Source organism: Artemia franciscana, chromosome 1 (genome assembly GCF_032884065.1).
Source record: "Artemia franciscana chromosome 1, ASM3288406v1, whole genome shotgun sequence".
NCBI lineage: Eukaryota > Metazoa > Arthropoda > Branchiopoda > Anostraca > Artemiidae > Artemia > Artemia franciscana.
In genome coordinates, this window is record NC_088863.1 from 30,941,204 (window position 1) to 31,085,382 (window position 144,179).

The 144,179-nt window shown below is 35.6% G+C and overlaps 3 protein-coding genes across 9 annotated transcripts in view; 2 read left to right on the forward strand and 1 right to left on the reverse strand.

The window, feature by feature from the left end:
* The first annotated feature begins 5,254 nt into the window (after positions 1-5,254).
* On the forward strand, positions 5,255-73,974 carry LOC136028475 (phosphatidylinositol N-acetylglucosaminyltransferase subunit A-like). Of its 3 annotated transcripts, XM_065706318.1 has the most exons (10): positions 9,651-9,691; positions 32,073-32,229; positions 39,247-39,426; positions 44,940-45,058; positions 51,542-51,657; positions 54,030-54,121; positions 60,873-61,164; positions 62,342-62,525; positions 71,951-72,050; positions 73,761-73,974. In XM_065706318.1, the coding sequence occupies exons 1-10, from the start codon at positions 9,675-9,677 to the stop codon at positions 73,800-73,802; spliced, it is 1,299 nt and encodes a 432-aa protein (XP_065562390.1). In that variant the 5' UTR covers positions 9,651-9,674; the 3' UTR covers positions 73,803-73,974. The 3 variants fall into 3 exon arrangements, with proteins under 3 accessions (XP_065562400.1, XP_065562394.1, XP_065562390.1); XM_065706328.1 differs by lacking the exons at positions 9,651-9,691; positions 32,073-32,229; positions 39,247-39,426; ... (5 more) ...; positions 71,951-72,050; positions 73,761-73,974 and adding exons at positions 5,255-5,328; positions 23,256-24,400; XM_065706322.1 differs by lacking the exons at positions 32,073-32,229; positions 39,247-39,426; positions 44,940-45,058; ... (4 more) ...; positions 71,951-72,050; positions 73,761-73,974 and adding an exon at positions 23,256-24,400 and having other exon boundaries at positions 9,646-9,691.
* A 1,021-nt stretch (positions 73,975-74,995) lies between these two features.
* On the reverse strand, positions 74,996-105,604 carry LOC136028488 (peptidyl-prolyl cis-trans isomerase-like 1). Of its 3 annotated transcripts, none has more exons than XM_065706340.1 (5): positions 105,471-105,604; positions 100,847-100,980; positions 97,655-97,744; positions 85,699-85,806; positions 74,996-75,157 (listed from the first exon to the last, which is right to left on the reverse strand). In XM_065706340.1, the coding sequence occupies exons 1-5, from the start codon at positions 105,521-105,523 to the stop codon at positions 75,042-75,044; spliced, it is 501 nt and encodes a 166-aa protein (XP_065562412.1). In that variant the 5' UTR covers positions 105,524-105,604; the 3' UTR covers positions 74,996-75,041. The 3 variants fall into 3 exon arrangements, with proteins under 3 accessions (XP_065562412.1, XP_065562406.1, XP_065562416.1); XM_065706334.1 differs by having other exon boundaries at positions 105,448-105,518; XM_065706344.1 differs by lacking the exon at positions 105,471-105,604 and adding an exon at positions 105,200-105,231.
* A 28,075-nt stretch (positions 105,605-133,679) lies between these two features.
* Positions 133,680-144,179, forward strand: part of LOC136028506 (E3 ubiquitin-protein ligase PDZRN3-B-like) — a 47,617-nt gene continuing 37,117 nt past the window's right edge. The window contains exons 1-2 of one of the 3 annotated variants that reach the window (XM_065706352.1): positions 133,680-133,818; positions 143,503-143,601. The gene's annotated coding sequence lies outside the window, so the exon portion shown is untranslated. The remainder of the gene's footprint in view (positions 133,819-143,502; positions 143,602-144,179) is intronic. The other 2 variants (XM_065706358.1, XM_065706364.1) reach the window with 2 other exon arrangements.

The window sequence follows — 144,179 nt, forward strand, 5'->3', positions numbered from 1 at the left end:
TAATTTATGTGCGGAGAGCCAAAATCAAACATGCATTAATTCAAAAACGTTCAGAAATTAAATGAAAAAAAAACTAGTTTTTTTAACTGAAAGTAAGGAGCGACATTAAAACTTAAAACGAACAGAAATTACTCCGTATATGAAATGGGTTGTCCCCTCCGCAATCCCTCGCTCTTTACGCTAAAGTTTGACTCTTTGCCACAATTCTACTTTTTAAAACAATTAAAAACTTTAGCGTAAAGAGCGAGGCATTGCGGAGGGGACAACCCATTTCATATACGGAGTAATTTCTGTTCGTTTTAAGTTTTAATGTCGCTCCTTACTTTCAGTTAAAAAAACTAGTTTTTTTTATTTAATACTTTAAGAAACAGAGTTTTGGTAACAATAGATAAATCATAGAAACCCAATTTTTATGCTTATTCAAAATATATAAAATTCATAAAGTTTAATGTTATCCATTAAAAGTTATGAGCCTCTAAAAATTCGTCCAATTTTTTTAAAGGGGGGGGGGGGGGGTTACGCTAACTTTTAACCCTTTCTCACAACTTTACTTTTCAAAACAATAAAAAAAAACTTCAGTGCAAAGAGCAGTGCGTTTAGGAGGGAAAAGCCCCTCTCACATATGGAGTAATTTCTGTTCCTTTTAAGCTTTAATGTCGCTCTTACTTTCAATTGAAAAATCTTTTTTTTATTTAATTTCTGAACTTTTTTGTATTAATACACGTTTTGATTTTGGCTCTCCGCACATGAATAATTAAAAAAAAAATTATCATATTAATTTTTTTGTGGCTAAATGGCTTTCTCATAGTTTCAACCAGACGATTTTGAGAAAAAGGGGGTGGGGTATGAGGCCTATTTGCCCTCTAATTTTTCGGTTACTTAAAAAGGCAACTAGAACTTTTTACGAACGTTTTTATTAGTAATAATTATGCGTAGCTTACGAATTAAATTACGTAACGAGCTTCTATATTCGTATATTTCTTATTACGTATATGAGAGGGTTCGCCCCCTCGTCAATACCTCGCTCTTTACACTAAATCTTAAATCGTATCCCAATTCTTTAAGAATGACCCCTGAATCACAAAGGTCGAAGAATAAATAGTTGAAATTACAAAAATATTTTAGAGTAAAGAGTGAGATATTTAGGAGGAGACGAACCTCCTCATATGCTTAATAATTTCTGTTCGTTTTCAGTTTTAATGCTGCTTCTTACATCCAGTTGAAAAATATTTCCATATCTATTTTTTCATTGTTTTTTTTAAGGAATTCTAGAAAATCCTGCACCCCTTTTTATGGAATTTCCCTTCCCCCATGATAAATTATCTATGGAAAGATCATCATACGTAACCTCCTACCCTTGACTCCCCTACCCCAACCAGAAAAAAAATCCCCCTGAAAATGTCTGTACATTTCTCAATAACCATTTCTATATGTAAACAATGGTCAAAGTTTGTTACTTGCAGCCCCTCCCCTGGGCACTGTGGGGAAGTAAGTCATTGCCAAAGACATAGTTATTAAGTTTTTCGACTAAGCTGAACAAAATGGCTATTTCAAAATTTTGATCCGGTGACTTTGGGAAAACAATTAGCATGGGAGGGGGCCTGTGTGCCCTCCAATTTTTTGGTCACTTAAAAAAGGCACTACAACTTTTAATTGCCGTTATAATGAGCCCTTTCGTGATATTCTAGGACCACTGGGTCAATACGATCACCCTTGGAAAAAAAAAACGAACAAATAAACACGCACCCATGATCGCTCTTCTGGCAAACATATAAAATTCCACATTTTTATAGATAGGTGCTTGAAACTTCTACAGTAGGATTCTTTGATACGCTGAATGTGATGGTGTGATTTTTTTTATGATACTATGACGTTTAAGGGGTATTTCCCCCTATTTTTCAAGATAAGGCAAATTTTCTCAGGCTTCTAACTTTTGATGGGTAAGACTAAATCTGATGAAAATAATATATTTAAAATCAGCATAAAAGTTCGATCTTTTTGGATGTATCTCATAGTATCAAAATCCTGTTTTTGGAGTTTTGGTTACTATTGAGCCGGTTCGCTCCCTTTTACAGTTTGTTACCACGATCTCTTTGATTCCGAATATATAAGCCTCATTAAGTTTAGTGTTACCCTTCAAAAGCTATGAGCCAGAAAAAAAATGCGTGATATACGGAAAAGGTGGAGAAATGCCCTGAAATAGTCAAGGAATCTTATTGAAGATTGCAGCATCAGATTCAGCGGATAAGAGAATCTTGGTTTAGAAGCTTCCATCAGCAAAAATGTGGATTTTTTTTGCCAGAAGAAAGATCACTTATGCGGGTTTATTTTCGCAGGGTTGATTGTGTCGAACCTATCGCCCTAGATAGCTATTGTGGTCAGTATGGTTAAACCGTCCAATACCTATGTCTTTAGGGCCCCCCCCCCAACAGGGTATATATGTCTTATATGACCCCCAACAGTCCCTGGGGAAAGGGTTGTAAGTTATGAAATGTGTTCGTTATCTATGCATACTATTTGTTATAGGTAAGTATACAGACATTTTTTTTTTGGGGGGGGGGGGGGTAATCTCTACTTAGGGTGGGTTTCTGTGGCAAAGGAAGTTTTTGGGAGTGAACTGTCCAAGGGAAATTTTACACTGGGGGTATTTGATACAATTTTTGTGCGGAATGCTTTTTATTTTTCTTGCTTTCTCTTAGATGACCTGTTAGAAATTAAATCTTTTAGGTGAAAGTATGCTAAGTAGAATTTTTCAGGCGGAGTCGTTTGTAAGCAAATGTATGCGGGAAATTTTCAGCGAGGGTGGAATTATACGGGGAGAATTTTCTGGCGGGGGGGGGTTATTTTACGTGGAAACAACATTTCCACGGGGGAGTTTCCTGTGAGGGGATGGAGATTTCCCGGCATTATTTGACCAACTGTCAGAACTAAAAAAAAAAACAGATTGTCCAACTGAAAGTAAGGAGCAACATTAAATTTAAAACGAAGATAAATTATTTCAGAAATTGAGGGGAGGGTCGCCCTTCTTCTTAGTATATATATATATATATATATATATATATATATATATATATATATATATATATATATATATATATATATATATATATATATATATATATATATATATATATATATATATTTATTTATTTTATTTATTTTCTTTATTTCCCTCAAAAAAATGAGGAGTACGCTACAATATAATATAAAGAAAAAACAACTGATAACACTTACAATCAAAACGTATCAAATATTGATCGAACACTTAACAAAAAAAAAAAAAAAAAAAAAAAAAAAAAAAAAAAAAAAAAAAAAATTGCTAAATAGATTAGCCTATAAATCATGAAGAGCCAGAACTGTTACTAAAAAACGGAAATAAATTGTGGCCTAAAAGGCTAATTTTCGCCCTATCTTCAAATGTTTTATATTTTTTCTTTATACAGACTACAGGATCCTTCACATTAAGCTTTAAAACAATCTCAGTGTTACTAAAAGAAAGGGGGAAACCAAATAAAAATTTACAAAATTTAAAATAAGAAACTTTAATGGGCGAAAGATCAGAAGGTCTGAAATTTCGGAAGAGGAGGGACGAGAACAATACGTGAGGCATAGCAACAGCGCTATACATACGACCAAGGACGTCCCGACGGTAAAGACCCCGAAAACGAATTAAAAGACCAAATGCCTTGCGTAGTTTCATCTGAACATGCTGAACCAGGACTGGTTTAAAACCTCTTTTCGAAGCAGCATAAGGTAATCCCAAATAAGTGACTATTGGCGACGACTGAAAAATAACACCATTGTCGCAATCGAGAGTCGCCCTGACATTATCCTCTAAACAATTTACAACAAAAAATTGACATTTTTCAAAACTGATAGAAAGGCCCAAACCTTTTAAACAATTAATTAAAATATTAAAATTAGAAACAAGACTAGACTTGGACCGGCTTAGAAGGATAATGTCATCAGCATATGCAATGTAAGACAGATTTCGAGATAATGAAACAAACGAGCAGGAAAGAGAATTAAGGGCAGTAGCTAAACAAGAATTGAATATATAAGGAGAAATAATTCCTCCTTGTCTAATTCCTCTACCCACTTGAATTAATTTGGACTGAGATGAAGACGAACTCGGACAGATACGGATCTTTAAACCAGAATACCAAGAGCGAAGGACTCGTATGACAGCTCGGGGCAATCCAGCATGGATTAAAGTGAGCAGAGCGGATGCATGAGAAATGTTATCAAAGGCCCCTTTGATATCAATCAAGAGGGCGTATAGCGGTTGACCAGAGATTCTCGCTTCTTCAATAACTTTGCTGAAAGATGCATGGGCATGGTCACATCCCAAACCTCTCTTGAAACCAACTTGATTAGAACCAGTGTCAAGAATTTCAAGAAGATCCTTCAAACACAACTCAAACACTTTCCCAATCATAGAACCCCTAGTAATTGGCCTCCAGGAGCTACAAGATGACAAGTCTTTTTTCCCGCTCTTAGGAATAGGCGTAACTATGCCAATATAGAATGACGATGGTACTAAACCAGTAGTAAGTAAAAGGTTGAAAAATGCCAGGAGAGTAATAAGAAAAGAAGAAGGAGCAAGTTTGAGGTGTCTAGCAAATAAGCCATCATGATATATGACATATATATAATGAAAAAGAGAAATCACCAATGCAACAGCACAAACACATTTAAAAAAAAGGGAAGACAGAAGGAGAAAAGGAATATATATATATATATATATATATATATATATATATATATATATATATATATATATATATATATATATATATATATATATATATATATATATATATATATATATATATATATATATATATATCCTGCCGGCATCCTTGTTAGGACTTATTATGAACCTAAGCCTAAAGTGCCACTAGTGAGCCCACGCCTTCCGAAGGTCAAACCTACCTAGATCAGTGAAAAACTACGTATAGGGTCATATAACTGTCACTCAGTGAAGCATAATGCAAGTGCAGTGAAAGCTCTTTGTGCAGAGTCCGACTTAATTTTTCTATAGGAAATCATGTTAATTGATTTTGATAATGCTTCTTTGGAGGGTTTAAGTGAATACTTTTTTGAATGCTACGAAAGCAGGTGATGGCCTTTTGAGAGAGAGGCCGAGAGGTGGGTTAGCTATTCTTTGTAAAAAAGCTTACTCCCACTTAATATCTTTTCCATTCTCCTCAGATGAGAGGCCGCAGCCAGTCTGCCTCCGTTGTGATGATCAGGAATACCTTTTTGTTAATGTTTATATGTCAGTTTGCTCAAGTGAGAATTTGCATGGATTTTCCCTGTACTTAGGTAAGCTTGTATTGTTTTATCTGATAAATATATTTATGTTTGTTGCTTGGATGATTTTAATGCTAATTACAGTACAGAAACTATTTTTAGCCGTGAGCTGAAGGTAGTAATAGCTGAAAATGATTTGGTTTGTTGTGATGAAGTGGCTCTAGAGCCATCGACTTTTACATATTTGAATCCGTCAGGCCATACGTCATGGATTGATCACGTGGTGTGCTCAAGTTCTTGTAGTAATTTTATGCCTATTTCTGTAAGATATGATATATTTGGTTCAGACCAGAATTATCTTGTGCTATTCGTGCTGCCGATTCGTTGTTTGCAGATCCGCCACCCCCTGGTCCGCCTGCTGTTGACTGGGAGCATGTGAGTGCGTCTCAGCTTGTGGCCTATGGTGTGGAAGTCGAGAGCTGTATCCTTGCTCTGGATATAACTACTAATTACCATTGTACTCTCCCTTACTGAACCAATCCTTCTCATACTAATGGGTTAGGGGCTCTTTATTATATACTGATTTCGATTCTTATTGTCAGTGCATGTCATACTCTACCTCTTCGTCCGGGTAGTAATAACAAGAAAAGGGTGGGGCTGAATGTTATTCCTGGTTGGAATACTCATGTTTGTCTTCATTATGTAGCTGCAACAAATGCCTTGCTTTTGTGGGTTGATAATGGTAGATCTCTTGGAGGTGGGCTCGATTCTGCGAGGAGAATCCTTCACAATAGGTTCCGGAGTGCTCTTCGGTAGTGCAAAAAGGATATGGAGAATTTGAGAACTTCGGCGCTAGCCAGTAGTTTGGGTTCACTTAATCTTCATGATTTTTGGAAAAAAGCTACTAGTTCTAAGAGTGCTGGTCCCCAAAAAAATGTCGAGCAGAGTCGGTTCAGTAACCATAGACATTGCTGAGTTATGGAGGGGTCATTATAGTGCTGTTTTCTCGTCAGTGGCTTTGGATCCCAAAGCAGCAAGGCTAAGGTCCTTCTCCAAACCTTGGACTGATCCTGTTAAGCAGCTGATAACGGCAGAGTGTGTGGTGCGGTTGTTGTCCGGGCTTTCGGGCAGCAAGTCTGGCGGACGAGTGACGGCAAATCACATTAAGCTTGGTGGCCCATCCCTGATTTGTTTGTTGACACTTCTCTTCAATGGTTTCCTTAACCACTGCTATGTCCCAGATTCCCTTAATTGAGGTTTGCCTGATTCCTATTCCGAAGTTGAATGCCAGTGATATGGCATCTTTAAGCAATTACAGGCCGATTGCTTTAGCGGCTGCCATCTCAAAACCTTTTAAAAAATGTCTGTACTCTTTGATATCACCCCAGATTAATTCATCGCATTATCAATTTGGGTTTAAAGAAGGATCTTCGACGGAGCTCTGTGTGTTTATCCTTAAATCTGTAGTGTAGTACTTTTGGACTTTTTTCTAGTCCTGTGTTTGCATGTTTCGTTGATAAAATGCGGCTTCTGGCCGAGTGACCCTTGAAAAGCTCCTTAACAAAATAGACACTAAATGAGTTGACCGTCATACCATAGGAACTCTTCAATACCGGTTTGAAGTGCAGCGTTTCAAAATCAAATGGAGTAGTTATTTCAGTGAGTCTTTCCCTGTTTTGAATGGTGTGCGGCAAGGTGGGGTGCTCTCACCGTTGCTGTATAACCTTTATGTGGATGATCTTAAGCTGCATTTGGCATAGACTGGGGTTGGTTGTGTCATTCGTGGTGTTTGCTTCAATAAACTAAATTATGCTGATGCCCTGGTTATTTTAGCTCCTACAGTGGCTGCACTTAACCATTTACTTTCAATACGTGATGACTTTGCTTCAGCCAATTATGTCGTGTTCAACACGGCTAAGACCCAGCGTATGGCGTTTATTCCCCGGGGAACTCCTTTGAAACATATTTCTATGGCTTTGCTTTCTGGAGTGTCACTATCTTTTATTGGATCCTAGAAATATCTTGCATTCACGCTGGCTCCAACTCTGAGTAATGAGCTTCATGTTAAGGCACTTTCACGTTCGCTGTGCTGCAGCGCCTGGAAAGTTTGTTGGTGGTGGCCTCCCATCTTTTCCTGTGCTGCGTAGAAAATCTTCTCTTTCTATACAGACAAGGATACTTGCTTTGGATAGTCCTCTCATTTTTGTGCTTTCTGAGCCGCTTTTTTGCCCCTCTCTGCCACTTTGGCTGACTTGATCAAGTGTCATTTGCATAAAATAATTTTGACGTGTTCAAATGTACCATTGTTTTTTTTTTGTTTTTTTTGCTGATTGTTGACGCGGCTTTCTGACAGTATCTTCATTTTTGTTCATCATTACTTTAGACTTTTTTTCAATATCCTTTACGTTAGCCTCATGGATTGTTCAGGTCCGATCAGATCGAATTGGTGTTATTACGTTGGACGGTCTAGATTCTTCATTTGTCCTTTAGGCATTATAATTATTCTCTTTAATTGCTCTAATCCCTCTAGGCATAATGAAACTACTTAAAACACACTTTGTAAATAAACTAACTACATTTTGTATTTTATACTTATCGATTTCCTTTTGCAAAGTCGTATGTGTCATAAATATCGTTCACTCTTGAGGCGGGGAGGGGGAGAATTATATAATTTATTCTCTTGAAATGTATGCTGCTCATAAATATGACATAAATATAAGTCAATCCTAAATTTTTTCTTGTCAATCATTTGTTTCTTGTGCAATTTTGGCTGCATTATATTTTGCTGTTAAAGTTACCTGAAAACAATAGAACCAATACTGAAGCAATTATTACGTATGTGTGCTTTTCGAATTTATTCATAAATATGACGTAACTTACATCAATATTTTTTCCGAAATTGAAGCTTTTAGTGAAGTTTCTCAGTTCTGATCTATACAGATCGTTTGATTAGGCCAGAAAATCCCAGGATACAAATCTTCCCGAAAAAATGTGGAGCCGTTTCTAAAAAAAGGAATAAATAAATACATGACTATTGCTTGTATATAAAGATAGCATATAATAGCTGCCCGTTTAAAGAGAGTATATATATGTGACCGTAGGGGAAGGTGTATAACATCGGTTCCGAGGGGCTGTATCTCCCCTCCTATTACAGAGACAATATTTTTTATGGAATATTATATTTTATTTCGACATACAAATAGAAAACATTTTCGTGCATTAAATTAAATTTTCTCAAAACATTGTTCTGTGAAAATTTGGTTTAAGTGGCGGTATCTCTTTTAATATTAAGGGTAGCCCTGTTCATGGTTTTAAAATAGAAAACTAATTATTCTAAATTAACAAGTGTTTTACTAATGTATCTTCATCAGCCTTTGAAGATATTTGATTAATAAATTCTTCTAGAAACACAACCAGGCACGCAGGGGGTCTAATTAGTGGGCAGATTTAATTTTTTCTTCCGAAATTCTGAAAAATACCCTGGGTTGCATCTTCTTAAAAAAAAAAAAAATCCTTGACCACCTTCATTTTCCTGTATTTTGTGTCTTTGCGGAAACGGAAGCATATTTTGATCTTAGAGGGCGATATACATCACTTAACGAGACGCAGCATCAAAAATTGATAATCATGTGGAACATATTAAATATTAAAACGGAAGTTACAGAAACATCGGCAATTGGAGGGGGGAGAGGTACTTGTTTTAACACGACATTTTCCTTCGCTCTCGCCTGATTAAAGATTAATGTGTTAATTTTTCCTTTTATAGATAAAAAAAAGCTGTAAGAGATATTAAACAATTATTATGAAAATTTGGGGTAAAAGCCAAGAATTGGGGATGATAAGAAGGAAACAAGTGTTACTTCATAATCCACAGAACAACTCTAGTTGGCGTATTTTGACTGTTATTCTACTATTATTTATTCCCTCTCCCCCCCCCCCTAGCGAGAAAATATATTGCCAAAATTAAATGATTCCTGTGTCTTTTACGTTTCTTGATTTTGTCAGCATCAGTTCGATTTTTGGGTGTGCGGACTGAAAAAAAAGTGACACATGGCAAAATACTTGGGAAATATATAATTTGGGTTGTATATTTCCATATTAGTGGGACTAGGGGTACAATATAGTGGAATCGCATTGAAAATGTGTTAGCTACAGTTATTATGCCTGTTAATTCATATTAAGAAGTAAGAAATGTTTTCCTAACATGTTTCAGTCTCAAAAGCCTCAGTTTTAGGCGCATATCAAATCCAGGTTTTTTAAACAAAGAAGCGTTGTTATGACGCAGAAAAAATCGGCTGAGCAAAAGCACCTATTTAGATCTGGGGGAGCGGAAAGCAATTTTTGAGCCAACATTTTGCGCTGTTATGAGACAAATTTTCATCGATTACTTAGCGCAAGAATTTTAAAAGACCTTCCATATGAGCTACAAAATTTGGTAGGTAATTTCCTCGTAGCAGTAGTGTAACGGCTAGTAACACTAGAGAGAAGGAGCTTTTTGCTAGTATAAAAGATTGATGTTTATGCTGATCAAACCTTTCAGGAATGGATTTAACAGTATTTAGGTTACACTAGGGTTCCTAGGCTGAGGCCTACATTTCTCCCTCCAGGACACCAGCTCCTATGAATTTGGAATGTATTGTTCTAGATAGAATGAAACTTTGATAAAATTATAATGTATTAGCCTAAATTTCAGGCTCTTTAGAAGGAAATATGCTAAGAAAACAATCCTCACTTCATAGTCTACCCTAGTCTACTTATAAGTATCTGCCTGCCCACAGAGGCCTTACTCGTTTGCTTTAGTTTCTTGTTTTTTCTGTTTTGTGTAGTGTTTGTTTTGTTTCTTGTATTGATACTCTGCTTTGATTTTTTGTAGCAGGTCAAAAATAAATTATTGTTATAGTAGCCTATGCAGAAAAATTGGTAAACTTTCAGCAGACTAATTTAATAGAGAGTTAGCTAAGAAACTGACATGCTGTTAGGATTGGAATTTCATCCTTAATCCAAATATAACATTGATTTTGTTAAAAATGCACTTAATCCCCTATCCCTAATGGGTACTTATATACTCTGAGTTGGATGTATAAATTGAATTCTCCTTAAGTTGTTCTTTTCTTCAAATTGATTTTGCTGTTCATCAAAGTAATGGAAAATTCATTGCATAGGCTATATACAATTCAGGGCTTATATTTGCACATTAGGAAGGAGAGGTAGAGTTCATTTCTAACTACAAAAGCCAGTAAGATAAAATTCTAGTTAATTGACTTCTTGCTATCTCAGAAATGGCTTAGGTTAGGAAAATGAAACTTTCAGGGATGAATCTACAGACTAAAGTATGTCCTAGGAAGGTATTTTGAAGCAACTACCTCCACTCCTTCTCCCTCTAGAGGGCCCTGATGTTTGATGGCCTTTAAAAAATATGTGTGTTATAAAGATGAAACCTTCCAAAATAGATCTTCTGCTTAATCGAAGTACAACAAAATTGTTTTCAGCTTCATAACTTTGCTCAGTTCCATTTTATAAGGTTTTAAATACATGCAAATTCATTTCTTAAATTCTAAAAAAAAACATTGATACAGCTCAAAATTCTACTCAAATAACAGGAATTGCATTTTCAGTACTAAAGGCAGAGAAAACACAATTAGTAACTAAAAATTAATGTAAAATGTTGTTTGTCAAAATTTCAATAGATAGAGACCTGTCATATAAGCAAATTTCAGGGCCCTCTAGAGGAAGAAGGAATAGAGATGGGTACTTGGAAATACCTTCCCAGGACATACTTTAGCTTTTAAACCCATCCCTGAAAGTTTCATTTTCCTAACCTAAACCCTTTCCAAGAAAGCAAGAAGTCAATTAACTAGAATTTTACCACCAGTAATACTGTTTGCTATAAATTTACCCAAATATATAGCCCAAATTATGTATAAATTAAATCAATGCTGACAAAATTAAGAAGCAGAAAAATGCACAGGAAATGTATGATTTTGGCTTTAATTTTAAACATTCAGGGAGGAGAGGAGGGTAAAGTATTGCAGAAGTTCCATTTGAAGATTTTTATAATATTTCTGTCTTTCCAGCCCTAATTGTAAACTGATACCAATTCTAGTTTATGGGCATCTTGTTATTTTAAAAAGTAGTTGGGTTGGGTAGATAAAATTTTCAGTAATGATACCAAGGCCAAAAATATACCATGGGAGTGTATATTGAAGCTATGTTGTCTACTGTTTTCTTATTCTAGCACCAAATTATGACCTGGGAAGATATAACTAAGCTATTTTGTCTACCCTTTTTTGTTTCTAGGGCATAGAAGATTGTGTAAACAACAGGTTTGTGACAATCTAAATTCTGAAATTTTTTCTTAATTTTCCTAAGAATTTCTTAATTTTTGAATTAATTCCTAAATTTACAGAATAGAATATGATTTATCATAAGTAGTACAGGATGTCCCCAGTATAATTTTTATTGCTCTTTTTTGAATGCTTTCAATTTTAGAACATTGGGTGTTGGTCAACTTAGTGTGCCAGACAGGGCAAGCATATTCAAGATAGGGTCTTATATAAGAACAATAAGTTATTTTAAGGTTCTGGATCAATATGGAGAACCATTTGAGAATGGAAAAAGATTTAAAGAGAAAACTACCAGATCTAAATAAGTGAAAAGTATGGGACTCCCATTTAAGGTCATTGTCCAACTGCACACCAAGCAGTTTAACTGTATTTAAATTTGGTGTGCAAGGTGATTATTGATTGGGGGTATATTTTTTTAGAAAGGAGAATAGCATTAAACTGCTTTTAGGTATGCTTAGATTGAGTTTAACTTTGTCAAGATCATTCTTTAAGTTGTTAATGATTGACTCAAGTTTAACAACCAAAGTATTTGAGGTTTGACAAAGGTTAAGTAATGTCATCATTGGCAAATTAGCATTATCAAAATTTGGAAAAACATTATTTAAAACAATTAAAAATAATACCTAATTTAGTCCCTTAGGGTGCTCTATTACAGGAAATCAAGGTAGAAACTGATGAATCTCCATTAGGGGGGGGGGGCTACACATTGCTCACAACCTGACTAAAAACTAGGTACCATATGTAAAACAAAATCTCTGGCACCTAAAGCCCTTGCATTATCAATAACTGTCTGATGATCCAAGTTGTCAAAGGCTTTGCTAATATCAGCAAAAACAGCCTCAACATAAGAACTATTAACTCAAGACATTTGAAAACAGTGTCAAGCATAAAAATTAAGCAATGCATGGTGCTATGATTCAGCCTAAAGCCAAACTGGTTTTTGGGTATGGTCCAGAGCAATAGAAATCCAGTTTTAGAGTTGTTTTCTATTTCAGAAGATGAAAGAATCTGATTTGGGAGGGTATACCAACAAAAAAAGCCACTCATCCACCATGAGATAGAGGAATACCATCTTTGTCCAATCTGGTCTCAAAATTAGAGTAATACTTAGGAATTGAGCAAAAATATTCAGTAGCAGACCACGTTTCAGTAAGACAAGCAATATCAATCTGGTTTCTGTCAAGAATAATTTTTAGTTCATCCATTTTATTTACCAGTGACCTTAGCCTACATTTGCAAGAAGGATTCTAGGAAATGAGCTATTGAGCTTCAACACGTCTAAATGCCATGTCCTTCATATTGGAGAAAACACTTACATTTTGGGTACACACTCAAAAACCTACAACTTGAGGCTGTTCCTGAGGATAGAGATGTGGGTGTTGTTGTTGATGAGAAACTTAAATTTGATTCTTATGCTTCTATTGCTGCTTTATCAGTTAACCAGACCCTAGGGACAATAAAGAGAACCATCAGCAGGTGCTCTCCAGGAGTCATGACAACCCTATATGAAACTCTTGTTTGTCCAAAACATGAAGTTGGTATGACACTTCTATTCTCTTTTTACAAAAAGACATATTCATCCTAGAAGTAGTCCAAAGCCAAGCAACAAAATTAATTAGCAAATTCCAAACAGTCCCCTATTGTGAACATCCTCTTTGCCTCAAACTACCCAGCCTAATTTATAAGTGCAAATACAGTGATGTCATAACTGCCTTCAAACTTATCTTGACAAACATTGTTCCCAATTTATTTTTGTTTGCCACCACCTCTTCTACCAGATGTCACTCAAAGAAACTGTCTAAGACATCATGCAGACTCCATCAGAGAAATCAGCTCTTTTCAAACAGATTCACCAGCCTTTGGAATAGACTCAGAATATGTTGTCTCTGCAACTTGTCTTGTAACTTTCAAATCAAGAGTGGATGCTGAATGGAGTGATGCAGAGTGGAAGTATGATTGGGCAGCCTGTGAGTTTTCAACTTGTCTTTAATTGTTCATGGAGACTACAAGGAGGAAATCCTTAGATTGCTCCAAGCTGCAATTTAAGGAAAAATGCAAGGTTTTACGTTTTTTTTACACAACAACCCTCAGCACACTTATCAGCTAGAAGAAGTAAGTTTAGAGAAGGACAAACAGGCTATAATTGATAATTAGCTGAAATATCAGAGCCACACATGAGGACAGGTAGCTAACCAATCCCATTGGGCTTATTAAGTGCACATTTATTAGATCGCCAGATATAGCTCTAATATTGTTACTCATCCTTGGGCAACTATTTTGAGGCAATAGGTTTTGTTTTTTGTAGTTAGATATCCATTTGTTCTTTATTTTTCTTGTGTTTGTGTATTCTTTAGTAGTTTGTTTTTTGCTTTTTTTATATTGTACTCCATCTGTTTCTTTTGATGGGAAATGAATATATACATACATACATCCATTTATCACAAGGAAACTGTGTTTTGTAGAGAAACTGTATAAAGCCCTTGTCTTGACAGAGCATACAGAGATGGGCAACCAAACTTGTCCTCACTTACATTATAGTCTATATAATGTACATCATACACCTGTCATATCAATGAAAGAGGAGGGATATAATAACCACTGTACACCTTCTGAACTCCAGGATAGTCAAAAAATTATTTACTGATCCTCCCATGAGCTATACTAGAGGTCATTGCTGTTTGCCCTGGTATCAAAGGAGATAGCAGAAAAATATATTTAGTGTTAGACTTTTTCCACTGTGGAGTGGGTCGACAGAAAAGACAATACAGGTAGCCACTCGACTTTTTCAAAGAGGGGGTCAACAAAGATTTGGCCAGTGTTTGACTGGAAGCTGAATCAAACAGTTCGTGGTAACAAACTGTAGTAAGGAGCGACCTGGCTCAATAGTAACCAAAACTCTAAAAATTGGAATTTTTATACCAATAGCTACATCAAAAGAATCGCATTTTAATGCTGATTTTAAATATATAAGTTTCATCAAGTTTAATATTATCCATCAAAAGTTACAAGCCTGAGAAAATTGGCCTTCATTTAGAAAACAGGGGAAAATACCCCCTAAAAGTCATAGAATCTTAACGAAAATCACACCATCAGATTCAGCGTATCAGAGAACTCTACCCTAGAAGTTTCAAGCTCCTATCTACAAAAATGTGGAATTTTGTATTTTTTGCCAGAAGGCAGATCATGGATGTGTGTTTATTTGTTTGTTTGTTCGTTTGTTTGTTTTTCCCAGGGGTGATCGTATTGACCCAATGGTCCTAGAATGTTGCAAGAGGGCTCATTCTAATGGAAATGAAAAGTTCTAGTGCCCTTTTTAAGTGACCAAAAAAATTGGAAGGCACCTAGGCCCCCTTCCACGCTAATTATTTCTCCAAAGTCAACAGATCAAAATTCTGAGATAGCCATTTTATTCAGCGTAGTCGAAAAACCTTATAACTATGCCTTTGGGGACGACTTACTCCCCCACAGTCCCCATGGAAGGGGCTACAAGTTACAAACTTTGACCAGTGCTTATATATAGTTATGGTTATTGGGAAGCGTACAGACGTTTCCAGGGGGATTTTTTGGTTGGGAGGAGGGTTTGAGAAGAGGGGGATATGTTGGGGGAACTTTCAATCGAGGAATTTGTCATGGGGGAAGAAAATTTCCATGAAGGGAGTGCAGGATTTTCTAGCATTATTTAAAAAAACATAATGAAATTTTTTTTTCAGCTGGAAGTAAGGAGCAGCATTAAAACTTAAAAGGAAGAGAAATTATTACGCATACGAGGGGCTCACCTCCTCCTAATACCTCGCTCTTTACGCTAAAGTATTTTTAGTAATTTCAACTATTTATTCTACTGCTCTTGTGATTCAGGGGCCATTCTTAATGAATTGGGACAAAATTTAAGCTTTAGTGTAAAGAGCGAGGTACTGACGTGGGGGTGAACCCCTATGTATATGTAATAAAAGCATAAGAATACAAAAGCTCGTTACGTAAGCTAATTTATAAGTTACGTATATCTTTTGCTAATAAAAACATTCGTAAAAAATTAAAAGTTCTAGTTGCCTTTTTAAGTAACCAAAAAATCGGAGAGCAACTAGGCTTCCTCCTCCGCCCTTTTTTTTCTCAAAATGATTCGATCAAAACTATGAGAAAGCCATTTAGCCGAAAAAATAAATATCCAAATTTAGTTTTAATTATTCCTATGCAGAGAGCCAAAATCAAAACATGCATTGATTAAAAAACGTTCAGAAATTAAATAAAAAAAACAAGTTTTTTTATCTGAAAGTAAGGAGTGACATTAAAACTTAAAACGAACAGAAATTACTTCGTATATGAAAGGGGCTGCTTCCTCATTAACGCCCCGCTTTTTTTACTGTTTTAAAAAGAAGAGTTGAGAGAAACAGTCAAACTTTAGCGCAAAGAGCGAGGCGTTGATGAGGAAGCAGGCCCTTTTTAAGTGAGGTCCAATAACTATGTCTTTGGGGACAAAATGACCCCCTCCTCCCATAGCCTTTGGGGAATGCGCTGTAAGTTATTCAATTTGCTTGTTGTTTTTAAATTTTCTGCTGGGGATATTTTCCACGTGAAGGATTTTTTGTGGGGAGGTAAGCTTCCAGGGGCTAACTTTCTAGGAAACATTTTATTCTTGGGAATTTGCCAGAATTCCTATGGGAAATTCTTGTTATTTGTCTTACTTTTTCTATGTAGACTCAATTTTCCACGTGGAGATGTTCCCGGAGAATTTTCCAAGGGAAATTTTCAGCAGAGTTGGAATTATTTTGAGGACTTTTCTTTTTTTGGGGGGGGGGAGCGTGACAGAAAGTTTCCACGGGGAAAATTTTTATGGGAGTAATTCTTCGTGGGAGAATTTTCTACTGGGGAGAGGGGAGATTTCTGGACAAAAGTTTTCACAGAGAGGGATTTTCTGCGTGATTTGAAAAATAATCAGAAAGTAATGTCTTTCAAATGAAACTCCACTAAACAGAACTTTTCTGGCGAAATTGTCTTCAAGAAAATTTCAAGGGGTATTTTTTAGCCAGGATGGAATTGTCAGGGAGATTTTATGTCGGGCAACTTTACATGGAGGGGTGCTGGATTTCCTGTAACTGAATAACGATCAGGAATTAAATAAAAAAAAATATTTTTTTTTAACTGAGAGTAAGGAGTAAAATTGAACCTTGAAACGAACAGAAGCTATTATATATTTGAGAAGGATGGTCCCCCATCAACATCTCTCTCTCTCTTTTTGCTAAAGCTCGACTTTTTGTACCAGTTCTTTAAGAACAACTCCCGAAACGCAAGGTCCATTTAAATAGAATAAGAAGCTTTTTTAAAAGTACTAAAAACATTAGTATAAAGAGTGAAGGATTGAATAAGGGAAAACTCCCCTCATATACGGAATAATTTCTACTCGTTTTAATTTTTGAGGTTACTCCTTTCTTTAAGTTGAAACAAATCTTGATTTTTAAAATTTATTCTGGAAAAGAATGAGTGTAATAAACCACAATTTGAGTGTTAAATTTAGAAAAGAAAGAATTTAAGATCCTCTTTAGAATCCCGTATTATGTAGACAGAATAATTAAATCGTTATCGTAATCCTGATGGTCAACGCTCCATCAACATTCACATTGGTCACTATCTCTGCAAAATATCCCTTTTTGTATTTTTAGCTTGATTTTTTCCTGTTCATAGAAGAAAAGTTAAAACCTTGAACTGTAACAATATAAAATTAGTATCTAAGTCTATTTTATCAGTTTCTTAATTTCAGTAAAAACCTTAGATTACATTGGCATGAGACCCCAGAGACACAGGAACTTGGCATAATTTTTTGGCGGGAAACCTACTTGGACTAGTGCAGAAAGCTTCAATCAGCAATTTGAAAGTACTATAATCCGTTCATAGTAGAAGTACTTCTTAGCAAAAGAGCTTAAGTAATTTCAGACTATCCCTCAATTTCTAAAATTATTGACGAAAACAAACTAATTGACATATAGCGATCGCAAATTCTGTCGGTCTGTCTGTCCCGGTTTTGCTATTTTAGGTACTTCCAGGTAAGCGAGGACGACGAAATTTGGCAGGCGTATCAGGGACCGGGCCAGATTAAATTAGAAATAGTCGTTTTTGTGTTTTGACCATCGGGGGGGGGGGGGGGGTTAATTCGGAATAATAGAAAAAATTTAAGTATTTTTAACTTACGAACGGGTGATGGGATCTTAATGAAATTTGATGTTTGGAAGGATATCTTGTCTCAGAGCTCTTATTTTAAATCCCGACCAGATCCGGCAACATTGGGGGGGGACCTATAATCTTGGAAAATGCTTAGAATGGAGGGATCGGGATGAAACTATGTGGGAAAAATAAGCAGAAGTCTAAGATACGTGATTGACATAACCGGAATGGATCTGCTCTGTTTGGGGGAGTTGGGGGGGGGGGGTTAATTCTTAAAATTAGAAATATGAGGTATTTTTAACTTATGAAGGAGTGATCGGATCTTAATGACATTTGAAGTTTAGAATAATATCGTGTCTCAAAGCTCTTATTTTGAATCCCGACTGGATCCGGTGACATTGGGAGAATTGAGGGAGGAACCTTAAATCTTGGAAAACGCTTAGAGTTTAGGGACCGGGACGAAACTTTGTGGGAAAAACAAGCACAAGTCATACATACGTGATTGATATAACCGGAACGGATCCGCTCTCTTTTGGGGAGTTTTTTTTTTGGGGGGGGGGTGTTAATTCAGCAAAATTAGAAAAAATGAGGTATTTTTAACTTACGAAGGAGTGATTGGATCTTAATGAAATTTGATTTTAGGAGGTATATCGTGTCTCAGAGCTTTTATTTTAAATTCCAGCCGGATCCGGTGACATTGGGGGGGGAGTTGGGGGGGCCTAAAATCTTGGAAAACTCTTAGAGTGGAGGGATCGGGATGAAACGTGGTGGTAAAAATAATCTGAAGTCCTAGATACGTGATTGAAATAACCGGAACGGTCCGCTCTCTTTGGGGGAGTTGGGGGAGGAAGGTTAATTCTGAAAAATTAATAAAAAATGAGGTATTTTTAACTTACAAAGCAATGATCGGATCTTAATGAAATTTGATGTTTAGAAAGATATCGTGTCTCAGAGCTCTTATCTTAAATCTCGACCGGATCCGGGGAAGGGGAAGTTGGGGGGGGGGGGACCTAAAATCTTGGAAAACGCTTAGAGTGGAGGGATCGGTATGAAACTTGGTGGAAAGAATAAGCGCAAGTCCAAGATAGGTAACTGACCTAAACGGACCGGATCTGCTCTCTTTGGTGGAGTTGGGGCGGGGGAGCAATTCGGAAAAATTAGAAAAAATGAGGTATTTGTAATGTACGAATGGGTGATCAGATCTTAATGAAATTTGATATCTAGAAGGATCTTGTCCTTTAGAAACTCTCATTTTAAATCTCGACCAGATCTGATGACATTGAAGGGATTTGGAGGGGGAAACCGGAATTCTTGGAAAACGTGAAAATCGAGGTATCTTATGAATGGTGATCGTATCTTAATGAAACTTGATATATAGAATAATCTTAGGTCTCAGATGCTCCATTTTCAATTAGAATCGGATCCGAGGACGTAGAGGGTTGGAGGGGCAAAACAAAAATCTTGGAAAACCCTCAGATTGGATAGATCAGAATGAAACTTGATGGGAACAATAAGCACAAGTTAAAGATACGAAATTGACATAATTGGCACGGATCCGTTCTTTTTGAGGATGCTGGGGGTTGTTAATTTGGAAAAATCAGAAAAATTTAGGTATTTTTAACCTAAGAACGGGTGACCGGATCTTAATGAAATTTGATATTTAGAAGGAACTCATGTCTCAGAGCTCTTATTTCAAATCCCTACCAGATCTTTTGACATTAGAGAAGTTGGAGGGGGAAACCTTAAATCTTGGAAAACGCTTATAAATGTCGTAATTACGTGATTGACGTAACCGGGCTGGATCCGCTCTCTTTGGTGGAGTTTGGTGGTGGGGTTCAGTGCTTTGGCGAGTTGGGTGCTTCTGGACGTGCTAGGACGATGAAAATTGGTGGGCACGTCAGGGAGCTGCACAAATTGACTTGATAAAGTCGTTTTCCCTGATTTGACCATCTGGGGGGCTGAAGGGAGGGAAAAATTAGAAAAATTGAGGTATTTTTAACTTACGAGTGGGTGATCGGATGTTAATGAATTTTAATATTTAGAAGGATCTCGTGACTCAGAGCTCTTATTTTAAATCCCGACCTGCATTAAGCCTCTGATTTTCATTTTAAAGCAATATATTGATTCTTAGAACTTTGCAAGAGCTCATACCATATGAGGTCTTGGTTCTTGGCTCTTCCGACCTCGTCACAAGTGCCAAATGAGCTCTTAGCTCTTGTTTTTTCTAGCACTCCGATTTCAGCTTATTCCAAGGAAAAGGTAAGGGTCTGAACTCTGGGGTTTTTACGGAAAGTGTGAACCTTAGGCGGGATTGATGAATATGACTTTGCATTTTGGAAAGCTTAGTAGAACTCTTGCCTGGGGCCAAAAAGGATGGTTTTTGCTTGTGTTTCTACCCATTTCTGTTCGTGATTTCAGCTGAGTTTATAATTTGGTTTTTCGCACTTGAGATCAATGGTATCAGATGTGCCTCTTAAAATTAAAAAGTTCTTTCATTGCTTAAGAAATTAGAGTTTATCCTTTGCTCCTTTCTAAGTAATGATGTTAGAAACTTGGCCTACGGCAAAAAGTCAACTTTTGAACTAAGACAGATAGATTTTTTTTCGACGTTAGTCGATAGCTCTCGATGAGCTGATCAAAGTATGTGACATCCATTTTTTGGTAGAAAAATTCCTTCATGAGATATACCAGTTTGAAGTTAAAAGGGGTTAACAATTTCAGTAGTAAAGTACACACTGAAACCATAAATAGGCCGATATCAATTGTGACACATATAGGGGTTTTTTAAGCAACAGTCAGTTGTTAGCTCATAATCGTCTTCGGCAATGAGGGGCTCGCAACTTTTGCTAGTTGGTGTACCTATCATTTGTTTCTGGTGTATTTGATGGTAAGACCAATTTGGTTCCAGTGGTAAGACTTGCATGGGACTTGAAAGTAATTATCGGCTGTTAGGCTACACTCATCTTCAGTGATGAGGGGGTTGCAATTTTTGCTAGTTGTAATGAGGGGTTTGAAATTTTTTCGAGTTAGCATACCTAGTATTTATTTTAAGATCCTTACATATTAACATCTTCAGCGTTTAATCCAAGTGAGGAAACGAAACCAAATTGTTGCTCTTGCAACACTTCACTCGGCGAAGTCGAGCAAAGGGTTGCTGCAACGCAGGCTGCCCGTGCAACGTAGATCTAGTTCTTACCTTATATTATAAATCTAAGTCTATTTAATGGTGCTGTGAAACCAGTTTGGAATGTGACTTTGTTTAGTTGGTTAAAATTGGTTTCCCAGTTCACTTATTTTTATTCAATTTCAGCATGTCTTGCTTTTGAAAAATTTGTACAACAAATCTTCTTTCTGGTGAAAAAAAAGGAAGGAAATAGGAGACTATGTAGCAAAAGCAAATCAGCAGATTGTCATAAAATTGATAATAAAACTTGGTATAAATTAAACGCAGCTATAATGGAATATCTAATTAAGTTATGTTGATAAAAACGTGCTAAGAACTCAATTTCCTTTAGAAAAAGGGTGAGTTTCATTTTCTATGTAAATAAGATTTGTAATTCTCTTTTTAAGTCCTACTGTAAGTAGGGGGTTTACAGCCCTTCTCCACGCTGAAAACTAAAGAAAATATTGCTTTAGCATGGGTAACATTGTCGCGCCTCCTTTAGTTTCTTTTTCGCATGGGCGCTTACATCCAGACAGAGGTAATATATATTTGAAAGGGCGTTTTAAGAAGTCTGGATAGATACTTTAACTGCTAATGTCTAATTTAACCGACGAAAGAAATCACGGCACAGCAAAGGGCTGATTTCTGCCAATTCATGACATGAAATCAATTTGTCATGGTCAAGGACATTTATATAGGAGGACTGCATCCTTTCGTCATGGTTTCAGCGATTGCTGCAATAAAATGACCTTGAATCGCTAGATGGAACAGAGACTAGATTTGTTATTTGGATCTTCTTACAACAGTTAAACTACAGATCTGATGGTAGAGTGTTTGCCTACAGCATGGGTTATACAGTTGTTGATACTCTCCTTATGCTCAGCTTATTTTTCCAAAGAGAAAAACGTGAAATCGAAGCCTTGTCGTACGTACTTCACATTCTAGCCTATAATGAGAGACGTACAATAAATAAGCAGGAAAAAATCAGTATTTTTTGGCTTTTTCACTTTACAAAATTTGCTCGGTCTGCCCTCCCCAGTCTACGCAATTTGGATCTGAAGGACATTCAAAGTTGGAAAAGTTGAGCAAATTCTGGGACAGCTTAAAATGCTCTAAAAAAAAGACTTTTATGCTTTTCCGTCGTTTTAGAAAAATTTGCGTAGTTTCGAAATTGATGGGGCTTAAAATCTGTGTCCGAGGGTTCAGGTTAGATTTTATGGTACAATTTCCCCAAGATATCATCTCTTTTCGGGAATTTTGTTTTTGTTCAAAAATTGTACAGGCTTTCATATCTTTCTAGTTTTCATAGATGAATTTAAAATAAATAATATTTCTGGATCTGGAATCAGCATAAAATCAGATCCTTCTAATGTATATATTTCTATTAAAATTGACTCTTTTATGGTTTTATTTTCTATTGACATTGGTTGTTTTTGCCTAGCTTTCACTGTCATGAATGGTAAAAAAAAATAACCACATTTTCTATAAGAAAAATCATAGAGGGTGATAGGTCTGAAACTAGAGGGCCAGGCACACGTTAATTGAGGTAACACCTGGGACTGGGCAAAAGTTGTTTGTCCTGATTGACTTAAACTTGTAAGGTCTGCGACAAACTTGCATTAATTGGGTAAGGGAGTTCTCTCCTCCCCCCCCCCAAAAAAAAAAAAGAAAAAGAGGACCAGTTGTATCAATTCTTCCCCAAAAAATATCCAGAAAACGAAGATATTTCTATCCTTGATTCGGTTGAAACTTACAGAGCACGTGGACAGGGACAATGGGATTTCACTGAAGACAAAAAAAAATTTGAAAATCGAATTCTGTTCATGCATGACACCCAAAATTGGGCAAATTGTTTTTCTTCAATTTGCTTGCAGCCTACTGGGTAAAATGACCTAAGTGGACAAACAATTTTGAAAAAATTATGCTGTATTGATCTGAGATTACCAGAAATGGGTTAAAAATTGTGTATCCATTCAGCTTGAAACTTTCAGGGTATTTAGGCTGAAAAAAAGGATTTCTCAATGGTAAAAACAAACCTCATGAAGAAACTGACTATGTCGATCTGCGTCGCAAAAAAAAAATTGATTATTTTGTGGATCAGCGGGAAACTTACAAAATTTTGTCAAGGAAGAGGAGTTTGAATGCCTTTCTATTTTCGGGGTAGTCCTTTCTGTTTTTTATATGCTGATGCAAGGGAATTCCCCTGCTTCTCTGCCTTTTCTTTCTTCAGGTACGGTTTTCCTTGTTGCTATTTGACACTTCTTTCGAATTAGTTCTTTAAAATACTGAGCCCTCCATTTCTTGAGTTTTCGGTTTTGCTGACATGTTTTTCTTTTCAGTTCAAAATGAAGTGCGCTTTACCGTCGCCAAGTGTTCGGATATTCGTGAGAGTTATACATGCACTTGCTAAGCTTGGTGATTACATATACTTTGAAGCTGAGAAAGAACAACTTGTCATCAAGACTGTTAATTCATCCAGATCAGTTTTTGTTGTTTTTAAACTTTCTAAACAATTTTTCATTTCCTACGAGCAAAAAACAATTGCTCTTCCTCAAATATGTAAACTTAGTTCGAAGTCTTTGTTAACTGTTTTCCGCTCAACTTCCTTAATTGACAAGTCTGTTGAAACGTGTTTAATTACAATGCCAAGTGATATGAGTGAATTAGCTATTCAGTTGAGATGCAGATTTGGCGTTGTGAGGTCTTACAACCTGAATATCGTTGAATGTGATGTAGTTGATGTTCCATATTCAAGAAGTATACTGCCATTCCATATTGGAGCCAGTTCGAAAACTTTTAGTGAAGCTGTGCTGAATTTCAGAAACACTATTGATGAAGTGACTTTGGTGTTAGAGCCTACTAAAATAGCAATAAAGAACTACGTTGATGATATTCAAGACCCTAGGAAAGCAATTCATACCGAGCTTTCGCTCTCAAAAGACGAATTTACTGATTACACATGCAAGCAAAGTGTGGACTTAACTTTCAATCTAAAAGATTTCAGAGTGCTACTGCAGTTTACTGAATTAGCCAATTATTCTATCGACTTAAGATTTGAAACGTCTGGTGATCCGATTGTAGCAAGTGTTGACTATGAACCTTTATTCACTGCAGACTTCGTTTTGGCAACGCTGGATGTAACAAATGTTACTCAGCCAACGCCACCGCCTATTCGTGACGCTTTAAATGCTTCTAATATCAATATTAGCTCTGCGAAAACTCCTCAAACCCAAAGGAAAAGGTACCCAACATCTATTACTAATTCTGAAGATTACCCCATGGAAAATGGACATGAATCCCCAAGCCAGTCAGTCATTGTTAAGAAAATGAAACGGATTTTTAAACGGTGTTTTGAGACCTCCTTTTCGCAGCGGGTTCAAAGTAATGAACACATACTTGCGCTTGATTCAGATGAAGATTGATTTGCTTTTCTTTTACTTTTTGTAAACCATGTATATTTATGTTAATATCAGCTGTAATCTGATTTGTCACTACATATATACTAATAATTTATCTGTGCAAATTCAGACGATGCTCTCTTCAATCATAATTCATTTATTTGAATTTTTTCTACTTTGAAACGAGTTATTGCTTGAAGTTCAAACAGTTTTCCTACTATGCGTAATGTTTACCTTTCCTTTAATAGCTGCTATTAAACTGGTTAGTAGTGATAAATAATGCAAAAATATTTCTACCACAGGATTCTCAGTTCTGATTCCTTGAATATTTTTCTTTTTTTCTTCTTTTTTTTGTGGTTATCAATAATACTCACTTAGGTAGCTATATTACCGAAGAAATTATAAAAATAAGTTCTTCCAAATCAAAAATAAAGAGCGATAGTAGATTTAAAATGAACAGAAATGATCTTATATATGAGATATCAGCACCACTTCATCTCGCCACCCCTCTTTATGCTAGAATTTGACAAGTGACACAGTTTGGAGTATAATATATTGCCCTCTCAGCCTTGAAGAGCCATAATAATATTAAAAGAAAAGAATTTATAACATGGCTTTGGTCTTACAGCATTCGCTCCTAGAGTATTGAAAAAAAAAGTCACACTCTTGTGTAAAGGCCTGGGTGTTTTGAATGGTAGCAGCCTCCACCGCTCATATACAGGATTATTTCTCTTATTAGTTTTTATGTCGTTCTTTACTTTTATTCCAAGAAAAATGTTATTCTAAGCTAATTTTGGTTAATTTTAATCATGCTCAAGATATTTCAGAGAATTTTCGCCCAGAAACATAATTTTTTATATATTTCATTCTTTTTTGTTGGAATGACGAATGTCTATCTATTTCCCATCGTGTTTTGTCACTTGGGATACCAGACTCTTTCAATATTTTACGACCGTCAGTTTGGTTCGAGCAGCTCTTTTGGTCATGGTATTTGAAGAATATAAGGTGTTAGGTTTATAGTCTTTCAATCATGCAAGACTGCACCCGCTACCAATGTCCAATTCAAAAAGCCACAATATGCTTAGCTTTCTTCTTAAGTTCGTCAAGTAGCTCTTGGGCCTAAAATAGGGAATTTGCATGGTTTTTCATTTGCATGACAAGGGGTTTTCTTTGAGACTCTACAATTGTTTAATAAAACTCGTGAGGGATCCAAATTACATCCAAGTAGATTTTTCCGCTTTCTAATAAAATTCACGGATAAACTTTACCCATTCAATACGTTAATTTATTTTGTATTCTATTATGGGCTTTCTCAAGCAAATAACTAAAAAAAACAACAAGACTCAATGTTTCAAGCATGGGGCTACAACGAGTTCTTTCTTTAATTCATTTTTAAAACTTATGTGAGAAGTCGAAAGTTATTTTATTTTCTCACTACTCAGTGGATCAGTAAAATAAACTAGTCATAAAAAAAAGATCTAAATAGGCCCTTCAACTTCGGAAGGCCTAGGCTTCAGCGAAGTGCACATGCAAAATGGGGGAGGGAGGGAGGCAAATTCGAAATAACAAGAAAAATGTTAAGAAAATTTAGATTTCTTGGGAACATGGTCCCAAAGATTATGCTGCTTACTTCTGGTTATAATTAAATAATGACAAAAGAAGGAAACAGAGAATAGAAAGCTGATGGAATATTCTCATTTGAAAGGGTGTTCGGCCAATTCCCTCCCACCTAAAATACCGCTGCAGACGACTGTCCCTTGAAAATTACCTCCTTCCCCAATAAAAAATTCTCCCCAGAAAGCTCCCACCTCCAAAGACAATTACCCACCCCCCGGCAAATTTTCCCTGCATGTAAAATTGAGCAGCCAAAGGAAAAATAAGTCTAAAAAATTTTGGAATATTCTTAAATCTCTTTATTTCTTTATTCTTTTTATTTGTCATACTTTCTCTTTGGGGAGTCGATTTTACATGTAGGGGAAATTTTCAGAATAAAATTTTTCCATTTGGAGTAGTCCGCAGAGGTGGGGGATTCACCTTGAACCTTTGAAAGTGTTCCGTATTATGAGGATTTATAAACGACAGAAATAAAACTAGACCCGAAACATTTCCATATTGGTAAAATGATGTAAATAGAAGAAATACGGAAAATAAAACTTGTTTTAACAAAAAGAAAGAAAAACGAAGTTTACCTAGTTTTGTCATAACATAGCTTCTTTTTCACATACAAACAATATTAATTCCCTACTAGTTGTACACTCTTTTCTACAACTTGATATATGGCCTTTAGGATGTTGAGGTTTCAGCAATTGTTCCACTGATTTCTTCTAATTCTCGTATAATTTGTCATGTTTCGATTTTGTATCCTTCTCTTAAATACATGTTTTCTCCGAGGTAAAATCCTGCGTATATAGTCGCAGTTGGGAAACTTTTACTTTTGTCAAAATCATTTCAAAGGGTGGTCAATATCCACCAAAGAAATTCAATTCAGCAAGACAGATATGATCGTAAAACCGAATAAAGGTATTCCCCTAAATTCACTGATGAACGGTAGAAAGCAATCTTTCTGAGCCAAGAATAAGAACAAAAAATACTTCTCTTATCAAAAATCCACTTCATATATGGTGAATGCAAAATGTCGTCAACATCGTCAGAAAATTTCTCATTGGGAGCAGGTACCATCAGGTGCTTTGTTTTTACCAAGATATAAATGGCAATATTTCTCACTTTCCTTATCTTTATTAATTTTTTAACGTCTTTCTGTTCCCAGCGCCCAAACTAAATGTCAGTTACAACTGAACTTTTTTACATAATACCGATAAAATAGATTAATAGTACCTGTTTCAAAGTATTAATGAAGATTCTCTTACAATTAAATGAATCTTTTTCATAAGAATGTGACTATTTCAGCCGAAGGGCTTGTTGCTGCGTCACATCGCTGTTGTCTCAGAAAGTTTAAGTAATAGTTTTATTTTAAAAAATGTAAAATCTTTTGAATCGGAAAAGTTAATCCACTTCCATGAAAAATCATAATTCTTAATTCTGATTCACCAGTCCATCACTAGCAGCCACACTTGCTTTATGAAAAAAAAAAGTATTATAGACGGCGTAATAGCGCTGCCTAAGTAAAGAGCGAAGTAGGCTTAATCTGTTCTTTTTCTTTATTTATTTTGTTTTCACCAAGGCACTTTGTATGGAAGGAGTTGTCGTAGAAACTTCGGAAGGGGCTTATTACTACTACTATTACTAACGACTCATCGCACTACCAAGCTGCCTGAGGCAAACATAGCTGTTCACGTTCCTCCTCCATCCTAATCTATTCAAAGCCTGCCTCTTTACACCCTCCCAGGATTTTCCCGTTTCCTTTAAATCGTTCATCACGAAAATTCTCCTAACCCAACCAAGGACGAGTTGCTTTCCTTTTAGACCTAGATGGTTGGTTGAAACACGATGTTTAACAATCTGTCATCCTTCATACGCAGAACATGCCTCAGATATCTCAATGGTCCTCTCATTGTAGCCATAGGAAGTGGGATTGAACCAGACTTCTCGTACAGCCTAAAGTTTGAAATATGGTCATTCAGTCGGGTACTCAAAATAATCTGTAGGCAATTTCTCTGGAAACCATCTAGCAAATCTTCCTCCGTTGTTTTGGAGCACCCATGTTTCAGGACCATATTTGACCACTGTCATAACTGTAGCTTCCAATATTCCAATCCTGCTTCACATCCTTATCTTTCTGCTCTTCCTTACGTTTTTTATCTGTGAAAAAAACACCCTGGGCCTTGACTATTCTACTTTTAACATCTTTAGTGCAATAACCGTCTTTAGTTACTGCACTAAAGATGTCATTTAGCATGGAAAAGATGCTTACTTGATCGATCTTTTTGTTACCCGGCGTCACCTTTTAATCTTCACTTATTCCTAGCCCTAGCGAATTATTCTTCTTAATATTAATTTTCAAACCTATTCTAGCATCCTGAACTCGTACTACTACTACAGAACTTAAGGGTATTAAGGTTAAATTTTTATGGAGTGTTGAGGGGACGTTGAACTAGATTACAACACACTATGTTGATTCGTAACAGCTCTATCCCAGGAGTAGCTTAGATTGTTAAGTCGGATGTTTTAGCACACGTTGATAGGTAAGTTGAATTAACCGAATTGTACTACATGCGTACTATTACTACTGCTGCCACTGCACTACTACTACTACTACTAAGGCTAATAGTATTAGAGAAATTTTCAGGAAATGTTGAGGTGGATGTTGAGAATTGAATAGGGTATTATGTTGTAACTTTCAGGGGAATTTAAAACTAAATAAAAATAAACTATGTGTACATATTGTCAAAAGTGTATCTTTGCAATATCACATGAAAAAACTCGGGGTATTACCTTTGACCTTCGGGGTATGTTTTTGGGAATTTTAAACTAATCAAAAGGCACTATGGACCTCCAGTTTTGTCTAAAGGGCATATTTGCGAGATGTTAGGAACGCCTAAGCTTATTGAGTTAAAATTGACAGGGCATGTTAAGTGGAAAATTGAATGAAATCAAAATGCGCTATACGGATCAAGGTCCGTCAAACGGAACGGGTGTATCCATGATATCTCAGGAAAGGTTAAGGGAATTAAGTTGACACTTTCTGGGCATGTGAAAGGGGATTCTTTAATAGTGTTTGGCTATGATCAAGGTTGTAACATGATGGGGTTAGAATTCCGTTAGGTCTATAGGACCACAATGAAAATTTTCCATATGTGGGAAAATTTTCCATATACCCATCAATCCAAAGATTATAATACGACTATTATTATAAATTGTGGCAAAATGTTGTCCAACATATAAGAAATTGACCTTAGTCTGAATTCTTGAAGAAAAAACTGAAAAGCATTAAAATATTCTTTTGTTAACCAACGAAAAAGATTATATCATTTAAAGATTAACAGAAATTAATTAAATAAATTTTCCACAGAAAAATAAAGAGCTACACTAAACCACAGAAGAGCAGAAATAAAGTCAAATACTTTTTTAAGCGTAAACCTTTCATAAATCACCATTGATAAATAAGTGAAACCCAACACCAAAAGAAATAACAATGAATAACCAAGTCAAACTCAAAACGGACCGAAACTACCACAAACAGAAGTAGGGCTAACGCTCCCCATGGCCTCCAAAGACCAGAACATAATTTACGCTTTACTGAAAACAAAATAAATTTTAAAAGTGTTCTGTATTTTAAATTTAGTAAATAAAAACTATCGAGACCTTGAAGAATGAATATGAGTATTATTTCACGTTCATTTTCTGAACTTTCATTTTCATTTCACGTTCATATTATATTTTCACGTTCATTTTCTGTTGTTTTTTTTTCAGCAAAAAAAGTTACAGTATGTTAAGAAATAAAATACATACATTGTTTTTAGTGAATTGCAAACGCGTTTTCGTGTCCTTAAAAGGTACAGGAGGCGTTATCCCAAACTTCTCTTTGGCGTCTTCCCCTTGTTTTGAGTTGGAAGTGGCTATTTATTGTAATTTCCTGTTCGTTGTCGGTTTTGTTTATTTATGGATGGTGATCTATGGTTGTTGTGTTGCGAAAGCAACACTTTGGTTTTGTCGTGCTTTTTTTTTCCTAGCACCCCGATTTCAGCTTATTCCTAGAAAGTGGTAAGGGTCTAACCTCTGTGGTTTTTACGGAAAGTGTGGATCTTGAGGCCGGATTGATTAATATAACTTTGCATTTTGGAAAGCTTCGTAGAGCTCTTGCCCGGGGCCAAAAAGGATGGTTTTTCGCTTGTCCTTGAGCCAAAGCCTATAATTTTTTAAGTGACTTGGAGTTTTATAGCCTATGTGAGAGAGAACTATCTGAAGTTATGCAGTAAAGCTTTTGTTTCATCAAACCATGTTTCTGCTGTCAAGTGGAAAGCTCCGTTCTAGCAAGCAAGCAAGTGGGGACCGAAAGTGCTGCCATCTATTGTTTTTACCCATATTTGTTCGTAATTTCAGCTGAGTTTATCATTTGGTTTTTTCCTACTTGAGATTGCAGTAGAGAAATGATATCAGATGTACTTCTTAGACTTTAAAAGTTCTCTCATTGCTAAACAAATTAGAGTTTATCCTTTGCTCCTTTCTAAGTAACTCCTTTCTAACTCTAGAAACTTGGCCTACGGCAATAAAAGTCAACTTTTGAACTAAGACAAATAGATTTTTTTCGACGGCAGTCGATAGCTCTTGATGAGCCGATCAAAGTATATGTCATCCATTTTTTGGTAGAAAAATACTTTCATGAGATATACCAGTTTGAGAGTTTAAAGGGGTCCACAACTTCAATAGTAAGGTACACACTGAAACCAAAAAATAGACCGATACAGAAATGGTATCAAAAATGTCTCTTAAACTTTAAAAGTTCTCCTATTGCTAAAGAAATTAGAGTTTATCCTTTGCTCCTTTCTAAGTGATGACGTTAGAAACTTGGCCTACGGCAAAAAAGTCAACTTTTGAACTAAGACAGGTAGATTTTTTCGACGGCAGTCGATAGCTCTTGATGAGCTGATCAAAGTGTAGGTCATCCATTTTTCGGTAGAAAAATTGCTTCATAAGGTATACCAGTTTGAAAGTTTGAAGGGGTTGACAACTTCAGTAGTAAGGTACACACTGAAACCAAAAATAGACCAATACCAATTTTGAGACATATAGGGGAGTTTTAAGCAACAGTTGGCTGTTAGCTCATAATCATCTTCCGTAATGAGGGGTGCGCAACCTTTGCTGGTTGGTGTTCCTATTATTTGTTTACGGTGTATTTGAAGGCAAAACCAATTTGGTTCCAGCGATATAACATGTAGGTAACTTGTAAGTAATAATCGGCTATTAGGCTACGATCATCTTCAGCGATGAGAGGTTTGCAACTTTTGCTAGTTGCAATGAGGGTTTTGCAACTTTTACGAATTGGTGTACCTAGTATTTATTTTAAGATCCTTACAGATTAACAACTTCAGCGTTTAATCAAAGTAGGAAACAAAACCAAAGTGTTGCTCTCGCAATACTTTACTCGGCGAAGCCGAAAAAAGGTTGCTGCAATATCTCACATTGTCCATGCAACGTAGATCTAGTTTTACGCTTGAAAAATTATCGGACTTTGTTTGCGTTCATTTTTCGCTTAATCTAGCCCTTTACTTTTCTTTGAAAAACTTTTTTAGTGGAAAAAGTTGTTCAAAATGAATAAAAGTCACAGAGCAGAATTAGATGTTGAGTGGCAGTTTGCTTATGACTTAAAGAACAATTCGTGTTTGTTCTACCCAGGGGCGGAGATATAGCTCTTGGAAGCTATTCTCGTGAGAATGGAGATTCATGGATGAATGTAATGGGCAACAGGAAGGGCAGCTAGACAAAATCTGTCACTGGCTCATTCTAATTTTACCGTTCAATGAATGTAAATTTCTCCTAACTTTTTGTTTACTCAATAATATAAATTGAATCTTAATTTAATTTAAGACAAAATATATAAAAGAGGATTTGCTAAGTCATCTTGTTTATATCTACTACAAAATGTTGCTTCACCGAAAAAAATACATTTAATACAGAAATGCTGGTTTACTAGAATGCACGAAATATGATTAAAATCTTTTCTGCCTATGTTTGCTGAAACAATATGAAAGATCAATGTTTCGAGTGTGTTTTTCCTTTTGGATGTTTGTTAGGTAAAATAATGATGTAAGCAATATACTTAGGGTAACATGTTCTTAGATTTGGAGTTTTTTTTTTTAGTATGGTGTCGGATTATTTTCACCCCAATCTGGGAGGAGTAGAATCACACATTTGGGCAATTTCATGCAGTCTCACTCAGAAAGGTCATACAGTTGTAGTTCTTACCCATATGTACGAAGGCTACCTTGGAATGAGAGAATTTGAAAACGGGATTCGTGTAAGTTTGATGTCAGTCTTTCTCTTCTTTTATTTTCCTTCTTCCCTTTGCTTTACACCTATGAAGATTCTATGCTACTTTATTGTTTAGTTACTTTAAAAATAAATCACGAATTAAAAAGCTAGAAACTGAAGTTGGTCAGGGGCATCGTCTAGTTAGTGTATGACACTTTTTTTTAAATTACTTGATTTTGCTTTTTTTAACTTAACTTGATTTTTTTTTCAACTTAACTGAGCAAAAACGTAAGCAAGTTAAAGCAATAAGAAAATTGAATAAAAAAAGCGAGCCAAAAAAAAAAATTAAAAAGATAGTCACCGCTATTATCGATTGAATTTTTGTTTTTACTGGACGAGTCAAATTTAAAAATAAATTATAAAATAATTGATTGAGAAATCGTTTATAATATTCATGAGAAGCAGATAGTAAAACAAGAGCTAAGAGCTCATATGGCACTTGTGACGAGGTGGGAAGAGCCAAGAGCTCATATGGTATGAGCTCTAGCAAAATTCTAAGAATCAATAGATTTCTTTAAAAGGAAAATCAGAGGCTTATTGCCGGTCGGGATTTAAAATAAGAGCTTTGAGTCACGAGGTCCTTCTAAATTTCAAAACTCATTAAGATCTGATCACCCACTCGCAAGTTAAAAATACCTCAACTTCTCTAATTTTTCCTCTCCCTTCAACCCCCCAGATGTTCGAATCGGGGAAAACGACTTTGTCAAGTCAATTTGTACGACTCCCTGACACGCCTACCAATTTTCATCGTCCTAGCATGTCCAGAAGCACCAAACTCGCCAAAGCACTGAACCCCACCAACTAACTCCCCCAAAGAGAGCAGACCCAGTCCGGTTATGTCAGTCACCTATCTAAGACATTTATAAACATTTTCCAAGATTTCTGGTTTCCTCATCCAGCTCCCCCCAATGTCAACAGATCTAGTCAGGATTTGAAATACGAGCTCTAAGACATGAGTTCCTTCTAAATATCAAATTTCATTAAGATCCGGTCACCCGTTCTTAAGTTAAAAATACCTCAATTTTTCTAATTTTTCCAAATTAACAACCCATAGCTCCCCCAAAGAGAACGGATCAGTACAAATTATGTCAATTTCGTGTGTGTAACTTGTGCTTATTCTTCCCATCAAGGTTCATTCCGATATCTCCACTCTAAGCGTTTTCCAAGATTTCCGGTTTCCAAGATTACTGTTTCCCCCTCCAACCCTCCACATCCCCGGATCCGATTCAAATTGAAAATAGAGCATCTAAGACATAAGATTCCTCTATATATCAAGTTACATTGAGATTCACCCATTCGTAAGATGCCTCGACTTCACGTTTTCCAAGAATTCTGGCTTTCCCCTCCAACTCCCTTCAATGTCACCGGATCTGGTAGAGATTTAAAATGAGAGTTTTAAAGCACAAGATCCTTCTAGATATCACATTTCATTAAGGTCTGATCACCGAGTTCGTAAGTTACAAATTCTTCATTTTTCCTAATTTTCCGAATTACCCCCCCCCCCAATCCACCAAAGAGAGCGGATCCGGTCCGGTTATGTCAGTCACCTATCTTGGACTTGTGCTTATTCTTTCCACCAAGCTGACTGACCGGTTATGTCAGTCACCTATCTTGGACTTGTGCTTATTCTTTCCACCAAGCTTCATTCTCTCCGCTTTAAGCGTTTTCCAACATTTTCGGTCCCCCCCCCCCTAATGACACTGGACCCGGTCGGGATAAAAAATAAATTTTCCGGTATAAATCCCGTATCTAGGACTTGTGCTTATTTTTCCCACCAAGTTTCATCCCGATCCCTCCACTCTAAGTATTTTCCAAGATTTTAGGTCTCCCCCCCAACTTCCCCTTCAGTGGATAAGGTCATGATTTAATATAAGAGCTCTGACATGATATCCTTCCAAACATCAAATTTTATTAAGATCCGATCACTCCTTCGTAAATTAAAAATACCTCATTTTTCTAATTTTTCAGAATTACCCCCCCCCCAACTCCCTCAAAGACAGTGGATCCATCCCGGTTATGTCAATCACGTATCTAGGACTTGTGCTTATTTTTCCCTCCAAGTGTCATCCCGATCCCCAAGATTTTAGGTTCCCCACTGAATCCCCCGCTCACTTTCACCGGATCCAGTCGGGATTTGAAATAAGAGCTCTGAGACACGATATCCTTCCAAACTTCAAATTTCATTAAGATCCGATCACTTCTTTGTAAGTTAAAAATCCCATGTTTTCTAATTTTTCAGAATTACCCCCCCCCCCCCCAACTCCCTCAAACAGAGCAGATTTGTTTCGGTTATGTCAATAACGTTTTTAGGACTTCTGTTTATTTTCCCCACCGAGTTTCATCCCGATCCCTCCACTCTAAGTGTTTTCCAAGATTTTAGGTTCCCCCCTCTAACTCCCCCCAATGTCACCGGATCTGGTCGGAATTTATAATAAGAGCTCTGAGACACGATATCTTTCCAAACATCAAATTTCATCAAGATCCCGTCACCCTTTCGTAAGTTAAAATACATAATTTTTTCTATTTTTTCCGAATTAACCGGCTCCCACTCCCCCCAGATGGTCAAATCGGGAAAAGGACTGTTTCTAATTTAATGTGGTCCGGTCTCTGATATGCTTTCCAAGTTTCATCGTCCTAGCTGGCCTGGAAGTGCCTGAAGTAGCAAAACCGGGACAGACAGATAGACAGATAGACCGGCAAAATTTTCGATTGCTATATGTCACTTGGTTAATACCAAGTGCCATAAAAATTAGCTAGGAGAGGCTCTGATAAAAAAAAGAACGAGCATGCAGTGCAACTTAATTAGTCTACTATTGATGTCTGAAAAAGAGCTACAACTAATATTACTTTCACTGCCACATTTACTGCTACTTTTTTTTAATTTTATTTGTAGCCCACAAATCAACATAGACAATGACACTGCGGAGTAGTGAAAGATAGAAAAGAAACGAAAAAACTGACACAACAATATCATTATGAACATATCATACAATATCATAATCATAATAAACCGTTAATATTTCACATGATCAACACAACACACAATAAAAAAACAAGACAGCGCACAATAATAAATAACAATGTCATCGCTAAGAGCAAAAACTACTAAACAGTATCATATTAGAAAAAACAGACTAGTGGGTCAGTAACAGGAATAACACTATCAGAATTCGCAATTATGCTGGATGCCACACTGGCCAGTTGCGCACTAGAACTCGATAGCACCATAACAGGATACAATATTTCTATTTTTGAAACGGCCGGGTAAATACATCAGATATTTACAATATCTAAAGTAACCACTTCTAAGCCTCCGTAAATCCTTTTTCCTCAGTAGATAGTGGAATCCAGATAAGAAATTTACTGCTGGAGAACAAAAACTATTATAAAGCCGAGCTAGACCCTTACGGATATAACAACCTCTAATTGGAGATATCCTAACTAGCAAACGAACTATGCTAGATGATGTTTACGGATTTTTCCGAGAATGCTAGATGGTGCCCCCTTTCAATCCGTTGTGTGATGGTATGGTATGTAATATGGTCTGCCAGGTGCGTCGCGGTGAGGATCTTGCAGGCCACACCACGATCCCTCGTGGGCATGCAGCCCGTTGGTTGCCAACCCATGCGCTAAGGCTTTAGTGACTGCCGAAGAAACAGCTGTGGTTATCTCCAAACCTCTAATTTAATGGTGCGCCAATTTTACTATACTTTTCTGGTTTTCCTGGTTATTTATCGTTATTCCACTCGCTTCATGCTCAATTTGAATATGGCAAACAAAAAAAAATATTTTGTATTAATTTTTATAGCTTTATTTATAGCTTTAATTTTTATATAGCTTTAATTTCTATTAATATAATTTTTATTATTAATATTTTTTATAGCTTTAATTTTTATAGTAATTAGTTGAAATTACTAAAAATACTTTAGCATAAAGAGCGAAGTATTTATCTCCTCCTAAATACCTCGCTCTTTATGCTAAAGTATTTTTAAAACCCCTCATATGCGTAGTTTTAATGTTTTAATGCTACTCCTTACTTTCAATTGAAAAAACTTTTTCATGTTTATATTTTCATTGTTTTTTTAATAGTAATGCTAGAAAATCCTGCGCCCTTTTCATTGAATTTCTCTTCCCCCATGAAGTATTCCTCTGAGGAAAGATCCTCCCACATAGCCCCCTCCCCTCAACCCCACACCCAAACCAAAAAATCCCCCTGAAAACGTCATTACACTTCCCAATAACCATTACTGTATGTAAACATTGGTCAAAGTTTTTAACTTTCAGCCCCTCCCCCAGGGACTGTGGGAAAAAAAACAAAAACAAATAAACACGCAGCCGTGATCTGTCTTCTGGCAAAAAATACGAAATTCCACATTTTTGTACATTGGACCTTGAAATTCTTTCCATAGGGTTCTCTGATACGCTGAATGCGATGGTGTGATTTTCGTTAATAATCCTATGACTTTTAGGGGTTGTTTCCTCCTATTTTCCAAAATAAGGGAAATTTTCTCAGGCTCGTAACTTTTCATGACAAAGACTAAATTTGATGAAACTTGTATATTTAAAATCAGCATAAAAATCTGATTCATTTGATGTATCTTTTAGCATCAAAATTCCGTTTTTTAGAGTTTCGTTTACTATTGAGCCGGGTCGCTCCTTAATACAGTTCGTTACCACGAACTGTTTGATTCGTTACCACGAACTGTTTGATACGAGACAAATACATTAAAGTGATTTGTGCTATATACGAGGATAACACTGCTGCGGTTAAGGTAGGAAATGAGGTTAGCTGCTGGTTTCGTATTAAATCGGGAGTTAAGCAGGGTTGTGTTCTGTTCCTTTTTATATGGATCATTTCGATGGACTTTGTCTTAAGGAGCAGAGGAAAGGCAATGGAAGAACACAGAATCAAATGGGAAGTAAAAACTTTCCTGGACTTAGATTATGCTGATGATTTAAGCATCATCAGCAGTAGATGAAAGTGTAAGCTAAATGAATGAACTTTTAGAGGTTTTGGGAGTTCAGGGTGCTGGAATAGGTTTAAATATTAATGTTAAGAAGACTAGATCGCTAAGGCTAGGAATAAGTGAAAATGAAAAGATAACGTCGGTTAGCGAAATGATCGACCAAGTTAACAGCATCATTTAGTAAAGACGTTGGGTGCACTAAAGATATTAAAAGTAGAATAGCCAAGGCCCAGGGTATTTTTTCACAATTAAATAAAGTAAGGAAAAATAGGAAGATAAGGCTGTGAACCAAGATTAGAATATTGGAAGCTACATTGTCAATATGGTTCTGAAACAGTGGCGTCCGAAAAACAGAGGAAGGTTTGATACATGTTTTTCAAAGAAATTGCTTACCGATTGTTCTGGGTACCTGGCTGACTGACAAACCATATTTCAAACAGTAGGCTATACGAAAAGTGTGGTTCAATCCTCCTTTCTAGGGCTATAATAATAGAAAGGTTGAAATGGCTAGTGCACGTTCTGTGGATGAAGGATGACAGATTGCCGAAGATTGACCTTTTCGGCTAAACAGAAAGTAGGCCGTAAATGGATGGGGTGGGAGAATGTCATAAAAAAAGATTTAAAGGAAATAGGGACTTCTTGAGAGGCTGTAAAAAGGGAGACTTTGATCAGATTGGAACGGAGGTGGAGCTTTCGTAGCTATGTTGGTCTCAGGCTGTTTGGTGTTGCGGTGAGTTGTTAGTAGTAGTAGTAGTAGTAGTAGTAGTAGTATATACAAAAATGTAGCCAGGAGCGAAATCATGGATGCATGTTTGTTTGTTCATTTTTCCGAGGGGTAATCGTATCAAACCTGTGATCCTTGAAAACCAGTAGGGGGCTCATTTTATCAGAAATCAAAAGTCCTAGTGCCCTTTTAAGTAAACAAAAATATTGGAGGGCGGCTAGTCCCCTCCGATGCCTCTTTTTCAATAAAGTCGTTCGAAAAAAATTTTTTGACAGCTATTTTGTTCAGCGTAGTCTAATAACTATGTCTTTGGGGATGACTTGACCTCTACAGCCCCTGGGGGAAGGGCTCCGAGTTATGAACTTTTCACATTGTTTAAATATAGCCTTGGGAAGTATACAGATGTAATACGAGGATGTTTAGTGGGTGTCTGGAGGGGTGGGGGTTTACGTGGGAGGATCTTTCCATGGTGTAGTTTTTGGGGGGAGAGAAATTTCCATCGAGGGGAGCTAGATATTCCAGCATTATTTAAAAAAAACGATCAGAAATTAAATAAAAAAAAGTTTTTTCATCGGAAAGCAAGGAGCAATATTAAAAATTAGAATGAGCAGAAACTATTATGTGTATGAGGGAAAAACTAAGGTATTTGTGTCAGTATCATGCAAGTGTATATTTTATTACTGTTTCCGTTGTGTCTGTATTAGTTGTGTTACCGTCTCTATAAAAATTTAGTTGTAAGTTTTTGTTTTTTTTTTCTTTCTATTTTCAATGCTCCGTCCATTTTGTATATGGGCATGTTTTAAATAAATAATAATAAGAATAATAGCAAAAGAAATGCAGGAACACCTACATAAAAGATCTCATCAGTCATAGCTCGTGACATAACATAATCTTAATGTTTTAGAAAGTTAAGTTATAATACGGTTCGTGGATAATATATGCCATTAGCAGCGAAAATGCCATTAGCAGCGAAAAAAATGTCTCAGGAAGATATATTGCTGAAAATGATTATGCTGCCATCCAGCGGGGAAATATTTAAGGCTTTATGTGTGTATGTGTTTGTGCTCGTGGGTGTTTTTGTATTTGTGCATGTGTGTTGTGTGTTTATTTGATTTTTGAGAATGTGTAATTTGATTTCGAATGTCCAAGTTGATTTCACCTATTGAATTTTAAATGATTTTTGTTACATATATGATATGTTAAGATCATCTAAAAGCTTTGATAAAATGTAATAAAATTGTGAAATTGTCACTTAATTAGTTCGGTATCTGAATGGCTCGTTTACAGAAGTTTTATTTAGGTTTACTTGCAGGCTCACTACTTACCTTTAAAACCGTTCTGTGACAATAATACTCTACCAACTGTTTTTGGAGCCTTACCCCTCATTCGTGACGTTCTTTTGGAAGAGCAGATACAGATTGTCCATTGTCACTCTGCGTTTTCCTCCTTAGCTCATGAAGCTCTTTTAGTCGGTCGTCTTCTTCAGCTGAAGGTAAACCTTCTTCATTTCGTTTCTTAATTGATATCTAAAGCCCCTCTCCCTCAAGAAGTTAAAAGGCCGTAATTCTATATATTTTTGTACATATAAGTTATTCAATAGATTCTAAATGCTAAATACTACCATTATCTGATGCAACCCCCTGATCAACAGCCACCCACATGGACCTTGACACATCACAAACCATAACTAAACTAAAATATATCCTTGAAATAGAAATATTAGAAAAATATACATCTATTTCAAGGAAATATTGTTTCAAGGAAAGCAGAAATATTTCGTTTTTTAAATTTTATTTTAAATAGAAATATTTAAAATAAATATGATAGATTGGACTCAACATATTATAAAGTAAGAAATTAAAAAATAAATAAATAGAGGATAGAAAAAAAAAACAAAAAAAACTGTTGGGCTGCAGTTAGTGTTCAGCGTTAAAACCTTTTGTCCTTAAAAGTTCCAATAGCCTTCATGCCCTATCACTTGTGTTTATTGTTATACTGATGTAAAACACTTGGCATTTGTAAACCTTTTGGCTGATTTGAGATTTCTCTCAATCACATTTTTTTTTTGGCTAAGCATGCCATATACCAAAGGAATCCTTGGAGTTTAAAAAGAAACTGAATATTGAATATATTGGTTCGTTTCAACATTGAATATTTTCTTCGCCACTTACCAAATTATTCAATAAAACTCGTATTTTAGCTTTCGCCAAAATATAGTCTAATAAAATAGTGAATTTTCCAAATGTTAAATAATTTCATTACCTGTATGTTTTACTGAATTGTTGGTTATGATTAAAAAGAAAAAAAACAGTTGAAAGCGCTTTGCTTTCTACTGTTTACACATACTCAGAAACAGTATTTTTCGCCTTTTGAAAGATTAGACTCTATAAATGTTAGAAGCCTTTTGAGAAAAATACATGAAAGTTTCTATAACTAACCATTTTTTAAAAACTATCGTAATAGAGGGATCCTAGTTAAAAATTAGACATGTTGTTTATTAGAACCATTGAAAGGTGTAAGCCTTAAACGTTTCATGTCCTCTCTGTACTATTCCTTATGCATATTTTCATACCAGTACCAAAAAGCATTGATGATACATATTTTTATTCATATAAATGTAAAATCTCAACAAAAGTCTGATATTAAAAAAAAAATCAGGCTGGCTTGTGGTTTCTATTGTTTGTTTTTAAACAAAACTATAAAGGAAAACCTAGAAAGTGACATTCCTCGGGTTTAGGACAATTCTTTTTAATTAGCACGCACATTGAGGTTCTGTATAGCGTGTAATTGAAACAAAAAAAATAGGTGGCTTAATCTTAGCCCCACCATTTTGTAATTTCTATAGCGCTATTTAGAAAAGCAGATGTCAAGAGTTACACTGAACATTAGCTTAGAAGTGAAGTATTATTTTATATTCGCAAAAACAGACAAGCGTTTTATCAATATCATTTGTGGCTTTGAACCAACCCGAAGACAAAACGTATATCCTGAATCATAGCGCACCTTTGCTGAAGTAACTTCTGGAATAAATGAGCTATAGTTCATAGTAACCGATAATTAAGAAAGTGTTTTGAAAAAAAAACTGCCAAAAGAGGAATAATCGCCGCTTGTGGTTGAATCGGAAATCGCACTTATTATTTCAATTATATAATAATGGTATACGTTTACGAAAACAAATTTACGGGATTTGGAAAGTGGACTGATAGCCTTGGAAACGCATCTCCTTTTTTCTTTTTTTTTTCTTCCGGTAGTGGGGCTCGAGCATCATAGAGAGTTGTTCAATTGAAGTTGAATAATATTAAAATAACATGCATGTTTTACAAACAAATGTATTTTAACAAGAGATGATGTAACAGCCGCATCTTTTGAAAAATCATCTTTTCTGGGGTATCACGTCAGATTTTATTGACTTTGCTGCCTGATTGGCTCTGATTCAATCTTTACTTTGCATCAGCTAAGAAAAAACCGAAAGCTTTTCATGTGTGTGATATTATTGTAAATAACGTATACAAATAATCCTGTAAATTGAGTAAGCCTTGAACAAAAAAAAAATTGGCTTTCTGGCTAGTTCTTTCGAACCTTCTTCATAATTTTCAAAAGGCTCGATGTCTCCAAAGATGACTTTCTATCACAATTGCTGGGACTGGGGTCGTAAATTATGCAGGGAGCTCAGTGCTTAAACTTACATTTTATAGTGGAAAGAGGGGGTTTCAGAATTTGATCCAGAGTGTCTGATTATCTTGAAACATCCAAAGATAATCTCTTGGGCTAAGAAAATTTTATATTTTGCTGGTACGGAGACGGAGAGGGGTCCTAAATTGAGCAATAATATGATATATTGTATTTTTATATATCATATTTTGCAAAGTGAAGGTTCAGGAACTATCTTCTGATGATTTTTAGATTTCTGTCAGCTGGAAGTATGTGACTCTTCTGGCGAAACAAGTTAATTTACAAAAAAATTGATGTTTTGCTATAAGAACCATGCTCAATGAAAATCTCTAAGACAAAACTAACGACACTTAGCTTGCATGTATTATAGAGGACTCATATAGGAGATGTGTAGTTTGCTAGATTTTCACACAACACAGAACCCTGGGACTGGGATCGTACGCTATGCAGTTGGCCCAGTACACATACTTTTGAAAACAGAAAAAGGGGGGGGGCTCAGTATGTGATCCGGAGCACCCGATTATCTTGAAACTTCAATAGATCATTCCTTTGGTTAAGAAAGGTGTGCATTTTGTTGGTAGATGAGATGGGGAGATGTCTTGAAATGAGCAAAAACGTGACATAGTATCCTTTAAATGAAGTTTCAACTATCTTCTGGTGATTTTTAGGTCTATATCACCCGGAATTATCGTACTCTTCTGGCGAAACAAGTTAATTGGTAAGAAGAGTGATCTTCCCTTATAAGGACCATGCTCAATGAAAATCTCTAAGACAAAACTAATGACATTGAGTTCAGAATCTATGATGGAGGACTCATATTTTAAGTATGGAGCTTCCTAGATTTGTACATTTAAGCAGACAACCATGTCACCTATCTCAATATAGCTGATACCCTATGGCTGTGAATTTGTTAAAAAATATAGCATTTTATCCTTGCAAAAGCTTCGAGGACTATCTTCTGATAATATTTAGTTCTCTACCATCAAGAAGCAGGCTCTTCTTGTAGCGAAAGAAGTTAATCTACAAGACATGGATATTTTTCAGATGCAATATCATACTCAATGAAAATCTCTAGGACAACATCAATAACACTGAGCTCAGCAGATATAAGGTGCTGTTGGGGCCCTGTCCCTTATAGTATAATTTCAAATGACAAAATTCACGCTGCTAAGACAGTGATGTCACAATAAGTAAACTTTAGTTAAGAATTTAATTATCTCTCTCTGGACTTGGCCATGGTTAAATAATGTTGTTCAAAAAGCCCGCGGATTTAAAGCCTTGTTCATCAGATTGGCCAGGGTCAGTTAAGGGTCGGCCTCTACATCAGGTTTATTTGTGCTAAAATAGTGATTTTGTTTTTAGCCCGTTTTTAGGATCTGTTTTTAGAGTTCAGACTTCATGTTTTGTCGGAGTTGATATTTGGAGATTGGAAGTGAGTTATTTTCTCAAACTCTGTGAGATTATCTTTCAGGCAGGGTAGGGAAAGTCGAGAGGAACCGTCATCACAGACAGAAGGGTTCATTTACCTTCAGTTTAATCATAAACTAGTTTTCAGAGTTGCCCTAGTTTTGCCCATAAATTACAAAACAAAAAAAAAGTTAACCTTAATCATAAATTGACAGGTGGAGCGTAGTGTTTGAATTGTAAGTAATCCTAGTAAACAGGGACTGCTCCAACGATTTTAAAGATGATTTCTGTTGAAATGTTGATGTATGAGGAACAAATGAAATTATGTAATCTCAAGAGAAGTTGAAAAGTTAATTGCAGCATTGTGACAGAAACATTGTAACAATGATAGCACGCATCCCCGTAAATTATATTATTTTCACATCTAAATTCTTTCAATGTCCTTCAGTTCTTTTAAAATCTCTATATATTTCATGTGGGACAATATCTCTTAAATACCCAAACTTTAAATCTGCAACTCTTCAAAGATACATACGGTAATTTACCGCTTGGACTCTTACTCTGGGTTCAAACGAATGTTCACACAGGAGCAAAAATCGCTCATCACCGCAATTTAGTTGCCAGTTTGAGCAATTTTAGTTGCTCTGTTGAGCAGCTTCGCAGAGTTGAAAAAATTCGACTTTAATCGGCGACGAAGTAATTTTTATGGCAATTTTCTGCGCGCAATAGCAACCTAGTGGAAGATACTGATAATATTATTGAGGAGCTGATAATGGCTTCTCAGTTTAATTCTATAATATATGAAAAGAAAGCTAAAGGTCACAAAAACTCAGTGCTGCTATTAAAAGCATGGGAGCAGGTATCCAGGACAACAGGATTATCAGGTAAAAAATAAATCTTTTAATTTCCTCTATGAAGCTAAACATAACAGAATTCCTTTTTCTCTTTCTCCTCCTTAAAACAAGAGATAGAAACAAAACATCTTCTTGATTTATTCTTCTCACGTGCTTTAATTTTAAATTTTTTGTGGATAAAAATTGACCGATGCGAAAATCCTGTGTGAATAACAAAGCAACGAAAATTGCCCATTGCTGCGATTGACGAAAATTGCCTATCGCAGCAACTTCTTGTGTGTGAACCTTAGTTTAGTGTGACAAAATTGAAGATTTTTCAAGGAACGTGGTGTGAAGTAAAACATATTTAATACCCTATTTTAATAACTACATATGTTGGCTTCTTTAATTCATTCACTAAGTTGGAAAATAATCTTTTAGTAAAGCTTACTGTGCACACTTGTAAAACCTAAAAGTGAACAGAAATTCATTTTCAAAAAAGCAAAGTTTTTTTTGTATTTTTTTTTTTATGGAAATAAAGAGTAAACTTGAAACTTAAAACAAACGCAAATTGTTGTTTCGTAGTGTATGCAATATACAATTGCAAAACTGGTCCAAATAAACAGACTCGTGATGTTTCTCTAAGTTTATAGAATTTTGGGAAACTAGAGCTTTGCTGGATTCTGAGCTTGCTTTATGTTTACAGATCTACAGGCTACTTATGGACTCTACTGCTCCCACTCCTGTTTTATTGCGTTGGTTTGGTGTTTTCAATAGTTTCTCCTGACTACCCCTTACGTATGAAATAGCTCTGGGAAAAAATAATAATAAATAAATAATAAATTGAAGCCTTCTGGCTCTTTATAGGCAATAATAGAGCTTGGCCTCTAATCTCTAATTCCATAGGATTGTGTATCATTTTAAATTAGAAAATGACTCCAAATTCCCCGAAAATATACTCTAAAGGATTGTGTTTTACTAAAAAGATAACTTCCCAATTGAATATTGTAACACAATATCGACTTTTTGACATGGTGCCTCTTGATTAATTGCTTTTGATGTAGTTTTAGTTGTTATTTATTTTTTCTTCTAGGTTGTATTTACGGACCATTCTCTTTTTGGATTCGCTGATGCATCTGCCATTGTGATGAACAAGTTTTTGGAAATTTCTCTTGCTGCATGTGATCACTGCATTTGTGTTTCTCATATCGGGTACAACTAATTCGTTCTTTTTTTATATCAGCTCTATTTAGCTTGTATGATAATGCAAATTTTATTGCTGAAATTCCTTGCTTCTGACACGAATCGTTGTCACCTTTGCCAAAGAATTATATAGCCAGCTCTATGTCCGACTGCTTCCAAACTTTTCCAACTATGTTTTAACCTTAATTATTAAGTGACTTTATTCTTTTAAGTCCAAATGCTTGAACGCTAGTCGTCAAGCCTATCCAGGTTTAAAAAATACCAAAACCATATTTATTAGGGTTATGTTTTTCTGTTGAATTTATCTTCTTATGCATTAAATCGCTGAACTTGTGTTGAAAAGGAACGAAAAGGGCTCTAATTTAACATAGTTTAGAAAGAAGCTCATTCCAGTTTAAGTAGAATAACAAAGTATCTAATAAATTAAACTCCTTAGGCGATGTTTCGAAGCAGAAAAGTGGATATCTCTTTTGATGCCGACAGTCCAATGGACTTTTCATCAAATGAAACACTTCGTGGTAAAGAACTGAAAACATGAGATGACTCGGATCAATTCAAACCAAAACGGTAAAAGTTGGAGTTTTGATAACAATTGATACATCAGAAGAATTTGGTTTTTGTGCTAATCCCCAATATAAAAAAATTTGAAGTTTAATTTTACGACCTGAGAAGATTTCTTCGATTTTTTTAAAAAGGGGAAAGCTAGCGCTGTAACGATGATAAGGCTATGTCTCCCATGAGTGCTTACCCAAATGTATCACTGTTAAGCAGCATATTAAAGGGTTGCAATTACAACATCAGTCATTGATTTGTAATTTTCCATTTTCATTAAATAACTTCCTGCCAGATATTCAGTCTGTGGCACCAAATCCATACCAAAGAGTCACAACATTATCTTACAGGGTCAATTTTGGGTGGAGCACGTCATATCAGCCTCACCTTTCGTTATTCTTTAGTTCCACCTCCCCTAGGAAGAGATTATGCGCCAAATGGTGAGTCAGCCACTCATTTGGGTAGAACAAGTTCTGGCTTCTGTACCGTTTAATGGTAATTAGCACGGACAAAACCCAGTTTTATCGACTGCACACTTTCCCTCAGTCTTAAACCAAAATCATGAATCTTTTGCCATTCTATGTAATAGCATCTATAATCAGTCAATCCCATCTTGGCAGCGTATTCCACTTTGGGTAGAACAAGTTTGTATTCCTTTTGGGTAGAACAAGCTCCGGCTCCTGTACCGTTTATTGGTCTTTATCATTGACAGACCCCAGTTTTATCGGCTGCACACTTTCACTCAGCCTTAAACCAGAATCATGAATCCTTTGCCATTCTATGTAATAACTTCTATCTTCAGTCAATCCCATCTGGGCAGCGTATTCCACAGGATGGTCAGTACCTGATTGGTCACTAAAACTAGAAGTACTATGCTCCTATTTGTGAATAGGTATTAACAAAGGGTACTGCCCTTAGGGGCACTATGTGTAGGTTGTCATTCCCATCCCGTATATGGTCTTAGAAATTCTTATCGGAAGTTACGTCATAGAAATTTAAAATCGTTCTTGAACTAAATGAAGCTGAGTCCTAAGCAAATTTTATTTTCGATTACTATTGGCCGGGGTTCGTCCTTTGCTTGGTTGCCACTACTGCTGCAAACATGATTATAGGTCACACACAGGAAAAATCCTTCACCTTTTCTTAGCTGGATATAGTAAAGGATGAACCCCACTTACAACAGACATCATAATGACTTTAAAGTTATGTAGGCTATGCTAACGTTATGCTAACACATAATTTTACCATAACTACATTAATGGTTATAACGTAGGCTATGACTATGACGTCATTCGTACTCATGCGTATGAAGTCGAGTTTTTTTTTTTTGTCAAAAGTGGATTTATTTTGAACATCATATTTTGTTATTTTCAAAAGCAAATAGATATAATAATTTCGTTTAGAATGCTCTTAAAGAGCTCTCCCTGACGTTCCATTTCTCTGCTAGCAGTGGAGGGAAAAAAGAGGACATATAAGTGTTTACTGTGCAAAACTATGATACCCCTTGTTATTCAACCCAGGGGACTGTAAGTTTTTTATATAGGTTATTGCCCAAGGTCATTAGAATTTTGTACTTCTGGGTTTGATCCAAATATATTTGGGCCTACTTTGTGCACTTTTGGGTTTAATCCAAGGTCATATTTCAGGGGTTTCAGGCTATTTTTCAAAAATCCATTAAATTTTTTTTCGGAATAACATTTTACTATTAAGACTGATAAAGATAATAGATAACATTTTGGAATAAGCTACAAATGACAGTTTTTTCCCACCAGAGAGTTTTTTTTTAAACGTTTTTTTTTGTTACTACGGGCCGTGGTTTTCCTTTACTAGATAAGAGCTACCACTGCAACCATGAGTGATTATCTTTTAGGTTGCTCTTTACTAGGAACTGTATGTTGAATCACTCCTTGCTAGTAAAAATCACAACATCGAGTTCAGTGTATCAATGAACCTCATTGCAAAGGGTGCTAGCTCATATCTACAAAATATGGCATGTTCCTTTTTTTATTACGGATGCGGGTTTATTTGTTGTTGTTTCTCCCCCTTGGGGTGAACGTATTGTATCAATGTTTCTGGAAAACCGGGAAATTGGTAACTTTAACAAAATTTTTATTTAAGAATTAATGACGCTTCTAGACTACTAAGGTCCCTGCGTCGGCCCTGCAGTGCATTCCTGCAGCGTGATTCGATCTCTGGGTCCCGTATTACCAGGCTAAGGTCAAATTCACTGCGCCACCACAGGACACTTTAACAAAAAAAAATTTCAAGTGAATTTTTTGGATAGACAAAAAGATTCTCCCATAGAAAAGTGGCCTTTCGGCCATTTTTTGGCACCAAACTACCATTTCGCTAGAAAAGAGTCCCAGATTATTGTTGGTTATAAATTCCGAGATAGCCAATCGATTTAAAAGTGTCGAAGTATTCTATACTGAGCTTCACAGTTTCGAAAGATGTAATATCGCACGGTGGTTTATCTGTTCCTAAAAAGTCAAGTAGTCCGTACAAAATCAATGGTTAACATAAATATAAAATACTTCGTGGTAACGAACTGTGTAAGGAGCGACTAGGGCTGGAAAAACGCCTCCAAAAAGACAAGTGACCTTAATGAAAATTATACAGTCAGATTCACCATATCAGAGAACTCTATTTTACAGGTTTAAGGTCCTATACAAATGTTGAATTTTGGAATTTTTTTCCAGAAGAAAAATCACGGATGCGTGTTTGTTTGTTGGTTTTTCTTCTTTTTTTTTCGGTTTCCTTAGAGTGACCGTATCGAACCGATGGTCCTAGAAGGTCGAGAGTAATCTTGTTTGAACGGAATTTCAAATTTCTGGTACTCTTTTGAAGTAGCTGAAATAACTACGCCACCAATCTACGCTTTCGCCCCAAAGAGAACGAAGTTACTATCAGTTGAAAGTTCTGAGATTGCTAATCGATTTAAAATTATCAGAAAACGTATATTGAGCTTCCCAATTTGGAGAAAAAGTAAGTCCTCACGGTGGTGCATTCGTTCCTGAAAAGTCGTGCAGTCCACGTACGTGCGTATGGTTAAAATGACATTTACCTTAATGTTTGATCTAAATAGGTTGATTCACTTGATTTTTTTTAATGAAATTGTGTTTAATAATGTATAATTGCATATCAGCTATTGTGAACAAGGGACAGTGCGCTATTGTGTTGACAGGGCTAAAAAAAACGCATTTCAGTGCATAAGTTGTTTAACTCTCCAGGAGCCTTCGGATGAACGTCGAAAGGGGTACGGGGAAGAGGGGTTGGAATTGATCTTTCATTTTCTTCCTTTGGACTACGCCTGAATAAGGGTACTGTGGGGTAATGCCTCCTTTCTTATTGCAGAAAACTATTTCTAACTTCTATTTAAAGCTTCATTTAACTAAACTGATGTTCTTCATATTGCATAAAATTATATACAGCAATGTGAAAATGCACATCAGTTATTACTAACGATGGTGGTAAGTAATTTTGTAGTCAGTGGGGGGGATGCCTCAAGGATAGTATTTTAATGCCTAAACAACTCTCATTGAGCCTTCAGATAAATATGGAATGATTTTTGGGGAAGGAGGGGAGTAAAAATTGATATCTATTTCCTTTTGATTCTCGGGAATATTTGCTATCATGGCTTTGTTATTGGTGTTAGATGGGTGGGAAAATAGTGTGGCCCGTCCCATTGTCACAATCTTTTTCTATGCAGCATAAAATATTGCTTTCACATGCCAACCGGCACAGAGGTGAAAAAGGTGAGGTAGCGCATCAAGAGCATCTCTAAGGAAATATCTTGGGGTACGGGTTGGCAAGTGCTACCAGGAGCTTTGATTTCAACGATTTCCGATAGTAATGTTTCTCTTTTCCTATTTGTATACTATGTTTTAATGTATCTAAATAATAGAGAACCCTATTATAGAGGTTGCCATGTCTTTAACCAAGTAGAAGATTAAAAGTCACGTAGAATTTTCATAGGTCTGAACAACAATACCCCATCAGTCCACCAGAACTTCTGTCGTAAAAAGACAATCAAGTGTTTATTCAACAAAACTATAGTACATCGAAAATTTTGGCTAAATATAATTTTTGTCCAAAATTTTAATTATCATCCAACGTTTTACTTCTTAAGCTAAAAAACTGACGAAGCGGAACACTACCAATCAATTTACAATTATTGATACATAAAATTTAACAGCAATCAGATGCTTATGGGCTGATAGCCCATATTATATCTAGGCTAGGCATAGGCATGATTTGAAAGACGACCAGAAATTAAATAAACAAAAAACATTTTTTTTCTACTGAAAGTAAGGAGCAACACTAAAACTTAAAACGAACTGAAAATTATTCGTACATGAGGGGGGCTACCCTCTACTCAACCCCTAGATCTTAAGGTCGAAGTCGAATTTTTTTCCCAATTCCTTAGGGACGACTATTGAAGCACAAGGGCTGTTGAATTAGAATAAGAAGCATTTTTAAAGCATGAAAAACTGTAGTTTAAAGATCTACGGGCTGAAGAAGGGGCAACCCCTCTCATGTACGGAAATGTTTGTGTTCGCTTTAAGTTTTAATATTGCTCCTTACTTTCAGTCGGTATTTTTTATTTAATCATGGTTACGGCGATAGCCATAACCTAGTATGGAACAAACTACGGCCCAAAGTAAACAAAAATAAAAACAAGCGTTTTAATAAAAATAGGCTGGTGAGAAAAGATTGCCATTATAGCTTACTTAGGAGATCGAACTATTATTTCGATTATTCTTCATAGTAAATTTAGTTCAAAGCTCCATTTAACCAGATATATTCACTTGATGTTTCTTAAGCTTTAAAGTGATGCATAATTGTGTACCAGTTACTATGAAGGAGGGGCGGTGGGTCATTGTGTAGGCAGGGGGATGCCAGATCCAATGAAAAGTGAATCTTAATACCTAAACAGGGAGGGTGTTTGGGGGAAGGGGGACTATCTGTCACTCCATGTGTTGCTGTGGGGGGGGCGGTGGGTCATTGTGTAGGAAGGGGGGTGCCAGATGCCCTGAAAAGTGAATCTTAATACCTAAACAGGGAGGGTGTTTGGGGGAAGGGGGACTATCTGTCACTCCATGTGTTTCTGTGGGAGGCGGTGGGTCATTGTGTAGGCAGGGGGATGCCAGATGCCCTGAAAAGTGAATCTTAATACCTAAACAGGGAGGGGGTTTGGGGAAGGGGGACTATCTGTCACTCTATGTGTTGCTGTGGCGCTATTATTATAAGAGATGTATGTTCACCTCTGTTTCACCTCTATTTCAGCGTATCGAACCAATGGTCCTATACACTTCTTCCCCTCCCCACGCCCTTTTTACCCCAAAGATATCCGATTGAAATTTTTAGATAGCTATTTGATTCAGAATAGGTGAAATGTCAATTCAGTCTATGGAAAAGGCTGTAATTTATGCGATTTGCCCATTGTTTTCATATAGTATTTTTAATTGAAAAATATACAGAAATTTTTTGGCAGGCAATTCTTTTTATTTGTTGTACGGGGGGGGCAAGGGGTGAATTTTGTGCAGGAGAAACTTTTCATGGGGTAAAATCCCGGAGGAAATTTTCTACGGCGGGGGAGCGATTCCAGGCCTGATTTAAAAACGATCAGTGATTCAATAAAAAAAACTGCCATTGGGAATTGTCTTGGGAAATTTTCCAGAGGGAATTCTCACGAGGTGGGCATTGTTCCCTCGGAGAAATTTTTATATCAATTAAGAGCAGATTCTAACTTTTAAAACCCATCAAAATAAAGTCACATTTCGTAGCTCTGACAATTTAGTATTAGTTCAGGATCCTGACTAGGGGCTCTGGCATAGAGCCTTGGTCATTATGTTGCACTTACTATGGGATCTTTCCTCACTTCACTTTAATCTTTACTCTTATTTCGTTTTGTTTATATAATTTTGGTATATATTTCAGAAAAGAAAATATGGTTTTGAGAGCAAAGTATGACAAATCTGAAGTGTCAGTTATTCCGAATGCCTTTGATGCTTCACACTTCAAGCCAGATCCAAGTCAAAGAGATCCTTCCAAAAGTGAGTTGACTATTTTCACGGTTTGATTGATCCTATAGATCGGTTTCGTTTAGAATGTGCCTCAACCGGTTGTAACGATTTTCTAAATATTCGGTTTAAATTCTTATTATAAAGGGTTATATTTTAAATAGAATTTCTATTAAAACTATATTAAATAATTGATTCTAAGTAACTTTACTTAAATCAAATTTAATTGCATTTTGAGTAACAAATTCAAAAATTATATTTTTGTGCATAAAAATCGTACATTTAAAAGGGATATTGTCGAATTGGCATATAAGAAACTATTTATTATCAGAGAGTAAAAGTGGCCTCTACTTAGCTGCTTATTATTAGATGCTCAAAACAACCTACAACAAGAAAAGTTCACTGGCATGAAAAACAAGAAAAGCTGTTATGAGCTCATCTTAAAGGAAACTGCTACATGTAGTTGTTTTTGTAAGTAACAAAAATAGTTTTTAAAATAAAGTCTATTTTTATTTTAAAAAAAACGTATTTTTGTAAACAAGATGATGGTATCATTGCTGCAGCGTGGCGGCAACCTAGTGTAAGACAAACACGACCCATATACTAACTTTAAAATTAACCTGAAACCCATAAAAATGGTGTCTGATCGGAACAAAAAGTATACCATTGCAATTGCCTTGGGTCAAAAACTCTATACAGGAAACCTACAATCTCTTAATTTTAAAAATCAAGAAAAGTCCATTAGTCTTTTTGTATAAGAGCCAAGAAGTCTTTCAAATCTAAATATTAGAATTTCATTGCGACAACAAATTTAAAAGATTTTCGGAAAAGCTCAAGACCCCTCAAAAGGGGTAGTTGGCCGAAACGAAAATTATTTGTAATGACGTCAGGTTAAAATTAGAATAGCTAAGGCCCAGGGTGTTTTTCTCACAGTGAAAAAAAATTTTGGAAGACTAGAAAGATAAGTCTGCGAACAAAGATTAGAATATTTGAATTTACCGCAATGACAGTGGTCAAGTATGGTTCTAAAGTGTAGGGGCTCCGAAAAACAGAGGAAGATTTGCTAGATGTTTTCCAGAGAAATTGCTAAAGAAATTTTTTGGGTACCAGACTGACTAACTGCATCTCAAGGCTTATCGTCCTTAAGCCACTTCGGCCCTGCGAAACCACTTCGGCCCTGCGAAAGCGATTTAGTCTTCCTAACGTTAATTTTTTAAGTCTATTCTTGTGCCCTGAGCTCTCAAAACATCAAAAAAAAAGTTAAAAACATCAAAAATATTATTTATTTTCGTAACATTTTCGTCTAGGACGCTCAGACCATCAGCATAATCCAAGTCTAGAGTATTCTTACTTTCCCATTTGATTCAATGATCTCTTTACCGTATTCATTAGGACAAAGACTATCAGAACGGTCCAATGAATTAGGAAAGAACGCAACCATGCTTTACTGCTCATTCAATACGAAACCAGCTACTAGCTTCATTTCCTAACTTAACCGGAACAGTGTTGCTCTCGCAAATAACATTAATCACTTTAATTCAATTATCTGGTTTATCATACAAGGATAGGACATTTACTAAAGCTCTTCTATCGGCTGAATCAAACGCTTGCTCGTAATCTATAGATCTAAGGCCTTAAAAGGTATGTTGAGTCAGGCAATTCCCAGTTATCGAACTAAGAATGAAAAATTGGTCGGTTCGTTCTCTTCCTTTCCTATAACCACACGCTTCTTCTCTCAAAACTTTATCTAAATCATCTATAAGTCTAAAAGTATCATCATACTAAGCACTTTATTTTCTTCAGAAACCAAGCACACACATAACACAATTTTGACCTCTATAACTACCACACTCACTCTTATCACCTTTCTTAAAGAGGATTTAAAGTTTTTCAAAATTGCTAAGCACTTCCCCTTTTTCAAAAATCATTTTCATGATATTCAGTAATTTGTCGTTACCTTCATAGCCACCATGTTTAAAATATACTGGGCCAACATAAATTATTGTATGGTGGACGGGGAAAATAATAACCCGTGGTAGCCATATGGCTCTCTTATGTTGCCTCCGACACACCTCAAAGTGCTAGCAATTCAAGCATGTATGCGAGTAATGTTTTTAGATTTTTTTTCTCATTAATACGACCGGAAGTTTTTTTTTCTCAGAAAAATCCGAAGATTGACTTTTAGAATTCTTTTCTTTTATGAAGTAGAGTTTTTAATTTAACATATGTGAAGTATCTCTTTTAAATCTTGGCCATAACAAAGGTACAGCTGTAATACTAACAATAATATAGTGCTAGAATGATATTATCGGAAGGATATTATATTTTGCAATATGTTTTTTTTTTTTCTATAAAAATGAAAATACAAGTGTGTTGACACACTTTTTTCTATTTTTTTTTTTCAGTCACTGTGGTTGCAATTAGTCGGCTGGTCTACCGAAAAGGCATTGATCTGCTCGTCAAAGTTATTCCGATTATCTGCGAACAGTTTAAAGAGGTAATCAAAATATGGGTAACTATACTGCATAGAAATGAACTTCAAATTTTGAAATTTCCATAGAATCCAAACCTGGGTAGCGGGTTATCCTGAGTTAGGGTGAGAGGATGGCCTGAGGAAAAATTAAGGGAAATGGGAACTTCCTGGGTGGGTGCAAAGGGTTTTGGATAGATTGGGATGGAGGAGGAGCGTGGATACCAGGCTCTGTCGGCCTCAGGCTGCTTTGTGCTGTGGTGAGTCGTTAGTAGTAGTAGTAGTAGTATTCGCAATTTTGCCTTGTTCTCAACAAAAGCTCAAATGCCCTTGAAGTTTACATTAGTCTTTAAGAACAAGTATAATTCGTTGTTTCCTTAAAGGGGTTGTCCCCTCCTCAACGCCCCGCTCTTTACGCTAAAGTCTGACTCTTTCTCACAACTCTACTTTTTAAAACAATTAACAACTTTAGCGCAAAGTGCGAGGCGTTGAGGAGGGGTCAACCCCTTTTACATATGGAATAATTTCTGTTTTTTTTTAAGTTTAATGTTTATTATTATATATATAATATTTTATATTTATTTATATATTTATCAGCATTAAAATGCGATTCTTTTGATATAATTATTGGTGTTAAAACTAGTTTCGGTTACTATTGAGCCGGGTCGCTCCTTACTACAGTTCGTTACCACGAACCGTTTGATTTTCACGTAGGAGCAGTGTGTCTGGATACTTAATGTATTAACTTGAACAACTTTTTCCACAAAACAAGTTTTTCAAAGAAAGGTAATGAGCTCCGTTAAGCTAAAAATGAGCAAAGATAAAATCGAATAATCTTCCAAGCGTAAAACTACCACAACTTTTTATCAATAAATAAATGAAACTCAAAACAAACAGAAATTACTATAAATAGCCGAGTAAAACTCAAAAACGAGCAACAATTTACTAGCGTAGGGTCGATATCCCCCATGCCTCCTCAAGACCAGAAACATAATTTTCGCTTTACTGAAGAAAAAGAAAAAACAAATGACCGAGTATTGTCAATTTAATTAATACATACGGATATTTATTCCTTAAAATTTTGATAATTTTTATCTATAGAAGTATAAAAGGTGAAAACATTTAAAGCATATTTTGTTTTCTGTAAAGCGTAAATTATGTTCTGGTTTTGGGAAGGCCAAATCATGCCTGGGCCATATAAACTTTGGAGGGAGCTCATTGGATTATTAATCAGAGGTTTTAGTGCCCTTTTTGAGATTCAGAGTGATTGGAGGGTGGATACCCCTCCCCCCTACACCTACACTTCGTATTTTCCCGAAATGCATCTGATAGAAATTTGGTGATGGTCCTTTGTTATCGTTAAAACTTTGAAAAGATCTCATTCGATGGATAATTGATAGGACTAGTGCCCTTTTTAATAGTCAAAAGTGATTGGAGGGTAACTAGCCTCCCTCCCACGTCCACCATTTCCCCAAACACATCCAATCAAAATTTTTAGATAGCTATTTTGTTCAACGTAATTGAAATATCAAGAAATTATGTCTTTCAGGATGACCCCCCCCCCACATCCGCCAGGGCAAGGTAACTTATGCCCTGGGGGCATATAAGGTGTATATAGAAAGGGTGATCGCATAAACTTCGGAATGGGCTCGTTAGATAAGATTCAGAGTGGTTGGAGGGTGGATACCGCCCCCTCCCTCTGTCAAACGTTGTATTTTCCGAAAAGCATGTGATAGAAATTTTGAGATGGCCATTTTTTGTCATAGGTACTTCGAAAAAGGCCCATTCGATTGAAAATTGAAAGGGTTAGTGTCCTGTTATTAGTCAAAAGTAATTGGAGGGCAACAAGCCTCCCCCCACGCCCATCAATTCTCAAAACGTATCTAATAAAAAAATTTAGCTAGCCATTTTGTTCAGTGTAGTTGAAAGGTCTGGAATTTATGTCTTTGATAACCCTCATACCTTCTCAAGACCAGAATTTGATTTGCACTTTACTGAAAAAAATGGCAGTGAAAAACATACATATACTAATTAAACATAGTTTTTTTTATTTAAATTATACAATAAATAACTGAGTCAAACTTGAAACGAGCAAAGATTAATATTAGTAGGGCTGACAACCTTCATGCCTTCTCAAGACCAGAACACAATTTGCACATTACTGAAAACAAAATACATTTAAAAGGTTTTCACTTTGTTTTCACTTTGTTTATACTTTTTTTTAAATATTTTTGTTAGATATGTGAAGGGGAGGTCACATATCTAGCACTCCTATACACGCCTATACATATCCTTGCACTTCAATTACAGTGTGAGTTTCTAGTGCTCCATCTAGAGTGCGGGTAACAAGAGATTGGAAGGCAAGCATCCCTTCTCTGAAGCCCGTTCACTTTCCAAACGCATCCAGTCAAAATTTTGAGACAGCCCTTTTGCTCTGAATAGTAGACTGGTCCCGCACCTGTGTCTAAATGTTGCTTTAAAACTAAATGTTGCTTTAATATAAATCAAAAAGGTATTGTGTTTATGGTTGCCAATAAGACATTTCAGCAATATATCGAGAACGACTGGGGGCATTAAGTTGAAACTTTTGGGGATACTGCTATTACTACTTCTTCTCTTACAATTTAAATAAATAAAAAAAGTGTAAGTGCATCCAGGCTGTCAAAGAGCATAGATGAAATCTTTTGGGAATAATAATTAAGTTTTATTTTTCAGGTCAACTTCGGAAGCTATAAAATCAAATAAAAAAATGTTTTTTGTATCAGGAATAAAAATTGGTGAAAAGTTTCTCCAACATACAAATAGCAACTCTTACTATAGATTCTTATAGAAGAAAACTAAATTGATATACAGTATTATTTTTTTTCATGAAAAAGACCATTTCAATAAATAACGAACAGAAACTAATTTTCTAAAAATTTTCCACAAGACAAGTTTTTAAAAGAAAAAGTAAAGAGTTCCATTAAGCCAAGAATGAGCCAAAATTAAGTCAAATGGAAACGAACCGTAAAGCTCTCAGCAAAAAAAAAAAAAATAGAAAAAAAATGTTTTTTGTAACCATTCAATTTTATATCTTTCTGGGTTTTACCCGTTTAAAAAAAAAACAGCTTTCTTCTATTCTTCTTCAGTATTCCTGTTGATGATAAAAGTATAGATTGGCTAGGAGTAATCTAAAGCTGAAATTTTGGAAGGGTAACTACCATCCGGAAGCTATGACACTGGTAGACTCCAGGATGAGAATTTGAAATAAACATTCCAGGAACAGTTTAACATTAAATTTGAATATCTAAACTGGACGATGAAGATAATGGATTGAATAATTTTAGGAAAATAGTCTGTGAAGTCGTTGTTGTGTCTTAGTGAAGAAAGCTAGAATTGCAGCTAGGAAAATGCCTAATGTTTAATATAGAGGAGAAGGGGTTTGTACAAGAATTGTTTGACTGATGGATCAGCTTAAAATAAGAGGAATGTAAAGAAAGTGGAGATAGAATTACAAAATAAATTAAAGAGTTATGAAGTGGAGGAATTTAAAATTGCTGAAGATCTGGAAGATGCAGCCAGACGGCATAACAGTAAAATAATGTGCATACATGTTAACAAATTGAGAGGGAATTGTCAATCCAGACTTGTCCCAGTTAGAGATAGGAATGGGCTATCATTAGTAATAAGGAAATAGTTAGAGATGGGCAGAACATTTTGAGAATGTGCTGAACCGTGGTAGAGTTACCATAAAAGATATAGAAAAGAATGAAAAAGTTTTTGACGCTTCGGATGTGAAGGAAGATCAATTATTAAAAAAGAATAGTAACAGTACTAAAAATAATTAAAAAATATTGAGGCTTCAGTTGCTGATAGTGTGGCAATTGAGTATTTTAAATATAGTGGTTGTGAAGTAAGAGATAAATTACTAAAAACTGTGGATATGATTTTTGAAAAAAGGGAAGTAGCCTACCTAGCGATATAAGCAACACTCTAATTGAACTTCAGTTGCTGATAGTGAGGCAATTGAGTATTTTAAATGTAGTGGTTGTGAAATAAGAGATAAATTACTAAAAACTAAAAACCCCCTCACGAGAAAGGTAATAAAAGTGAGTATTGTAATTATAGAGATACTGGTTTGTTTTCTGTAAGAAGCAAATTTCTTAGTATGATAATACTTTCCAGACTTGGAGATCCTGTGGATAATGCTTTAATCGAATAACGTGTGGATTTAGGAAACGGAGAGGACACATCGACCAAGTTTTCACTCATAGACTAATAATCAAGAAGTACCTAAATCATCTAACTTCGTTATTCCCTAGTTTTACAGATTTGAGTAAGCATTTCATTCAGCTAATAGGAGAGCTTTAGAGAAGGTCCTATCCTTGCTAGCGGGACAGCTAAGCATAAGAATCGTTCAGTTTTTCAAAAAATCGTGAAAGTTAGTGGACAAATACTTTCAACCGCGCTTAACCACCCTCTAAAGTGTAAAGTGTAGGTAACAAGTTCTATCACTAGAACATCTTCAAAAGGTCATAAAACGTCGCGAATTGTCGGGAGAATCTAAATGGGGTAAAAATTCTAAGAAAGTCTTGAAATGGGTAAAAAATGCCACTGAACGCACCATCCCTAGGTCATACAGACCTCATCTAAGTGTCACAAAACGGCGGGTCTTTTTCAATTGCTGATACATAAGAATCCGTAAATAGAAGTCTTGGATGAGGTCTCTAATATACGGAAAAGTTCTAGAAAGGGAGGTAATAAATTAGGTGACTAGAGCATAGCCAGTACGCTGTTTAACGGTGTTTACCTTAAAAGAGTGATTTAGATAGCGCACGAAAGTCTTGAATGGCTAAAAATGAGCTTCTGGTTGCACTGTCGAGAAGATCGATCAAGCGGACAGCTTCACTTACCTTGGTAGTATTATTAGCGAAGACGGTGGTTGCAGTTGAGATGTTAAAAATAGAATAGCCCAGGGTGTTTTTTCACAGTTAAAAAACATTTGGAAGAATAGGAAGATAAATTTGCTAACAAAAGTTAGGACTTTGGAAACTACAGTGCTGACAGTGGTTAGTATGATTCTGAAGCGTGGGCACCCTGAAAGACGGTGCAATATTTGCTAGGTGTTTTCCAGAGAAATTGCCTACGGATTTTTTGAGTATTTGACAGACCGACTGTATCGCAAACACACGACAAATAGTTCAATCCTGCTTTCTGAGCTACAATGAGACGAAGTTTGAGATGGCTAGTACACGTTCGTTGGATGCAGGGTGATAGATTGTCAAAGATAATCCTTGTCGATCAACAGTCTAAAGCCCAACGAACAGTGAGTCATCTCCAAATTGGCTCGGAGAATGTCGCAAAGAAAGATTTTAGGGGAATAGGAACTTTTGGGAGGGTGTAAAGAGGGAGGCTTTAAATAGATTGGGATGGAAGAGAAGTTTGCGTAGCTTTGTTAGCCTCAGGTGACTTGGGGCTTCGATGAGTCGCTAGTAGTAGTAGCAGTAATAGGAGTATTTTCGTTTCTGTAAATTTTTTGCTTTTTTCCCCTTGGTGCCATCAAAATTTGGAATAAATGATTTTTTTTTGGAAAATTCGCTGTACTAAGGGCTGTCAGGTATCAACTTAAGTCAGTTGTCACCTTTTCGTGATCTTCAATCTGCGCTTTCTCAATTTATTTTATTTCGCTCTTTTTTTTTTGTACTCCACTGTTGTCATTATTATATTAACGGGTTATAAATAAATCATTATTATCACTATATACTTTTGTTCCAAGCGTAACGGACATGTCTCACGATAAGTCAACTTCAGAATAACAGATTCCAAACTAGATTCGATTAGGGTCTGCCCATTTTATCAGTTATTTTAGATGATTTTTAAGCGAAAACTGTCTTTTCATTCAAAAGCCATGGCTGATTTGCAGCTCATCAATTGCCCTCATGAGTACAAAAAAAAACTATTTCAGCAAGTAACTTGAACTTCTAGTGATGGTTATTTGAATGAAGCCGCCCAACATAAAATATATTTTAGTAAAAGATTTTTCTTAGATAATCTATTTTAAAAATCAGCTCAAAATAAGACTCTTGGACTTCAGGAATTTCGCCTGAATGGACAAATTAGAATAAAAACAGGCTTACTACGTTGACTACCTACAAAATGATAGTCAAACGAAGTTCCAAAATCATTAAAAAATTTTCTTCATACCATATTATTTCGACTTAAAATCAGAGGCTGGGGGTAAAGCTTAAGAAAATCTGGTAGGGTGTTTTCTTGAAACTTGAAAAATGTAGATTTTGTGTTTGCATTCCAGTAAAGCTAACGAGCCATTCATCCAAGATGTGGCAGACCATAATGCATATAAAGAAAAGAAAATGACAAATACACTAACGTAATTTAGTGACCATAGTTACAGATTGTCAGGAATTTTTGAAGGGATCACAGTTTTCTTATAGATGGGATGGTTGGGGGAGGGGAGGGGATCCGAGACTTTACAAGAGCAAATTATTTAGGACAAATGCAAACCAGGTTACCAGTGATAAAATGACAACACAATGGTGATCCATGAAGCAAGACGAAGTGTTAACCAACGGGTCATTCAGTATTTATATATGAATCAATTTGAATCAAAGGTGTTGTATTAATTGTAGCCTAATGGGTTTGTTGAGATAAGATTTTATTGTGTGAACAGGAGCCATTTGTGACAGTTTACCTTGGGGCCTTGGAAAAACCAGTTTTTGAACTGGTATTTGAAGTTTGAATAGCTTTCGATTCTTCCTCATTATCTTCTATTTTTTTCTAGGTGCAGTTTCTAGTGGGAGGAGACGGGCCTGGAATGCTTCCTTTAGAAGAAATGGTTGAAAGCCATTCTCTCCACTCGAGAGTCTCCTTATTAGGCGCGTTGGATAAATCTGGTGTTCAACAAGCCCTAGTCAAGGGAAATGTTTTTCTCAACACTTCACTTACTGAAGCCTTTTGCATAGCCATTTTAGAAGCAGCTGCCTGTGGGCTGCACGTAGTTAGTACAAAGGTTGGAGGAATACCTGAGGTTTTGCCAGATCCTCTAATCACTCTAGTCGAACCAACTGTTGAAGGTAAGCATGCGTTTGTTTAGTCTCCCTTTTTGTATTTTTGAACCGCATAATTTGATTTTCAAATCGCGTAATTTTTCACTTATAATTTTTGTTTGGCGAACAAATAAAAACCAAAAACGAAATCCGACTAATTTTTGCCAGGTTAGCTTAGTCCCCCCCCCCTAAAAACTAAGAAGAAGAAAGGATTCCAAATATACAGGCCGGTGATTCAGAAATCATTAGCAGAGAGCAAACAATACAATTTGAAAGAAGCGAAATACGTAAAAATGAAGTTTTATATCTATTAGCTACTGATAAAGAACTAGATTCTTTTTATGGAATTTTGCAATCCCCCTGTTTCCCACAGTTAGCGATGCTCATCTACCAACAGAGTTGAAATCCTTTGCAAGCAGCCTCAACCCTACCATTTCCAACTCGTTAAATATTTATCCCTACAAACGTTACACTACTATGAGAAGGCAGCCCATCATAGATAACTGGGTTAGGAAGAGGTTTGGTTACCTCTTTGGTTACCTTAACTTTTTTTGTGGCTTGGTCCGTCATAATCTTAAGAGTATTATAACCTTAAAGCACTTACTAAAGAATTGGTGCTCTATAATTATAGAAAATTGTAATCTCATCCAATCAAAATGAAACAGAGAGCAAACCTGAAATGTATATATAATGTTTATTTTTTATCCGAAAGATCCATTAAACCTAGGAACGTTTAGTATTTTTCTAGTAATCTCAGAGTAAAGGACTCGCTCTATTAATATCTTCTCCTACCACTTTTGAAATTTGTTTCGCTTTTGGTTTTGGCTTTGGTTCCAGCTAAGTCACAAGAACTTACATACATTTTATGAATTTGGTAAGAAAAATTATCCAATTTTGCTTCAAGTTTAAAATATTATTCAATCAATGAACTCACTAAATTCTTGTGATTTACCTGACAGCCTTGCAAGTAACGTCTGCTTCATTTAAGTACAATTTTCTATAATTGTTTGGCCAATTTTTCTTCAATAGTAATGACATAAGTCACGTAGCGTCAGAAGAAATTTTTTATTTGTGAGAAAATTTGCCCGACCATAATGAATTGTGTGGTTTATATGTGAACTGAAAAACATACACATAAATGTTTATTGGAATAAATATTAGTGCTTTTATAATTTGTATATTAATTCTTTTAAATTTCTTCTAGCTATTGTTTCTGGGTTAGGAAAGGCCATTGACCTCGAAAGACAAGGATTTCAGCGATCTTTGGATGACTGCTACTTAAAGATTCGCAACGCTTATAGTTGGGAACGGGTTGTGGACAAAACATGTAAGGTTTATGAAGAAGTTATGAACAAGCCTCAATACAACATCAAAGAAATCTTTTGGAGGTAATTTTATACTAAATAATATATTTTTTATTTCTTTATCTTCATCGCTCAAACTAACATTATGTAATTTGAAACACCAGAAACCAAAGGTGGAAAACAAAATACCAAAAAAAGTGGAAAAGTACGAACAACATAAACAATGAATGTAGCCTTTCTGTGGTAGCTTGAAAGCTGCTGTGTTACAAGACGTAGACTTTAAAGTGTGGGGGAAAAACAGAAGAAAAGCCCCACAAATATGCATGAAAACGTAGAGCAGAAAACCTTGAAAGTATCAAAAGCATCTGAATTGACTTTTTAAGATGTTAAAAAAGGGTTTAGGCAAAGAACTATCACAATCTATAAAACTATAAAAGCCTGCCATCTATACTTGAAAGCGACTTCCGCCCGGCGATCAGTCGCCACGTAGAATGTCCTCGCAGCAGAGGTAATCCTCGAATATATTGCTCTCGAGGCTTTCAAGAGAAGGTATAGCATATATCTCGAAATGAAAAATGATTTAAATACCAGAACTAGTGGCATATCATCACCTCTGATAGAGCCATAAAGCCTATAATAAAAAACTAAGTCAAATTTGCGATTCGTGTCAAACAATATAAAATATAAACATAAGACTCGAGCTTGAAGTGCATTGACACACTAAAAGAAGTGACTATATTTCGTCAAATTAAAAAACTTACTGAGGATAGGTAAGTTTGACCCTCTTCATTTGGGTGCTTACCTGAAGAATTGCCTTATCTCGATTTAAGGCTCTAGAGAAAATTATTTGAGAGTCCTTTACCTTCTGACTGTTAAAAGTGGTTAAAATCGTCCAAGAAACAATCAATCTTTATTGAAACTAAAACGAATATGTTGACTCATGTACAAGGTACATTTTCGATTTAACTCACTCAATGTCTTCAATATTTGACATAAAAATAGGTCGCAAAATATTAAAAACCGCTTTTTAATGTGGTGCAAGTTTTACTGGACGGTAGAAAAACTTAAAAGTTCATTTTTGTTATTTCGATCGTCATTCGTAACTAATTATTTGAAGGAAAGAATCTTATTAAATTAAAGAAACTAAATATACATATGATTCTACAACTGTGATTTTCTGACATAGGTATAATTGGTGACAAATGGACAATCTGATTATAAATAATAGACAAGCAAATTCAACACAAAAAGAGAGTAAATTAAGCAAACAAAGAAATGGGTAAAAATGCAATTATATGCAGGCCTTGAAAAGGAAAAATAGCAATCAAATGATTTACAGAGCATAAGTACTGATTAAAGCCAGGAATAGAAAAAAGGTGTAGAATCTCTGCACTTAGATATAGATACGTTCAAATGTAAAGAAAAAAGTTGTAAATTATAAAAAAAAAGTGAATGTCTAGTGAGATCTTTAGAGACCGGTAAATCAGAGGCATCGTTAACTAAAGAATCAAAAGTATTGCATAAGTTACAACCTTGGTAAAACTTATTAAACTCATATCTCTTAATAGCAAAACTCATTCAAGAAAAACAGATTTTCAGCCTCTCATAATAAGCATGTATTTAATTGTTAAGAGGAAACAAAATTATGCATAAAAGCAAGGCTTTAGAAATACCATAAATCTGTAGCAGAGGGGCATCTTAAGTCTAGACTAAATATTTTTGAAAGAATCACCGGAAGACAATTCAGCTACAAAAAGAATTGCGCAAGTTTATATTGGCTGTTAACAATGTAAAAAGAAGTATCCAGCCAGAGTGATCCAGCCAGAGTGAGCCATTAGACACTAGGCTGAAGTCCACTAGGAAGACACTAGGCTGCAACTAGAACACTGAAGACACTAGGCTGTAGAGCGACACTAGGCTGAAGTCCAGTAATTGTGTAACGTCAAGCAGAAATACACGCTTTTATTTTATGAATAATATCAATATTTTTTTATTAATTTTTTTTCAATCATTGGATATTCCCAAAAGTTAATTGCTTGTTTAACGAGAAATAATTTGATGGCTATAAGAATAGAAAACATTCCAGGGCAGTGACTAGTATAATGATTTCTAAAAACTTGAAATTTTTTTTCAGCGATTCATACCTAATTTATTGCATTGCATCCATAAATATAGTTTCTCAACTGTTTAATTGTCTAATAGAGAATGGAATAAAGAACTTGTTTGAAATAAGAATATAAACGTTTTATTTGGAAATGGCAAATATTATATAGCAAAGAAATTTTAGAAAGCAAATCATTCATACGATTAAGAACAATAGTGATCGTATAATAGTGCCATCTATACATCCCCAAGTAACTAAGTCAGTGATCCTAAACTATGATCTGTTGACGACCTAACAAAGAATTTGAAGTAAGCATCAATAGTAAACTATCGACACCTATCTTTGCAACTTGTACTGATGTATATAAGCGTCAAGATTATCCAATGTTTAAAAAATATCCAAAAACCTTTCGCAATCTTCATACCTTTATATAGAAATTTAAAAAAAACAAGTTTTTTCAACTGAAAGTAAGGAGCAACATTAAAACGAATCACAGTTGATATTTAATGGATAATTGATTGAAACAAGTAAAAATGGAGAAAAAAATGGTAAACATTTGGAAACAGATTAGTGTTGGTGCAAACTGTTAAAATCAATTTCTTGCAGTTTTGCTTTCCCTCATATGAAATGCAAGTGTGGCTTTAAAATCAAGAAAAAGCCCGTTTTATTCATATTTTTTTTTTATCAAGTGATGTTACTATGGTGTGGCTCGGGCATGAAGGGTGAAATGAAGGACTTAGAAACTGAGAAAAAGAATATTAAAAAAATCTATATAAAGAATGAGCAACCGAAATTCAATATGCACATTTGAACAAGAAGAGAGTCTGAGTGTTACCTGGAATCAGTTGTTGTGGTGGTATTACTTACAACTTTGTTCGTTGATTCAGACTCTGTGAACTTTGATCACCATTCACGACTACATAAAATAGGAACGATATATTTTATTAGCAGTTCTACTATTACGAATCAACAAATCATATAATAAGTCTTTATACGAAAAACTCTTCCTGGTCCCCCTCCCCCCAGAGATACATCGCAACTGCCATCTATCAGCTTTCAGGTCAGCTTGTCTTCTTTGACATGACTGAGAATAGTTTTAGGGTTTGTTATGATTATTTTCCCCTCCTTTTTAGTTTAGCTGCAGACAATTTAATAAATGTAGGAAAAAATCGTCATTTTACTCTTACCAAGCTTCTTATTCTTAACATGCTTTTATTTTCTTTATCCTTTGTATATAGTCTATGCTCCAGAAACATATCGCGTGTTGTAAAAAACTTATAGTGAAAGTTTTTAAACATCAATATTACCATCATTGAGTGCAGAGAATTGATCCCCTATAAATCAAAAGTAGCCTTGTCTGTATTATAGAGTGACAAAAAAAGCTCTGAATATCCTATATTTAAGTCAAAACAAAATAAGATTTAAATTGTATTTTGATTGTTGTATTTAAATCATCGTAAAAAAAAATGTATATTAGAAGACTTTTCTTTTTCATTCTAGAGAAGATGTTGAAAATTGTTCCAATTTAGCTCTGCCCAAATTTTTAAACATTACATGAAGTTGTCCATTACTTTGTTATTAAATAACTGAGGAATAGCCCTGTTCTCTTCTATTACGGAATCCTTGAGCTAGCCCCCCCCCCCTAAAAAAAGGCTGGAATACCAAGGTCTGTTAAACTAGGCATCCACCCTCAATAAGTCTCGAGACTGGATCCCTGACATCCGAAGATCCCTTTCATTCAGAATAGGTTTGAGCTGCAAGAGCTTTCTCCATCTTGCCATGTCTCAACTTACATTATAAGCGATCGTTTCTAAAATTTTCCGTATTAGTTTGACAGGATTTAACATAGTAGTGACTCTGTTTGGTCTATATTGTATCTCACCTTCTTAGCCAGCTCTTCTATAAGCTTCCTCTGGTGTCTTAAGTGGCCTTGGGCTTTCTTGAATAGATGCATTAGTGCTTTTCAAAGTCCTATGCTTCCTCAGTGTTCCATTCATTTCTGAATGCTGCTCTTGAGGGGGCCTTTCACAATCAAGCTGATCCGCGAAATTGTCCTTGATTTCCTTGAACGACCTTCCTTACAATAGTGTTTTACAAAGTATACTGTATTACTCATCATTCGCTCCAGCGACCTCAAAAGAAAGGACATTCAAGGAAAATATCCCCCCTCTTGAAAATCCCCCCGTGGAAATCGCCCACTCAGCAGAAAATTCTCTCCTCCGCATTCAGAAATGGATGAAACATTGAGGAAATTTTAAATTTTATTAGATTAAAAAAAAAATTCATTTAAAAGTATTGGGAAAGGCCCACCATACGGAAAGTTCTTCCCTGAAAATTCCCACCCGGGAAATTTTCTCCACAAGTAGAATAACGAGCGGTAAAATAAAAATTAGGTTAGGATTATTAACTTACCCGTCGGGAGGTGTTGTATAGCTAATATCCAGAAAATGTGAACGAAAGTAATTGTCAAGTATTTGTGATCAGATTCTTCTAATTTCAGTATTTAGAAAGGTATAGGGGGGAAGGAGTATAGGAAGGGTACAGGGTGGGAATTATAGATTTAATTAGAATAAAAAATTTTAATTTAAAAGTATTGGGAAAATCCCCCTCACGGAAAGTTCTTCCCTGAAATTCTCACTTGGGAAATTTTCCCACAAGTAAAATAACGAGTGATGAAATAAAAATTATGTTAGGATTATTAACCTACCCTTCCGGTGTTGTTGTAAAACTAATATCCAGAAAATGTGAACGAAAGTAACTCAAAGTATTTGTGATCAGGGTCTTCTAATTTCAGTCGGTACAATATGTATTTAGAAGGGCATGGGGGGGGAGTGATTTATACCTTAAAATTTCGAAGAGTGTACTCAAAACTTCTAGAAGTTTCTTGGCGATCAGATGAATAGTACAGTAATGCATATACTACAGACTCACAGATAGACATATACATTCGATTTTATATATAGATATTTTCTGACAGAGGTCTTGTTGAGATCAAACTGTGTTCACACTCATACCTTCTATGATCCTCTACAAAATTAAGATGATTACTGACTGAACAAAGGAGGTACCACAACAAATGCAAAGGGGAGGCACGCCTTCCTCTTTCCAAGTAAAAAATGAACTTTAAATGTGGAGCCAAAAAGGAAAATTGTCTGAGAACTAGGTGAATTAGAATTATCTTCTGTTTACACACCCTCCTCACTCGAAAAGAAAAAATATCGGATAAATTTAAACAAAGTTTAAGCTTTTTCAGTTGTAACCCTCTTCGTATTTCGAAAAACAAGTCTTTCCGTACTCCGGATGTGTAATAAATTCTGAAAAAAATGAGCTTCATGAAAGAAATTGTATTTAATAAAAAATTAGAATCTAAAAAAAGGTTATTTTGGGATGCTCTTGGCACTTCATAACCGGCACTTTTAGTTGATTTATTGTAAAGCGTACATGTTGATTGTATACCATCTTACATATACGTGTGAAATTGATACATGTAAGATCGCTTGAAACGCGAAATTTAAATTTTTAAGCTAAATAGTTTTTTGTTTTTTTAACGTTCCTTAGAGTAACTTTCTACATGAAATAGCAATTGACGAGGAATAAAGATTTAATGTTTCGCGGCTCAGTCCCGCGGGTTGCAAGGAAGTCATTATATTTATGATGTAAGAAGCCTTTACCAAATTTTTGAGTTTCCCTAATCGAGTGGTTTGCCCACTAGACTTGGATTTTTTTTTTGTCTGTGAAGACAAACTTCGAGTTCGGATGTCGCTGGTTATTTGGTTTGAAACGGGGGTTATTTGTCTGACTCTGTAAGCTGAGCCAGAGTCGACCCAGCTCAAAATGGATACCTCCCGAAATCTTGGGAAGGTGAAAAGGGAGGGTGTGCTAAAGCACAGGATGGCTGGCCCCAAACCTGTCGGCCCATCAACTGAAGGGCCATGAGACGGAGATCAGCACTACAGTAGGGCTTGTAAAGTCCAATGGCGTATTCTCAGTCCTACAATTATATTCCTGATCCATTTTCCTATGATCACATTAACAACTAAATTTGTGTTTATCAATATCTTGAAATGCCTTTAGTATTTTTAACGTTTGAATTGAAGATTCCGGAATTAGTCTTGCGTAAGCTTTGTTTTGGAATTGAAATTTTAGTAATGGTTGTGCTTAATTTTCGACCTTCCAAGAAACATTATAACACACAACATTACAAACTACAAAACGCATTAAAAGCAAAGTATAAGTTTTGGGTGATTTCTGTTTTATGTTCAAGGTTATAATTTATGACCTCTTAGCTGCAATATACGTTTTAATTAAAATCAGAAGAAACCAAAAGGAGACATCTAGTTTGGTGGCCCCTTAAACAATATTAGCTCCAGTAAAAGCCCTAACGAAGATTGGCTGGTATTTAAAGGCTGGAGCTGTTCCGGTGCTGTTAAGTGATTCGTGGTCTCCAGTCCATCATAAGCTCCTTCCTCCGTCCCTATTACCGCAAGGAAGTCCTACCTGTACAGCCTCATAGTGACTTTAGAGTGGACCTTTAACAAATTTTCCCAATCAAAACCGTCACTACAAACAGCGCTGTAAAAAAAAGAAACGTCTTCTAGAGAAATTTTCCAAGGATAGTTTCACGTCCTTGTTTGACTGACCGTATATCAGACAATAATCTGTGTGAAAAGGTGGGCCGATCCCACTTTCTAGCGCTATAATGAAAGAAAGTTAACGTGGTAAGGCCACGTTTACGTTTTCGAAAAGAAATCTGGGCATCTATCTGGGGCCAAAAAAAAAGACGACCATCTCCGAATGGGATGAGAAGAGGTAATAATAAAGGAATTAAAGGAAACTGAAACTTCATGTGAGGGCGTAAAGAGCGAAGTTTTGAACAGATGGGGGAAGAGAATGAGCCTTTGCAGCCATTTTGACCTGAGGCGACTTGGTGCTTTAACTAACTGCTAGTCGTAGGAGTATTAACGACATAAAAGGTTCAAAAGTGTTGCCCTAAGTAATCTTTCGTAATGAAAACAGCCATAACCTAAAAGTAGCTAATAAAATAGTTGAACAAACAAGATAAAGCCTTATTCTAGAAAAGAGCTTTCACAGGCAGATACTTTCAAACTTGTCTTGTCATGCAAGTTATCGCTATTGTTAGGCCACGTCAGTAACACAAAAATGAAAAGGAAAGATAGAAACTGGATGAAAGTTGAAAGTAAACATTTTACAATGACACAATAAAAGTCCCAGTAGTTGGAAAGACAAAGAAAGTAAAGTAGTAAATATAAAAGATATTTACGCAAATTTTAGCAAAATGGAAGAGCAGAAGGATGCTTTAAGTATTTTAAGGTAAAATAATGAGTGCCGCTAGGGTAGTGCGGAAATCTTGGAACTCAAGAAAGACGCAGAAGATATTCTAAACATTTTTCAGAGAAATTTCAACGACAGTTTTTGGAGAAAATCTAACTTTCGATGAAGTGACAAGCACGACTCTTTATAAACGAAGTGATTTTATCTCCTCAGCGTCTGTATCATAAAAAAGTGACATATGTGGCGTAGGCAAGCCCTTTAAATAGACAAGGATCTAATATCTAAAACAGTTCTGTTTAATAGCAGCCCAGATACATTTCAAGAGAAGGCTGCATTATATGTTAGTTAGTTGAGATAAAAAAAAATGTATAAAACCTCAAATGATTTTTTTCGGTAATGCCTAAAGCAGAAGTTTAAACGGGGTGAGATGGAGGAAGAGCGGGCTGTGCCAGTGGCACGAGACAGCCAGTGGACTGTCCTGAGGTGCCATAATATATGGGCGAGTTAGTAGTATAGGTATACTTGGCGATCTAGCTGGATGTGATTTTTGACAGTAAATTACAATACTAAGAATAAATAAGAAGCACAAAATGCGTATTTTAGTCAGCTTGTTTCCGTGATCCTTCTTCAATGGTGAAGAAAGTGGGGAGGGGGATGACCGCAATCCTTGCACTGCAGCTTCTAATATACTTTCGTCAATTCTTTGCTTACGTAAACTTTAGTATAATTCTCTTAAGCAAAGCAGAACAAAAAAAGGCTTCAAAACTCTGTAAAATGAACTCTGAAATTGTCCATTAAAAAAATAAAGAAAGAAGATAGCTCCATCAAAGTTCTATCGGTTTTCTTTTTTCCAGCGAAATTTTCAGCGAATGTCTGAATGTCAGAAAAGGACGTATTGATTAAGTCATTTAATATTAATACATTTTCTATCCCTTATAATTGAATGCATGGTAGAAGTTAAGATATTCTTTTTCCTATTTTTAGTTGTTAAAAATGAAAACATTTTTTGCCCCCTTGGACCCACTTCGAACGCAATTTACTATATAACAAGATTTTTGCCATTGCTGCCACGTTCAAGCGTGAAATAAATAAACAAAACTAATTAGTTGAAATTGGCAAAGCTTTTCGTCTGTTAGAATCCAAACATAAACAAATTTTGAAATTCCTAAAATTGAAACTGAACATTAAATACCCGAAATTAAAAGTATAGCATTCAAAGTTTATTCTCAAGTTTTTTCTAATGTTGTGAGATACACATGGTAGTGTAAGTTTCCACTGACCCAAGCAATCAGATTTAATTTTTACTGCCCTTGGTAATCTAAAGTCTTGAGGTCAAGGTACCTAACTTAGACGTGATCGGCTTCTCCTCATTACATTGATTTAAAATCAGTTTTAAATCACTACTTTATATTTCAAGAAAGAATATTTCAAAACCAAAAAAAAAGTGACTAGAATAGAAACTTGAGAAAAGTAATCTTCAAAAAAGAAAATAAACTTTCAAAGAAAAAATGTAGATTTTAGTTTGATTTTAAGTTTGAAGCATTTTTTATTTAAGCTTAATTTTTGAAACTTGAATTTTAAAATGGATTTTACTCTTTAATTTAAAAAGAATTTTGAAAAAAAAACTTCAAAATTACTTTTTCTATTGAAAATATGAAATGTATTTTTGGTTCTCTTTTGATAAAACGGTGATCTCGTCTCAAAACTAAAATTGTAGTCAAAACTTGTGATTCTGCCCAAGCCCTTTCACGGGGAGAGAAGTGGGGCATCCGTTCGTCATACTCATTAGCGATTGCGAAAATGGCGAATTAGAGGCACTAATTCTGCAGATGGTTAGTCTAGATTCAACATAATATTTTGAATAGCAGGAGATTTCAATGGCTATAAGGATGGATTTAGATTTAGTATGTCACCTTTTTCCGTTATAAATGTCTAGGAATTCTTTTCTATTTTATGTAATTTATTTAAGCTGTTCCATCTTTTCAGCCATTTGGTGTTGCTACGTTATTATAAACAAATCGTGTATACAGTTATTTCTTATAAAATCATTTTAGTTCTATGTATTTATAATTGCTATAAAGCAGCCATTGAAAATGTTGGATTTATTCTGTAGGTATTATGGCACTGGTCCAATTGCTGGCAAAATATTCCTTCTTCCTGTAGGAGCTGCTTATGTTCTTCTTCGATTCCTCGATTGGCTTCGACCCAGAAAGGTAATCTTTATGAAAATTGGAATGAACAACAAGAAAGACGATTAGATCATTACGTGAAACTATATACATTTAATTGACGGATCAATAAGGTGTATACCAATAATCAAGGAGATTGAAAAAGAAGATAGGATGTTGGAATCGATCTTTATGTTTCAATCTCCTGGTGGGGAAAAGCACAAGTGTTTAGGTGTTGGCTTTTGTGTTTAAACAGTGGATGTTCTGGCGTCCAGGGTTAAATCTTGATTAGTGCCCCCACCCCGTCTCTCACAAAATTTTCAGGCCAACTTTGACAAAATTTCCATTTGTTAACAAAATTATTTTCAATTTATTAATTAACTAATGAGTCATTTTTTAATTTATTTTTTAAATTGTTAATCATATTAATTATTATTATTTAGTTATTTCTTTTGCTTTTAAACTTAATGTATTAATTAATCAATATTTTTTAATTATTTTCTTCTATTAACTGCGCCCTCAACTTTATTTTACTAAAAATAGACTTACAAAAATTACAAAACAATTTTAACGGTTAGATTTTTTATTTGAAATTTTGCGCCCCTAAAATTTCTGCATCCGGGGCAAGTGCCCCCTCTTCATCCCCTCCCCGACCCCCCCCCCCCCCTAAGACCACCTCTGTGTGTGAAGGAATGCTTAACGTTTATATTCCTTCTGCAAGTTTTTGCAATGCTATTTTTCTACACTACAATGGTCTCAATGTTCCAGCGCGACAAGACAATTTTCCTGCCCTTCGATAGCTGATGAAGTCAGCTTTATCTATCTACAGAATTCTATTTTGGAAAAAGGATTTCGATTTTTTGTTAAATCAAAGAAATACGTCAAAAGTACGTCAATTGTCTGACAATATGAAATTTCATAACTTTTTAAGCATATTTAGATCAATCTCTAAGAATGAGTCTAAGCAACACCTAGCGAATGGATAAACCTGAAACAAATGAATCCAATGATGTCCATTTGGTACAAGCTAGAAGTGTAGGCTCCTCGCAAAACACATGCTTCACAAAGAGCATATTAACCTTAAGCATGTTTTTATGTGGCATTTCTATTTACCCAATAAACAAACTAGAAAGCCTAATCGATGACAACCCCTTTTACTTGGCGTTAACCAACCCCTCCGACCACGAGAAGTTTAGAGTCAACCTTTTGATTTGACGCAAAATCTTGAAAAATATTAAAACAGAAATTAATCAATTTGGCTATTGAAAAATTCGTATGAAAGTTATCCTATAAGTAGCAGTACCTTTACGCCAGAAAATTTAAATGATTAAATTTAAAATTTAAATTTAAATTTAAATTTAATTTAAAATTGAAAATTTAAATTTAAAATTTAAATGCTAAGTTGAATTGATCTAAAATTAGAAAATTTTCATGCATACTTACCAATTCCAAATTTACATGGTATAAATTAACAAAATAGCAGAATCAAGTCAGCTTTTTTTTATGGAAATTAATTAATTAATTAATTGAAGTTCCTCTTAGTAAATTCAATAACCTTTCCTGATTTTTGGCGATTTTCTTTTTCATCTGGCGGGAAAAAAAAAGAACAGAGATAAAATCCTAACGTCTTCCCGCTACGCCAAGGATTTAGCGTAAAGAATGGAGTTAGAGAGGAAAAAAGACAGCCCGTCGTATTTAGGGGATTTTTAATCTTGCTTTTGGTGCTTTAGGTGATTTTTATTTTTTTTTTTTCAGGATATTTTACCGGTAGAAGTCGAAAATTCAGAAGCACATTAAAAGAAAGGCTTGTTGCATCCGATGAATCTTACCCAGAATTGAACACGTTTTGATTGGTGCCTTGAGACCTCTTTCCGAAGAAAATCTATTAAATCTTTGTATGTTTTTATCTGCAGTTTTTTCAATTTGTATTTAATTTTTATTTTCTTTATTTAAACGAGCGACCTCAACCCAACGGGATGTATGTTTGTTTTTCCACTTGTTTCTCGGTAGCCATATACTGCAAGGAATATAGAGCCAATAATTTTGGCTAAAATACCCAAAAACACAAAGAACGTGGTAACTAGTCCAATTCCCAGGATAAACAATTTTATTATCTAGAAATCCTAAAAATGGGGGAAAGGGGGTAAAAAAGCTTTACAAGGGAAATTCTAGTCAAAACTAAACCCCTTCCTGCTATAGCTAAAAGAAAAACCATCGTAGCTACTAAGTAATAGCTACCAACTAGGAGAACAGTGTACCTCAGAATAATACAGCAGAATTAACATTATAGTTCTTACGAATAGCCTCTAAACACGAACTTTAAGTCTAAGAAAAATACTTACAGTTTAAAATCTACGTCATGTAAAGCAACACGGGCCCCATTTATTGCTGTATATAGCCTTAATTGATTAAATCTGGGGATCACTATTTAGGAGTGCCTAATTACCAGTGGCGTCAATTCATAAAAATATAAAGGGGTGGTGGCAAAATGTGTTTTTTAACCTAGAGGCGGAAAATTTGTCGTTTCTTCAAAGGAAAAATAGTTTGAAAAAATTATTTTGTTTGTTCAAACTATTTTGAAAAAATAGTTTGAAAAATGTCAATAATCCTCGAGAGGTATTTTTCACAATCTCGAGTAGAGGGCCAGCAAAGCCTAGAGGGAGACATGCCTACCCTGGCCCTACCTTCAGTTGACGCCACTACTAATTACTAGCTGCCATCACTATTGATGTTGGTTAAATTTTTCTTAGACCTACTCAGCCACAGCTTGTTAGGACAAGGGAATGAATTAGGAGAAATCAAGCACAAGTTATACACCCAAAAAAGGGGATTTAGTCTTCTTTCCTATCAACCTCAGAATTTTTTTTTTTTTTATAAATATATTAAGATTAGCACCAGGTAGCAATGCGTAAATAAAACCTCAATTTACTAGTCGGCAGCAGATCCCGGACCTTAAAAGTCGCTCTTAAGTCTTCTACAAACGATTCAAATATAAACGTACAAATTCTATTGTTTAAAACAGAAGCATCGTTAAAATCATAGCATGTTAATTGTCCCTTTAAGAATTTTGACATCATCGACCGGTCTATCACCAGAGTCTGTCTCAACCATTCCCATCCGTTTGACAGTTTGCATCCCAGACTCAATACGTCCTGTAATAAAATACAATCTATCAGAGAATACGTGTAAATAATTAAAACTAATTCAGAAAAAAAACTTCCGTATTTTCCCATGAATGACCGTTGAAGAATTTTGGAGAAAAAAATATGTCTCCATATTCTAAATAACTCAGCCAAACTGAAACGTGGCGTCTCGCTAAAAAGACTAAATACTCTGCATTGAAACATAAAATATTTCCTAGAGTAAGAAGGGCTAATTTATGAAAGTTATCGATACAACTATTGCAGAAATGATAAAGAAAGAAGTAGAAATACCAACTATACTGAATCCAATCAAGAAATTGACTGCAAATAAATTTGTTTCGTAAGAATGGTTCCATGGCATGTAATATATTTACGCGTGTCGTTTCTACTGTTCTTGTTTCCTCGTTTTCTGCTTAATTGTCTCATCATCCCCATTCACATACTGTCCTTTATAAGCTTCGTTTTAATTCTTTCTTTCTCGCGTTTTTACATGGTTTTTCTCATCCCTCTATCTGTCTCTGTCTCTTTTCTTTTGTCTTTAATATGTCCTTTCCTATTTCTTATATTTGGATAGCCTGTCTTAGATTAGGCTTCCTGGGGAAATTCTCGATGTTTCTACAGGTTCCCTGACATAACTCAACTAAGCAAATTTCTGATCCTCATTCGGCACGATGAATAGTCCATTTTTCTGGCAATAACAGGGTTGTTAAACAGCGTTAACTCAAACAATTTCAGAAGCAAATAACAAAAAACAATATAAAGATGGGAAAACAACTGAAAAGAAGATACACAACATTGCTGGCTTTGATTACTTTGCGGCATGTAGGTTTTTTTGCAAGAGCTCTTGGAAGCTTAGGGAACAATTTCAGAAGCAAATAACAAAAAAACAATATAAACATAGAAAAACAATTCGGCCATTTGTTTAAGACGAAAGGGCCTCCATTTCATCGTGTGCAATCACCAATGTGATTCATCCTCATCATCGACTGTGTTCTTCAGAGACAGTCAGGTAATCCAGGAAGAAAATAAGAGACTTGGGATGTTGACTTGGGAGATGAAATCAGTCTCCAAGAGACCTGTAAGGAAAAGCTTCCGAAATGGCTCAATCAGTTCAGAGACGCTTCCGAACCTTTTGGTCTAGAAATAAATGCCAGCAAAACAGATAGAATAGCCCAAACTAGATTTCCACTCAACCTATGCTTTTAAAGCCAGACCATTGAGCAAATGGATTTCGAGTATTTAGGGAGAGCACCATTTACATAACCAGGTCCTACCTCAGAGAAGCCAAGCTTAGAATCAGCCAGGCAAATACAGGAAACTGATTCTAATTTGGCGCAGCCAGCAGACTCAAACTGAGACTGCTCAACAGCAACGTCCTTTCGACGCTTTACTATGGTTCCAAAATCTGGCACTCAGACTAACACCATGAAAGGAAAATTCTCGTGCTTAAAAATATGTGTTTAAGGAGCATTCTAAATAGTCATTGGACCCAAAGTAATGAACGCTACTGTACGACAGAAGATGCCTCAGCCACTGTTTACTGAAGTCATCAAATATTGGAAGTGGAGACACCCTTGGCATGTGACTCGCATGTCTAAAACTCGACTGCTAAAGACCACCCTCCGGTGGCTGCCATGTGGCACCAGAAGAACAGGACACCTCAGAAACACCTTGCGAAGGAACTACAGAACTGACCTCTCAAATCTCAATGCCTTTCTTCAACCTGAATAGAGGGATACCTGGGTGGCCGCAGCAATGAGTGACGACCGGCGACTCTTCTTTGATTCCCTAAGCGTCTCTGGAGGCACAGAAAGATCTAGGGTAAAATGGCCTAGTATATATTTGCCCAAACGCAAGAAACAAGCTTTTTTGTCGTACAGTATACCACTTAAGGGTCGGCCCACATTTGGCGTCTTTTTTAAATATTTTCAGGCCTTCTTTTTCCTTTTTAGACGGCGTTGTTTCCCATCTTTTTGCTCAAAAGTTGTGTGGTTCCAAGGCATAGAAACCCAAGAGAGGGTTATGTAAATTTAAGCAATGAAGAAGTAATTTCATGTCACTGGCTCGACTACTGGAAGTCATGGTAGTAAAATTTACCAACCATAATCGTTTTATAGCCTAGGAGATTGATTTTTTTCTAGGTTATGATGTAGTAAACATCTGATTTGAGAATTTTGATTATCATCATAAAAGGGTAGAAATCGGCACTTTACCGGTGCATAATCTGTTTTGTTACTAACTCCCGGTATTCTACGACGCTAAAGTCAAGAACAACACCGAGTTATCTCTCAAGCTTCTTTTTCGGGCGGGGGTAATTTACTGATATATTCTTGATGGCTTTCAGAAATGTTAAATGATTAAATTAAAAAAAAAATATGTTTAGCTCGCATTTTACCAGCAAAGTATACATATACAGAAAAGAAGATTCTTAAGTAACACAGTTTTTAAATTAAAATATAGTATTTTTTTAAGTAGAAGCTAAGTAGAAACAGTTAATCAATTTATTTCTGAATTAAAAAAAAATGAAAAAGAAGAACAAAAAGAATTCCAGACAAGCAATTTCTCTCGCTCCTATACGGAAGTAAGCGCAGATAACTTTGTTAAATATTATTGATGACTTTCCGTAATAAGAAATATTTTACAGGTAAAAAAACGAAGACCTCACAAGTCACCACTAAGAAAATACGACAAAGATAATTTAAAGATAATACCACAAGTAAGTAAATGCCACTGGTTTACTTCATTACAAGATGAGCATATACGTTAATCAATATATTCCTGAATTACAAAACAAAACTAGAAGAAGACAAAGAAAAAATTCAAGAGCATCCCTGTTCTTGTACATAATTAAGGCTACCCGGAAAATCTCCCCAAGGAAACTTCCTCAAGAAAATTGTGTATGTTAAAAAAATTCTATATGCAAACAATGGGCAAATTGTAAAACTGAAAAAGACCCAACGGAGCATGTGGGGAAAAAGACCCTTCCCTAGGAGCATGTGGGGGGTCATGTCATCTCCAGAGGGATATTCGTTATATTTGACCTTTCAATTATGCTTAACCAAATTGCTATATCAAAATTTTAATCTTATATCATTTGGGAAAAGCAACGTGGGGGGGGGGGGCTAGTTGTCATTCAGTTTGTTTGGTGACCCAAAAGTGGACTAACTTTTAATTTTTGTTCAAATATGCCTTCTCCCGATATTCTAGGATCCATGGCTCGAAATGATCATCCCAGGGGGAAACTAAAAAAAAACAAAAAAAAAGGAAAAACCCATTTGTGATCTTTTCAGGCAAAAAAAAAATTGCAGATGGGAACTTGAGACATCCATAGTAAGGATGTTCGTTTCTCTGAACGTTTTGTAGCTAGGAAGGAGGGGAAGGAGCCTCAAAGGATACATTTTAATACTAAAGAATCTTAACTCTCATTAGCCTTCCGACAAATTCAGCATTAGTTCTAAGGTAGGTGGGTGAAGGTAGAAATTGATACATAATCCCTCTTTAGTTCCGGGAATATTTCTGGTCTACGTTGTTATTATGAAAGTAAAGAGTACCTAATTTTAAGGTACCTATTTTGTACTTTCTTTTTGGCTGCAATTAAAATAAGTATAAACATAAAAAGGAAAAAGAAAATGAAATGACTACCTATCGAGCTCTTCTAAAAGCAGCATTGCCATTTGTCCTGTTTACACAAAATAACACGAAACAAGACCAATATAAAGGAGAAAACGATCAAAGCTAGTAAATTTGTACTGGGTACAGTGTAGAAGTCAATTTAAAATTCAAAAACTAGAAATGTAAAATATTGAAAACAGCAACAAACGATCACATTGATATTTGGAGGGTTCTTTTTTCGTAGAATTAATTCATTAGACGTTAAACACACTCTACCTACACATTAGTACATCAATATGACCGTCGAAACAAAGAGAAATCTGATAGAAGAATGTCCAGCAAGGAGTGGATACCGGCTTTTAGATATTCAATGCATTGAACGTTAAGCAAGAGAGCATAGTTGGGGAAGGAAGAGTCCGACACCGGTAAGGGGGGATAGGGTTTTCACTGGCCCACCCAATCAATAGCAGTTGCTTTTTTGGGGGCGTGGGAGCAATAGACCTTACTGGGTTGAACCTCGAAACAGATTGTATGCGTCCATTCCACCATAAAATTTAAAAATTTAAGAATCGCTACTGTCACTACGGAATCTTTATCCTATCCCCAAAATGTCTAGTTACGGCTAAATAAATAAGTTTTAGGGCTAAACACCATGTTTGTTGATTTCATTTTTTTTTTTAACGGGCGTTATGAGCCAACTATTGATGAGAAATAAGCCCAAAAAGAGTCCAAACCAACAAAGTCAGCAACATAGTCTTCAGGCTAAAGCTGCATCCGGGCATTAGATTCGATTGCAACGGTGGCGATATTCATACTTAAAAAGAGCGCTAAATGGGAAATTGCCGGGTATATTAATCATTTAGTAAGCTAATAAAACAAATATCCCAAAAACTTCCCTGGAATTCTATAAAAACAAAATATAAAACAAAAAAGAAGGAAAATAAACCAGATTCCGCCATCAGAATTGGATTCTATGCTACATTTTCAGTACTCAGCGTGGATCGAGTGGAAAAGTGCGCATAAATAAAGAAAAATCACTAAGAAAAAATAATAAAAGATATACACATAGGCTAAACAACTTGGAACATAAAAAAAAAGAATAATTCCTTTTGCTATCTAAACAAAACCAACCGGATTCAATAACACGATTGAACAATAACATTAAAATTCAAATTTTGCAAGCAACCCGCTTTTGCTTACTTACATATAACTCATTTTACCACCCACACCACAGGCATTGCACCCACCCCATAAGCATACTCTGCATTACATTTGTTAGAATGGTTTTTGAAGTTTAAGCTATCTAGCGGTGACGTTTCCCCTTTTTTTGAGCAAATTTATATTATTTTCTAAGAAAACATCTAAATAATATGAATAGATCTGAAAATAATGGATACGATGACGCAAGTGTCTTTTACTTTCGGTGTAAATCAAAGCCGCAGGCTTGTCGCAAAAATTCATGTTTTCTGAAAAACCTTTTCAACTTATTTTTCTTTCTAAAAAAAACAAAAAAAAAAACTTAGTGAATCTGAAAAACTAATTTGGTATATTGACAAAGATGAATACCAGCTACAGGTTGACATTAGTATTGTCTTCTTCCGTTGCTGAATTGAGTCTGCACGTCATCTGAAAAATTATATACCAAAAACTTAACCGTAGAAAACGAACCGTAAATGTTTTTTGAGCGTTTTGACGCTCTGTTTGCAGAACCCAATTTAAAATAAATTTGGAACAATGTTACGTCAATAGCATATTTTGTTCCAGCAGAAAAATAATTCTGGGACCCATCCTCCCACTAAGCCCCAAAATGAATGAAATATGTGTGCCAAAAACGGTAATGTTTTCTTCAAATTGAATAAAACCAATTCTTTTGCATTTTTGGCGTCTCCACTAGTTTCAAGCCTCTCCCATTTCCTAAGGGGAACAAGGCCAACTTGTTTCATATACAAACAATCTCTAAAGAATATTTTCTGGTGTGACAAATGTTTCAACAACCGTCAAATAATAATTCTGCTCAATTTATTGTTTACAAATTTTGCAGAGTGATTTAAGCAGTTTTGTTTCATGTTTTATCTCTTCGAAGAATCACTGAAGCAATATACATTTGAATAATGAATAGCAGGCTGGAAACAAAAGCAACTCAATGGGAATTTCTAAAGAAGTAAAAACAAAGACAAAACTGACAACAAAAGCTTCTGGATAATAAATGTGCATATTTGTTCTTCTTTTTCATTTAGAACAAGAACAACTTTAAAACATAAAACACGATTTTCCACGATTTTTTCCAGCTTAGAAATCTAGTTAAAAGTAACGAGAAAATTCAAAATAAACGATGAGAAATTAATCTGGTGGCCATTAGGCTTTGAAATCAATTGTCACAACTAAGAAAATCTTCATAAAATCAATATGCGTTCGTCTGAGACACGAATGACGAAATTAAGGAAGACTAAGAAGCACGAAAATTGTGTGCATATACGACAGACTTACGAAAAACGAGCATTTACGTGCAGTCCCGTGGAAAGAGATAACTTTCCGTTTTTCATACCTTAGCTATGATGAAATTTATTCAAATTTTTAACTTATCCAAGAATCATGACATTGCATAAGTTTGGATTCATATTTTAAGAGGCAACGTTCTAATGTTGCCTCTAGTGAAGGGCCATCAGCCTTACACTGTATTATTTACTTTTAATTATTTTTTCAACAGCCATTTGATATGGAAGGGGTGGTGACGGACACTTCGGAGGGGGCTAACTCGACTACAAACTAAATTTTCTAATGTCATTTTTAAAAGGGGGTTTGAGGGCATCTGACCCCTTTCCACGCCCTTTTTAGCTGCCCTTCCCCAAACATATCCAATCAGAATTTGAAGATGGTAATTTTTGTTCACAACAAGCAAAAGGTCAAATAACTATGCCTACGATAATGATATGACTTCCACAACCCTTGGGGCATAGGTTGTAAGTAATACAAGTTCTCAATTGTTCGCATAGAGGGTTAATTTTAAGGAAAGGGACCATTTTTATCCCGGGTCTCTAGAAAGGATATTAAGGTGAGGAAATGTTGAGAGGAGTGAATAAAATCAAAACAAACTAAGCGCATGCTGGTTGTCAAATGGGTGCATCAGTAATGTCATAGGCAGCGCAAAAAGTCGCTTCGTATAAAATGAGTTGCGTAGAAACGGCGGAAGGAGTTCATTTGATTGGAAATTAAGATATCTAGAGCATTTTTTAAGAGTCAAACGAGATTAGAGGGCAACCAGCACCCTCTCATGCCCATCAGTTCTCCAAACACGTCCAATAAAAATTTTGAAATAGCCATTTTGTTCAGCATAGTTGTAAGATCCAGTACTTGTATCTCTGGGAATGTCAAACTCCCAAACAGCCTTCGCGACAAACCCTATAATTTATGCAATTTGCCCATTGTTTACGTATTATTTGTTATTGAAAAAGATGGGCATGTTTGACCTTTAGTGTCCAAATAGACGAAGGGCATTGAGGTGGACCTTTGAGAGAGTGTTTAAGGGCGTGTTGAACTAAAACAATACATATTATGTATATACGGGTTGTAAAAAGGGCGTAACTCAAGAATGACTAAGTGCATTAATTCAGAACTTTCAGGAAATTATGAGAGGATTGATCAATTGACAACAAAAGCAATATTTGCACGCTACTATTACTACTACTACAACGACAACTGCAATTTCTACTACTGCTACTACCACAACTACTGCTTATGTAGTGAGTACTACCAAGGCTGAGGATATTGAAGTGAAAATTTGAGGAAACGTTGAGGGGAAAGTTAAACTAAATCAATACATACTATGTACATACAGATTGCCAAAAAGGCATATCAACAATATCTTTGGAACGGCTTATGGTATCAAGCTGAAACTTCCAAGACATCATGAGAGGGATGTTCAACTGACCAGAAGGCAGCAACACGCACAAGCTACTACTGTTATTTATACAGGTGCTACTACCGTTACTACAACTATTCTTACGACATTACTACTGCTACTACTATTATGATACTAGTATTATAAGGTAAGAATACTAATACTAAGGGTAAGAAGGCGAAAATTCGAGAGAATACTAAGGGGAAATTTGAGCTAAATCATAGCAGCAGCTAATTGTGTTAATTTGAAATTTATAGGGCTTGGTGAACAGACAAAAAGGCAATATATTAGTACTACTACTGCTACTAGTACTAGTGTTATTCCTGTTAACACAACTACCAGTCCTATAACTAGTACTACCACTACTACTAACAACTCACCGCAGCACAAGCTGCATGATGCCAACACAGCTACGAACGCTCCTCCATCCCAATCCATTCAAAGTCTCTCTCTTTATACCCTCCCAGGAAGTTCCCATTTCCATTAAATCTTTCTTTATGACATTCTCCCACCCTATCCATGGACAACCTGGTTTCCGCTTAGCCCTATATGGTTGGCCAAAAAGGACAATCTTTGGCCATCCTTCATCAGAAGAACGTAACCTAGCCATCTCAACCTTTCTCTCATTATAGCCCTAGAAAGCGGGATTGAACCGCATTTTATCGTACAGTCACTGTTTGAAATACGCTCAGTAAGCCGGTACCCACAACAACCCGTAGACAATTTCTCTGGAAAACATCTAGCAAATCTTCATCCGTTTTTCGAAGCGCCTATGCTTCAGACCCATATTTGACCACTGTCATCAATATAGCTCCCAATATCCTAATTTTCCTAAATCAAAAATAGTAGCTTCCTAAATTGAAAAATTTTATTTGTTAATTAAAATGTTGAATTATTAAATTCAATTAGGAAATTTTCAGGGAATTTTGAATTAAACCAAAGACTATGAGCGTCCAGGTACTCAAATGAACGTTCCTATAATATATCAGGAAATGCTAAGGGTTTAAAGTAAAAACTTGCAGAGAATGTTGAGGGGGACGTTGTACTAAATAAAAGTCAAAGGGCACATCTGTATTTATTCCAGGAACGGCTTACAGGGAGCATTGAACTTACATATATTAAATAAATCCTGGTTTAAAAAAGGGGCGTATCTGCAATATCTCAGGCGCAACTAGGTTTATTAGGTAGAAACTTTCAGGAAATATGGGTTCGAATGACGAACTAATGAAAAGACACTAAAGTATATCCACGTAGTCAAAATAGTATATTAACAATATCTCAGGAGCAATTAAAGGACGTGTCAGGTTGAAACTTAAAGAGACTGTTGGGAGAGGGATTGAGCTTGATATAAGACCATATGTGCATCTCAATTATCAAAAGGGCTTATCCACAAAACCTCAGGAACGGCTAGTGGCGTTCACTGGAAACTTACAGGGAATGATAAGGAGGGTATTGAACTAAATCAAAAGATATTACGTCCATCCATGTTGTCAGAACGATGACCCAACATCTAAGAAACGGTAACTGTATAAAGTTTAAATTTTCAGGGAATGTTGAAATAAATCAAAACAAACTATTTGTATCCAGGTTCTCAAAAGGGCGTATGCGAAATATCTCAAGAACGGCTAGGATAATCAGTGTGAACTTTCATGTAGGCTAATGTTTAGAGGAATATATATTTTATAGCATATACTTTGAACTTATTTTTATAATTAAAACATTGAAAAAAATCACTGCTAGATAATATATTGAATCTTGAATTGTTTTGATTGCCAGGAATTTATATCATTATATATTAAACATTCAGTTCATTTTCATTAGTTGTTTCAAGTCATCTTGATTTGTATAGTTATTTCCCTTCTTTCATCGAAATTCTGAAAAATTAAAGTACACTGTTAAAAATACATATAGTATTCAATAAACACAAGTGACAAAATACACTTTAGAATGTTTCCAGTTTGGAGGGCAGTAGCCAAACTCCAGTTTATACTAATTTTTGGTCATTTTAAATTTGACTCGAGCATTCATTTTAATTCTTACCACTTTTAAGGATTTTATTATTCATCTATTTCAACACCTACCATATTTATGTTTTATGCGACTGTTCGTTTCAATTTCCGTTCATTTTGGGTTTTAATTATTTTTTATAGTAATTTCTTGTTATCTCAAGTAAAACTATACTATAAAACGTGATTTCAGTTCGTCTTAAGTTTCATTATGGCTCTTTACTTTTATTTGAAAAACTAGTTGGGAAGTTCTTTTTTAATTAATCTTAGTAAAAAATCAAGCTAAGAAATACAAACGGCACCATAGGACATTAGCTCAGGTACATTATATTCCTTAGACAGGTAGCCATGATTTTGTTTCTGGGTAAGGGATTGGTGTTTTACTCATTTCAGAATACCCCAACCGAGTATAAATGCACTAATTAAGTCAAAATAAAGATTCTAATGCAATTTTCTACATTTACGGAGGGGTAAGAATTAACGTTTAAAACCATTCAAACATTGCTCTGGATGGAGCATATTGTGTCAGTACGGATCATTCAGCAATTAGCCAAAGAAACTGTCGGGCGACAGGCATAGAAAAAAAAATAGCATATATTCCTGTTGTGATGCACAGAAAATTTCTTTGCCCCCTTCCCTAAAACTGAAAATTACCTTTTTTCCCAAACCATATATTACTCCTCCCCCCCCCCCCCCCGCCCAAAAAAAGAAAGTTTCTGAAAGTTTCAACTCAACCCCCTTGCCGTGAGACAAAAAAAAAGGTTATACTTACCAAACTACTTATACAATTCATCAACAACTCACTGATTGTATGCAATCTCTCAAGTGAAAAATACTCTTTTTTGAGGATCGGAAACATACTGAGACCTCTTTTGTTTAATGGGAAATACCCCCATCAGGTACCCGTTGCTAAGCATACCGTTCTTAGATTAGTGATTGACTGGGAGTTACGGACACTTACCAATTATATAAATTCAGATTTTGTGCTTGTAAAAAAAGTATGCCGTAAGTTGAAATAAAAAACTAAACCTTACCGAAAATGGCATGTTTACCATCTAGCCACTGAGTAGGCGCCAGTGTTATAAAAAATTGCGATCCGTTAGTGTTGGGTCCAGAATTAGCCATTGACAGTACCCCAGCACCTAACCAAATACAAAAGTATTAAAGTGAATAAGAGGAATAAAACTTTTCAAAACAAAATAGGTTAGATACAGCAAGAACAGTCTTTTCCTATCGAGCAGATGAAAAAATCCCAAGAATTCAATCAAAAAATACCGAAACACACACCAAAACATTTACACAAAAAAAGAAATGCACCCTAACTATTGTTCTGTCTTATTCCCCCTTTCGAGGGGGAATAAGTGTATTGTGATTCAATTTTGAATTGTATTTTGTATTGTCTTGCATTTAATAATAAACTTCTCTCTCTCTCTCTCTCTCTCTCTCTCTCTCTCTCTCTCTCTCTCTCTCTCTCTCTCTCTCTCTCTCTCTCTCTCTCTCTCTCTCTCTCCTCTCTCTCTTTCGGTGTGTTCTTTTCCGGATGATAATTTAGAGGTAAAAATTGCACATCGCCACTGGGGGGGGTAGTGCTTGTCTGATTGAGAAGTCTCTAAATTATCAAGTAAGGACAGATGTTGATGTTTGGATTGAAGGTAAGTTTGACAGTTTAAGAATAGAAGTACTATTTGGGGGGGGGAGAATTACTTCCTATGTTGTGTATAAGCTCCCATCTGCTAGTTGGATGGACTTTTTGCGGGGAGTTGAGGAGGTAATGTGGGGGATGTCTCGTTAGCGACTCGATTTCATTTGTATGAGTGATGTTAACTTTTATTTATTTGATTTAAGAGAAGAAAATATTGATTTTTCTAACCTAATGGCTACTAATGATCTTTTTCCGTTAGTCTAGGCATAGGCATACAACTAGCCAGTCAGAAACATTTATTGATAATATTTTGGTGGTTCTAAGTTAATCATAGCCATGCTGGTCACTTACCTGTCGTAGGTGCAGTATGTGTCGGGTCAAAAACTGATTACGCGGCTAAAAAGATTAAGACCCGGGTGCTAAAAAGCGAAAATCTAAGAAAATTTGGGGAAGAGTTAAGTTAGAAATGAATGATAATGTCTCAAGTGCATTTGACCGTCTGATGTCTATTATTCTGCCAATTTATGATAGAACATGTCCACTTACACTTGTAAAGCTGGAAAAATGCGAGCCCAGGAAGTCCTGGATCATTAAAGAAATAGTTGAGGCATCTGCACTAAATAACACGCTTTATGAGAATTATCTGAATACTGGATGTGAAAGCATGCTAAGAGATTTTAAAGTAGCTAGGAACCATGTGAACTCACAGAGGTGGAAAGCAATAAAAGAATATTTCGCAAATAAATTGTCCCACAGTAAAGATAATTCAAAAAATACGTGGATGGTGATTAATGAGATTATAGAAAAAAAGCAACAATTACAAACCAATTCTTTGTCAATAGGGGGGCGAGTTTGTGAACGATGAGTTTATAATAGCTGACCTTTTTGGCAAGTATTTTGCCAATATTGGGAAGGATATTCAAGCTGAAGGGCTTTCAAACTCCAAAACAGATTTTTCGGATCAGGAATTCACTGACGACAGAGGAAGTGTCTTTGAACTCAAATTTGAGCCATGCGATGATTTATTTATTCCACATGATTTCCGCTTGCTTTGGGTTTAACATCTTGCATAAGCTAATTCTTGTTCTTATTATATTCTAAATTCACTATTTTATTGTCATGGAAAATTGTGTGCATACTTTTGTTCAATTTCTGTTTGTGTATATGCTGAAATAGCTTTTCTACGAATTGAAATTATTAACATTATATATTAAACTGTACTTAACAAACAGTTTGTGTTAACGAACTGTAAGTAAGGAGTGACGCGACTCAATAGTAACCGAAACACTAAAAAAATAATTTGATATCAATAGACAAATCTAAAGAATCGGATTATTATGCTAATTAAAAATATATAACATTCATTAAGTTTAATTTTACTTATCAAAGGCTAAAAGCCTGAGGAAATTTGCCTGATTTTTGGAAAAAAGGGGGAGAAACCCCCAAAAAGTCAAGGAATCTTAATGAAAATCTAAGCCATTATATTCAGCGTATCAGATAACCCAACTGTGGTGGTTTCAAGCTCCCATTTTCGAAAATGTGGAATTTTGCATTTTCAAACGGTTCGTGGTAATGGACTGTAAGTACATTTAATAATAAACTTCTCTCTCTCTCTCTCTCTCTCTCTCTCTCTCTCTCTCTCTCTCTCTCTCTCTCTCTCTCTCTCTCTCTCTCTCTCTCTCTCTCTCTCTCTCTCTCTCTCTCTCTCTTTCGGTGTGTTCTTTTCCGGATGATAATTTAGAGGTAAAAATTGCACATCGCCACTGAGGGGGGTAGTGCTTGTCTGATTGAGAAGTCTCTAAATTATCAAGTAAGGACAGATGTTGATGTTTGGATTGAAGGTAAGTTTGACAGTTTAAGAATAGAAGTACTATTTGGGGGGGGGGAGAATTACTTCCTATGTTGTGTATAAGCTCCCATCTGCTAGTTGGATGGACTTTTTGTGGGGAGTTGAGGAGGTAATGTGCGGGATGTCTCGTTAGCGACTCGATTTCATTTGTATGAGTGATGTTAACTTTGATTTATTTGATTTAAGAGAAGAAAATATTGATTTTTCTAACCTAATGGCTACTAATGATCTTTTTCCGTTAGTCTAGGCATAGGCATACAACTAGCCAGTCAGAAACAATTATTGATAATATTTTGGTGGTTCTAAGTTAATCATAGCCATGCTGGTCACTTACCTGTCGTAGGTGCAGTATGTGTCGGGTCAAAAATTGATTACGCGGCTAAAAAGATTAAGACCCGGGTGCTAAAAAGCGAAAATCTAAGAAAATTTGGGGAAGAGTTAAGTTAGAAATGAATGATAATGTCTCAAGTGCATTTGACCGTCTGATGTCTATTATTCTGCCAATTTATGATAGAACATGTCCACTTACACTTGTAAAGCTGGAAAAATGCGAGCCCAGGAAGTCCTGGATCATTAAAGAAATAGTTGAGGCATCTGCACTAAATAACACGCTTTATGAGAATTATCTGAATACTGGATGCGAAAGCATGCTAAGAGATTTTAAAGTAGCTAGGAACCATGTAAACTCACAGAGAAGGAAAGCAAAAAAAGAATATTTCGCAAATAAATTGTCCCCCAGTAAAGATAATTCAAAAAATACGTGGATGGTGATTAATGAGATTATAGAAAAAAAGCAACAATTACAAACCAATTCTTTGTCAATAGGGGGCGAGTTTGTGAACGATGAGTTTATAATAGCTGACCTTTTCGGCAAGTATTTTGCCAATATTGGGAAGGATATTCAAGCTGAAGGGCTTTCAAACTCCAAAGCAGATTTTTCGGATCAGGAATTCACTGGAGACAGAGGAAGTGTCTTTGAACTCAAAATTGAGCCATGCGATGATTTATTTATTCCACGTGATTTCCGCTTGCTTTGGGTTTAACATCTTGCATAAGCTAATTCTTGTTCTTATTATATTCTAAATTCACTATTTTATTGTCATGGAAAATTGTGTCCATACTTTTGTTCAATTTCTGTTTGTGTATATGCTGAAATAGCTTTTCTACGAATTGAAATTATTAACATTATATATTAAACTGTACTTAACAAACAGTTTGTGTTAACGAACTGTAAGTAAGGAGTGACGCGACTCAATAGTAACCGCAACACTAAAAAAATAATTTGATATCAATAGACAAATCTAAAGAATCGGATTATTATGCTGATTCAAAATATATAACATTCATTAAGTTTAATTTTACTTATCAAAGGCTAAAAGCCTGAGGAAATTTGCCTGATTTTCGGAAAAAGGGGGAGAAACCCCCAAAAAGTCAAGGAATCTTAATGAAAATCTAAGCCATTATATTCAGCGTATCAGATAACCCAACTGTGGTGGTTTCAAGCTCCCATTTTCGAAAATGTGGAATTTTGCATTTTCAAACGGTTCGTGGTAACGGACTGTAAGTACGGAGCGACCCGGCTCAATAGTTACCAAAACTCTAAAAAAAAACGAATTTTGATACCAATAAATATATCAAAAGAAGCAGATTTTTACGCTGATTTCAAATATATAAGTTTCATTAAGTTTAATCCTACTCACCAAAGGTCATGAGCCTGGGAAGATTCGCCTTATTTTCGAAAAAACGGGGAAACGCCCCTTAAAAGTCATAGAATCATAATGAAAACCACACCATCAGATTCAATCAATTCTACTATATAGGTTTCAAGTTTCTATCTGCAAAAAAGTAAGATTTGTATTTTTCCCAGAAGAAAGATCACGGATGCGTGTTTATTTGTTGTTTTTTTCTTTGTTTTTCCCTAGGGACGATCATATCGACCCAGTGGTCCTAGAACATCGGGAGACGGTTCATTCGAACGGAAATTAAAAGTTCTAGTGCTCTTTTTAAGTGACGAAAAAGATTGGACGGCAACTGGGCACAATACCACGTCCACTTTTCCCAAAATTATCTGATCAAAATTTTGAGAGAGCCATTTTGTTCAGTATAGTTGAAAGATCACAAATAATTATGTCTTAAGTGTAAAATGACCCCCCACAGTCCGTGGGGAGAGGCCTCTATGAAATTGACCCATTGTTTACGTATGTATTTGTTATTGGGAAGTATACAGTCATTTCTTTTTTTGGTTGGGGGGGGGGATTGTTCTTAGGGTAGACTTCTATGGGGAGTGAATATTCCAGGAGAAATGTTACAGTGGCGGTTTTGACAGATTAACTATACGAAATTGTTTTAATTGTCTTCCATTCTCTCTGCCCAATTTTTTATGGGGAGATGTCCCGGGGGAATTATACAGGGGCTTTCTTCCGCGTGTTTTGAATTCTGGGAATTAATTTTCATTTCTGGGGTGATCGAGGAACCAATTAGTGATTAAAGTCTTATTCAAATGAAAGAATGCTAAGGAGAATTTTTCAGGGTGAATCGTCCGCAAGCAATTTTATCGGGGGGATTCTCAGCGAGGATGGAACTGTCCGGAGGAATTCAACGGGAGTAGGCGGTGTACTGTACGTTGGATGAAATTTCCACGGAGGAGCTTTCCGTAAGGGCAGGGGTATATTTCATAGAGGGTGAGCCAGATTTACCGGCATTATTTGAAAAACGAACAGAAATTATTCAATATATGAAGGGTTGCCCCGTCCTCAATATCTTACTCTTTACGCTAAAGTTTGACGGATTACTAAAATTGAAACACGGAGGTCGTTTAATTAGAGTAGGAAGCTTTTTTAAAAGTGCTAGCAGCTTAAGCGTAAAGGGCAAGGTATTGAGGATGGGGCAACCCTTCATATCTGGAATAGATCTGCCAAAATTAATATGGTGATTTTGTTTTAATTTTTCGAGCATAGTGAGCCAAATTCGAGCCTGCATTAGTTGAAAAAGGTTCAGAAATTAAATAAAAAACAAGTTTTTTACTGAAAGTAAGGAGCGACATTAAAACTTAAAACGAACAGAAATTATCCCGTATATTGGCTGTCCCCTCCTCAATGCGTCACTCTTTACGCAAAAGTTTTTATTGTTTTAAAAACTAGAATCAGAACAAAGGATCAAACTTTAGCGTAAAGAGCGAGGGGTTGAGGAGAGGACAGCCCCTTTCATGTATGGAATAATTTATGTTCGTTTTAAGTTTTAATATCGCTCTTCGCTTTCAGTTAAAAAAAACTTGTTTTTTTTTAAATTAATTTTCCGAAAGAAAGATCTCGGATGCGTATTTATTTGTTTTGTTTTTGTTTTCTTTTGTTTTCCCTAGGGGTGATCGCACCGAACCAATGGTCCTACAATATTGGGGGAGGGCCCATTCGAGCGGATGTTGGAAGTTCTTGTGTCCGTTTTAAGCGACTAAAATAATTGTAGAGCAGCTAGTCTCCCTCCCATGCCACCTTTTTTTCCAAAATCGTTCGATCGTATTTTGAGATATTCAGCGTAGTTAAAAGGCATTTGGAGATAATATGACCCCACAACCCCTGGGGAAAGGTCTTCAAGTTATGAAATTTTCCCCTTGATTATGTATAGCACTTGTTATTGGGAAGTTTGCATACATTATTCGGTTGGGGGGGGGGATGATTTTCTGCTGGGGGGATTTTCCACGGGAAGAACTGTCCATGGGGAGGAAAGCTTCTGGAGGATAGCTTTTCAGTGGAAATTTTACAATTTTCTGGCAATTTGCCAGGCGAAAAAACAAGTTTTTTTTTCAACTGAAAAGTAAGAAGCACAATTAAAACTTAAAATGAACAAAACTATTACTTATATGAGGGGGTTGTCCCCTTCTCAATACCTCCATCTTAACGCTAAAGTATGACTTTTTGTCCCAACTTTTCAAAAACGGCTCTCGGAATACAAGGGCTAACTAATTAAAACAATAAGAAACTTTTTTTAAGTACTAAAAGATCTAGCGTGAAGAGCAAGGTACTGGGGAGGGGAAAACCCCGTCATATACACAACAATTTCTGTTTGTTTTAAGTTTTAATGTTGCTCCTTACTTTCGGTTGAAAAACTTGTTTTTTTATTTGATTTAAAATAGAAGCGTTGTGGTAAAAACCGTGGAAAGAAGAGTAGTGGTAGTAGCAGAATGGTTTTAGACTCCTATACTGCAATACTAGCTTTATATTTTAAAATCAGCAACAACAGGAAACTTTTAAAACAAACTTTAATGAAAATTAAAGAAATTTATCTCACAACTCGTGAGATACTTATTTAATGTGCTTCAATATTCAACTTTTATATTGTAATATTAGTCTGATTCAATAAATGATCCTGGCCGTATTCAGGGAGGGGGGCAGGTGACCAGCTTAGTCCCTCCCCCGGTTTGACGACTGTGTTGGGTGCACAATTTTTACTGAAGGCTGGTAAAGAAACTAAGGTAGAAAAAAAGGAAAAAAGATTTTCCAGTTGATGAATTTCCAATTAAGAAAACCTAATAAAATGTATCATGTAATAAACCTATCATTGTTTTTTTAGGCCAGTGTCAACTCTAATCCACCTTGAAATAAAAGCATACTTATCGTAAGTGAAGTCATCGAATTACTCAGGGAATCTTCAGGAGAAGTCCCAGAGAATGAAGCGAAACAATGAATAGTAAGAATAGCATCTCCTCCACCTGGTACAAATCATTAGACTAGATAGGACTATATAATTTCCGGAAATTCGGAGTAGCGTTATATGCAAAGAAAGATTTAATCATCAAATACTGGTGATTGAACGTCGATAGTTTCCTAAGGAACAATTTTTGTCTCTCTAGTAGAAAAATTGAATCAAAAGAATTTGGAACTGAAACAACTTGTAAAATCTAAAATACAAGCCACTGATTCATTCCCTTCTATGTACCATCAAATAGTTCGTTATAACAAACTGTAAGAAAAGTGCGATCCGTACCAATATTAACCGAATATTAACATTAAAAACCCCAATTAAGAGTCCCTCTTTCTCCCTTCTTGATCAACAAAGAGAATCACGTTTTCCCAGGGAAAGCAGTAATGGGTCTCTTTTTTTTAGAATTCTACTGCTTTTTTCTGTCGTTGCCTGTGGGGGGGTTAGAAAATCGAGCTAAGCAGAATGCTCCTGTAACACGGGACATTCTGCTTAGGGACATTCCTGTAACGCTCCTTGTTTTCTTACAAGGTTAAGAAATGGACTTAACTAGTTGACGGCTTCGGGTCTCTTTCTGTTTCTCATTAGATTCCAGTCAAATCATACCCTTTTGAGCTATTTTGTCTTTTATTGAAATTTATAACCCTTTTATAATATTTTTAACGTCACAACAGTTGTTATAGCATGAGCATGAACTTTGGGGATAAAATAATATTTATTTATTTATATATAACACATAGGAAAATCCCCTCGCTTTTTTTTGCTGGATATAGTAAAGAATGAATCCCAGGAAATGAGGCAGTGGAGTCACTCAAATATGATATCATACTGAATACGATATGGTTTTGTATATGAATATGCAGTTTTGTCAAAAAGCGTATTTTACTTTAATAGGTTTTCACTAGATATATCAGTTTCCTTCCAAGTGAACCTTTAAATATCTCTCTGTGATTTCTAGCACCCCACAAGCAGCGACAGAAAAAAGCCGAAGAATTCTAAAAAAAGAGACACATTACTACTTCCCCTATGAAAACGTGATTCTCCTTGTTGGTCAAGAAGGGAGACTGAAGTACTTCTAAGTGGGGTTTTTGGCTATGTGATTCCAATTATTCAGCTTTCAGTTTGGTCCGACATCATTTTTGTGGGATTTTAGGCTATTTTGCCAAATCTCCATAAATTTGTTTTGCAATAAACTTTTCAAACAGTTCGTGGTAACGAACTGTAGTAAGGAGCGACCCGGCTCAATAGAAACTAAAACTCTAAAAATGGAATTTTGATACCAATAGCTACATCAAAAGAATCGCATTTTAATGCTGATTTTAAATATATAAGTTTCATCAAGTTTAGTCTTACGCATCAAAAGTTACGAGCCTGAGAAAATTTGCATTATTTTAGAAAACAGGGGAAAACACCCCCTAAAAGTCATAGAATCTTAACGAAAATTACACCATCAGATTCAGCGTATCAGAGAACCCTACTGTAGATGTTTCAAGCTCCTATCTGCAAAAATGTGGAATTTTGTATTTTTTGCCACAAGGTAGATCACGGATGCGTGTTTATTTGTTTGTTTTTTGTTTTTGTTTTTTTCCCAGGGGTGATCGTATCGACCCAGTTGTCCTAGAATGTTGCGAGAGGGCTCATTCTAACGGAAATGAAAAGTTCTAGTGCCCTTTTCAAGTGACCAAAACAATTGGAGGGCACCTAGGCCCCCTCCCACGCTAATTATTTTCCCAAAGTCAACGGATCAAAATTCTGAGATAGCCATTTTATTCAGCGTAGTCGAAAAACCTTATAACTATGTCTTTGGAGACGACTTACTCCTCCACAGTCCCCGTGGGAGGGGCTACAAATTACAAACTTTGACCAGTGCTTACATATAGTAATGGTTATTGGGAAGTGTACAGGCGTTTTCAGGAGGATTTTTTGGTTGGGGGAGGGGTTGAGAAGAGGGGGATATACTGGGGGAACTTTCCATCGAGGAATTTGTCATGGGGGAAGAAAATTTCCATGAAGGGAGCGCAGGATTTACTAGCATTATTAAAAAAAAACAATTAAAAAATAAATATGAAAAGGTTTTTTTCAGCTGGAAGTAAGGAGCAGCATTAAAACTTAAAACGAACAGAAATTATTACCCATATGAGGGGCTCACCTCCTCCTAATACCTCGCTCTTTACTCAAAAGTATTTTTAGTAATGTCAACTATTTATTCTACGGCTTTTGTGATTCAGGGGTTATTCTTAATGAATTGGGGCAAAATTTAAGATTTAGTGTAAAGAGAGATGTACTGACGAGGGGGCGAACCCTCTCATATGTGTAATAAAAACATGAGAATAAAAAATTATTTACGTAAGCTAATTTGTAAGTTACGTATATCTTTTACTAATAAAAAGATTCGTAAAAAATTAAAAGTTCTAGTTGTCTTTTTAATTAACCAAAAAATTGGAGGGCAACTAGGCTTCCTTCTCCGCTCTTTTTTTCTCAAAATCATTCGATCAAAATTATGAGAAAGCCATTTAGCCAAAAAACAATAAATATGCAAATTTCGTTTTAATTATTCCTCTGCAGAGAGCCAAAATCAAAACATGCATTGATTCAAAAACGTTCAGAAATTCAATAAAAAAAAACAAGTTTTTTCAACTGAAAGTAAGGAGCGACATTAAAACTTAAAACGAACAGAAATTACTTCGTATATGAAAGGGGCTGCTTCCTCATCAATGCTCCGCTCTTTACGCTAAAGTTTGACTCTTTCTCTCAACTCTTCTTTTTAAAACAGTAAAAATCTTTAGCGTAAAGAGCGGGGCGTTGATGAGGAAGCAGCCCCTTTCATATACGAAGTAATTTCTGTTCGTTTTTTAAGTTTTCATGTCGCTCCTTACTTTCAGTTGAAAAAACTAGTTTTTTATTTAATATCACTAAGATTGATCGAAATAATAGTTATCATTTTCTGATTCAGGATCAGATGGTGATTCTTCCTCACTTTTTTCAAAACACATTAAAATTTTCGGTCACTGTGGGATAGAAATCTTTCTTTACTAGTTCAATGATAATGTCGCTACCAAAGTTCCTTGCTTATAGTTTCGGTTAATATTGGTACGGACCACACTTTACTTACCGTTTGTTACAACGAACTGTTTGATGGTAAATAGAAAGGGATGAAACAGTGGCTTGTATTTTAGATTTTACAAACCGTTGCAGTTTCCAAATTCGTTTGATTCAATTTTTCTACTAGAGCGACAAGAATTGTTCCTTAGGAAACTATCAATGTCCAATCATCAGTATTTGATAATTAAATCTTGCTTTATATATTACGCTACTCCCGAGTTTTCGAAATTATATAGTCCTGTCTAGTCTAATGATGTGTATCAGGTGGCGGAGACTCTATCCTTACTATTCATTGTTTCGCTTCATTCTCTGGGACTTCTCCTGAGGATTCCCTGGGTAATTCGATGGGCCTCACTTACGATAAGGATACTTCATTTCAAGGTGGATTAGAGTGGACACAGGCCTAAAAAACAATAAGATGCTTATTACATGGTATGTTTTATTAGGCTTAGTTAGTTTATTAGACTGTAAGTTTTATTAGACTGATAGTTGATGGAAATTCATAAACTAAAAAAATCTTTTTTTTACTTTTTTACCTTAGTTTCTTTACCAGTCTTCAGTAAAAATTGTGCACCCAACACAGTCGTCCAACCAGGGGGAGGGGCTAAACGGGGTACCCCCCACCCTGAATATGGCCAGGATCGTTGATTGAATCAGGCTAATATTGTAATATAGAAGCCGAATATTGAACCATATTAAACAAGTATCTCACGAGTTATGTTTTATTTCATTAAAGTTTGTTTTTTAAGATTTCTGTGGTTGTTGATTTTAAAATATGAAGCTAGCATTGCAATATAGGAGTTTGAATCCATTGCGCTACTACCAGGACTACTCTTTCCACGGCTTCTACAGCTACACTTCTATGTTAAATTAAATAAAAGAAAAAGTTTTTTCAACTGAAAGTAAGGAGCAACATTAAAACAAAACAAAAACAGAAACTGTTACGTATATGACAAGGTTGCTCCCTCCCCAGTACCTTGCTCTTTACGCTAGAACCTTTTGGCACTTAAAAAAGCTTCTTATTGTTCTAATTAACAGACCCTTGTATTTCGGGAGTTGTTTTTGAAGAGTTGGGACAAAAAGTCAAGCTTTAGCGTGAAGAGCGAGGTATTGAGGAGGGAGTAACTTCCGTCATATAAGTAATAGTTTTGTTCATTCTTCGTGCTCCTTACTTTTCAGTTGAAAAACTTGTTTTTTCAACAGGCTAATTGCCAGAATTCCTAAAAGTGTAAAATTTCCACCGAAAAGTTCATCCTCCAGAAGCTTTCCTCCCCATGGAAAATCCCCCGGCAGAAAATTTACCCCCCCCCCCACTGAATAATCTATGCATACTTCCCAATAACAAGTACTATATGTAAACAAGGGGCAAGTTTCATAACTTGAGGACCTTTCCCCAGGGGTTGTGGGATAATGTTATCTCGAAAGGCCTTTTAACTATGCTGAACAGAATAGCTATCTCAACATTTATTCGAATGGCTAAAAAAGGTGGCATGGGAGGGGGACTAGCTTCCACGCTCTCACGAGAGCAGAGCGAAAACATGTGCCTGCATTATCATTTTCTGACTTCTCACTGATTGTTGCAGCAATCAGTTACATGTTATTAGCCAGAGATACTGAAGTTTCAGTCCCGTTTTTCCTAATATATCTTAAAATTAAGTCTTAAGTGCATTAATATAATTAAAGTTTTCGGTTTTCAGCTTACCAGAATGCTTAAGGTCCTCCGATATTTCATCTTCAAATTTGGAACCGTAAATTGAATTCCCTCCTCTTCCTGTACCAGTTGGGTCACCACCTGGGGAAACAAAACATACACAATATCAGTATATTCCATATATTCAGTATAAACTGATATTGGTATACAAGTATGTTTTCTAGATTTACATGTAAAAAAAAGTAGTAAAGTATATCTAAAGTAAACAACTAATTTAAAACCAAAATTTAATATAAACGACTTGAGATTTCAATCAAAACTTATTTTTCGTCCAACATTACGGTATGATTCATCAGCTCATAACTCTATTAACAATAGAAGGAACCTGACCGCACGAAAAACGTAGTGAAAACAATGGAAAGAGGAATTTTTCTTCCATTCTCGGATAAGGAAAAGGCAAAAGAAACCGTAAAGCATCCAAGATCAATGGAACAGTAATTCAGCTCCAAAAACAAATTTTACACAGCTTTTTATGTCCTATTCATTTATTCTACAAAGATAACATTTTCAGTGGACACTGTCAATATAGGCTATGTAAATGTTCATTTTCAGGGCCTGATAATATCTTTAAGAAAACTTAGATGAGAAACTAAATTTTCTTAGATACCCAATATTGACTGTATAGTTTATTGAGCTTTGTAATCATAACAATCTACAAAAAAAGTTCTTTCTGTAAAAGTCAGATTTCTGGAAAACCTATCTCCGATAGTGGGTGATGAAGATTGTACACAGAGTGAAATATAGGAGAAGTGGGATCAATTTAAGAAAATAAACGGCGAACAAGTATATTTAATTAAAATACAAAAAAATACATAGTTTTCGAAATCTAAGGGAGGAGGAAATTTTTTGTTTTCTTTCAGTTTCTTTAAAACAAACCTTACTAAAACCTGATAATAGGCCTCAAATAAATTTCTAGACCCCATACCCACTCCACTAGAGCTCATATAATTCCCCCCTAGGATCATACTTGCGCTAAGGGCGTTCTAGCGCTAGCAGACAGACCTATGCTAACGGTTTATGCGCAGTGAGAGAAAAAAAAAACGGGTCAGCTTTTAAAAACAAATGAGTATTCGCTGTAAAAATTTGATTATATTATTCCCTACCATCTCTCTTATATCTTTTCTCTTAAGATTCTCTATTATTCCGATTATAGCACAGCGTGGTGAGCCTAAAGCATCAGAAGCTGAATAGCTGAAAAACAAAACAATTTAAGACGATTCTTCAAGTTAAATCCCATCAGGACTCTCTCTGGTGATAGCCTTTTAGTTCCAGTTTAGCCTTTAGCTAATTTGTTTAGAGGTAGTAATAATTTAATACTTCATTTTTTCAGGAATAAACTGATTGTAGCGACAGATAGTGTGAAGAACTATTAAATTTTATATTGCCTAACAATCTTGTGCAAATTTTTTACTCTTCGACCAGCAGTATTCAAATTTTCAAGCAAAAAGTACGAATAGTTTCTTATGCACCAAGTGTTTTGTAAATCGACAAGGAATATAAACTAGGACTTTAAAAAAGTTAATTAGAGAATAAATAGAACAACAAGAAGAACTATAGTCATGAAAAAGAATCACTACAATCTCAATCAAAAACCCTTTCCTAAATTGCACCTGTACATGCATATCCGGACTAAGATTGAACAACTAATGTGCTTTTGACTTCTTGTTACATTTTCCTAAAATAATAACTGTAATCAAAGGACACTCTTCGGTTCACCATCAAAGATTTCAAATCTTTTGGATAACAGAAAGTTTCCTCATTTTCATATAATTCACCTATCTCTTGCTTTTTTCAAGTCCCTCCCCCTCTCAAAAACAAATCTTGCTCCTCCTAAGAAAAAATCCTGCACATTTTCTTACTATTTCTAACACTGTTTAGAGGAAAAGCTTCTCCTGTCAAGAGATTTCCTTATAACTATCTTGCAAATCTTTGGTAGATTTAAATCGCAGATGTTGCTAGACACATAGGTGGGATGAAGGGGATCGTACAAGAGATCCTTTTAGAAAATTAGATAAGAAGTTGTCATATACAATTTCCGATTCTGACGTTATTGTATCATTTCTTGGACTATATATATATATATATATATATATATATATATATATATATATATATATATATATATATATATATATATATATATATATATATATATATATATATATATATATATATATATATATATATATATATATATATATATATATATATATATATATATATATATCTGCAAGTTCCCATAGGTTTAAAGCAAATAAGACTCCCTCTTAGTTTAGTCTTAGACCATTATCTTTATTTAGTTTTATTGTACCTATATTCTGTATATCTTATTTGCAAAAAAAAAGATACCCCATTGCAGGTCCTGTCTAAAGGACTATGACAAGGAGATCAGCAGCACCGGTTCAGACTATAGGTGTGGTTTGTTTACCAACTTCAATTATCAGCAAAAGCAAAAACTTTCCATACGTCAATCTACAGACATAAATTCTACCTAACAAATCTTATTCAGCTAAATTATTTTCCTTTTTTTGGCATCAGAAGCAGCAGAATCAAGCACTACATGAACTTAAGCATCAGCACCGCTTCTGGTTTTTGTTGCAATAGCAATGCCTCTTATCAAATCTTTCATCCACTCTGTGGGGACGTCGGATCTCTACCGACTTGGATTCTTAAAGCTTTATCCCCTTCTCAAAAAGGTCAGATTAAAATCAGATTCAAGAACGGCAAAATTATGAGCCTAGCTCTTACTTTTCACCAAAGTTTGATTGAGATCCAATGTCTCCTTCCGTTAGATGTGCTGAAAACAAGAATTTTAGGATTCATCTCCAATAAAACCCTCTTTGTAGTTAGGTAAAAAACAATCATGAAAGACTAGACTGACTAGGAAGTTTTCACCCTGAAAAACAAAACAGAGATAGAAAGGGTAGGCATTTGGAAGAACCTCCACCAACCCGTCCTCAGTGCAAATTATCATGCGACGAAAAACCCATAAAGAACTAAATTTCATAAGCCAGAAAATCGACAACTCCAACAAAACTTAAAATGACACACTTCAGATGAAACATATTTCAATTTTCTCTCAATGTTGGACCTGAGTACAACTGTATGCATGTTTTCACACACACAAAAAAATAAAGAATATTTCAAAAATTTGAAACGAAATAGATAGATTAATTTCCTTACCTTGGATCATGAAATCTCTTATTATTCTATGAAATTTTGTCCCATTATAATATCCTCTTCTGGTAAGTTCGGCGAAATTTCTACATGTTTTTGGAGCGTGTTTCCAATATAATTCTATTACCAAGTCTCCCATTCTAAAAAGCAAAATTGATGTTTCATAGCTATGTTTCAGGCTTTGGAGGAAGAGTCATACTTATCAAAGAGAAAATAAAAACTCTAATGAGAGCAGTTTATGATGATCAAGTTGAGGTTTTAAACCTAGAAATAAATCAAATTTTTTGCTTGGTATGTGTTTTTCGAGGCAGCAGTTCAACTTAAAAAGAACAAAACGAAAACTTGTGTTTAAGTCTCCAAAAGAAAAAACGTAAGGAGAATTTGACCAAGACTTTTTAGAATATATCACCTTACAGTGAAGTTATAATTAAGTAGAATAAAAATTTGCTTTCATAAGTCTTGCCTTGCTTTCATAAGGTAAAATTGTCTTGCATAGCAGCACATGTACAGGAGGTGCCACCAGTGGGTGCCCCAACGAAATATTCAGATTCGTCCAAATCCACAATAATTTGTCGTGCAATTCGTCCGTTTTTTTCTAGTACTCTTTTGCTTTTAAGTACTAAGGACAGTGATTGTTTTTTTTATTTCAGTGGCTATGTGAAAATCTACACAACTGTCTCAATGAGTTTGACAGAAAATGAGTTTCAGTCCTCTTTTAACTTTAAGATTCAACTAGATTACAGTATCAGGCAAGCGCCAACAAAAATGGAAAAAGGGATTCATAACCCCTATCCCAAAAAGGAAGCCACCTGTAATTTTACTGGTGCGCATCCTAATACCATGACTTCTAATTTTTGCAAGATATATAAAAGTTTCATTGCTGGGTGGCTGAAAACTTTTATTCTGGATAAAATTGACTCTCAGCAAATTGGGAATATTCCCAAAAGTTTGACAAGCCATTTAGTATGGTTGCTTGATAAGATTTTAAAGCATCAAGATGAACCAGAATACTGGGTCAACTTCATTGTGATTGACCTAAAGAAAAATATTTAATTTGACCTGCCATAGTACCCTTATCCACAAGCTATTGAAAAATTTTAATGCTGATGCATCATGGCTTCGTGAAATCCTCCCCCCCCCCCTTGAACATTTCCCTTTGTGCCAATGGCTCCCACCATAAGTAGCTAAACCAGTACCTTAAGTCCAGTTGGTAACAGCATGACATATGTGTTATGTAAACAGTTTCATTCCCTTGTTTGTCAAGTTTTTAATGCAACACTCACTTTTCAATAATTTTTCATGTATATATTTGTTTTAGTTCATTATTCTTTTTATTTTTTTGTGATTTAAAGGTATTTTTTTCATTTGAACTTGATTTGTTTTTTCAGAAAGTTGGATATTTAAATGTTTTAGATTTTAATTAGACTCTGTGTTATTCCAAGTTTGTATATAAATTTGTTATTTACAATCATTATAATATACATGATTATATAGCTGACATAGAGACAAGGTGAACATTCTACTTGGTTATTTCTGTTGATAATCTTTATAAATAAAATAATCAATTCACTTGCAAATACACCCCCTTTCCTGATAGTCCCATATATAACCCTAATAATGGAATTCTCCATTTCAATTCAGTCATATATTGCAGCTTCTATATCAAATCAGTTAGTTATTTGAAATACCCTTAAAAAGAGGATAATAATTGCAGGAAACATGATAATTTGATTAATGGAAACATTTTACAATTCTCCATATTGCAAAGTAAATGATACATTTATGTTAGTACTTTTTATATATTGCTTGGGCTATATATGAGACCATCAGGGAGGTGGGGGGGGCTACATAAATAAGTGAATTGATTGTCATATTTGAAAAGAGCACAAAAAAGGAACTGAGTAGCATGTTCACCTTACTCTCAGTTATAGAATATTGTACATATTTACCAATTTTTTCTCCTGTGGTACTACTAATATACAGCATATTTTTTTCTTTTTCAATAGAATCGTAGATGAGCTACTTTCATTATCTTGGAAAGGGCTTATGCTAGGAAAATGCAACTTACAAGGATGGATCTACAGACTAAAGTATGTCCTGAAAAATTGTTTTAAAGATCTTACCTCTACTTCTTGTCCCTCTAGGGTGCACTGACCTTTAAAAATCTTTGTGATGTAAAACGGAAACCCTGCAAAATAGATTATCTGCTTATATGAACTACAAGAAAAGTATTTCCTTCATCCAAACTTTGCTTAATCCCAATTTATGAGGGTTTCAAAGACCTGAAAATATATTTCTAAAATTTAGAAATACTGCATTGATGTGGCTTAAAATCCTACTCATATAACAGGAATTGCATTTTCAGCAGAAAACCAGAAAAAAGAAACTGTTTTTAAATTTCGTTATTTATAGAAGCTCATACCCAATTAGTACTGCCACTATCCAAAAGTCTATTGATACCAAAGTCATACCAATGGACTGGAAAGTTGCCAATATTTTACCATTACACAAAGGAGGAGTAAATGCTGCTGTTCTCAAACATTAAGTCACAAATAAACTTCTATCAAAACAATATGATGGATTCTAACCAGGTAGATCAATCTAAACAAATACAATTGACTCACACAATCATGTAACTGAGCTCCTTCATCAAGATCTCACAGTGGATATGGTTTTGCTAGACTTTGCTAAAGCCTTTGATAAAGTCTGTCATTGGAAGCTCCCATCTGGAATTGAAGAGGGTATGGTGGACTGGATAATGTATTTCTTGAAGGGAACAAAGCAGCAGATGTTTGAAAAATTTGATACAGTTTACTACTCTGAAATAGCAAAAGCCTTAAGTGGGGTAGTTCTAGGAACTGCTTTGGGGCCTACATTCTTCAATGTCTACATTAATAATGCTCCAAGAAGCATTACAAATTAACTTAGCCTGTATGCCAGTGACTTGAATCTTATTAAATCAGTTTTGAGTCAGACATATTATGTCTCAGATCTAGACAGCTTTTGCAAATGGACCAATATATAGAGGTTCAAGTTTGATATTGAGAAGTGTGAGATTTTCCATTTTGGAAGAAATAACACACAATGGCAATATTCAATGTCATCAAGTGATGATGTGAGACAACTGATTTTCAAAAGTACCTCAGAAAGAGATTTGGGGGCTGTTAAAAATGAAGACCTTAAATTTAACTGCCAAGCCTGAGCTGCAGTAGCAGGGACAAACCAAACTCCTGGTATCATCAAGCACACACTCAACATTAGATCCCTAGCTATAGTTGATAAACTGTACAAGAGCTTGGTGAGACCAAGATTGGAGTTTGGAATGTATGGCTCTCAAATCTGTCTGAAGATGGGTGACAGAATGTGTAAAGGACCTCAAAGATAAAGAACATGCATGCTAACTGCTGAGCTTAGGCTACCAACTCTAACATGCTGTTGACACAGAGATGACATGATAATGACTTACAAGCTACTCTAGTCTGAAAGCAAAGACATGTTCAAACCAGCCCAGTCAACAATACCAGAGGCCATTCAGCAAAGCTGTTCTGTAAGCATGCCATGGCAAGAAAAAAACTTCATTTCTTCTATAACTGAATCATAAGTCTGTGGAACAGGATACCACCAGATGTCTAGTTTGATAGCATATACATATACAAATCTTTAAATTGCCAAACCAGTTAGCCAGTACTAAAAGCCTAGTAGCCCAGCAGGATATAAGTAATAATGCTAAGAAAACAATTCTTACTCCATAATATGCAGAATAATCCTAGTTAACACATTCTGTTGGTTGAGAACTTTATCTTTACTTCTTTTCCCAGTTTTTCTTAGATATTCATAAATTTCTTAGAACAAATATATTTACAAAAGCACATACACCCACCTCCCTAACAAGCAAATATATACCCAGAATTACATCCTGAATCTAAATATAAGATTCATTTGTATTACAAATGAACTTAACCCCCATACTGGCCATATGGTGGATATCCCTGTGAAACAGTATAAGCAAGATAACAGTGGGTTCAAAAGCCATTGACAGCTTATGCAACAGGATGTGGCAAATGTTATGTGGCCTTATCATCACTGATTGGTGTACACTGGATTTTTCTATATGGCTAGAAAGTGTGATTTAAGGTATAAACTTATCAAGTAGGCAAATTTCAACAACTTAGAAATAGCAATAGGGTTAAAATGGTAACTTGGCAATACCTTCCCAGAGTAGGCTACGTTTTTGACCTGGATTCATTACTAAAGGTTTCATTTTCCTAACCTAGCCCCTTTTGAAAGAAAGTTGAAAGTAGCTCATCTAAAATTTTACAATTTTCTGAATTTTATAAAAGCATTACAGTTAACAAAAACCTTATAGCTTCAATCATGGTTCAGCCAATCAATAAAGCTCAAAATAGCCCCCTTGTGCTTTATATGAGCTCTGATTTACTATCTAGGGTTTAAATTTGTGTAGTATTAAGATTAATAGGGGTCAGTTCCTTATGATGAGTCTGGGGTAAAAGATCTTCACAGGGCATAGCTAAGGCTCTGGATCTATTCCTGAGAATTTCGTTCATCTAATTCACAAGACGGCCAAATCCGCTCATCTATAATTATACCCATGAAAACTAAAATGGCTAACGTTGTACTGAAAGTGACTGTCCGTGGCTGCCATGATTTATCTGGAATAGACATTGTTCTGAAGCATGCACCAAGCTTTTAAACCGCTTGCCTTTAAACCACGGCTTAGATACCGATTTATAGTTATGAAAACTCTATTTATTTTTGGAACACAGTGCGCGATAGCGATACTAGCGGCTGGAGACAGAAATCTGGTGTTGGTATCAGATTGGTAACAGGAAACTGGTATTGGTGTTTAAGCTGTGTATGCAACAAAATAAAAATGTGTTCCCACCTATGTTGCTGTAGTAAGATCTACGCGTCAGAGCATGGGCTTGGAGGAGGTGCCAAGTTCAGAGCTCTGTACCAAAAGCTTCTCATGGGCAAGATAGGAGTTTTCATAACTGTATTGGTATCTAAGCTGTGCTTTAATCACTAGCTTACCTATATCCACACAGAGCATGGATCTGCGGAACGTCACTGCAGATTGTATTTTGATAATAATAATTTATTTAAACCCTCTTTACATACGTAAAATGCGCTTAGAGGAGTCCAAAATGCAAGAAAAATAAAACGTAAACAATAAACAAGCAAAAAATCATAAAAAAAAACAAACAGCATTTCAACTCCTTTGTAACACAATTAAGCTGAATGAGAGGACGGCTTAGAGAGGACGATGAAAAAGCTTTTGTGGATGAACGCATGTGTCTCTTGCCGCCAATTCTCGCGGTTCTCAGCAAGACATATGTGTGGAAAAATTCCAACAGGTGCGGTTAAAATGCTTGCAGATTGTAGGTAAAAAGAAGATGGGGCAGTTAAGACTGATTTAAGCTTTTAAATTTCATCAAATAATTCATGACAAACTCTTAAGCAAAAAGATCTTGAGAGAGTCGAATTTGCCAGATACAAACTATCCACCTAAATATGACTAAAGCTCACAATCCACTGAATAGAATAGAGGAGAAATCTGTTTTACTATTCTGCGTTCCTATCCCTTAAAAAAATGCAACTATTGATTTCGTAATTTCGCTCTAACAGCCCAGACTAGGCTGTTTAGACCTAGACTAAGAATTGCAGCTGGGCCAGAGTGCAACATCCTATGTCGGTGATTGTGCAGGGTTAACTTGTTTAAAAGAGTGGATTTAGTGAATCAGATGCAGAAAAAGTGGACAACTGCTAAGATCCTTGAATCATAATGAGATATCTAGGAAATGCAACTTTTGATGTGAATACAGTCTACTGTTTTACCATTGAGGCGATGCGGCGTGGAATACATGCCTTCCTACGTTCTCCACAATGCACCTGGCTGTGAGAACGGGAACTTTATATTTACACCGAGTACGGATCTGCTGAAAATCGCTGCAGAATGCTGATTAAAGAGGAACGAATGTGTCTGTTTCCACCTATCCTTGCAGCTCTTCGCAAGATGCATACGTTGAAAAACTCTAACGACTGCAGTTAAAATCCTTTCGTATTGTGGAAGAAAAGAACATTGAGGCAATTGAAAAGCGGATTTTAGCTTTTAAATTTCATAAAATAATATATGACAAAAGTCATAAAAGCATAAGAGATCACAAAATCTCGAGAGAGACAAATTTGCCAGAAAAGATGTGGTGAACAGTGCACCGGACTGTTTTAATTGCAATCCATATACCCCAGTATGACCAATGCTCACAATCTTTTACTTTACTTTAATTTAACTTTAAATTAAGTTAAGTATATCGGAAACCTGTAGGTAGCTGTTCTTTACCGGCTTTCTGTTATTAGTGTTGCCACTACAAGGCATTTAAAATTTATTTCAGTTATGGGTGACTTTTCTTTTGTCCCGTTTTTTTTTTTCTATGCCGCCGATCTGGGCTTATTCTTGGGAACTGTTAAGGGTCTTACCTGTGCGGTTTTTATGGAAAATGTGGACCTCAGGCAGGATTGATGAATATGACATTACATTTTGGAAAGCTCCACAGAACTCTTACCTGGGGCCAAAAAGGATGGTTTTTGCTTGTCCACGAGCCAGAGACTATGGTGTGCGAAGTGAAGTGGAGTTATATAGCCTATGTCAGAGAGGAGTATCTGAAGTTGTGCAGCCAAGCTTTCGTTTCATCAAACCTTGTTTCTGCTTTCGAGTGGAAAGCTCCGTTCTAGCAGGCAAGCAGGCAGGCACCACTTTCAAATTGAAGATGGACTAAAAATCTACAAGTGTTAAATATATGTGGCAGTTACCCGGCTTCAAAGCTATTATAACTTCTTTGAGTGATAAAAATTGACAGAAGCAAAAAAGTGGCATTTTCCACGGGTCCGAAAGTGCTGCCATCTATTGTTTCTACCCATTTCTGTTCGTGAATCCGGCTGGGTTTATCATTTGTTTTTTCGGAATTGGGATTTAGGTAGAGAAATGTTATCAGATGCACCTCTTAAACTTTTAAGTTCTGTCATTGTTAAAGAAATTGGAGCTTATCCTTTGCTCCTTTCTAAGTGGTGACGTTAGAAAGTTGGCCTACGGCAAAAGAAAATCAACTTTAGATAGCTCTAAATCAGCTTTAGATAGCTACGGCAATAGATAGCTCGTGATGAGCTGATCAAAGTATATGTCATCCATTTTTTGGTATAAAAATTCCTTCATGAGATATACTCGTTTGAAAGTTTCAAGGGGTTGACAACTTCAGTAGTAGGGTACCCACCGAAACGAAAATAGGCCGATATCAATTGTGAGACAAGTAGAGGACTTGTAAGCAACAGTCGGCTAGACCATAATCATTTTCGGCAATAAGGGGTTTGCAACTTTGGCTAGTTGGTGTATCTATTATTTGTTTCCGGTGTATTTGATGGTAAGAGCAATTTGGTTCCAGTGGTAAAACATGCAGTGGCTTATAAGTAATAATCGTCTGTTGGGCTCCAATCATTTCCAGTGAAGAGGGGTTTGTAACTTTTGCTAGTTGGTGTAGCCTACCAATACCCACTGTAACCTAGAATTAAGTGTTTACGCAACGGGTACAAACGATAACGTAAAACAATGAAAGCGCTAAGGGGCTTGTAACTTTTGCTAGTTGGTATACCCATACTCACTGTAACATAGAATTAAGGGTTTACGCAACGGGCACAAACGTTAACGTGAAACAATGAGGTAGTTTCATAATAATTAATAAAGTTTCATCTATGGTATTTTGATCCTGAAAAGTTACGGATAGCTTTATAATACTGACTAGATTATATAAGATATTGTTCCGAGTCTTGATCCGTCAGGATGTCTACGATTGAAAAGGATAAAGTCCAACTGGCTGCAAAGTCAATTTAGTCCCTTCTTTTGGTATTATAGCTCGTGACGAGCTGACCAAAGTATATGTCATCCATTTTTTGGTATAAAAATTCCTTCATGAGATATAACAGTTCGATAATTTCAAGGGGTTGATAACTTCAGTAGTAAGGTACACACTGAAACCAAAATAGGCCGATACCAATTGTGAGACATGCAGGGGAATTGTAAGGAAATGTCAGCTGTTAGCTCATAATCATCTTTGGCAATCAGGGGTTTGCAAATTTTGCTATTTGTTGTACCTATTATTTGTTTGCAGTGTATTTGATGGTAAGACCGAGTTGGTTCCAGTGGTAGGACATGTAGGGGACTTATAAGTAATAATCGTCTGTTAGTCTACAATTATCTTCAGTGAAGAGGGGTTTGTAACTTTTGCTAGTTGGTGAAGCCTACTCATACTCACTGTAACCTAGAATTAAGTGTTTACGCAACGGGTAAAAACGATAACGTAAAACAACGAGAAAGTTTCGTAATAATTAATAGGGTGTCATCTATGGTATTTTGATCCTGAAAAGTTACGGATAGCTTTATAATACCAACTAGATCATATAAGATACTGTTTCAAGTTTTCATCCGCCACGATGTCTACTATTGATAAGGATAACGTTCAACTGGCTGCAAAGTCAATTTAATCACTTCTTTCGGTATTACCGACAGCTCGTGATATGTCATAGTAGTTTCTTCATAATTAATAGTGTTATTTTTAATATTTTGATCCTGAAAAATCACAGATGGCTTTATAACACCAACTGGATTATATAAAATATTGTTCTAAGCTTTCATCCGTCACGATGTCTACGATTGAAAAGGATAAAGTCCAACTGGCTGCAAAGTCAATTTAGTCCCTTCTTTCGATATTCTTTTGTTATTGTTGTTTTTTTAACGCTGAGGAATAGCCTTTGGTCACGTGATTACTGCTCGCGTTTTTCTTTGAACATAATATTTCAAAGTTTCGATAGGCTGACAACTTCAGCGTTTAACCGATAGCAAAGAACCAAAACCAAAGTGTTGCTCTCGCAACACTTTATTCGGCGAAGCCAGACAAAGGTTGCTGCAACACTTCACGTTGCTCAGGCAACGTACGTCTACTTTTTACTCAGTTTAAGCTACGCAAAGAATCTTAATAGTATCTAGTCTAAAGTGAGCCAAAAAGTCAAAACACCTCTGTGTAAGCTGGGCAGAGAAGCCATAATATTTAATTTAAGTTGGGTCAAGAATCCGTAATGTCTATTGTAAGTTAGGCTGAAAAGCCTTAAAATCTAGTGTAAATTGGAGGTTCTAGGAGGAAACTACTCCCTGCCCCCTCCCCTGCGTACGTCCATTTCACTACCATCGTAATTGTGGCCAAGTTCTCCTGTTTCAGGGCTGAATATAGCCCTAGGTTATACAAAGAAATTCGCTGGGTTTGTTGGTTTAAGTTATTTTTGTACTTAGTTCTTATCAACTACTGTTTCATAATAGTTGACTTGAAAGGCAATGCAATTTTCTTGGAAACAATTATTATATTCGAAAATGCCGTAGATGACTAATTGAGTGGCTCTGCTCGTCTTTTAGTTTGTGAATTATTTGAAAATCCAATAAATCTATCCCATATTAAGTGATGTTCCAAAAAACTTTGATGTCACCGTTTCTGTCGCTAATGTTGGATCCTTAGGCCAGGGGACAAAATTGAGCCGCCATCCCACGCTTAGCCTTAGGGGTAAGAACTCCAAATTATATATCTAACCTAATTAAATCAGAGAATTTGCATATAAATTTCAATGTATAAATTTTCAATGTAAATACAAGTCTTTTGTGAGTTTAAAAGGCGATGAGTAGGCTATTAACTATACTCAGCTTTAGTAATGTATGTTCGTTTTAAGTTCAGATTCGTTGTAAATAATAGCCTTGTTTGGCTGTAAGATTTATTTCTCCAGTTATTGTAAAATCTATTCATTTTAAGTTTCACTTTTGTAGAAGTTAGTTTATTATCGATTCTCCAATTTTAAATGCGCTAATTACTCTTTGTGAAACTTTATTCAATTTATAATCTTTTCTAATCGACATAGCGTTTTTATTTATTTATTTCAGTAGCTTTTGCTAATGAACATTGTTAATACTAATTGTGGTAGCCATCGTTAGAAGGTTGTATTTTTATCAATGACAGTAATTATACTTGAAAGGAATGGATTTAAGAAAATAAAACGTCGATGTATAGTTATGCTGTCTTACAATTTTAAAGCTAAATTTATATTAGAAATTGATACTGAAAGTTTTGTTTCCCTAGGTTTGACTAGTTCAAGCAGTATTTAACTTCCTGTTTTCCCTTTAATTATAACAAGAAAATGAAACTGTTCAGTAGATAGCTGCCATTCAGATCCTCCAAGAGCTTTAAGTATCATTCGTGATCTAGTGAAAAGTAAATGGATAGCCTAAATTGGAAGAAATGTATAGCTAATTGATTTTCTGTATATTTAAAAGGTGATCATGTAATTTTTGTTTCCAAAACAATGCAAGAGCACCATAGTCTTTTGGGGGATTTTAGAGGGTGGCAAGACTACGTTCCTTTGGGTTAATTAAATAAAATAAAAACTGCAATTAAGGAGCACTAATAAAGCTTAAACGAACAGAAATTGCTTCGTATATGAAAGAGATTGTCCCCTCCGCAACACCTTGCTATTGTGGCTCACCGCACATGAATAATTAAAACGAAAATTTTATATTTGTTTCTTCTAAATGACTTTCTGATAGTTTTAATCGGATGATTTTGACAAAAAAGGGGTGGGGGAGGATGCTTAGCTGCCCTCCAATTTTGATTACTAAAAAGTGCAACTAGATTTTTTTTTTTTTTTTGTACGGATGTCTTTGTTAATAATAAACATACGTACCTTAGGAATTGACTTGCGTAACGAACTTCTATATGTGTGTATTTTTATTATATATATGAGGGCGTTTGCCCCCTTGTCAATACTTCGCTCTTCACGCTAAAGCTTGAACTTCATCCCAAATCTTTAAGAATGACCCCTGAATCACAAAGGCCGTAGAATAAGTAGTTGAAATTACTAAAAATACTTTAACGTAAAGAGCAAGGTACTGTGGAGGGGACGAACCCTCTTATATACGTAATATTTTATGTTTGTTTTAAGTTTTAATGCTACTCATTACTTCTAAGTGAAAATTTTTTTTTATTCATTTTCTCATTGTTTTTTCTTAATTATGTAAGATAGTCCTGCGCCCCCTTCATGGAAATTCTCTTCCCTCATAATAAATTCCTCTATGGAAAGATCCTCCAACATAACCCCCTCCCCAGACTCACTCCCACCCTAATACTAAAATCTCCTCCTGAAAACGTCTGTACACTTAATAGTAACCATTACTATATGTTAACAATGGTCAAAGTTTATAACTTGCAGCCCCTCCCCCGGGGACTGCGAGGGATTCAGTCATTCCCAAATACATAGTTATTAGGTTTTTGAGTAAGTTAAACAGAATGGTCATCTCAAAATTTTGATCCGGTGACTTTGGGGGGAAATGTGCGTGGGAGGGGCCCTAGGTACCCTCCAATATTTTTGGCTTACTTAAAAAGGGCACTAGAGCTCTTAGTTTCCGTTAGCAAGAGCCCTCTTGCAACATTCTAGCACCACTGGGTCGATACGATCGCCCCTGGAAAAAAAAACAAATTAACACGCATCCATGATCTGTCTTCTGGCAAATAATACAAAATTCTACATTTTTGTAGATAGGAGCTTGAAACTTTTAAAGTAGGGTTCTCTCACAAGCTGAATCTGATGGTATCATTTTTGTTAAGATTCTATGACTTTTAGGGTGTGTTTCCCCTATTTTCTAAAATAAAGCAATATCTTCTCAGGCTCGTAACTTTTAATGGGTAGAGCTAATCTTGATGAAACTTGTATATTTAAAATCAGCATTAAAATATAATTCTTTTGATGTAACTATTGGTATCAAAATTTCGTTTTATAGAGTTTCGGTTACTATTGAGCCGGGTCGCTCCTAACTACAGTTCTTTACCACGAACTGTTTGATATGTGATTGATTTTAAATTCATTGCTCATGATAATTCATGTCTGTTTTAGTTTTCATTGCTTCATTTATAAGAAATTCTGCTCATTTGTGACTTTGAATACACTCTTTACTTTTCGTGTAAAAATTATATTTTTCTCACTTTTTAAGAGCGGACAAAGACTTGAACTTACCCATGTTATTGAAGAGGAGTTTCAAGCAACCCATCTATTTAAAAAGAGTTTCACAATTTTATGCGGTAAAAAAATACAGATGATAATTCATCAAGCCAATGGCGTACCGTGGTTATTCAATTTGCTGAAAATCATGCCGTAAAACGACGTCTTGTATCTCTAGCCAAGCAACTGCAACACCATTACGTTGATTGAAGAAACATGCTCCATCATGCTATGAGTTTTACCGAATTTCGAAGCTATAGAACCTCATATTTTCTTAGAAATGGATTTAAATTTGTTAGATCAAGAAACCTTAACGTTAACTTTACCTGAAACCAAAGGAGCAGGCTAAGAATTTTCAGTAGTTGGAACTTCCCTTTGGACAGTAACATTGACAAGTTATACTATGAAAATCCTAAGAAAAAATTCAAACTGAAAGGAATCCAGTGCCTCTTAGCAGGTAGGTGTTGATGTTCGTTTAGTTTCAAGACGATGCAAGAAAAACAAATTAGCGCGTAGACAACTCTGTAATCTGAACGACAATGAGCAACGAAATTAGAACCTTTGACCTTGGAGCTTTTTGTAATTGAAAAAAAAAATTAACTGAAAGTAAAGAGCGACATTAAAACTTAAAACGAACAAAAATTACTCCGTATATGAAAGGGCTTTTCCCTCCTCAACACCCCGCTCTTTACGCTAAAGTTTGACTCTTTCTCTCAACTCTACATTTTAAGACGGTAAAAAAAACTTTAGCAAAAAGAGCGGGGTGTGTATGGGGGAGCAGCCCCTTTCATATACGGAGTAATTTTTGTTCCTTTTAAGTTTTAATGTTGGTCCTTACTTTCAGTTAAAAGAAAATTTTTTTTTCATTTAATTTCTGAACGTTTTTGCATGTTTGCATGTTTTGATTTTGGCTCTCCGCACATGAATAATTAAAACGAAATTTGCATATTGATTTTTTTTGGCTAAATGTCTTTCTCATAGTTTTGATCGGACGACTTCGAGAAAAAAAGAAGCGGGGGAGTAGACCTAGTTACCCTCCAATTTTTTGGTTATTTAAAAAGACAACTAGAACTTTATTTTTTACGAACGTTTTTATTAGTAAAAATATGCGTAACTTACGAATTAACTTACTTAACGAACTTCTATATTCATGTGTTTTTATTACATATATGAGGGGTTTCACCCCCTCGTCAATACCTCGCTCTTTATACGAATGCTTTGATTTTGTCCCAAATCCTTAAGAATGACCCCTGAATCACAAAAGCCGCAGAATAAATAGTTGGAATTAATAAAATTACTTTAGCGTAAAAAGAAAAGTATTAGGAGGAGGTGAACCCCTCATATGCGTAATAATTTCTGTTCGTATTAAGTTTCAATGCTGCTCCTTACTTTCGGTTGAAAAAACTTTTTCATATTTATTTCTCTTTGTTTTTTAAAAAGGGCTAAAGAATCGTGCGCCCCCTTCACGGAAATTCTCTTCCACCATTAAAAATTCCTCCATGGAAAGTTCCCCCCGCATAGACCCCCTTAACCCCTTCCCAAACCCCCAACAAAAAAATCCCCCTGAAAGTGTCGGTACACTTCCCAATAACCATTACAATATGTAAACACTGGTCAAAGTTTGCAACCTGCAGCCCCTTCCACGGGGACTGTGGGGGAGTAAGTCGTCCCCAAAGACATAGTTATTAGGCTTTTCGACTATGCACAATAAAGTGGCTATCTCAAAATTTGGATCCGGTGACTTAGGGAAAAAATGAGCGTGGGAGGGGGCCTAGTTACCCTCCAATTGTTTTGGTCATTTAAAAAGGTCACTAGAACTTTTAATTTCTGTTGGAATGAGCCCTCTTGCAACGTTCTAGGACCACTGAGTCGATACGACCGCCCATGGGGAAATAAACAAAAAAAAAAATAAAAAAATAAACACGCATCCATGATCTTTGTTGTGGCAAAAAATACAAAATTCCAAATTTTTGTATATAGAGGCTTGAAGCTTCTACCTTAGGGTTCTCTTATGCGCTAAATCTGATAGTGTGATTTTCTTTAAGATTCTACAACTTTTAAGGGGTGTTTCCTTCCATTTTCTAAAGAAGGCAAATTTTCTCAGGCTTGTAACTTTTGAAGGGTTAGTCTAAGCTTGATGAAACTTTTATATTTAAAATCAGCATTGAAATGCAATTCTTTTGATATAACTATTTTTATAAAAATTCCGTTTTTTAGAGTTTTGATTACTATTGAGCGGGGTCGCTCCTTACTACAGTTTATTACCACGAACTGTTCGATGAATATGTGGCTGTCCAGATTCATATCCTATTCCCTTTATTTTTATTGCTTTATTTAACAGGTTGTCTTTGGATACTGACCATGTGGCTTACAAGTAGATAATTCTATCGAGCCGAAAAATATTCCTTTAGGATTTACTACAGTCTTAAATGCATTAGCTTTCAAACTGTTTATCTTCTTACGTGGATCTGACCTAGTTGGAGGAAAGAAATCCCTATATTCTTTAAATTATATCCTGTATCTTGAAACCGGCAACAGTCGTATACATGTGTATTTACGAACAAACAACTCTCGATAACTCGAACCTCGATATCTTCAATATTTTTGAATTATTTTTAATCCCCTTAGAAAAACCTGTCTAAGACGAATTAAAAAACATGCATAACACGAATAATTTTGCGTTTATATTTTACCTCTGTAAGTTGAAGTGACCTAAAAATGACCTCTGTAACTCGAAATTACGTAGATAACTCGTCATTTAACTTTCATTTTATCTCCACAAGTCAAAGTTTACATCTGTATTTCGAAGATTTTTCAAAGGACCTCTGTTAGTCGAAACCCCGGTATGCAGGTTGTAATTTGTAAACTTTGACATTTATTAAATTTTTTAAACATTTTTTTTGTATTAGATTCTATTAATTTTAAGGTCAGTGTTTCTATTCTAGGAGCCCCCCCCACCCAAAATGGGAATTTTTCAGGTCTTTCAGGGGCGAGTTTTTTTCATTTAGGGATTTTGGGATTTTACTAGTCTTCTAGATTTTTTAAGGAATACTAAGGCTTTGGTCCTAGAAAATCCTTTAATGATCCGAAAAAGGAAAATGAGACGGAAGTAGTTTTCCGTCCCATTTTTCCAGAAACCAGATAGTCTGGATTCACTATAATGAGAGTTAAGGATCTTTTGCACAGTCGATTCGGAAGCCCGATATGTTTGAATGTTTGCACATGCTGGATAGAGCATTTTAGGAGATGACGACAACAGTAACTTCATTGACCTAGAAGTCGAGAGATGAGGGTTTGGAATTCTCTTTGTACTACTTACTATTTGAAGAAAACCTGGTAAAGGTGCAGATTTGGAACGCCTGCAGTCAAAAATGCAAAGGTACTGCTCAACTAAACCAGTACTTGTATCAATAAATTAATTGTTTATATTCTGATTCTCCTGGACAGCCCTCTACATCTTTAGAGTCCAATAATATGTTTTCACCAGAAGTCCCCTTTCATGCCCTTTTCTGCACCTAAACCAAAAATGTAGTTAGCTATCCAGATGAGAGTATTTTTCGTGTTACATCTGGCTATCTTCTGAAATGCCTCTAGCAGTTGGAGTAATATTTTGCAATGCTGATATCTCAGTTGAAGTGGACGTACTCGGTGTTGTCGAGTGTCTTGAAACTTCAGCCAGGGCGATATTTAAGGAGCTGAAGAAGTGCATAATAGAAACACACAAGTTTCCCCCCGCAGTTTACATAAAGTTTTGATCTGACGCTACAGACACTATGATGAGAACTAACCAAACCGTTTCGTGTATGATAAAACAAGCTTTCCCGTGGGTATTCATATTGAAATGATCCTGCCATATGGATAATCTTGTTGCTTAATATAAAGGTAAAGGTAAAGGATACGGCATTAGACTTTACAGTCCCTACCGGCGGTGCTGATCTCCGTGTCTTGGCCCTTCAGCCAGGAAGTGCAACGGGGGGCTGGGGGCCAACCAGCCTGTGCTTTCACATACCCTTCCTGTTTACCTCCCCCAGATTTCTCCAGGTACCCATTTAGAGCTGGGTCGACTCTGGCTAAGCTTACAGAATCACGACACGGACCCCCGTCCCAAACTGAACAATTGGGTACACTGGGATTCTAACCCGCGTCCTCTCAGACAAAGGATCCTGAATGCAATGCACCAATCCACTTGGCCAGGACGGCCGAGTGGATTGGTATGTTGCTTCATATGCATGCAAGAAATTCTCAAAATTCAAGGAACACATCTGTTGCTCCATTTATAGTCACTTCACACATAGTCACAAGAGGCAACATGCTTTCTTTGAATTTCAAAAGTTTTACCGAGTTGACATGCATCAGATTCTGCAGTCTGGTCGGACTCAATGGCTTTCAGTCAAAACTGTTGTGGATATAATTTAGGAGCAATGAGATAATTTTAGTTCCTACTACAGGCTTTTACTATCTGAGGATCCAACAGCTTAACGAGCTCGTATACACAAATCTGAACGTAGTTTTAAGCATATGTTTGAACTTGTTGCCTTTGTATTGAAATTGCTCACTGAATTCAATGTAACTTTTCAAGGTGACAGACGATTGTTTGATCGTGTGAAAATAGAGACCGAATCTCTTATCAAGGAATGGGCTTTGACCTTCCTGACCAAGGACTATGTGAAGTCAAAGAATGCATTCCAAATTAATCTGAATAACCCAAGTGTTTACTTTCCCCTTAAAATATTTGTTAGGATCCAAACGGGCAGGACTTCCTCTTGACACTAAAGTCAAATCTTGGTGTACTCTATGATGCAGTTGCAAAGATACTCAGAGCTACACATTTTTTACAAAGCTCATTCACTACGGTCTGGTTCAGTCCCATCCTTTGTTCGAAAATATGAGAAAGTATAGTAGGACAAAAACAAAATCGAACACGAGTGGAGGAAGCAAAGTCTCATTGATGTTGAAAATATTGAAAATATGGACGCGGTTACCTAGGGTTTTTTTTTTTTTTTAAGGAAAAACTTCACCGGAATGCATAATAAGAGATGTCTCTTGTTTTCGCGGTTAATTCAACTTTGTGTGGCAATGGTCTACATATTATTTAATAGTTAACAGGTTAGGTTTAGACCTGCCAGTCTCGTCAAGCACTCTATCATCTTACAGATAGCAAGTCATGCCCTTTTTATAGGTGTAGATATAGGTGTAGATATTACCCAAAATAACCATATAATATAAATACTATTTATTTTGACCATTAATTTTTTTATCCTCTGACGTACTGATACAACTAATTAAGCATTGATTGATCATATGTAACAGAAAATATAATTGAAATCTATTTCTCTTACTCGTCTTATTATGTCGTATACCGTACGCCTTGTTGCGCCTTACTACACGAATGAGAACAATACCTAAATATTGTTTTATTTTTTTTTAACTTTTCTGTATCATTCAAAGTACATCTTAAGCAACTTTTTATCCTTAAAGTTCACATTTTCAGTCATGTTTTGACAGATCTATCGACACATTACTTTTTCTTTTTTTTTCAAACATTTTATTAACATAAAAACAACTCAATATGAAAACAAGTCAAAGCAAAAATAATGCTTAAAATAGGAACCGGTTTGATATCATTCATGCAAATCCATCTTACCAATTCAGATAAAAAACGGGAGTGTTGAAAAAATAGTAATAGAGAAGGAAAAAATAATCGTAAGGAAAAGAATAATTTCTTCATATGGTCCAGAATCTAGAATCTGGCACCGGATTCTATCCATCAAAACTTAACTTAACTAGTCAATAATTAAAAAAACCATTGTTTTAAACGTCAAAAGAAGATATTTCGGTACTAAAAATGGCCTTGAGTTGCAAGATAAGTCGTCTTGAACAAATGCTATTAAAATTTGGAAAGAAGTCAGAAAATCGGGAAACCTGTAGGGAGTTTGGTATTTAAAAAGGGGATTTCTAGTGATTTATCACCAGTCTTTTAGAGATTTCAAAAATTATGCAGTGGAAACACTGGTTCAGGTGTCTATATCGTAGCAACTAAATTTATTTTTGACATTTGAAAAAAAAAGTCTTGATATGTTAAGTCTACACACTAATAAAGTTATTCTTAACTTTGTAGTGGCTGCAGGGAGTAAATTGAGCGATTTTCTATTTCTGTAGCCGAAATTTATGTAGAATATCCTCTATAGCTCGAACTATGCATAAGTTGAACTATACGTAACTCGAACAAAAATCCTGGTCCCGTGAATTCCAAGTTGAAGTAAAATTAAGAGACCAAAATACCAGAAAAAACTGTCAAAATGAAGTTTGAACAGTCAAAATGAAGCTTTACAGAATATCAGTCGCGAATATCTTTCAATTACCGTATTATTCATAAAGCTCTTCAAAATGAGTTAAAATATTGTATTTTCTTTTCTTTTTTGCTTTGTGCATATATTGCATAGAAGAATTCAAACTTAAAACCGTGACTGATTAACGATTAATAAGTCTATCATTTGTATTGAAAAACTATGGAAAGAAGAGAGAAAGTGATTATTACCGAAATTCTCATGGTTGTTATACAAGGTATGTTATTTCATAATATATCTTAGGACTCTTCATTTTTTGTATAGGTCTTTCTACTAACGCGAAGATTTAAATTTGATTTTTTTATCGTCTGTAAAAAAAAAACATGTTTGTCGTTTGTAAAACCCAACAGTATCGATTTCAAGCCACCCAGAATCAGAATACGAGCTTCCAGCCTCTGTACTTGTCAGGTATCAAATTGGGGGGGGGGTTGGCCCCTAGCATTTGAAAAATACCTCATCCTTTTTATATTGTCTTAAAAAACTAAATTTAGAACAGTAGCACAGGCAAGTTTTTCATCATGTAAAACAGGGCAAAGGGGGTACGCATTTCCGCTAGAGGTTGGTTGGATGTGCCAAACACCGTCTTACGTCAAAAATTCGCTTCACTGAGCAAAGCCCAGTTCCTTGGTATGAAGTTTGTCGTAACAGATTTTCGGATCTAAGTCGAGCTCCGTGGGAAAAGCTAGTTTAACTTGCTTACGCCTTTGCAGGGTCTGAATTGATCCTATATCTATGAGGAATGAAGATTTATCGGAAGGGTTGTCTGATCTCCATCACACTTGGTGAGAATATGGTGCCGTAAGTGACCTACTTGTGTATTTTGAGAATTCATGGCTGATATTACTTTTGTTGGGAGAGGGGGTCCTGAATATTATTTTAATCGCGAAACTACAAAAATAGGTTCTCCTTTTCCAATCCCAGTTTGTCGAATAAAGCAGTTATTTGCTATGTGTGACATTTCTGGGTCTAAGCCAGATTCAAATTTTGTGAGACAAGCGGGCATAAGTTATTGTGATACCAGATGCCTACCAAACCAAATGGCTACTAGATGTCTACCAGAACAATCGTTGGATTTCAACTAAAGTGGATGAAAACTTATAACCAATTTTCTGTATTACCAAAGGTTCTTATTGGGTAATGGGGTGGTAGTCTGTTCTTAAAAATATGCTTCATACGTTATTCTTAAATATGGTGGCTCTAAGGTTAAGAGTAAGCTACTGAAGATTATGAATATGATTTTTCAAAGGGGGAAGTACCTAATGATTTCAGGAAAACCTTAATTAAACCACTATATAACAAAGGTGACAAGAGTGAGTGTCGTAATTATCGAGGTATTAGTCTGGTCTCTGTAGGTAGCAAATTACTTAGCAATATGATACTTTTTAGACCGAGAGATGCTGTAGACAAAGTTTTAAGGGAAGAACAGCGCGGTTTTAGAAAAGGTAGAGGATGTGTCGACCATGTTTTCACTCTTAGGCTAATAATTTAGTTGTATCGATTATGAGCAAGCTTTCGATTATGTTGATAGAAGAACGTTAGCAAAGGTCTTATCCTTATATGGTATACCAGAAAAATACATTAAAGTGATTTGTTCTATATACGAGAATAATACTGCTGCGGTTAAGGTAGGAAATGAGGTTAGCGACTCGTTCTGTATTAAATCAGGAGTTAAGCAGGGTTGTGTTCTATCCCCCTTTATATGGATCATTTTGATGGACTTCGTCTTAAGGAGCACAGGAAAGGCAATTGGAGACAAAGGAATCAAATGGGGAGGAAAAATACTACTGGACTTAGATTCTGCTGATGATTTAAGCACATTAGATGAAAGTGTTAACAAAATGCATAAATTTTTAGAGGTTTTGCGAGTTCAGGGTGCTAGAATAAGCTTGAAAATTAATTTTAAGAAGACTAAGTCACTAAGGCTAGGAATAAGTGAAGATGAAAAGGTGATGCTGGGTATAGAAAAGATTGATCAGGTTGGCAGCTTTACTAACCTTGGTAGTATTATTAGTAAAAACGGCGGGAGCAGTGAAGATGTTAAAAGTAGAATAGCTAAGGCTTAGGGTGTTTTTTCACAGTTAAAAAAGTTTGGAAGAATAGGAAGATAAGTCTGCAAACCAAGATTAGAATACTGGAAGCTAAAGTGATGACAGTGGTCAAATATGGCTCTGAAGCATGGGCGCTCCGAAAAGCAGACAAAAATTTACTAGATGTTTACCAGAGAAATTGCCTACGGATTGTTCTGGGTACCCGGCTGACTGACCGTATTTCAAACAGTAGGTTGTGCGAAAAATGTTGTTCAATCCCGCTTTCTAGGGCTATAATGAAAGAAAGGTTGAGATGGCTAAGCCACATTGTGTGGATGAAGGATGACCGATTGCCGAAGGTTGTCCTTTTTGGCCAACCGTCTGGGGCTAAACGGATAGCAGGTCGTCCTCGTCTGTGTTGGGAGGATGTCATGAATAAACATTTAAAGGAAATGGAAACTTCCTGGGAGGGTGTAAAGAGGGAGGCCTTGAATAGATTAGGTTGGAGGAGGAGCATGTGTAGATATGTTGGCCTCAAGCGGCTTGGTGCTGCAGTGAGTTATTAGTAGTAGTAGTAGCAGTAGTAGCATTTTTTTGTTTGGGCACAAAAACGTTGTTAAGTACATTTTTCTATTGAGCTAAGCAAACTATTTAATAGTAAAATTATTATTTGTTACTATATAGGAAAGGGTAAAGAGTGAATATATGAATAGGATGTAGTGGAGGAGGAGCATGCGTAACTGTGCTGGCCTAGGGCAGCTAGGTACGACAACGAATTAGTAGCAAAATAGTTCGACAGTTCCTTACATATAATTACTATTTACTCTTTTATTGATCGATTTCTCCAACAGACCAATAACTCTACAATAATTAATTATTAGTCAATTACTATTTGTTTTTTTACTGTCAGTCCAACCTATATGGAGGAGATGAGTTTGTAAATTCAATTTATCAAGATGTAAACCAAAAGGAGTTGCTAAATTTCAACCAAACTTTATGAAAAGTTTTACCATGTCCTTGGTAGGTCCATTTGGGTTTCACCCCGATGTAACATCTATGAGAAATAGTTGTCATCAGCATATCTAAAAGAAGGGATGTTGGATTTCAGCTGGAACTAGAGACTAGAGAGCTGGAGGCTTATGGTTGATTCTGACCATTTTTGGGAAAGGGACATACTTTTCAACATGCTTCTCTATCAGCCTGATTATAAGATTTATTGCGGAATTCAGCCAATTCTTGGCAACTATTAGTGTCCAGCTGTAGTGATCATGTTCAATTCAATCTCTGTTCAAACAAAAAACTTTGGTGATAAAGAAATCCGTCTTATTGCTCCTTCATTTACTTAAACTTATTTCTGGTGTGGTCTAATTTCTTGACAACCAACAAACGTGCAAGGGAATATAGTTACAATTGTTGTTCAAGAACTGTTACCTACAGATAAAAATGATGGCAAAGCTTCACGGGGCTTTGAAACCGAAGACCCTTTTTTTCTTTTTTTAAGCGTCTTGACTTCATGGCACCCATAAGGGGGGAGGGCAGGGAGGGTAGCCCCCTTCTGGCTGAATGACGCTGCCTGATGTTTTTATATTTTTGTCTTTAGATTTCTATTATACAGCATAGGAAGTGCTAGTTAGACCAGCTAAGCCCCCCCTAATATTCAGTTTATGGATGACCATGCTTAACGTGCTATTTTTCAGGCATTCCGTATTTCAAGGAGTAATATTTATGCTTGCACTCCTTAACCCTCATCACTTGTTCTATTTAATATGAGAAATTCAAATTAATTTCATAGTCTTACAGCAAGCTCCAACTTTTGCACCAAAGAACTTTCAAAAAACGAGAATAGGGTAAGATAAATTGTTAATTAACCAAAGATCATTAAAGTAAATTCGTGCCCAAAGTGTTATTCGTGGAATGGAAAATTGTCTCTCCCATCGAACTTACATAATTAAACGTATAGTAGAAGCAAAGTAATTTTAGCAGATAATTTATAAAACGATGAGCAATTGCTGTATTTGCCATTTAAATACAAGCGTACTCAGTCTAAGACCGAGTCTGGCCATTTTGCAGCTGATCTGAGATAGTACTATAGCACTACCTAAGTAAAGAGACATGTGCCTTACATGGATTTTTTTTTTTTGTCTGCTCCTTCTTATAAAAGGGGCAGTTGTTGAAAACGGACAATGTTCTCATTCAGTTGAAATTTCAAAGTTCTAGTGTCCTTTTTAATAGTCAAATGTTCTTTTCAAATGCCCATTTGCTACCCGACCTCCCCAAAACCCCCAGGAAACCTGATGATAGTTTTGACATAACCATTTGGCTCAATAGATTACAAAGGCTCAATAAATTCCTCCTGGGGATGACAACACCCTCAAAGCCTCTGGGATAAGGACCGTACAATATTCAAGTTACTAATTGTTTAAAGATAGGTGTTATGGTGAGAAAAAATGGGGGCGTATTTGCTGTTGGTGTCCTGTCCAAAGTCCCGACTTTCAGAGGTTTGTCTTTGGATCAAAAGGAACACATATCTTACGCTGGGAGGGAAGGGGGATAGGGGACCCAGAAAGGGTCCAAAAAAATTAAAGGTCATAACAAGGTCCAACTTTTAGATCCTAACAGGGTATAAAACATACAGCCGTTAGTTCCTGAGCCAAAAGGTACTTAAAATACCAAAAAAAATGGTCTTTGGCTCTCCCTCACCTGCATACATGGGATAAAAAAGGGTCAAAATAAAATCTCCCGGACGAGTCAAAACTTACATATTCGAGTCTTTGGGCTAAGAGGACCCTGATGTAGAAACGCTCCGAAATGTATTCAGAAACGTTTGAAGGTTTCGTTTGATTGTTTGACATGCCAGCACTTCTACAATTTCCCTAGGTTATACTAAGGAAATGACAAACATACCTGAGTAAATTCAAGATACTAAATTCAATATACATGAGTTTCTCAAATTATATGTGATATCGTGGGAATTAAAATGAAAATTGAGTTTAAAATTTCAGGGAGTGTTGGGAGGTGCGAATGTACCTCAATTTTTGATTTGGGGAGAGGGGCAATGGTAAAATCGAACAGCACTACGTATGTCCAGATAATCAATTAGAATATCTACAATATCTCCGGGACTAATTAAGGTATAAAGTTAAAGCTTTCAGGTAGTGTTGAAGAGGAATTGAGGCAAGTGGACATTTCACTGGAGGAAAAAGTTGAGCTAAATAAAAAGACACACGTAGGCTACTATGTGCACTATATCAAATGTACACGTTTTATGTACTTTATCGAAATACCATTTCGGCAATGTTTCATGGGCGGTATGAGAAGCGGAATCAAAATTTGAAGATGAGGGTAGTGTTGAGAGGAAAAGGAGTGGGGCCAGAGGATTCCAAATTTGTTTTTGGAGAGGCTTAATATGTTTCATTTCCGCCCAGCTACTGCCCTACAAGCACTATGGGACTTACAATCTATTCACAGTTAAGTAGCTAGTTAAATCAGAAGACGATGTGGTGCATCCGCAAAAGATCAGGAACGGCTCGGGAGATCAAGTTGAAGCAATATGGACCAGAATCTATTCGCGGTGAAGTATCGATGAAGATTGCAAGACAGAATGCCCATGTTAATATTACGTTATTTCAAAAATTCTGTCCGATTTTATGAGTCTTCTTCAGATTATACTGATTATTCTCACTGTAAAATCAGCAATATTTCAAGAAGTAATTGGGAAATCCAATTGAAATCTCCAAAAGCGTTGCAAAGGGGGGGGGGTCAAGTAGAACTCGAACTTTAAATTGGAGGAGGCCTAGAGGTAAATTTAACCCCCAATAACGATCGCTGTATATGTGGTCAAAATATCCAGATTTATGCATCTATCTTCACTGTCTAATGAATGGGTTTATCACTATTTGAATGTTTATTTGTTCGTCATAGAAAGGCAGTGTGGTCTTGGAAAAAAAAAACTTAATTTAAGGTATTATGCCAAAAATACGTTGTAGGCCTATACATGGAGAGATGCGACCAATCAGGTATATAGCTATTATATTCTAAAACAATCCTTTTGCAATTAACAGACGAAGAAGATTTCGCCACCTTCATTAGAAATTCAACTTACATTTAGGCAATATTAAAGAAGAAATTTTACAACTCAAGACTTGGGATGAACCCATATTTCTAATTCTCTTAGATAAATCTAGTGAATGAACCGGAAGTTATTATTTTGTTCTGTATATATATTTTGGTTATATCTGTTTTCACTGTCTAATAAATGGATATATCCCCAATTAGATATTCATTTGTGCGTCATAGAAAGGCAGCGTGGTCTTGGAAAAACACTATCCGTATTCGAGCCATTGAAATAGCACATGTGAAATAACTGAATATCGGCTAGCGATTTACTGGGCGCGTATGTTTGGCTGAACAAACTTAAGTGGAAAAATTCTATTTTGAAACTATAGATATTGAAGGCTCGTGGAACCTGAAATGGGCTAATTTCTTTTTTGCTTTGATCAACGTGAAGTCTTCTGGATCGTAGGACGGACCAAAGAGACTTCGTCCTGGACAATAAATTATGGAAGAATAGTACGGTTATACCGGTGCTTGAATCGAAAAAACCGGTATTTTTTCTTTTTTTGCGCCAAAACGCTTTGAAATTTCGGGCCACGTAGACGCTGCAATTAAAATTTCAGAACCCGTATAGCCTCAATAAAGACAACAATTTTAAGAAACAAACCTGGCTTAAGCTGATATTCAAACTCAAACACTCTTTGGAATAAAATTAAATACTCTTTGGAATATTTGTGATTTTTTTTTCAGTTTTTCAGCTTAAGAGCTGGATTATAACTCAAATTTTGGACGAAATTTGAATATTTAGAAGATTTTTTTGACCGGCAGGAGTTTATGTAATAATTTTAAAAAATTGGCTTTACATATGGGGAGAGGAAATGTTATTTGTGTAAAATTCAAAGCAGCGCAATTTTTGGTTTTCTATGGGACTGAAAACATCCTTACTTTTATCCTGTTGACAACCTTGAATATACGTGTATTGAACCTATTATTTTATTCGGGTGTCCATCAGAATATTGTCTAATTTAACAGTTTTTACACTGCATTAAACACCATTACATAAATAGATATTTTGTCGAGGGTCATAAATGAGGACAGGACCGAATCCAGGATGTTGTTCGGAATAGGGTATTTTTATGGCACTTGGTATTAACCAAGTGACATATAGCGATCGCAAATTCTGTCAGTCTGCCTGTCGGTCTGTCTCTCTGTCGGTCTGTCCCGGTTTTGCTACTTTAGGCACTTCCAGGTAAGCTAGGACGATGAAATTTGGCAGGCGTATCAGGGACCGGACAAGATTAAATCAAAATAGTTAAATCGAATCGTTTTCCCGATTTGACTATCTGGGGGGAGGGAGTAGGGGGCCGGTTAATTCGGAAATAATAGAAAAAATGAAGTGTTTTTAATTTACGAACGGGTGATGGGATCTTAATTAAATTTGAAGTATGGAAGGATATCGTGTCTTAGAGCTCTTATTTTAAATCCTGACCAGATCCAGTGACACTGGGGGGACTTGGAGGGGTAGAACCTAAAATCTTAGAAAACGCTTAGAGTCGAGAGATCGGGATGAAATTTGGTGCGGAAAATAAGCAGAAGTCCTAGATACGTGATTGACATAACCAGAACAGATACAATCTGTTTGGGGCAGTTGGGGGGAGGGTTAATTCTGAAAAGTTAGAAAAAAGAGGTATTTTTAACTTACGAAGGAGTAATCGGATCTTAATGAAAATTAATATTTAGAAGGACCTCGCAACTCAGATCTCTTATTTTAAATCCCGACCAGATATAGCATCATTGGGGGGGGGAGGGAGTTGGGAGAACTGGAAATCTTGGAAAACACTTAAAGCGGAGTGATCAAGATGAAACTTGGTGGGAAGAATAAAAACAAGTCCAAGATACGTGACTGACATAACCGGACCGGATCTGCTCTCTTTGTTGAAGTGGGGGGGGGGGAGTAATTCGAAAGAGTTAGAAAAAATGAGGTATTTGTAATTTACGATAGGGTGATCAGATCTTAATGAAATTAGTTATTCAGAAGGATATTGTGCTTTATAGCTCTCATTTTAAATCCTGATCAGATCTGGTGACATTGGGGGAGTTGGAGGAGGAAACCGGAATTCTTGGAAAGCGTGAAAATTGAGGTATCTTTATCTTACGAATGGGTGATCGGATCTTAATGAAACTTGATATATAGAAGGATCGTGTGCCTCAGATGTTCCTTTTCGATTCGAATCGGATCCGAGGACATAGGGGGCTGGAGGGGGGAAACAGAAATCTTCGAAACCGGAAATCTTGGAAAACGCTCAAGAGTGGAGAGATCAGGATGAAACTTGATAGGAAGAATGAGCACAAGTTATAGATACGTGATTGACATAATTGGAACGGATCCGTTCTCTTTGGGGGAGCTTGGAGGTGTTAATTTGGAAAAATTAGAAAAATTTGTTGTATTTTTAACTTAAGAACGGGTGACCAGGTCTTAATGAAATTTGTTATTTAAAAGGAACTCATGCCTCAGAGTTCTTATTTCAAATCCCGACCAGATTTGTTGACATTGGGGGGAGTTGGAGGGGAAACGCTTAGAGTCGAGAAATTGGGATGAGACCTGGTGGGTAGAACAAGCAAATGTCGTAGATAAGTGATTGAGGTAACCGTACTGGATCCGTTCTCTTTGGGGGAGTTAGGGGGTGGGGTTTAGTGCTTTGGCGATTTTGGTGCTTCTGGACGTGCTAGAACGATGAAAATTGGTAGGCGTGTCAGGGACCAGCAAAAATTGACTTGATAAAGTCGTTTTCCCTTATTCGAGCATCTGGGGGGCCGAAGGAAGAGGAATTCGAAAATTTGGAAAAATTGAGGTATTTTTCACTTACGAGTGGGTGATCGGATCTCAAATGAATTTTGATATTTAGAAAGACCTCGTGACTCAGAGATCTTATTTTAAATCCCGACCGGCATAAAGCCACTGATTCTCCTTTCAAATCAATCTATTGATTCTTAGAATTTTGCCAGAGCTCATACCATATTAGCTCTTGGCTCTTCCGGCCTTGTCACAAGTGCCATATGAGCAGTAAGCCCCTGTTTTTTTGGGGGGAGGGAGGGAATACAAATAAACTTTAAAAAACATCAAAATTTATTTATATACTTTTTTGTTACGTGTTGACGAGTCGAGTAAATATTTCGAGGAGAGGGTTCAAATTCCCTACAAACTTGGATATGGCATCGGATGAAGATTACAGATTTTTTTTTTGGGGGGGGGGGCTATAGATGAGCCAAATAAAAATTAAGGAAATTACAGTTAAAATTATGAAAGGCCTCTAGTTTTTGGAGGGGACAAGGCCTAGCCCTTACAGGCAAGCGAATGCTCTCACGGACACGGTTTCCGGGCTATAATGAATGCTAGCCCTTTAATTGGTCATGTTATGACACTGTATTCACGCAATGAAACTATTGATTAGTCTGTTTAATTGCATCCATCATATAGAAAAAATATCGATGAGCAATAGAATCAAGATCAGTGGTGTCAATTCACGACAATGTAGGGGGCAATGTATTTTTCATAATATAAGAGTGGTAAATTTCTCGTTTTTCAGTTTTTCAAGAAAATTATCCCAAAAGACGTATTTTTCAAAATCTGGGCGGAAAGGGTAAAACGATTAGAGGGCACATTGTGTCCAGGTCCTCTGGGCAGATGGGCATTCTGCTTTTCCTGTTTTGAATTGATTTTTATGATCAATTGTTGCTCTTTTGTCACTCTTTCTGAAACTTCAAAATTCCTTTTTTGTTAATGATGACCTTAATAGGTAGATTAGCTTAATTAATGTATGTATTTTTGAGTATCTACAACTTCCTCCCAAATTTGGGTCTAAAGACCCCCCAAGCAAGTGGTTTGATAAAAGCGTGGTCCAGTGAACATTAAATAGGAATTAATAATCAGCTTAAGGAATATGTACTAATTACCAAATAATTTATAAACGAAAATTTTAGCTGTTTCAATATATTATCAGGCTGCAATGTAAAGAACTTCCCCCAATAAGAATAGTTCAGAATATTATCTTGCTAGTTTGCTTGCCACTGCTGCAATCCGGATTAAACATGCTTCAACTTGTTCGAAGGCTGATGTTCAGTGGAAGAAGAGATAGTTCTAGAAAAGTTCCAGTTGCCCAATCTGGTGACTGTATGCATGGCCGCCGTCAGGAAGCTTGCTAGGGATGGGGGACAAGTACTAAAGGAAGAAGTGTTTTACTAAGATTTAAATATTAATCTTAAAAAGTGTATTAAAAATTTTAATACATGTCAAAAAGTAAAAAGGAATCTAAAAAAGAAATCTAAAGGAATTTAAAAGGAATCTAAAGAGCCACAATAAAACCTATGCGAGTAGAGATAAAGTCATATAGTAAATAGGACTTAGAAAGAACAGAAACGACTATAAGTGGATCAGTGAAGTCAAATACTAACAGAAACTGAAATGAATAATCTTGTCTAACAGAAATAGGACGGATACTGCACAAAAACCTATGATATTGATTACTAGAGAGTTCAGTGTGTCAGCCATGGAGTGTCTCAGACTGGAAATTGCTATAGAACATTGTAGTCTAGCATTGAAATGGCAAGTTTCCGCTGTTCGCATAAAAACAATGGTCATTTTGTAGTTTATAAATTTATTTTTAAGAGAAAAATGTTGAAAAACCTTTAGGTGTAATAATATGTGTCAGAAGGGTGTCATTGGGGCAATGGCATATTGTACCACGCTGGCCTCTATTGCTAGGTGTCATCAGAAGAAACACTAATGGGGATTTTTCTCATCAAAATTAAGCGATCGATTCTAGTGTGACCGATTATTTTTGCAGGAAAAATTCCCAAAAATTGTGATAGTGCTTGCTAGAGAGTGCCGTGTCTTAGCCATTTAATGTCGTGAATTGTCATGGAACATCACAACCTAGCAATGAATGACAAGTTTCCTCTGTTAAAACAAAAACAATGGCAATTTTTCAGTTTATAAATATTATCTTTAAGAGAAAAATGTTGAAAAACCCTTAGATGTCATAATGTGTGCCATGGTGTCATCGGGGCTGGTACATTGTGCCATGCTGGCCTCAGTTACTAGGAGTCATAAAAAGAAACGCTAATGGGGATGTTTCTCATTAACAAGTGATGTTAACGAGGTCATGTTAGAGCATTAATAGAACTTAGCATGCAGGTTTATCTAATATAGCAAAAATCAATAGCTTTGCTGGATATTAACATGGCTCAGAGATAATGGTCAGGTGACACGCAAACCACATATTTTTCGAAGCGTGTTCGCTAGAAAGTATTTCCTGACCAGATGTCCAAGGCATAATTCCATTGGGGGAAGCCCCTTTCGAATCCTAATGTGGACATAATATCTTTGGAATATAAAGGTCCTCTGAGAAAACGTATTGAACGAAAATATCTCTTAAATAATTATGTAACATCCCATGTGTTTGTCCTCCACCGTTACATGCGTGGATTCCCCATAGGGGACTGAAAAAAGAAGTCCCGTTAGAATGCGTCACGCTTAACAGAAGTAAACATTCTCATGCTACATAACAACTCAATAATTCTTGAAACTTCTTGAAAAAACGTCTTGTCAGTGAAATTGGTTGCTATGGTCCCCGTTTGAATCGCTCGCCACGGTCCCAGATAAATTAAGTACTTGGGGACCCGCTGATTTGGCCAGGTTAGGGGGTACCAGTGAAATTGGATGCTAGGTCCCTGATATAATAGACTGCTAGGACCCCCGATGGAATTAATTTCTAGGGGCTCCTTTGGAATCGGTTGCTAAGGTCCCAGGTGATAAGGTTAGGGGCCCGATGAAACTGGATGCTATAGCCCCCGGTTAAATTGTCCGCCAGGGTCCCCAGTGGTTAGATTAAGACTCCCGATGAAATTAGATACTAAGGCACCGTTGGAATCGGATTGAAGCCCCCCCCCGTAAAATTGGATTCTAGACCCTTCCATCTCCGGTGGTTAGGTTAGGGGGCCCGGTGAAATTGGATGCTGGGGGTCCTGTTGGAATTGCTTGTTAGGGCCCAGCGTCTTGAAGGTCCCCCACTAGCGGGCCCTGAAGGTTTTTCCCACCTTACCTCCGCGGGTTTTTTAAGAATCAGAAAAAATATTAAAAAAGAACTGAAAAAATCATGAAGAAAATTGTGATGAAAAAATTTCTTAGAAAACATCTTGGGATGTCTTGAAACGTCTTGAAGAAAAAATGTCGTAAAAAACGTCTTGGGATGGCTTGAAACGTCTTAAAGAAAAATATCTTGAAACAATGTTTTGAAGAAAAAAGTCTTAATAAAACCCGTGAGCCTTGGCTAAAGGACTCTAGCATTCCCTATTACGTAACATCCCAAACCCTATTACGTAATAACCAAAGGTGAGCAAACCATATCCCGTAACATACTTTTTCCTGGCCCTCTAACAAGTCCTATTACGTAACAACCAAAAGTAAACTAGCTCAATTATGTAACAGTTTTTTTCTTGGTCCTCTAACAAGCCCTATTGGGTCACAACCAAAAGCAAAAGAACCCTATTGCGTAACATATTTTTTCCTGGCCCTCTAACAAGTCGTATTGCGTAACAACCAAAAGGGAACTAACCCTATTACGTAATAGCTTTTTTCCTTGCCCTCTAAAAAGTCCTATTACCTAACATGCTAACCATATTACGTAACACCTAAACTCTTTTAGGCAACAACCACGGTATTCATGGGCCAAAGAAGCCTTGGAAGCTATTCAAATAATCTCTATTTGGTAATATCTCTTAGAAAACATTCCCTATGACGTAACATGCACCCGTATCTCTTAGAAAAACGTTCCCTGTGATGTAACATGCACCTGCATCTCATAGAAAACATTCCCTATGACGTAGCATATACCTGTTGGCTGCGTTTAAAACTAGGGAAAGGGATATCATAGAATAGATGGAGGCATCACTACTGTTTATACGACCTTTCCTTTCATAAGAACCTTATATGCCCCCTGGGCATAGCTTAAAACACTTGCCCCCCGGATCTGGGGGCTATTTTCGACCCCGGAGTTTTTATTATCTGATGTTTTAACAATTTTTAATAAAAATAAAAATTATTAAAAATTATCAGACTTGTTTGGAGAAAAAAGGGCATGTGGGGAGGGGGCAATCGCCCTTTTATCTCTTTTAACTCTTCAAAAGTGAACTAGAACTTTTAATTTCCAATCAAATGAGCCCTCTCTGAAGTTTATACGAGTATCTCTTTGATAAGACCAATATATGATCGCAGGGTATAACTTACAACGCCTGCCCCAGGGCCCAGGTGTGTTGTGTTGACCGGGAGTTGTTATTCTCTGATGTTTTAACTTTTTTTTTTAACAAAGTGGCTGTCTCAAAATTTTTATCGGACGGGTTTGGGGAAAAACCCTTGAGGGGACTAGTTGCTTTCCGATCTCTGTTGACTCTGAAAAGGTGAACTAGAACTTTAAATTTTAGAACTTTAAAAGATGAGCCGTATGGTCTTTACAATAAGTAACGCTATAGCGTTGCCTCTAATGAGCATAAAGTTGTTTTGAAAAAGGAAAAAAAAAAAAATAACAACATTTCTATTTCTCAGACTTCATACTTGGCTGTCTGTAAGTTTCAAATTGTAAGTTTGTTTCTTATTTTTAATTCTATTTATTGCTACTTGTCGATTATCCGAAATACACCAAGGAAGTGAAGTTACGTTAATTTTAATGAAATTTAACAAATCATGCTGATAAAATAATAGTTAAGAAACAATTTTATGGAAGTCTAACATAACCCAACCGAATCTAACCCACCCTAATGTAACCTCGCCCTCAGCCCTCCCCCTAATGTGCAAATGTATAGCCCAAATTATACAAGTCCAATGCATTCTGTCTATGTCTAATGCATTATATCATCCATTACTTGCTTTTGTAGCTTTGAAACCGGTTTTCTGAGATGTAACCTAAGTTTAATTCTTTTATGTGTTTTCAAAAACCGACAAGCATCTACTTATTTAAAATTTTCGCGTTTTTATCGATTTTGTTTAGTTTAATTAGCCAAAAAATGGTAATGCAAATGCCCTTCCCCTATCCTCTTCCCCGTCCCAAATGAAGGCAGTTTTTTTGCATAACGCGGTGTGTTCTTTTTATCTAGTAAAATATGCTTTTCAAATTGTAACCTGAATATATCGGCTAGTGATAGATAAGCCACAATATGTTTGCTTTTCGAGAATCAAATTAATTTTTTGTTTGATTTGTTTTACCACAGGCTTAGCAAAAGAGAGAGAGAGAAGCCCGGTGTTCAATTTCGTAGATTTCGAAGTCGGAAAACTTAATGCTTCAGTCAATTTCTGTCTGCTGTTGAAAGAACAAGTGGCTATTAAGGTGAAAGAGTCTATTATTCATTGGATTAAATTTCATTTGGATTTACGATAAGATAACATTTCTAGCAGATTAGTAAGGTAGATTGATAAAGTCTTGTTGCTTTTTTCGCTTTAATGGTGGTAAAAAGTATTCTCAGATGTGTTTAAAGTGATTAGGCATACAGAAATCACGCTAGCCTAATAACTGTGCCAATGTTAACCGCATAGCTAAGCTATATGTTATCATTGGATTCCTCATTCAACACTAGCCTATTTACAAATACAATATTTACCTATTTACGAATGATGGGTCTACTGTAACAATTGCTGTTGCCTGAAACCAAAAACTACCTTAACCTAGCCTAAAACGATCGTATTTATTCAGGTACTAATTAGTGATTGGCCCTTCCAGAGGGAAACACTGAAATTCAGCAAACAACTGAAAAATCCAAAATATGTATATTATTCTTAAAAGTATGCCATTTTAGACTAGGCTACTTTACCCCTTCGTTATCGAGTGGTGATGGTTGCATTCTACCTCGCCATGTAATAAAAAAGAAGTGGTAAATTTGCCATGATTGACCACATCTCAGCTGCGATAATGAAGTACGACATACAGCACTTTTGTCACTTTTAAGGAAAGCCAGAAAACAGAAAAATGTTGTCCATTGAATAAGCAATACATTCCACTCTTTAGCCTCCCCCCTTGGCTATTCTTTCCATAGATTCTTTTCTTTTTGTTATTTTACAGATAATTTTTGCAATTAATTGGAAAAGATTGATACAATCATTGGCTGGAAAAAAATTGTCATGATTATCTAAAAAACTGTGTGAATATTTATAGCAGGTTTTATATGTCTATGTACCAAGAGGGGAGGGGGTGAAGCATATACGTCTATTGCTTACGTAAGAAATTTATTAGGCTGTGATTGTTTTAAAATGGTTTCCAGAATTTGTGGTAGACCTAACACTAAGCATTTTCTACTGGCATAGAGTAAGGAACAAGATTTAGTACTTCTTGTCCTAAGGATTTAAAGTATAATTTGTGTTGGAATTGATCATCAAATATAAAAAGACGCATTGAGTGCTGGTGTTCACATTCTACCTAGCCAAGTAATAGGTAAAAATTGGTAAATTTTCTATGGTTAACCACATCCGGGTACCGTTAGATTCCTTGTTATGCTGTTTCCAAATATCATGGTTGCTTGTCTGTCTATGTACCCTCCCCCCTCCTCTATGGTCCTTTTACTTTTCAGTTTAGTTGTTCAAGTTTCGATTTTTCCAAGTTTAAATTTGGTAAAAGAGAAGGGTTTTGTACAAGAAGTTCCATACTGAAACAAGCTAATCCGATTAATAGAAATATTCTCCACAGAAAGTTTTGATAAATGTGTCTTACAGCCTCAAGACTCGAGTTCTTTTAAGAAGTTTGGTTAATGCTAATGAAACAAAAAATATGATGAAAATATAATACTTTATCAACAAATTTATAAAAACTCCAAAAAAGAATTATGGAAGGGAGGCCGCCCAGACCGGATTATTTTAAATGCCTAACCAAATCTAACCTAACCTAACTAAAATACCAACTAAATATTTAATTAAAATATAGCTATAGTGTAGTTTCCTACCGAGCCGAAGCTGATACTGTCTGGTATGAAGACCATGGAAACCGTTTATTGTCTCCTGTTTCGCGATACAAGATCTTGAGTGTGGTGGCTATAAGACACATATACCCAAATATCCTGTGGAGTATATTTCTATTAATCAGATTACCATGTTTTCCTCCATTGTAATCCACATCTTAAATTCATTTCAAGTAATATTTTTATCCATTATTGCAATCAATTACTCTGGCGAAATTGGATTTCATCGGGACTAGACTGCAGTAAACCTGTTTAAAAAAGAAAACCTGACGTATCACGAAATCCATAACAGCGAGAAAATATAGGTTATTATTGGGGCTGTATAAGAGACTGTCACTGTGCAACTATGATTATAAGAGACTGTCTCTGTGCAACTAAAATTATAAGAGACTGTCACTGTGCAACTATGATTATAAGGACTGTCACTGTGCAACTATGATTATAAGAGACTGTCACTGTGCAACTATGATTATAAGAGACTGTCACTGTGCAACTATGATTATAAGGACTGTCACTGTGCAACTATGATTATAAGAGACTGTCACTGTGCAACTATGATTATAAGGACTGTCACTGTGCAACTATGATTATAAGAGACTGTCACTGTGCAACTATGATTATAAGGACTGTCACTGTGCAACTATGATTATAAGAGACTGTCACTGTGCAACTATGATTATAAGGACTGTCACTGTGCAACTATGATTATAAGAGACTGTCACTGTGCAACTATGATTATAAGAGACTGTCACTGTGCAACTATGATTATAAGGACTGTCACTGTGCAACTATGATTATAACCACTGTGCAACTATGATTATAAGGACTGTCACTGTGCAACTATGATTATAAGAGACTGTCACTGTGCAACTATGATTATAAGGACTGTCACTGTGCAACTATGATTATAAGAGACTGTCACTGTGCAACTATGATTATAAGAGACTGTCACTGTGCAACTATGATAAAAAAATTATTCCCTCTGTTTTACCTATGTCAAAAAGCCTTCATCCTCATAATTCAGGTCTGGATTCTGTAGTTCTGACTTTTTATGCAAATTCTATGGAATCATTACTTGCCGGATATTCAGTAATCTAATTTAATTGTATCGAATAGAACTGGAAAAATGGGGTTTCTACTCTGAATTCAAAAAAGTATAAGCGCAAGTTTTGTTTGAACTAATCATAATTCGTAATAGTCAAGTCTAGGAGAGCAACGCTCTTGAATGGGAAACTAATGACGAAAACAGTAAAATCAGTGCATTCCTTAATAGATGCTCTTTTCAAATTTCCAAAGTTACTGACGACGCCCCCCCCCCTAATGGTTCTAAATACGGCTCTGATTAATATATTTCTCTATTGTTTTACATCTTTTGCGTTTTCTTTTTTTCTTTTTAGCAAGTGGTTGTATTTTCGGGTGACTATAACGGGTAGCTGTATTCTTGACCCGTTTAAAGATCGCAAAAGAATTCAAATTAGTCGGATAAATATATTATTAAAAATTATTTGGGAATCTGGATTGTAAATGAGGACAACATGAAAATTTGATTTGTAGAAACATGCTGCAATTTATAAAGCAAAAATACCATTGTTCTCGTGCTTTCTTTTAGTTTTGTATATAGCCTAGGGGGTACTTATCGGTTAAACAAAACACATTCGAGAATTACGCAGTGTAATATCCGGAATAACCGGTTCGCTTTTCTGAAATTGGTTATGATTTGCTTATTTTTAGTGAAAAAAAAAAAAAAACTACGGTGTAGCTACATTTTAACTAAATATTTAATATATGATCAGGGGTTAGGTTGAGTTCGGTTAGGTGTCCATAATTTTGTTTCTAAAGTTTTATTTTATCATCATAAATTGCTTTATTTAATTCGAGTTAACCTAACTTCACTTTTTGGGTGTGTTTTGTTTAATTGATAAGTGCCGACTAGGGCTATATATGGGCTAGGGAGTAGCTCCAGTATTTTTATTGGGGGACAAGAAGAGTCTACATCCGTAGTGCATTATCCGGTAGCGTACTTTACATTTGAAAATAGTGTTAAGTGGGATTCAAGTGGGGGGTAGTACTCTTTTTGAGTTGCCCTTGTAGGCTCAGACCACAAATCAAATTAATATATAGAAAATTGTAATAAAATCGTGAATATTAAAATAAAACTTTTATACTAAAAAATCAACACAGTGTAATTATTTCGTCTTCACACCCAGAAACCTTTGTCTTTGGGAAAACAAGGAAAGAAAAATACCTAGTTTAAATTAATTAGAAAATATAGAAAAGGATAATAAAGAAAAATAAATGCTATAAAAAAAATTAAACGAACTGAACTCATATTTCAAAAACTATGCCTGTTGTTTTAGGCAAGTTTAGTATTTCAAAGCACAAAAGCCAAGACTGTGCGACTGTTGCATACTATTGTGTATGCTTGAGTTGTCTTCTGATATGAGATACTAACAAAATGAAGAATTATTTGATTTAGAATTCCTAGATATTAAATGATATACTGGATAATGATATACAGTATATAATTAATTAAATGACATACTGGTCAAAATGCCTTTACTATTTTTATCTTTGTAGAATATAATGATTCTTTCTTTTGCTACTCCAAACAAAATTTATATTTGTATATTTTCAAAGTGAAGAGGGTGGCGCAAAATTGTTTTTGCTTTGATCTTTTTTCAATGAATATACCATAAAAGGCATTTTTCAAAATCAACACGGGAGAGAGCAAAAAATCTTGGGGCCACATGCCCCTATCCAATTGAAGCCGGTGCTCCAAGTACAAACCTGTTTGGGGACGGAATTCATATTTCCCCTATCTTTTCCTTTATTATAAGCATACAAGCTTGTTTGTATCAAACTATTATAAATAGAATTTATTCTAAATTCTTCCTCGTTTTTATTTATATTATTCTCTATTTTCTCTATATATTGTATCTTTGATTTTTTATCATTCCTCCTAGACTTTATAACAGTCCAACACGATATCAACTATTGTTATTTTACCGAATATTATATTATGATGTGGAAAATCAAACAAATGTTTCACAACTGCTGATTTGGAAGGTTATTGTCTTTTATTTCAAATCTATTTAAAGAATCTATTGTCATATCATATATAATCAATATAGTTTATTATATTTATATCATATATAATTTTATAAGTATATCATAAACATACAATTATATACAATAATTATATTATTATAATTATAATAATAATAATATATAATTATAATTACATAGAATATATCATATATAAGTCTATTGTGTGAATCTATTGTAGATTTTTGGTATTGGAACATTTTCTAAATTTGGTATGTGTTCTTTCCATATTAAATTCTCTACGAGAGCAGAATGTTCTATACACCAGTTAGTCTATTTTTTTGGTATTACGCCTTTTTTAGCATTTGGTAAAGATCCGGCAGTTAATTGAGGTTTAAAAGCAGCTTTATATTGTATTTTGTAATTTTATCTTTAATTTTTATATTAGTTTACAAACTTTTGTAAGAAATTTCCGTAGTAGTTGCGGAATATTGATTTCATATTTTACGCTGTAACACAATGTTTGATCTAACAAAAATGAGTGGTTATTGCATTGGACAGTTACATAAGTCTGAAAGAAATCATTGCCACCAATAAAAATTTTGTAAGGGGATTAATATGAAAATAAATGAGGGAGAGAACACCTTAATTAAGAAACTGGACAGAACCTCGTATACTCCTAAAAAGAAAGAAGATAAGGAAATTATATGCTCCAGAAAAATTTTGCACTTGGAAGTAAAAAAGGGAATATTCGGCTTAATTTGGTTAAAATAGTTGAAGCGAAAATTTATTCAATTTTTAAAAAAGATATGCGCATTAATGGGGCTTATGACCTATATCTAATTTTAACTAACTACCTATGTTATATATCATGATTCTAAATAAAAAGGTTGTTTAATTCTGTTAGAAAACACCTCAGACATACACAATAGTGCATAGTCACCACCACACCATGTGTTTTGCGCTTTATCGTACTGTGCTTATTTAAAAGCACATAATGTACCATAGCTGGTGAAATTTGAGTCTTTCTTTTTTTTTGCATAGTGTTTGTATTTTTTCTCATCTTTCTCTGTATTTATTAATTTCTTTCTGCTATTTTTCTCTCTTGTTTTCTGACAGTTAAATCATCTGGGTGTGAAGTCGAAATACTCGGACATTTACTGTTACTTGTTTAAAACATTTTTTTTTCTCTCAACGCTTATTGTTTTTAAAAGTCTTATTCAATGTTTTCATTTCATTTAAAAAATAATCAGAAAGGCAGTAGGATTTTAGAAATTATTTACGCATAAACTGCACTTTCTTGTAAAGTTTATTTCGTAATTATGATTTTTGGAAATCCAAAAAAAAGGAATAACCTACTAAAGAATATTTCTCCTAATATGTGAGTGAATGGAAGATTTGTATTATATATTTGGATCCACCATAAAAATTAATTATGTTAACACCCTTAGCTATATTTTTTTGCAAATTGTCCTTCGCCAGGTCTTTTTTGGAAGAATTCTAGTTTCGCAGGCCTCATTTCACTCGGACGGCTTGCGTCGGCCCGCTATGGAATTCCCAAAATACTGGAACCTTGATGAACGGCCGAAAGCTTTCGTCTTCAAAAGCTCCCCCCTTCCTATATGGATTTTCAAGAAAACTATAAAGCGGAATCTTTTGTTTCTAAATCAATAATTTACCAAAACATAATTATAGCAGTCTCTATAATGTAGGCTATATATCTTTCCTTTCCTTTGTCTCTCTCCGTGGAGCTCAGACTATTTTTTGATAAATTTAAACAGTCAACGATCGGGAGGGAAAATGATAATCAAGAAACAATGTTTTAGTAGCTTAACATGGAAAATATATTTCACGAAAACTGTTCGAAGTAAAGAAAGAACCAAATTGTGGAAAACATTTTTTTGGGGAAAGTTGAGTGCTTATTGTGATCCGCTATTAAAATATTAGATTATTTAGTTTCCGAGAACATGACTTACAAAGAAAGACCTTTTTGTTTCTCATGAGTTCATCAAATAGAGCGTGTGTAGTTTTGTTTTTTATTTGTGACTTGGTTCATTTTTTGAATTACGTTTTGCCAATTTTTTTTCTTAATACCCCCCGTATGCTGTTTACTTACATATATCTGAGCTGTGTAAATATATACCTTATGTAATGCCGCCGTTGTAATTTGATACGCAAAGCTGCTCCATTATTTCGTTGTTGACCCAAGATTTCAAAACAAATAAGGATTAGGTTTATTCAGGCTAGACTGAGTTCTGACAGAAGGAGGTTTCCCCTAATGAGAACCCAATAGACTTGGCTTTTGCTGCCAGTATTCTTTAATATTCGAATGCACAATTATCGTCATTAGAACATTTAATAGCTATCTTCTCGACGACTCGCTCGGATACCAAATACAATATCGAATCGGTTAATTTGAAGACGTCAGAAATCAATATAGTACTGCCGATAGGTTGACCATTTCGAAAATTAGGATCATTCAGAGATTATTTAGCAAAAGTTCTAAACCAGTCCTTTTAATCCCCCCCCAAACGTATTGTATGATTCCTTTGTATTTTTATTTGTTGTCGGTTGTTTTTTTGGGGGTGGGGGGGGGGTGAAAGTGGGCCTCAATTTAGGTCCTTCAGTCATTCAGATTGAGAACTCTTCTATGATTAATATCAAATACAATATAAATATCGAATACAGAATCGAACACAATACCAGAATATTATCTGCACTTCGCAGATAATTCAAGCAGAAAACAAGACGAATTTTGTGTGAACCTGAACAGTTATGCCAAATATAGAGAAACATCCAAATGCTTAGAGATTTGCATACGCTATACATAGGGACGGGGATTATTGAATGGGATTTTCCACTCTTAGAAGATTTGGAAAATGAAGACCCCCCTCCTTGGAAATAACTTCTTTGATTTCCCTCCCTTTAAAGATCTGGCCTCTTTTTTCCCTATTGCTGAGAAGTAATTAATGCAGAAAATGATACTTAATGTTTGATAGGATAAAAGCGTGAGGGCACCTACGTGGACATCTGTTCGGAAGGAGGGCAAGTCTGGCAGAAATTGCAAATGAAAACTAACAAATATTCGAATGTTTTAGGGATGGATTTATCTTGATGATGCATCCCCTACCTTTATACCTGATACCCTTTAACCTTATTAGTGGTGAGTTGACTCATATAGGTGTCAACTGAATTCTGCCAATTTTTTAGTAGCTTACTCATATTTTTCTCTTTGTCCTTTACGTTTTGCACAGGTTTCAGATAGAATAAAAGCATGGCATTTTATAGACATAGGCTACTAACGTTGATACAATAGTTTTAAATATAAGCTGAAGATGAATGTCTATAAGGACATTCTGTATTGAATAATATAAATTGAATCACTCCAAAGGTGCTATTTACGTCTGTAAAGGTAATTTCATTCAAAGTACTTACAGGTAATTAAATAGCAGGGCAAAGAATCTCTAAAAACTCCTGCCTAGGGTAGTCAACCGTTTTTCGATTTTTTTTTTTATTTTTTATTCCAGAATAAAGCACATGATCTAGATTTACAAAGGCATATGAGAGAGAAAGTGCCATGATTTGGCACTTGAGCTGATCTCATAAAAAAATCGACTCTCTGCTTTAAACAAAAGTTAGTTAATTTTGTGTAGTTACTATTATTGTCTTCACTGATTTCTCATCAACAGTTAGTTCATAATGCCAAACAAAGTCAACTGAAAAGTCAAATGTGGCTCATTAGCCTCGCCCCTTTCCTCTTAATACCTGTTTATCCTTAGCGATTCATAACAGAGGAGTAGCTAAACTTAGAACCACAACTAGCACATATATAAATAGCCTAGATTTAATTCTACCTCAGTATTTGAAGACTATAAGAAACTTGAAGAGAAAATTATTTTTATCTACTCCCAAAAATTCCAATTGCATGCGTCAGTTAGTACCAATCGCGAGACGTTTAGTACAGTTTCTAAAATCTTCACAATACACAATCGACATGGTGAAAAATAGTGGGACCAGTTGATTACTTCTTTAAAACGACCGCAATGCGTGTGGACTAGATTCACCGCCGTGTATTTTGACTTGGTGGAAACGTAACATCACATTACGAAATGTTTCATTATTTGTTATAGGTAACTCCCAGTTATCTTAGGCTACAGCATATATTTTGGTGGATTTTAATCTGTATGATAAGGGCCTATATCAGTTTGTCAAAATGTACCATTGTTATTTGAATGATTTGATTTTTTTTTTTGCTGATTATTTTTTATATGTTATTGATTTATCTGTTTTTGTTCTATTTGTTTTTTCTTTGTAAGTGGCCCTAGTTGGTTTTATATTTAATAAATAATAATAATAATAAATTGGCATCTGTGTAGTTATAGTCGGTTTGTGTTAAAAATTGTAAACCAATGACATGCTTAACACGGGTGGAAGATTAGTGTCCAACTGTGACAAAATTATACCCAATGTTGTCGTGGTGTGCTCATTTAAAAATAAAGGTGAAAAAATCCCTGGGTGCCTTCTGAGCATCGTTTAATTATTCTTTAAGTGTTTCTACTAATACAAAATGCTGTTGTTGCTACGTTGAAACATAATCGGGAAATCATCTCTCATCCTAGCCTACCCTCCTCACTCGAGCTATTTTTTGTCCCACTTAAAATCTCTCACGCATTCTCACCCTCATTGTTTCGTCTGATTACGTCAATTCATAAATTCAATATGCTCAGATGATGGATCGAATTTGAAAACATTCATAAATATGATATTCCTTGACGTTGCCGCCATAACTTTGAAGCGCACTCGTTATGCTGATCTCTAGAATAAATGACTCTCAATATGATCTCTGAAAAATGATGAATAACAAATCGTACAACAAAGGTATTCGTCAAAAGTTTTTAACTACAAATTTCTAGTCTTCTTTAATACAAGGTATAATTTACTATTTTGTGTTTACTAAATAGGAAACCAGATGAATGTTGGTCTTCTGTTTTAAAGACATAGATTAAGCCTTGCAATATAAGGAGAGATATAATAATGAATATTTCGATCTGGAGGGAAGAATGTTGATTTAGGAGAAGCTGACATTTTTTTTTTCTAGGAGGGATGGGTACATAAATCGATGGCTAGTGATCGTTCGCAGTGTTTCAAAATATTAGCTCATCCATAGGCCTGTGTATCGTCGTTTCCATACTTAAAGGTAATAACTTACTTGTTTTAGCCCTTTATTACCTTTTTCATGCATTTTCAAAAGTTCTTTTGACTAAATTTTATACCCTGGAAAATTTTAGGGTTGTTTCCAAGACTGTTCACATTCTTTTATTGCTCCCGTGGTTTTCTAAGTGGGACTGGTTTTGTCAAATGCTAATGAAAATGGAGATTGATTAAAAAGTGTTTTGATCGCCCGGTTTTAGGCCCATGTGTTGTCTGGTACTACGAGAATCATGTCTTTAAATATGCTTTTTTTTTTAAACAAGTTTTTTCGACTGAAAGTAAGGAGCGACGTTAAAACTTAAAACGAACAGAAATTATTCCGCATATCAAAGGGACTGTACTCTCTTCGACGTCCCGCTCTTTACGCTAAAGTTTGACTCTTTGTCACAGTTCTATTTTTTAAAACAATAAAAAACTTTGGCGTAAAGAACGGGACGTCGAGGAGAGGACAGCCCCTTTCGTATGCAGAATAATTTCTGTTTGTTTTAAGTTTTAATGTCGCTCCTTACTTTCAGCTGGAAAAACTTTTTTTTATTATTTAATTTCTGAACGTTTTTGAACTAA

What these genes read in the sequence shown, in the direction of transcription:
- LOC136028475 (XM_065706318.1), top strand. An exon ending in AATTTGAAAACGGGATTCGT is followed by an intron (nt 32,230 to 39,246) that starts GTAAGTTTGATG and finishes GTTTACTTGCAG; the next exon opens with GCTCACTACTTACCTTTAAA. An exon ending in TCTGCGAACAGTTTAAAGAG is followed by an intron (nt 54,122 to 60,872) that starts GTAATCAAAATA and finishes ATTTTTTTCTAG; the next exon opens with GTGCAGTTTCTAGTGGGAGG.
- LOC136028488 (XM_065706334.1), bottom strand. Translation starts at nt 105,503, where the DNA reads ATGGCAGCCACGGACAGTCACTTTCAGTACAACGTTAGCCATTTTAGT. An exon ending in AGCCATTTTAGTTTTCATGG is followed by an intron (nt 100,981 to 105,447) that starts GTATAATTATAG and finishes TTTGCTTTTTAG; the next exon opens with AATGGGAGACTTGGTAATAG. An exon ending in AAGAGATTTCATGATCCAAG is followed by an intron (nt 97,745 to 100,846) that starts GTAAGGAAATTA and finishes TTGTTTCCCCAG; the next exon opens with GTGGTGACCCAACTGGTACA.